We start from the raw sequence: 121896 nt of genomic DNA on the forward strand, positions 1-121896 counted from the left end.
AGCCCAGGCACAAGGACACATTCATTCCCACCTTCAGGGTCTGAATGTGGACATAGAAGTCTAGGGAGAGCTGGTAGGGATTTGTCAGGAGGTGACCCCTTTCCCCAGCTTCTTGCCTATACACTTGTTTGTTATATCCTGTGTATCTTGTATCCTGTCTGCCGTGACACAATTGCTGCTACCCCTGCTATGAGTACACCGGTGAATCTGGATCTGAGTGCCGCTGGTGTGCAACTCCCTCTGCCAACCCGCTATGGTGGTGATCCAAAGACCTGTTGTGGATTCCTAAATCATTGCCTGATCCACTTTGAGTTACATGGGCTGAGGTTTTCCACTGAGCTGTCCAAGGTTGCCTTCATTGAGCAAATCATATTTGGGAACATGGAGGTCCAGAGACCAATAATCTGCAGTCTTTCTTGGCTACCTTCTGGATTGTCTTTGAGGACCCCGGCCACTCGTCCTCTGCTGCTTTAGGTCTGCTGAATCTATGGCAACGTTCCTCGTCTGTGGGTCAGTACGGCCATCCAGTTTCGTACCCTGGCTGCCGAGCTTGCGTTGAACAATGAGGCTCATATGGCGGTGTTCTGGGAGGGCCTTTCTCACCGTATTAAGGATAAACTAGCTGGTCGCGACCGCCCGTCTGCTCTGAATGACCTGATCACGTTGGCTACAAGGATTGATATGCGTTTCTGGGAACGTTCTTAGCAGGTCGCAAGCACCAGAAGACCACCTTGTTTGGCTCCATCCTTCCAGAGACCGGTCCTTCCTCTAGTGTCCTCCCCAGCTGAAGTGTCCATGTGAATAGAGCGCCTTCGACTGTCTGACCAGGAACGCCTACGTCACAAAGCAGAGAATTTCTGCCATTATTGTGGAGACAAGAGCCATTTTGTGCGTAATTATCCACAGAAGCTGGGAAACGCCAATGTCTAGGATCAGTTGGAGAGGTGGTCCTAGACAAGAAGAAGTCCTCTCCGAAACTTTCAGTTCCAGTGACTCTCTTTTACAAGGGAGTCACACTGTCTGTGCCTGCATTCTTGGACTTTGGGTCAGCCGGTAAATTCATTCAGCAAGCTCTGGTCCATCAGTATCGGCTTCCCACCATTCGTCTGGAAAGGCCTTTGTCAGTGGTCTCCGTAATTGGATTACAACCGGTACACTCTGTCACTATACCCCTTAAGTTACAGATTGGGGTTCTGCACTCTGAGTTGATCTCCTTCTATGTGCTGCCAGCATCCAGGAAACCAGTTATCCTTGGGCTACCCTGGCTGCATCTGCACACTCCAGTTGTGGACTGGCACTCTGGTCCTTCGTTGGGGATCATCTTGTCACTCCACCTGCCTTGTGGAGGTCCAACCTGCTTCGACGCCCTCTGTACCTGTAGACCTTCCTGGACTTCCGCAGCAGTTTGCCAGTTTTGCGGACGTCTTTAGTAAGAAAGACCCCGAGACCTTGCCTCCTCATCGTCCATATGACTGTTCGATTGACCTGCCTTGTGCTACACCTCCTCGTAGTCGAGTCTACCCACTCTCACTTCTGGAGATCTCTGACTACATCAAGGAGAATCTGGAGAGGGGGGTTTATCCAGAAATCCCCTTCACCTGCTGATGCTGGGGTTTTTTTTGTGCAGAAAAAAGATGGATCCTTATGGCCCTGTATCGACTATCGAGGTCTGAATAAAGTCACGGTCAAAAATCGATACCCTCTTCTGCTAATCTTCGAACTCTTTGACAGGATCTGGGGGCTAAGGTCTTTACCAAACTCGACCTGTGCGGTGCATATAAGCTTATCCGCATTCAAAAGGGCGACGAGTGGAAGACCGCTTTCAACACTTGTGATGGACACTACGAGTATCTTGTCATGCCCTTCGGTCTGTGCAATGCTCCTGTGTTATTCCAAGAGTTTGTTAATTATATCTTCCGGGACCTGCTCTATATATGCGTGATCGTGTACCTGGACGATATACTGATATATTCTCAAGATTTATTCACTCTCCAGAAGCATGTACATTTAGGCCTCCTGCGCACGAATGTGTGCGCCCCGTGGTCGTGCTGCGGCCCGCAAATTGCGGGCCGCAATGCACGAATACCGACTGTGGGGCAGCCGCAGTGGATCGCGGACCCATTTCACTTTAATGGGTCGGCGATCTGGCCATTCTGCCAAAAAAATAGGACATGTTCTATCTTTTTGCGGAATAGAAGAACTCGACGAAACCCCATAGAAGCACTCCGTAGTGCTCCCGTAGGGTTCTGTTCCATGCTTCCGTCCCGCACCATTCCGCATCTCCGGATTTGCGGACCAATTGAAGTTAATGGGTCCGCATCCCTGATGCAGAATGCCCACAGAAAGGCATCCGTGTATTGCGGATCCACAAATGCGGTCCGCAATACGGCAACGGGGCGCACGCGTTCGTGTGCAGGAGGCCTTAATCTTACAGCGGTTGAGGGAAAATCAACTCTATGACAAACTCGAGAAATGCACCTTTGAGAAGACTACTGTACCGTTTCTCGGATACATCATCTCAGATGCCGGATTACAGATGGATCCTGAAAAATTGAAGGCGATAATGGATTGGCCATGCCCACAGGGTCTTCGTGCTATACAGCGCTTCCTGGGATTCACCAATTTAATTCCGAATTTTTTATCCCTTTACGTCTCCGATCTCCACTCTTACTAAGAAAGGGGTGAATGCCAAAGACTGGACTCCTGAGGCAGAGGCCGCTTTCATCCAATTAAAGAGCTCCTTTGCCGCTGCACCTGTTCTGCGACATCCCGATGTCTCCCGCTAATTCTTTTTAGAAGTGGAAGCCTCCTTCATAGGAGCCGATGCTGTCTTACTACAAAAAGGTTGACCATTGGTTGCTTGATGCACATGGAGGAGCAACACACCATATGTGTGGGGTCTGCACTCGTGAACATAGAAGCCCAATGGCTTAGGTAGATTTAGCATAGGACCCGCCCTGACCTGAGACCACCTTGGCGCTTGGTAGGCGGGCACAGATGTGTTTTGTGTTCAATATTTGTATTTAATTTTTGGTTCATAAACAACAGTGAGCATCATCACTCGTGGACGCAGCCACGGCTTTTACATGCAAATAAGTGTAAGAACATATGTGCCATGGTGTCCGCATTAGACGCTGCCAAACATGGCACTTTTACCCTAAGTTCAGACCTGAGCGTTTTACAGCGCGTTCCTACGCGCTGTAAAACGCTCAACACAGAGAAACCAATGATTCCCTATGGGAATGGTTCTCACCTGGGCGTTTTACAGCGCGTACGATCGCGCTGTAAAACGCCCGACGCTCAAACAAGTACTTGAGCTTCTTTGGGGCGTTTTGACGCGCGTTTGTGGCCATAGGACACTGCAGTCAATGACACAAACGCGCGTCAAACGCGCGTTTACTATTACAAAAAACGCGCGTCAGAAACGCGCGACAAAAACGCGCGTCTGACGCGCGTTTGGGAAACGCTCAGGTGTGAAAGCAGGGTTACACAGTAGCAAACCTATGACTATTCCAGTGTAAAGACATTTTTGACTCTGACAAGTATTTGAAAGGACAGTCTGACAAGTATTTGAAAGGACATATAACAATAAAGAATGTAAAGAATGTAAACAACAAATAAAATATAGAACATCTCTCTCTAAACCAGTCTGTGTGTTTTATTCTGCACATGAAACAGATTGTGATAGTAAAGCATGTCAAGGGCTATACTTAGCGTGCCTCTTCCACCTCTCCCATACACTCTCAACCTTTTTCCTGCCTACTAGTGTGTTTGGTAACATCATCGCATACCGACAAGTAGTATTAAGAGTCGCAACCACTTCTTCGATAGCTGGAGGATCACGGTCTTTCCAGTGGCGTGTGATTAGTAGCTTCGCACTCAACACTAAGTGGCCTATCAGTGGTCTAATAGAGGGTGCAAACCTATGTATATTTATAAATAACAGTGCCAAGGATGGAGATGGCATAACCCCCCCCCCCCCCCCCCCCACAATGTCAGATACTTTCTGCCAGTATAGCTCCAGTTTAGGGCAGCTCCATAAAATATGCAATAGGGTGCCAGTCCGGCCACACTCCCTCCAGAAGCACGCTGAAACTCCTGGGTATATTCTACTCAGCCTCTCAGGAGTGAAATACCATCGGAGCACTGATTTCACGCCAGCCTCAATATTAAAATGAAGTAGCTAAAAAGTTAAAGGCCCCGGACCACTCCTCTTCTGTAAAAGTTTATCCTAACTCTTTTTCCCACGCATGTAAAGGTGAAGACTTAGTATAATCCGCTTTATTTCCCAAGATGTCATATATGGCTTTAGTAAGCTTCATAGATGGTTTCGCAGAGATAAGCAATTTTAAGGCCTCCAGGCTAAGGGTATATGAAGAGGACAGGAAAAACAATCCCTGATCCCCGCCGAGTACCACGCTGTTAGGTTAATGTCCCCAATACATTGTTCCAGCACAGAAACAGTTAGTAATTGCTTAGGAAACGAGGAGAGTTAATTTATTTAAAAGTGCTTGGGCTTTCTTGAAAAAGATATCTGGGACATGAATTGGGAGGGCACGAGAGGTATATATCAGTTTGGGAAGGGTCATAATCTGAAAGGTCAACGCTCTGCCTACCCATGAGATCTCCTTGTCTGCAAACCCTGTCAGATCCTTCTCTATTGTCTGGAGTAACGGAAGTTAGTTCCTGTCATATAAGCTAGAACATGGTGTTGTGAGCTGAATACCCAAATATGTTATGTGGGTTGCTTGCCAATCTAATTGGTGGTGATATCTAAGGGTCTGTAGTTCTGCCTCTGGTACATGGATCGGTAATGCTTGGGACTTCGTCTCATTCACCTTGTAATAGGACAGGAGACTGAACTCCCGAATGAGTTCCATGGCTCTTTGCAGGGATGTCACCGGATCTGTCAAGGTCAGGATAATATCGTCGGCATATAATGCCATCGTATAATCCCTTTGTCCGATGCGTATGCCTTCTATTGCCGCATCACCCCTAATAAGTTGGGCCAATGGTTCCAGGGCCATAATGAATATTAATGGTGATAGGGGGCACCCCTGTCGCGAACCATTGGCGATCCTAAATTTCTCAGAAGTGACTCCATTTGTGAATACTTGGGCTGAGGGGTTTGTGTATAGGCTGGAAATAGCTTGTTTAATGAAACCTCGAAATCCGAGTTCATCTAACACAGAGAAAGCAAATGACCAGCGGAGCCTATCGAACGCCCTCTCTGCGTCAAGGGAGATCGTGAGAAGTGGAACCCGTCAAGTCTCAGCGTAGTTAAGAAGGTTCAGTAACCTCCTGGTGCTATCCGCTGCTTGTCTCCCTGGCACAGATGTGTTTTGATCAAAATTTAATTGCTAAGTGTCTCAGATTTTCTCATATCAGAGTGAGGACTTTGTCCGTATATAATGCTTGCATCTACTTTATTAAGTGCATTATTATCTTATTTCTGAGATTTTTCTTCAATAATATGGCCAGGGACATCCGCACATTTATATATCATACCGTACAGGATGTTTTTATCTTAGTTTTTTCTGTGATTTACTACAAAAAGGTTCCAAGAGAAAGATGTTTACTTGTGGATTCTTCTCCAAGCTCTTCTCCCCTGCTGAGAGAAATTACTGTATAGGAGACAGGGAGCTTCTGGCCATAATACTCGCATTGGAGGAGTGGCGTTATCTATTGGAGGGAGCCCAGCATCCAGTAATAATTTTCAGTGACCACAAGTATCTTATGTATCGGCAGACAGCCCAGCGTCTGATCCCTCCCTAAGCCAGGGAACTCTTCTCCCGTTTTGAGTTGCCCTTCCGCCCTGCCGAGAAGAACATCAAGGCGGATGCTCTGTCTCGATCATTTGACTTTTCTGACCAGCAGGAGGAGCCCCAATACTTGATAGATCCTGCTCGCTTGATCACAGTGGCTCCTGTCCGGTAAGAGACATTCCTCCCAGGAAGACATTCGTGCCATCTGCCAAAAGGAAACGTATCCTAACGTGGGGGCACGACTCCAAACAGGGAATTGATCCTAGAGGTGGACATATAAAAGAACTCAAAAAGAGTTTGTCATTAATTTAATAGGACCTAAAAATAGGACCTAAAAAACCGCAGATTGCGGTAAATGCAGCTGTGGATGGGGTCACTAGAAATACCGCAGGCTAGTGCTGTACTGCTGATTGGAGCAGGCACTATTGCGCGGTCACGGTGCTCTGAACCACTACCAGCTGGTGGATCCCTGGACTAAAATTAATCATGGCCTAATCCAGTGATAAACATCTGCCTGCAGAAGCCGATCTCAATTGAATCCATCCGTTCAGGGTGAATCAGATGTCTGAGAGTCGGCCCTGCAAGCACGAATCAATGGATCTAAGCTAAGCTGGGTGGATCAGAAAAAGCTGAATTGCAGTTGCTCATCAATCTGCAGAGGGCTGAGAACCGCAGACCTCAACTGCAGTGTGAGCGCAATGCAGACACATATAGACATTAATTCATCCCCACACCACACTCAACGCGTTTCGCCATAATAGGCTCGTCAGGAGCGTGATGGTGTGGATATCGGGACAATTAATCCAGGCTGCTAAGCCTCCATTACAGAGACTGCAGCTGTAAGTACGAGGTGGCCGAACGCAGCCGCTCAGGTGCACGAAATATGAGGAGAGTCCTCCTCCCCTCTGCTGAGCCACGCCTACAGAGCGGCCAATGAGGATACAGGAGGCGCGGCATCGCCGCATCATCCATCCCGCCCCCATTGTGCCGCCCCCTCTGTGAGACCGGCCCAGAGGAATGTCACAACATTCCTACATTAGAATTTGAGTTGATATATACGGCGACTTACTGATCCGGCGGCATAGGTACAGCACCGATCGGGACAAGGATCATAGAGTGGTATACATTGAGTTATATTATTATTGAGGACACCAATCGGTATGATAACACTCTGGTTGGGCGGATATACATGGTGGATATACATAGTGATCCCTTTATAAGCAACAGGGGCAGCGTTTGGTATACTATGCTGTGAGCAGTCTACAACCAATGATTGCACTTACATACCCCTGCTATCTAATGGCCCTATCAGTGGCCTGGGTGATCACATTTATGCTGACCAATAACATAGAGACACTAGTGGTCATCCTGCTGGGACACAGGGATAGCGGGCGGTGTGTCATCACTCCTAAATTCCCCCGCTGCGCTCCAGATTCAGGGATCGAGAGAAAACACACAAAGGAATTATACTCATTTAATCCCTGGGGCTGGAGCGCATACAGGCGATAAATCCACTGTGTCTCTTTTTGTAATAAACGCCTATCAAAGTCGCCTCCTCTTGGCGATCTTCTGACTACTTCCACAGCCTGAAATTTAATGACATCCACATCACCATTGTGCATGGTTGTGTCACGAGGGTGTCAAGAGCCACGTCTGACTCTGTTATACCCGGGGTCAGGAAGTCGCAGCGGGTGGCTGCGCGCTCTATGTCTAAAGATCACGGTGTTTCTTAGTGTTTGTTTTCTGTGTTTGCCTTGCTATCCTTTTTGTCTCACTCAGGGATCCGTAGCTTCTCCTCCTCAGCTGTTTCTTGTCTGCCACTCCCAAACTCCTTATATTCTCCTCTCACACTTCTCTTGTTGCCAGTTATAGAGCTTCCTGCCTGGACATCTATACTGACCCACTGGAGCTGAGAATCTGGTTGTTGTTCCAGAGTGCTACCCTCCGGATCCCTGTTGGGCTTTTGTTGTCTCCTGTTGTTGCCCACCTGGGATTATATGTTTAGTTTGTATTGTCTGTCCTCCCCTTGGTGTTTTCCTCTAGAGCTAGTGGTGCGGACTAGTGTTCCCACCGCCCTGTTCACTATCTAGGGCTCATCCTAGGGAAAGCCAGGGTTTTAGGCACGTGATCGGCGTACGGGTGAGGAACCCGTCTAGGGACGACAGGGCAGCCAGGTGCCAGACGCAAGGTGAGTCAGGGGTCACCACCTTCCCTCTCACTAGGGCAGGGCCTCCCTCTTTTCCTCCCTCCGTGTCACGTATGTGACAGTTACGCCGATCGTGATATTATAACTGGCCCTTATTTTTTGAGGAAAAAAAAAAAAATATATATATATATATATATTTAATTTTTTTTTCTCTACTTAGAATCCAATATGGATCCTATTGCTGCTTTGGCAAAACAGCTTCAAGGCCTGTCTTTGGAGGTGGCAGGATTGAAGGCGTCTGTCCTCCAACAGCAGCAGCAAATGCAGCAGACCGTAAGCCCAGCGGTTGCTATGGGTAACCAGGTTGTTACAGAACCCAAGGTTGTTCTTCCTGACAGATTCTCTGGGGGAAGGGACAAATTTGTGTTGTTCCGTGAGGCCTGCAAATTATATTTTAAGCTGCGCCCTTACTCCTCAGGTAATGAAGAACAGCGGGTGGGGATTGTTATTTCCCTGCTTCAGGGGGACCCGCAATCCTGGGCGTTCTCGTTACCCCCTGGTTCCCAGGCTCTCCGGTCAGTGGAGGGATTTTTTGGGGCTTTGGGTCTCATATATGATGACCCTGACCGTGTCGCCCTGGCTGAGTCGAAGTTACGGAGACTCCTACAGGGAGATCGGCCAGCAGAGGAATATTGCTCAGAGTTCCGCAGGTGGGCTACGGATACTCAGTGGAACGACCCGGCTCTCAGGAGTCAGTTCTGCTCTGGGTTATCTGAAAGGGTTAAGGATGCGCTGGCGCTGTATGAGACCCCCCTCTCCCTTGATGCTGTTATGTCCCTCTCTATCAGGATAGATAGACGTCTTAGGGAGAGATCGAAAATTCCTGAGCAATCGGTAACCTCTCCCAAGCAGCAGTTAGTCTGTACGGACTTGGATGAGCCTATGCAGCTAGGAGGAACTTCTCGTCAGGTCCGTCCTCCTGAGGTTCGCCGTAGGTGGGGGGCTTGTTTTTTCTGTGGGGGGAAGGGTCATTTCATTAATGTCTGTCCCTCCTTTCCCAAAAACAAAAGACCGTCGGAAAACTACTAACCCCAGGCTGTGCGGAGGATGTCAGCCGGGGGGTATACGTTTCCTCCATACGAACATCTCAATTTGTGTTGCCAGCGGTTATTGTTTTTGGTGTTAAAACGGAGTCTATTTCTTTTTTTCTAGACAGTGGTGCAGGGGTAAATTTGATAGATGCCCATTTTGCCCGCACTATGGGTTTGTCTCTCTGTACGCTGCAGAGACCCATTCCCATATTCGCTATTGACTCTGCTCCTCTGTCTCAGAGAAACCTCACTCACGTTGTCCATAACTTACATCTTCGGGTAGGGGACCACCATAAGGAGCGTCTTTCATGTTACGTTCTGGAGGGCCTTCCCTCTCCTGTGGTATTGGGTCTTCCCTGGTTGGTAGCGCACAATCCAGTGGTGGATTGGCAGGCCAGGGAGATATTGGAGTGGAGTGAGCATTGCAGAGAGAATTGCTTAAATAACAATTGCTTAATCGCCTCCATAGCTTCCCTACCTACATTTATTTCGGACTTTGAGGACGTTTTTTCTGAAAAGGGTTGTCAGAAGCTACCACCTCATCGTCCTTATGATTGCCCGGTTAACCTGATTCCCGGTGCAAAATTACCCAAGTCCAGGTTGTATAATCTTTCGGGTCCCGAGAGACAAGCCATGAAAGATTATATCTCCGAGAGTCTGGCCAAGGGACACATCAGACCCTCTTCTTCACCCGTGGCTGCAGGGTTTTTCTTTGTTAAAAAGAAAGATGGGGGCCTGCGTCCTTGCCTAGATTTCCGTGAGCTAAACCGGATAACCGTCCGAGACCCATACCCTCTTCCTCTCATTCCTGACCTTTTTAATCAGATTGCGGGTGCTAGGTGGTTCTCCAAACTTGATCTTAGGGGGGCCTACAATCTGATTCGTATCAAGGAAGGGGATGAGTGGAAGACAGCTTTTAACACCCCTGAGGGGCATTATGAAAATTTAGTCATGCCTTTCGGTCTGACCAATGCCCCTGCTGTCTTCCAACATTTCGTTAATGATATTTTTAGTCATCTCATCGGCAGGTTTGTAGTCATATACCTAGATGATATCTTAATTTATTCGGCTGATCTGAAAACACATGAAGTACATGTCAGGCAAGTACTGCAGGTCCTACGGACGAATAAATTATATGCGAAAATTGAAAAATGTGTCTTCGCCGTTCAGGAAATACAATTCCTGGGATATCTATTATCTGCTTCAGGTTTCCGTATGGATCCTGGGAAGGTCCAGGCAATTTTAGATTGGGATCTTCCTGAGAACCTTAAAGCTCTACAACGGTTTTTGGGTTTCGCTAATTTCTACAGAAAGTTTATTAAAAATTATTCAGTGATCGTTAAACCCCTTACTGACATGACTAGGAAGGGGACTGATTTTTCTAAATGGTCTGACGCCGCTAAAATTGCATTTTCCTCTCTAAAAGAGAGATTTACCTCGGCACCTGTTCTAATTCAACCTGATGTCTCCCAGCCTTTTATTGTTGAAGTTGATGCGTCGGAGGTGGGAGTGGGGGCTGTATTGTCTCAGGGTCCGTCTCCTGGCAAATGGCGTCCTTGCGCTTTCTTTTCCAAAAAATTATCTGCAGCAGAAAAGAACTATGATATTGGAAATAGGGAACTGTTGGCGATTAAACTGGCGTTTGAAGAGTGGCGTCACTTCTTAGAGGGAGCAATCCACCCCGTCACGGTAATTACGGATCACAAAAACCTTCTGTACCTAGAATCGGCTAAGCGTCTCACCCCTAGACAAGCTAGGTGGTCGCTATTCTTTACCAGATTTAACTTTGTAATCACCTATCGTCCTGGGGCAAAAAATACTAAGGCAGACGCATTGTCTCGTAGTTTCCCTGGAGGGGGTAATGTTAGTGATCCGGTACCTATTTTACAAAGAGGAGTGGTTGTCTCGGCGGTACACTCTGTTCTAGAGGGAAAGGTGTTAGAGGCCCAGGGGGACGCCCCGGCCTCTTGCCCCTCAGAGAAATTGTTTGTACCGTTAAACCTGCGTCTTGAGTTATTGAAGGAACATCATAATTCGGCACTTGCTGGGCACCCAGGTAGTAAAGCAACCTTGGAGCTATTGTCTCGTCGTTTTTGGTGGCCAAGGTTGCGTCAGGATGTAATAGATTTCGTGTCTACTTGTTCTACTTGTGCACGCGCGAAAGTCTCTCATACACGTCCAGCAGGGTCTTTATTGCCACTTTTCATCCCCAATAGACCATGGACACATCTATCAATGGATTTCATCACTGACTTACCTTTGTCTGCGGGTAAAACAGTTATCTTGGTAGTAGTAGACAGGTTTAGCAAAATGGTACACTTTATTGCGCTACCCGCACTTCCTAATGCTAAGACTCTTGCTCAGGTGTTTATCAGTGAAATCGTGAAGCTTCACGGGGTCCCTTCCGATGTGGTTTCGGATCGGGGAACCCAGTTTATTTCTAAGTTTTGGAAAGCTTTTTGTACCCGTTTAGGGGTACACTTATCCTTTTCCTCAGCTTTCCATCCTCAGTCGAATGGACAGACTGAGCGTACCAACCAAAACCTAGAAACATATTTAAGGTGTTTTGCGTCTGAAAACCAAGAGGTGTGGTCATCATATTTACCGTTAGCCGAGTTTGCCATAAATAATCGCCGTCAGGAATCCACTGGCAAGTCACCATTTCTTGGTGCATACGGTTTTCATCCCCAATTTTGTACTTTCAAAGAGGGGGGGTCTTCTGGGGTTCCCGAAGAGGAACGGTTTTCTTCATCTCTTTCATCGGTATGGCAGAAGGTGCAAGCTAACTTGAAAAATATGAGTGGTAAATACAAATGCATGGCCGATAAGAAACGGTCGCCAGGTCCGGACCTAGGAGTGAATGACTATGTGTGGTTGTCTACTAGGAATATTAAGTTGAAGGTTCCCTCTTGGAAACTGGGTCCTAGGTTCATTGGTCCTTATAAAATTGTAGCCGTCATTAACCCTGTGGCTTTTCGCCTGGAGCTACCTCAGACTTTTAAGATCCATAACGTCTTCCATAAGTCGTTGCTCAAGAAGTATGTTCCACCTCTAGAACCATCACCGCTGCCACCTCCTCCTGTTGTTGTGGATGGTAATCTGGAGTTTCAAATATCCAGAATTGTTGATTCTCGTCGGGTCCGCCGCTCTCTTCAGTATCTGGTGCATTGGAGGGGTTACGGTCCCGAGGAAAGAATGTGGGTTCCAGCGTCAGAGGTAAACGCCAACAGGTTGATTCAGGCTTTCCATGTCTCTCATCCGGAGAGACCTGGTCCTGAGTGTCCGGAGGCCCCTCGTGAAAGGGGGGGTACTGTCACGAGGGTGTCAAGAGCCACGTCTGACTCCGTTATACCCGGGGTCAGGAAGTCGCAGCGGGTGGCTGCGCGCTCTATGTCTAAAGATCACGGTGTTTCTTAGTGTTTGTTTTCTGTGTTTGCCTTGCTATCCTTTTTGTCTCACTCAGGGATCCGTAGCTTCTCCTCCTCAGCTGTTTCTTGTCTGCCACTCCCAAACTCCTTATATTCTCCTCTCACACTTCTCTTGTTGCCAGTTATAGAGCTTCCTGCCTGGACATCTATGCTGACCCACTGGAGCTGAGAATCTGGTTGTTGTTCCAGAGTGCTACCCTCCGGATCCCTGTTGGGCTTTTGTTGTCTCCTGTTGTTGCCCACCTGGGATTATATGTTTAGTTTGTATTGTCTGTCCTCCCCTTGGTGTTTTCCTCTAGAGCTAGTGGTGCGGACTAGTGTTCCCACCGCCCTGTTCACTATCTAGGGCTCATCCTAGGGAAAGCCAGGGTTTTAGGCACGTGATCGGCGTACGGGTGAGGAACCCGTCTAGGGACGACAGGGCAGCCAGGTGCCAGACGCAAGGTGAGTCAGGGGTCACCACCTTCCCTCTCACTAGGGCAGGGCCTCCCTCTTTTCCTCCCTCCGTGTCACGTATGTGACAGTTACGCCGATCGTGATAGGTTGATATGTGTCTGGCAATAGGGGTGTCAGCCCCTTTGCGGATGTCATTTAGGTGTTCTGCTATTCTTCTACGGAATTCTCTTGTGGTTTTACCCACATATTGTTTACCGCAAACACAAGTGGCCAAATATACCAGGCCTCTCGTTTTGCAATTGACAAATGATCTAATAGTGAACCTCTGTTCAGTGATGCTACAGAGGAATGTAGCGCCAGTCTGGATTGCAGGGCAGGCCACGCAACCACCACAGCGAAAGGTGCCTTTGAGACTGGTACTCAACCACGTGGATGTGGTCGGGGCCTGAAAGAAGCTATGGACCAGGCGATCTCTCAAACTACGTCCACGTCTGTACGTAATTAGAGGTGCGTCGCCTATCATATCTCCAATACGGGGTCTCCCTATATATCAACTCAAATTCTAATGTAGGAATGTTGTGACATTCCTCTGGGCCGGTCTCACAGAGGGGGCGGCACAATGGGGGCGGGATGGATGATGCGGCGATGCCGCGCCTCCTGTATCCTCATTGGCCGCTCTGTAGGCGTGGCTCAGCAGAGGGGAGGAGGACTCTCCTCATATTTCGTGCACCTGAGCGGCCGCGTTCGGCCACCTCGTACTTACAGCTGCAGTCTCTGTAATGGAGGCTTAGCAGCCTGGATTAATTGTCCCGATATCCACACCATCACGCTCCTGACGAGCCCTATTATGGCGAAACGCGTTGAGTGTGGTGTGGGGATGAATTAATGTCTATATGTGTCTGCATTGCGCTCACACTGCAGTTGAAGTCTGCGGTTCTCAGCCCTCTGCAGATTGATGAGCAACTGCAATTCAGCTTTTTCTGATCCACCCAGCTTAGCTTAGATCCATTGATTCGTGCTTGCAGGGCCGACTCTCAGACATCTGATTCACCCTGAACGGATGGATTCAATTGAGATCGGCTTCTGCAGGCAGATGTTTATCACTGGATTAGTCCATGATTAATTTTAGTCCAGGGATCCACCAGCTGGTAGTGGTTCAGAGCACCGTGACCGCGCAATAGTGCCTACTCCTGTGGAATTGAAATAGCACGGCCCCACGGCCTTATGCTCCAATCAGCAGTACAGCACTAGCCTGCGGTATTTCTAGTGACCCCATCCACAGCTGCATTTACCGCAATCTGCGGTTTTTTAGGTCCTATTCATCGACCTTATACTGACTGGATGGCGTCCTAGAATTTTAATATAGGTTAGTTTCCCTCTCCCTTTTCTTTTTCTGATTAATAAAGCAACAGTTTTAACAGTCATATAGTGTTCCCAACGACAGTGATATAATTTTGATAGGTGGAACGTATACCCTATACCATTTATACCAGTGAAATTTTAATTATATTGTGCAATCAATAAAATAAGCTACAAGAGTCAATATAAAATTCAATAATATGCAATAAAAAGTAATATGTAGTGCCATAAATTCGCCACCAGATGGCTCTAACACAAATACCAGCGTTCCATATAACCTCTGAAACCTAAAATTTTATGCAAACGTCCCGACAACAATTATGAGATATACTAACAGTTAATTTACACAATAAACTCAATAGCGATTAAAGGGGTTGTCCAGGTTCAGAGATGAACCCAGACAAACCTCTATTTTTACCCAGACAGCCCCCCTGACTTGAGCATCGGAGCAGGGCATAGGCTCTTTAGTTTACAGTAACACACTGCTGGGAGAAGGCTTTCGCCCGGCAGTGTGTTCGGTGACATCACCGGCTCTGATTGGCGCGCTTTAGTGCTGCCCTAGACGTTTTACTGCCTAGAGCAGCGCTAAAGCCTGCCCATCAGTGCCGGTGACGTCACCGGGCTCCCTGAGCAGCCGGAATAAGAGGCTTCAGCGCTCCTGCAAGGGACCCGGTACGTCATGGAGTCTAAGAAAACAACACTTCTAGTGAAGAATTTCCCATAAGAAAACAGAGCTTCAGAAACATGTGGTAAAGGTAGGGCATGGATTTATGTTATGTGTATGTCTGTCTTGTACTAATGGAATGAAGTACTCAATCCCGGACAACCCCTTTAAGTAGATATGAACCCTTGCTCTACTCAAACTATGACCAATCTCGGATATCAGGTAGTATAGCTACACAAATTATAAATTGAAACAAGAGAATAATAGTGGCTCTCCCAGTTCCCACAGATACCACAGGCGACATACTATTAAACCAGAGACAGCTACAAACTTTTTTGCTGAATTGCAATAGAATATTCACATTTAGAAAGGTTGTAAAATTGTCACTAAATAAAGAGACACAACCTGAAAAAGTATATACGCCCGATAAACAAAATTTCTCTAGACAGAACCAGATACTGTCCTATATAAAAATACAGTAAATACCATCTACCGAAGGACTTGAAATAAACAAAAGAACAGAGCAACCTCTCTTGAAACAACACTTGATGATACAACAAAGACAAAATGGCAATAATAGATGAAAAACGCACCAATTTCAAATAAACGCATGTAAAATGCGCCGGCTGTCCACACCCCTATGTGTACCAAATAACCTGACGAAGGGCATTCTCTCTGCCCGAAACATTGTTCAAATGAACCACCATGTCCGGCTAAACAAATAAAAATCATCTAAGCGAATTTCGGAGTGCTGTCTAAATTGCTGAATACTCATTCGTACCTAGGTGGCACTATTGCATAAGCTATTAGCATCATACTAGTAAGGGTTTACTATCCAGGTCTGACTTCATCTTACATTCCATACATATAACATATGGAGTCCTAAATCAGAGCTACAAGGATTATCTTTGACACATATACCAATTAAAGCATAGACATTTGGGTACCATTTGAGACGTTTCCCAAGCTACCAAATTTATGGTACCGATAAGGGTACTTTCACACTTGCGGCAGGACGGATCCGACAGGCTGTTCACCATGTCGGATCCGTCCTGCGGCTATTTCGCCGTGCCCGCGGACCGCCGCTCCGTCCCCATTGACTACAATGGGGACGGGGGCGGAGCTCCGGCGCGGCGCTGCACGGAGAAAGGCCGCCGGACTAAAATTACTGCATGTCAGGCTTTTTAGTCCGGCGGCTTTCTCCGTGCACCGCCGTGCTGCGCCGGAGCTCCGCCCCGGTTCCCATTGTAGTCAATGGGGACGGAGCGGCGGTCCGCGGGCACGGCGAAATAGCCGCAGGACGGATCCGACATGGTGAACAGCCTGTCGGATCCGTCCTGCCGCTAGTGTGAAACTAGCCTAAGAATATAATAGACCTAGTACTCTCACAGACGTGTGTCTCCTCTGTTACTCCAACGGTTGATTGATTGTTAGTTAAAATAACACTATCTTACTAACAAAGTTTATATATAAAATTCTTCATCATATTTTAGGAGTACATGCGTTCCTAGTGAGAAATATATAAGATACTAGATCCATTGACGTCCTTCATAATATTTAGCAATATAAAACGATGCATATGTCCTATTGATTATATTATACTAAAAACTAAAGTTCACTATACGTGCATACATATATCACAGATTTTCTGCTTTATCAATAGACATTAAACTTAAGGGATAATTAGTACCAGATGCGTCTAGAGAATATCCTTATCTCAGTCATAAATCTATAAGGAGACAAGAATGACTCTTCTCAGACTGGTACATTTACAGAGAAAAAATTATATGAACTGTGTCCTCTCCATGAACCTTTTTCGGCCTACTTTAAAATACATACAAAATGGTGAATATGTCACAATATGGCCTCTTATATATATAATCAAATCCACTATAATTATGATATTTAGATATAAATATTATATACCTATGAAAAAGCACAACACCACAAGACCACAGGACTAGTGTCTCGCCATTACTGGTGGCCCAACAAAATCTCCAGGAGCAGACTAGAGGGCCTGTTGTTATCCCTACCTGTTCTTGATGTTCCATGGCAACACATTGCCATGGACTTTATTACAGATCTGCCCTCTTTGGCTGGATGTACCGTTATTCGGGTGGTCGTGGACCACTTCTCCAAGATGGCGCACTTTGTTCCTTTGACTGGATTGCCTTTGGCTGCGTAACTTGCTAAACTGTTCGTTAAACATATATTCCGTCTGCATGGTTTACCTGGGCACATTCTTTCTGATTGAGGAGTCTAGTTTACATCCAAGCTCTGGAGAGCTCTTTGCCGACTGCTAGAACTTGACCTGAACTTCTCTTCCGGTTATCACCCTCAATCCAACGGGCAAGTAGAGCAGGTCAATTAAATATTGGAGAACTATCTTCGGCATTTTGTTTAAGCTCAACACAACTGGGTACAACTGCTACCTTGGGTGGAGTTCTCCTATAACAACCACACTAGTGAGTCTACTGGATCCTCTCCATTCTTTGTCGTTTTTGGTCAACATCCTTGTACTCCTCCTCATGTTCCTGCATCTTCCGGGGTACCAGCTGCGGATTACTTTTTTAGAGATTTTTTGAAGATTTGGCGTGACACCATGATCTGCATCAACAAAGCAGTGACCCGCATGAAGACACATGCAGACAAGAGAAGAAGGAGACCACCTCTGTTCTCGTCTGGGGATAAGGTATGGCTTTCCTCCAAAAACATCCGCTTAAGGGTCCCCAGTTTTAAATTTGCTCCCAGGTTCCGTGGATTGTTTGAAGTATTGAGGCAGATTAACGTAGTGACACACAAGCTACATCTACCCCCAATGCCTTCCATGTCTCCTTACTGAAACCAGTGGTCCTTAATTGTTTCTCAACGGCTCCTTCTACTCCAACTCTGGTATCAGAGAATGCTGAGGAGGTATTTGGATATCAAGAAACGTGGCAGGAAGACCTACTATATTGTGGACTGGAAGGGATTTGGTCCTAAGGAGAGATTTTGGGAGCCGCAGGAGAACATTGATGCTTCAGATCTGATAAAGAGCTTTCTGTCTCATCATGGACTCAAGAAGAGGGGGCGTAAGGGGGGGTACTGTACCAGCGACTGCTGTGTGACGCTGTTCCCCTGCTTACTGCCGTGGTCCTGGGCACCATGCTCTTTGGTGATTGGTGGCTATTGTTTCCCAGTTACTGCTGCAGTCCGGGACACTCTAGTTGTGTGAGTAATGTTGCTTCTGAGGATTCCACTCCACAGCTTCCATTCAGCTCTGGACACAGCATGAGTATGCCTGGTTTCATGCGTCACTGCTCTAAGGGCGGTACGCATCACTCCCTGGGCTGGGCTGGGTCAGGTGACTTCGTTGACCAACCCTGGCTCTCCTACATATACTTAAGGGGCTCAGCCTTTTTTACAGATGCCTGAGTGTCAAGGTCCTAGTCTGTTGCTAAAGAGCTTGATAACCACTTGTGTTCCTGACCTATACTTCGTCCCTGGACTCCCCTTATCATCTGATCCCTGCCTGCTTACTTTGTCTCTCCCGTTGCCGACCCGGATTGCCTGACCTGTACCTGTGCTGCCTGCTCTGACCTTCTGCCTGTCTGACTACGCCTCTGCCTCATGCTTCGGTTCCTGCTTTGTTGCTCCTGGTAACGACTAGAGTTGTTGATAAACCAAATTTTTGATTCAGTTTCGATACCATGAAAAAGTATTGCGATACTCGATACCACGCAAAAAAAAAAAAGCCAAGTGCATTCCGCATTTTTAAAAATGGCGAATCGCGCAGTTTTTATTTTATTTTTTCTGTTCCGGCATTCACCACCTAGATTTTTTTAAATATTTTAATAGTTTGGACTTTTCTGACGTGGCGATGTAATATGTTTATTATTTATATATTTTATATGTGAAATTGGGAAAAGGGGGTGATTTATACTTCATATTTTAGTGGGGGGGGGGTTTTACTTTTTTTTTTTTTTTTTTTTACACTTTTTATTTAATAACTATTTCCCCCCTTAGGGGCTAAAACCTGGGATCTTTCATCCCTTGTCCTATTCAGCCTGATAGATCTCTATCATGGTGAATAGGACTTCACACTGTCCCTGCTGCTCTGTGCTTTTTGCACACAGCATCAGGGATGTTACCATGGCAACCAGGGCTTCTGTAGCGTCCTGGCTGCCATGGTAACTGATCGGAGCCCCAGGCTTACACAGCTGGGGCTCCGATCAGAAGCTGCCACTGCACCACTAATGAGGGGGAGGGGAGAGGTCCCTGTGGCCACTGCCACCAATGATTTTAATACTGGGGGGTTGAGAGGGGCCGGCGCACTGTGCCACCAATGATTTTAATGGGATGGGGGGTTGAGGGGGGGCACACTGCACCACCAATGATAATTACCCCTTTATACAGGAGGCGGGTACTGGCAGATCAGCGGCAGTTAACTGCCGCTGATCGCAGCTCCCTGTCAGGGGCAGGGTGCCGGCAATGCGATTCTGCTGCCGGCACCCGCCTCCTGTATTATGTGTTAAAGACTGACTACTGTATATGAGTCCAGACTTTCACTATTAGGCTACACAGAGCGGCGCCCAGCGATGTCCCAGCACTCACCATTAGTCCTGGGTGCCGCTCCGTTCGCCCGCAGTGCCCCATTACTGTCTCCTCTCCTGCTCCACATGCTGCTGATTACTATCGGAGCGATGGGAGGAGACATCAGCTTCACTAGTGGGCGTTCCTTCTCCCTGGCTGTAGCGCTGTCCAATCGCAGCGCAGGGAGAAGGAACGCCCACTAGTAAAGCTGATGTCTCCTCCCATCGCTCCGATAGTAATCAGCAGCATGTAGAGCAGGAGAGGAGACAGTAATGGGGCACTGCGGGCGAACGGAGCGGCGCCCAGGACTAATGGTGAGTGCTGGGACATCGCTGGGCGCCGCTCTGTGTGGGAATAATCCTATCATTGGTGGCGCAGTGCGCCCGCCCCTCCTCCGCCCCTCTCTTCTCATTGGTGGTGCAGTGCGCCCGCCCCTCCTCCGCCCCTCTCTTCTCATTGCCGCCCCTCTCTTCTCATTGCCGCCCCTCCTCCGCCCCTCTCTTCTCATTGGTGGCGCAGTGCACCCGCCCCTCCTCCGCCCCTCTCTTCTCATTGGTGGCAGCGGCAGCAGCACAGGGGGGAGGGAGGACAGCTTCCTTCTCCCCGTGCTGCTGAGAGAACATGAGCACGCCGATAGCAGCGCGCTCATGTTCAGAGATACTAGACTGTGCAGAAGCGCAGCCCAGTATCGAAAAAAACGGAAATCCCGGTATCGTATCAATACCGGGACAAAAGTATCGATTGGGTATCGAAATTTCGATACCTGCAACAACCCTAGTAACGACCCTGCCTGTCTACCATGCCTGTACTGCTGGTACCTATCTCAGGTATCTTCTGATCCGCCTGGACGAGCTGCTACTGACTCTGGGACTGCTCTGGAGTGGCACCTGGCAAATACCCTAATGGCCCAAGTCTATCCTCACCATCAGAGGCTCTAGCGAAGACCAGGTAATTGCTTAGTCACTCCCCTCCAGAGAGATGCAGAGAGATGCATACCACAGCTGATTACAATGATGTACAATTAGGTTACAATTCTTTCTCGATAATTAAGAAGCATAGTACACAATATATATATTCCAATTACAATGCTTAGGTCCAAAGTGTGTAGACGGACAAGTAATACATATAACAGCATAAATTCGACATCAATACATTGCGGTAAGCCGAGCATGTGGTTGCAATAGACATTGGTATAATAACAATAAAATATACTAAAGTGAGAGTGTAGGGGGAAGAGGGAATGGGGTAGATAAAAATAAAATGGGGGGGGGGGATTGGGAAGGGATAGGAGGGGGGTGTCAGGTAAGGTCTGTTCATGACACCAATCTGAACTTAGAGAACAAAAAAGGTGAGCACTGATGGCGGTTAGGAATGAGTGGAAAGCTATTCTAGCCTCACGAAAGCACCTGAAATACCTAGATGCTAAGTAGTTCGTGACATCCTGGATTGTACACTATGATTCATGTGTTATTAGGGTTTGTGTGTAAAGGCTGCCAGTTCGACTGATCATGTCTGAACAGGAACCAAGGTGTCCAAAGCTTCATGTACCTACTGTGGTCCCTGGCCTCCCAACTCGCTAGCTCCTCCATACAGCATATTTGATCCACTTTGGTTAGCCAAGAGTCCACAGTAGGAGGTTCAGTACGCAGCCACTTCTGCGGGATGAGCAGCCTGGCCGCCTGTAGCAAATGAGTAGTAAAACATTTTTTCGAGGGTGAGAACGTAGAAGTTGGGAGCCACAAAAGCACCAGAGTGTGGGTGTCACGGATGATATTGCAGATAGATGGAAGTTATAGATAAACATCCGACTGGCTTGATCCCAAACTAAGGAGCATAAAGGTGACCCCTGTAAAACCCTCAGAGCTCACCCTGACTGCTAAGCACATACAAGGGTCTCAGAGGTAGACAATTGCATGCCCTCATACCTAGACTGTGTGACACCTGAAAACCCTATAATAGTGAGGAGACACGACCACCGGCTCCCTGCACTTAATACGGAGGGAGTCAGGGTCACCTAGAATCAAGCCAGCAAAGAAACACAATACAAGAAAGGACTTATCTGAACAAGCAGTAACAGAAGTCTCCAGCAGTGATCACTTCAATCCAGGAAGTAGTATAAACTGCAAAGTGAGGCAGTATGGGAGAGAATATAAAGGGAGGCAATAAGTGTGAATAGGTGACAGCTGGGAGAAGAAAAGGATATGACAAAGTGAAACCAAAACAAAGAACATCATGCATTGGGAGGGACCATAACCCTCCCAATGAGCGAGGTACTGGAGAGAACCACGGATAATGCGAGAATCCACAATCCTAGAGACCTGAAATTACCGTCAACAACAATCGGAGGAGGAGGCAAAGAGGAGGGTACAGTGGGTTGGACATAAGGTTTTAATAGGGACCTGTGAAAAACAATTAGTGTGAATAGGTGACAGCTGGGAGAAGGAAAGGAGATGACAAAGTGAAACCAAAACAAAGAACATCATGCAAGAGGTACAGAAGAACGTCTGCCGACCTTCTCAGAGAGCTGGCGGTGACAGGGGGGCAAAGAGACAGAGAAATGTGTTATTTTTTGGATTGTTGATAAGACACCGTCCCAAAATGGGTGGATCTTCGTGCAAAACCAAAAAATATGCGATAGAGTGCCTGTGTCTTTGTGGCATCTCCAGCATCTGTCATTCTGCCTCATGCCTCTGATGAACATTTGTTTTGGGGTCTGATACCATTGTGTGAGGGCTTTGTACGAGTGCTTGCATTCTAGTACATCTAGAGAAGCCATTGGAGTGCGCGTGAATGCGCAGTATATTAGTTTCAGTAATTTCTATATTTAGCTCAGCAGCCCAGTGTCTCAAATATTGTGGCACCCCAGGGGAACGGGGATTAACCAAGGACAGGTAACACATGGAGACTAGTTTGCGTGGAATGGCGTCAAAGGTCAAAAGTTTTTCAAACCAGGTCAGAGCAGGTTTATGTCTCCTACTATCTATCAATGGCTTACTAATGGAGTTAAACTCAATCAGCTCCATGAAGTTGCATGAGTTAATAAGGAGATGAAGTGGGTGTTGGTCAGAAAGTCCCCCTGAGGTCACCCCTAGAAACTCAGCTGCTGTGTATTTGCGCAGTTTTATCCAGGTCGGGGCCACTTGTGTTGTATTTGGACGCATCGTGAAGGGGAGTAGGTGCGCTGGCATAGAAGTGGAGGGGTTATTTAAAAGTCTCAGTTTGTTATTAAGCTGTTGAATGACCGAGGCTGTTCCTCTCAGCAAAACTTGAGATCTAAGTTTGGAGGAATAAGAGGAATATAACTTAAGGAAAACTCTCCTGAATTCATAAATGCCGCTTATGCAGACGACCTTCTGGTTATGCTTACAAACCCTGTCGAGGCCTTTCCGCATCTTCTATCCCTGTTACCTATCTTTCTCCCTTTGTCCTTCTTCTCTCAAGTTAAACGACTATTCAGCACATTCGACACATACAATGCTGTCTTGACACCTTTTTCTGGGAAGTCTTTATCACCTACTGACTCCAATTAGGATAATGGAATCAACACCTTTGACCCAATGCTGGGTATAATTACCAGATGTTGATTCAGTTACATATTTATTCCCCGAATTTTTGTACAGTCACTAAGAATTGAGAAAGCTCGTTGGAAGAACGAGTGAAAAGTTTTCAAGAAATCTACAGTACGTCCAGTTGCCTTGATTTATTCTTTACAGATATACCATGACCTGGATAAATGAGAACCTTCACAGACATAAGGTTGGAGGAGTTTAGGCCCCACAAACCCACCCTTTGGACATAAGAGAGTTGTGCCAGTTCTAGTTCATTTCCCCAGTTTTGGTAACTGGGAACATGGAGCTGGATCCATCTTTTCAGGTGTATAGCTTGATAATATAAGTGTGCATCTGGTAACCCAAAACCTCCCATGTTCCTCTTTTGTATTAATCTGCTGTGGGCTAACCAAGCGCTCCTACCTCCCCACAAGAATGTGCTGAATAGTCGTTTAACTTGAGAGAAGAAGGACAAAAGGAGAAAGATAGGTAACACAGGGATAGAAGATGCGGAAAGGCCTCGACAGGGTTTGTAAGCATAACCAGAAGGTCGTCTGCATAAGCGGCATTTATGAATTCAGGAGAGTTTTCCTTAAGTTGTATTCCTCTTATGCCAGGGTGTTTCTGATGGCTTGTAACAGCGTCTCCATGACCATAACATACAGGGTAGGTGACAGGGGACATCCCTGACGAGTCCCGTTTGTAATCGGGAATGGTTGGGACAGCGTGCAATTCACCCGTATATGGGCACTAGGTTTGTGGTAAAGGGACATAATGGAATTGTTCTGGTATGCCGAATTTATGCAGAGTTTTCCTCATGTAGTTCCAGCTCACCCTGTCAAAGGCCTTTTCCGCATCCACAACCAGCAAAACTAATGAAGCTCCTTTTTTTCTTGGCCAACTGCATGGCCGAGATTACTCTGCAAGAGTTTTGGTTGCCCTCACGCCCTGGCACGAACCCAGCCTGATCAGGGTGAATCAGTTTTCGGCAGGAGGGGGCCTAGGCGGGTAGCTAACGACTTTGCCCAAATTTTTATATCCACATTAAGAAGCGAAATCGATCTGTAGATGCCACACTGATTAGGGTCTTTCCCTGCTTTTGGGAGAATCGTGACAGTCGCCTCTAGAGATTGTTTGTGAAGTGTGGAGCCCTTTAAAAGGGAGTAACACCATGCAGACAGATGTGGGGTTAAAATAGTTGAAAACTTTTTGAAATAACCAACTGGGAACCCATCTGGGCCTGGGCATTTCCCCATTGGCATAGAGTTAAGGATTCTCGTCACTTCTTCTATTGTGACCGGAGCCAGCAGCGTTTCCCTATCTCCCTCATCTAAATGCGGCAAGTTAAGATTTAGCAAAAACCCATCAGTGGCGCTCTCTATGTCAGCATTTGTGGTCGAGGCTACAGCCGAGAGCCAGTGCTATGACGAACCGGGAACCTGTCAGAGAGGAACCTGTTACCTGACTAAAATGGCTGGAGGTGTGCCCTTAGCCATGCCGAGGGTAGACCTAAAAGGGGGCATACCCTGATGAACAAGGAGAGAAAAGGAGAGGGAGGGTGGGGCACCGAAAACGCACGCAAGTGAAGGAGGGGGCGTGCTCCCTTTTAAGCGAGCCTACGCCCCTCCCACAAATGCAGGCTGACATGTCAGCCTTTAACTACTTGTGGTCGAGGCTACAGCCGAGAGCCAGTGCTATGACGAACCGGGAACCTGTCAGAGAGGAACCTGTTACCTGACTAAAATGGCTGGAGGTGTGCCCTTAGCCATGCCGAGGGTAGACCTAAAAGGGGGCAAAAACCACACCTGAGTAGGAGGGGAGACCTTTTATTGTGATGACCAATTACAGTACCAAACTATGAAAAGCCCGTGAAATCTCAGCTTGGGGGTTCGGTATGTAGCGAGTGAAGCAAGAGGAGCGCCAGCGGCCCATTCTCCGGATGACGTGGCCGGGCACGTTATGCTTGGAAGCCGCGGATGCTGCCCCAATACGGAAGGAGTGCCCTGAAATGGCCTTTGGGTCGAAACCCAAACCCGAAGCCAGAGTGCGCACGTGCGAGACGAACTGGGAGGTCGTGAGGGGCAAGGCCTTGAACGGGAGCAACGGGCTGTCCGGGCCCACGTCTCCCAAGGCTGCTAGCAGACTCCCCAGCACCTGGACCGGGCACCAAGCGTTGGCCGATTGGAAGAAGCGTACCTCCACCGGTGGACCTACCTGCATGGTTTTGGACGTAAGGAGGTACAAGGAGAAATGGTCGTCATGCCAGGCCAGCTGACCCCTGGTTAAACCCTTGGCCCTGGCTGAACTACGGGTGAATTCACCGGGTCTTAAGAACCCGTAAAAACCGAGGTACATTGCTGCTTTGATGACTGTGCTGGAAAGGAGCCCAAAAGGAAAGGCGTCTAGGGAGGAGGAAAGCCTTCTGAACAAATCCCCTGACACCGGCTGCCTGGACGGGATGGTCACGAGGTTGTTTTTCTGAACGCCCCTGAGGGTTGCCCTGACTGCCTGGGAAAGGAAAACCGACCTGCTTTCGGGGTCTTCTAACATGGCGAAATGTTGGACCCCGGATAAGTACAATTTGATGGTGTTGAAGGATAGCTTGAGATCCTGGTGACAGTAGGCGATGAAAGCTGTGATGTACGTGGTCATATCGGTGTCTCGTCTCGGATGCAGACCCGTGAACCTGTTGAAGGTGTTCAATGCGGTCCTGTAGTTTCTGGCGGTGTTACGAGATAAAGACTCCTGCATCAGAGATTTAGCTGAATTAATGAGAAAGTTTAATCCATCACCAGGTTTTGGTACAACGGAGGAGATAGCCCCACCCGGTCTGCCTCCGGCATGACCTGAAAGAAAGTGTCGAAATTAAAGCGTGACAAGGCGTCCGCGGCCACATTATGCACTCCTTGAATGTGTCTGCAAGCCACATGGAAGTTATGTTCCAATGAAAGCCAGACTAACCTGCGGACGAAGGACATGATCTGGGGAGACTGGGATCTGCCCCTGGCGACTATGTCCACCACTGCCTGACTGTCGGTCACAAACACTACTGAAGAGTTGGCCCACGTACTGCCCCAAACCTGGGCCGCTGCTACAATCGGGTACACTTCCAGCAAGGGGGAAGATTTCAATGCGGCTCTAGCGGATGACACCTCTGCTGGCCAGGCACCCGCGAACCATTGGTTTCCACAGATAGCCGCGAAACCTCTAGAGGCGGCGGCGTCCGAAAAAACCAATGTGGAAGCTGGGCCCGGCTGAGGTATGAACAAGGAGACCCCATTCCATGAGGCCATGAAGTCCTGCCACATGGCCAGGTCGGCCAAGGCTTGGGTGTCCAAGGTGACGAGGCTGTCTTGCTCGGGGGCAGAAGGGAGTAGCTGCAGGAGTCTGGACATGAAGGCCCTGCCCTGGGGCATGACTCTGGTGGCGAAATTGAGCATGCCGAGCAGGGACTGCAACTCTACCTTGGTGCAAGTCCTGCTACCCGCTGACCTGGCAATGGCTTCCCTGATTTTTTCCAACTTTACGGCTGGCAACCTAGCTTCCATCCTCCCTGTATCCAGGATTATGCCCAGGAAAGTGATTACCGTCGCCGGGCCTTCTGTTTTGGAGGATGCCACCGGAACGTTGAGTTGGTCGAACAGCTGAAGCAGCGCCTGGAGCTTGCTTGGCCGGCAGTCTGGGCTTTCAATTAACAGAAAGTCATCCAAGTAATGGATGACCAGAGGGCAACCGCAGTGGTTGACCAGGATCCAATGCAATGCCTGAGCGAACTGGTCGAACAGCCAGGGGCTGCTCTTGGACCCGAACGTTAGGCGATTGGCAAAGAAAAACTGATCTTCCCACCGGATGCCGTAGAACCTCCAGAGCTGTGGATGAATGGGCAGTAATTTAAAAGCGTCGGCGATGTCCGCCTTCGCCAACCACGCCCCCCGACCTACTTTGAGGATCAACTGAATGGCTTCATCTATGGTGGCGTAGCTCATTGAAAACTCCTCGGAGGGCACCAAAGAATTCAGACTGGGTGTGCTGGAGCCATGTGGAGCGGACAAATCGTAAATTAAGCGTTTTTTATTAGAAAACTGTTTGGACACGATGCCCACGGGGTTTATCCTCCAAAGGTCAAAGGGTATGAAGGAAAAGGGGCCGATGAGGAACCCCTTTTCTACTTCAGACCTGATCAGCGCACCCACCGGCTCAGGATCACTGGTTGCCGACAGCAGGTTGGGCCCTTCCCAAGAAGCTTGAGGGAGAGCTATCAGGCCTGTGTGGAACCCTGCTGTGAACCCGGAAACCAGGAACTGAACGAACTGAGGGTTGTGATGGTTCTGTAGCAGGGATGCTAGAAGAACCACATTGACGCTGCTTAGTCAGGAAGGCCTGGACCTTTGAGGACAAGCCAACTGGGGGTGAGCCCTGAAACAGCCCGCGCAAACGTGAAGGGCCCTGCATTTATTGTAATAACACGCGTTCTGATTAAAGTTATAACATACCTGGCTGTTGCCCAGGAACACTATCGGCCGCCCTAGCTTGTCTGTGGATGGGCCAGCCCGCTGAGGGGCCCCCGAGCTGCCGGGGAGGGACCTGCCCTGGGACGTGGAGGGACCTGAGTTGGGACACCACTCTGCGGAGTGGGCAATTGATTGGCAGGAGGCGCACGCTGGGGCCCTGAGGCCAGCGAAATGCCGGCAAAAGAGCTCCATGTCCATAGCGGCCCAATTCGTGATATGCTTGAATTGAACCAGCGCGGCTGCCGCTTTGGCCGAAAAGGAGCGATGGTAATCGTAAAAGGCGTGCCCCCCGTACCTGTGGCCCAAGTCCGTGACCCTGTAAAGATAAGTATCTAACTCCTCCCGCCTCTCAGGATGGACAGAACAGATGACATCCCTGAACAAGCTAAAGGCCAGGACGAACTCCGTGATGGATAGCTTCCTGTTGAGGCGGGGATCCCTAGCTTTGAGAACAATTGACATGTCGCCGCAGGCTATGGTCTTGCTCTCTATCGTGTCATGAGTAGCTATTAGGATGGACGCCAGATTGACGTCCTTGCCCTCTAGAATGTCCTTTTTGATGCTGCCGGGGATGAAGTATGCCGGAGCTACCTCGGGAGCGCAAGGGACCCTACCTGGGGGAGCGAGCCCGGCAGTGGAGGCTACAGGCAAAGGAGACCCTGGATGGACGGATGCCAGCCCCTGATGAGACTCGACAGCCAGGAGCCTGGACTGCACGTCCGAGACTGAGGAGGCAATAGTGTTCATCATGGCGTGCAGCTGCGTCAATGACACCTGCAATGTGGACATAGAGACTTGCTCCAAGTCCGGGGCAGCCGGTTCTGCCATGAGCAGCCTATATAATTCGGCTTTGCGGGCGGAAGCCGGGTGTTGAATCCCTCTTCTGTTCAACTCTGCGATCAATTTTGCAATAGTCCAACTCCTTAGAGATGAGGAGCTGGGCTGCTCGGATGCGGGCGTCTCGGGGATGGATGAGGCCTCATCGATGTTGGAGATATGTGACATGCTGCAGCTGTGGGGTGACAACCAAAACAAAAGGAACAAGGAGCTGAGCTGGAGGCCCCGTACCGACAGGCGACACCCGAGGCGTGACTGGTGGATGAGGAGTTTAAGGTGGCTAGTGCCTAGTACTACAAACGGCGTTACCGTGGGGGACCCTGCCCGACTAAGGTGTGCAGTGGCGTACCAGCTACCAGGCCGTGAAATTAACCCCTTTTGTTTAAACTCTTTTTTTTTTTTTTTTTAAAACATCAAACCTGGATTAGTCCCGACGAGACAATTGGAACGAGTCTGAAACGTAAAAGCGACAGAATTTGGTAAATAACGAAGCAATGCTGAAACGCAACAGTTTGCCAAAAACAAAACATGAACGTAAGCCTGGTGCAGAACGGGCACAAGACAGACGACAGTCATGGTACGTTAGCCGTGAGCGCCTGACCCGAGAGCGAGATAGCAATCGCGGGGTTTTGGTACCTGTGCCTGAATGTAACAGGTAGTAGATGATGATGATAAATGTAAACATAACCTGCAGCGTGACAGGTAACAGATAACAAGTTATCTTAACCCTGAAACGAGACAGATAGCCCACCTGGAAAGGAAAACGTAAGCCTGAAGCGTAACAGGCCGCAGTTTATGAAAAACAACCGTAAGCCTGAAACGTAACAGGCAACAGATAACAAATACACTCTTATTTTTATTTTTTTTTTGAACCGAGAACGGCACCCAACCTGGAAGAAAAAACGTAAGCCTGAAGCGTAACAGGCCGCAAATTATGAAAACACAACCGTAGGCCTGAAGCGTAACAGGCAACAGATAATAAATACACCAAAAATTTTTTTTTTTTTTTTTTTGTACCGGGACGGCACCTCAACCTGGAAGCAAAACGTAAGCCTGAAGCGTAACAGGCCGCAGATTATGAAAAAACAACCGTAAGCCTGAAGCGTAACAGGCAACAGATAACAAATACACATTTTTTTTTTTTTTGTACCGGGACGGCACCCAACCTGGAAGAAAAACGTAAGCCTGAAGCGTACCAGGCCGCAGATTTATGAATAACAACGTAAGCCTGAAGCGTAACCGGCAACAGATTATGAAAACCAACAAAATAACGGTATTTTACCAAAAACTCCGTGGAACGTGAAGTGACAGAGCGACGGACGGCTCGGACTGGATCGAGTGAGAGCAAAAAGGGGTTAATGCGCACCGAAACGCGTGGCACCTGTGGTGTGGGAAAGAATTAGAAGCCGTGAGGGGGAGAACCGTGGACCTGCACGCGTCCACCTGATTACCAACAACAAGCCTCCTTTAATCTATTTGAAAAAATTATTATTATTTTTTTTTTTTCAGACATGACGCCTGCCAGCCAGGAGGGGGCGCTTCGAGCATGCCGCGGGGCAGGGAGCCGAGGCAACGAAGCCTCCGCCTGGAGAAACAGCCTGCCCACCCCCGGGCCTGCCTGGCCGGAACGCCGCCCCCGGCGTGAGAACAGGCGGGGACCGGAGGCGCGGCCGCATGAGTGCCTCATTTCCACGCCGGCTCCGACCCCCATGCCAAGGGCGCCGGGCCATGGGATGCCCCGGCGCCTTGAAGGAAGAAACGCGCGCCGCGCGACACCCACCAGCTCCCACGTGACCCCGGCCAAACAGGAAGCGCAGAGAGACCCGCGGGAGCTGAGAGAGACGCCGGCTTGTTGCGCGGTAACGAGGACGCTGCGCCGCGAACCCGTATGGCGACCCACGTGACCGGCGCCGGGAGTGGAGACAGCGCCGGCCGCCGGGCCGCGGGCCGAAGCGGAGGCGAGGAGGAACAGCGGAGGTGATGGAGCGGGCGGGCAGGCAAGCCGGGGGGGGGGGGGCTCCGGGTGGCTGTGGAAGCAGCGCTGAAAAGAGACGCAGATTACTTACCCGTATCAGCCGGATGGGCAGGCGAGCCTCGGGGGAGCAGGGAGACACTTACCTAACGAGCAGTGCGGCAGCAAGGGGCGTGACGCTTCAGGGCGGGAAAAAGCACCGAAAACGCACGCAAGTGAAGGAGGGGGCGTGCTCCCTTTTAAGCGAGCCTACGCCCCTCCCACAAATGCAGGCTGACATGTCAGCCTTTAACTACATGTGTCATTATCCTGACAACTAAGGCCATACAGTTGGCTATAAAACTGTTGGAATTCTTTTGCAATATCTGAGGTTTTGTGCACCAGATGTCCGTCTTTCGTGTTAATCCCTGATATATAGTAGGAGTCCTTTTTCTGTTTGATAGGTGAAGACATGAGTCTTGTACCTTTGTCTCCATGAGCATAAAATCGGAATTGAGCATATTGGTAAGCCTTGGCGTGACAGGTATTAAGGTGGTCTTTTAATTTTTTCTGTAGAAGTGATAGCTCTATTTGGGCAGCTATTGCTTTGGACTTCTTATGTAAGGATTCTAGAGCTGTAATTTGTTCAATCAGCGAGTGGAAAGTTTTTTTGTCTATCCTTCTTGATTTTACTGCCTAACGCTATCAGTTCCCCCCGAATGACCACCTTATGTGTTTCCCAAATAGTGGTTATAGATATGTCATCCGTGGTGTTCTCCTTGAAGAAATATTGCAATTTGGATTCAAGGTCTCTCACCCCCTCCTCACTATCCAATAGAGTCTCATTCAGTCTCCATTGCCGGGAATGTTGAGGTAAATTAGAGAACCTCACGGATGTCGTGACTGGGGCTTGATCTGACACCGTCATGGGATCTATGGTGGACCTCTCCACTATGTCAATATGGTTACTAGAGATAAAGATATAGTCTAGCCTTTTATATACTTTATGGGGGGCTGAAAAGAATGTGTAATCAGGGTTTGTAGGGTGAGGTCAAGCGCCATGTGTCTAGCAAGTGGGTGTCTGAAATGTGCTTGTTTATTCTACCTAAAACCGACTGAGTCAGTTGTGAGGATTGGTCCGAGGCGTCCAGAAGAGGGTTCAACGTAACATTGAGGTCCCCGCCCACTAACCAGACTCCCTCAGCAAATGAGGACAGATTCGAAAGTGTAGTAGCTAACCAAGAGCCCTGACCTCGGTTAGGGCTGTATAGACTTGCCAAGGTCATTAAACAGTCCCCAGTTTCCCTTTCACAAAAACATAACGACTCTCTGAATCCGTTAAGGATGCAATGAGGGTGAAGGGTACCCGTTTGGAAATGGCAAGTCCCGCCCCCCTGGATGCTTTAGCCTGGGCACTGATGGACCAATGCTGAAAGTATGACTGAGAGATTTTGGGGATATGCCCCAGTTTAAAGTGAAGTTCCTGAAAGAAGCAGATGTCGGTGTGAGACTTTTTCAGGAGCCGTATGACTTGTGAGCTCTTTTGGGGGGTATTAAAACCCCTGACATTGAATGAGGTGCAGGTAACCAAAGCCATTAATGCAGTGCGGTAGGAGAGTGGCAGTAGTCATGTGATGTGGTGAACAGGAACATAGGGGTAACTCAAAAACTTGGATAAAACAAAAACCCTTGCTACATGCAAGGACAATGGAACCCCCTTGCCAGATGTTCCAATTCAGTGACAATTTGTACATCCTGAAAAGGAAGAAGGGTTCAGAGAGAATGCAAGTACACCATGATGGGACATAGGGTCCTCCGGTGGCCATGTGGGAGTGAACCGGCGTATGTAAAGCCAGTCAGTAGAATGCACTGGAGCCAGGAACCGGAACCCCATGCCCCTGCAAAGTATGGCAATGCATTTCACATCTATTCATAGCAGCAGCCCTAACCGTCTAAAAGAGCCGTAGGAGGAATAAACATGGTCTTTCAACTAATAACTTTCTCATATAAAAGTAAAATACTGATTCACATAGCATATATCTCGTGCTGGTCGCTCGGGTCGGCAACGAGCAGCTGACAACTGGAGTAAGCACAAGAGGTAAGATGTAGGCCCCCCAGCAAGGCTATGACACAAAACAGAACATAATAAGCAACGTCTCTGGGGGCCCATTTTTCTGTGGAGGATGTTCAGGTGTTTTTAGATTTAGACCCTTGCCCCTTTCTCTGTGGAACTTTAGACCATCTGGAGCTCTCTGGGAGTTCCGGGAGCGGGATGTCAGTCTCAGCCATGATGGAATGTCCTGTGGGATTGCGTTCAGGAGCTCCCATGCAGCTGGTAAGTCGTTGGGGGTCCGGATCGTGCATCTCTTGCCCTCTCTTGTGAACGTGAGGCCGAATGGAAACAGCCACTTGAAAGGGGTCTTGTTCAAACGTAGCATTACCGTGAGTGAACGTAAAACTCTTCTCTTGTTGAGGGTTGAGGCAGCCAAATCTTGAAACATCAATATGTTAGCCCCGCCGTGGTGCAAGTCCCCGTGATCTCTAGCCGCTTTGAAGAGTGCTGCGGTATCTATATATCTTAGTAGGCTGCAGACCACGTCTCGTGGGGGGTCGCCGTCTTTTGGTTTGGGGCGCAAGGAGCGGTGAATGCGCTCAATAGTGATGGCGGATGCCCTGTCTTTTCCCAACAGGGTGGTAAAGATGTTGGATGCCGCATCAGGCAACTCATCGTGGAGCAGTGTTTCCGGTAGGCTTCTGAGGCGTACGTTCTTACGCCTGCTCCGGTTCTCCTGATCCTCAATCAAGGCATACTGTATGCATGGTCCAAAGAGGAGAGGTATGCGGAGCAATTATCACCGACCGTGCGAGCATAGTCCAGTATGGCCCCTTGTGTGTTCTCAAGTCTCTCAGCCTCTTATAAATGGGTTCTAGGGTATAATTTTGCGATCCCAGTGAGCCTTCAGTGAGCGGGCTGTCGACTCTTTTAGTGTCTTCTGACCCCTCATCAGGGTCCGGCGGCGCCATTTTGGTTTGTTCATATGCCGGAGCTGCCACTTTCTTGTCGGAGGTTCCCCGATCTTGTTTGTGGGACTCAGGCTTGTCTTTAGGCAAATATCTGCCAACTTTTCCCATGTTTCTGCGGTTAGGGTGCGAAATAAACCACTTTGCAGAGTTGTAGAAAGGAGAGCTCTCTCACATGCGGCTGGTCAGGATGGCTCCGCCTCTATAGTAGTTATATTCTTGTACATAGGGGCAGTATTATAGTAGTTATATTCTTGTACATAGGAGCAGTATTATAGCAGTTACATTCTTGTACATAGGAGGCAGTATTATAGTAGTTATATTCTTGCACATAGGAGCAGTATTATAGTAGTTATATTCTTGTACATAGGAGGCAGTATTATAGTAGTTATATTCTTATACATAGGAGCAGTATTATAGTAGTTATATTCTTGTACATAGGGGCAGTATTATAGTAGTTATATTCTTGTACATAGGGGCAGTATTATAGTAGTTATATTCTTGTACATAGAAGGCAGTATTATAGTAGTTATATTCTTGTACATAGGAGCAGTATTATAGTAGTTATATTCTTGTACATAGGAGGCAGTATTACAGTAGTTATATATTTTTGTACATAGGAGCAGTATTAGTGTACTGCGGTATTATCTTTGTCCAAAATTCCGGATCAGTTGCCGGAATGCCGGTTCCGGCATTAATTTACATTGAAATGTATTAGTGCCGGATCCAGCATTAAAAATACTGCAATGCCAGATCCGTCCTTCCGGTCTGCACATGCGCAGACCGAAAAAAAATTGAAAAAAAAGATATAACGGATCTGTTTCTCCAGAACACATCCGGAGAAACGGATCCATTCTTGCAATGCATTTATAAGACGGATCCGGATCCGTCTACAAATGCTGTCAGTTTGCTGGATCCGGCAGGCAGTTCCGGCGACGGAACTGCTTGGCGGATCACTTTGCCGCAAGTGTGAATGTAGCCTTATAGTAGTAATATTCTTGTACATAGGAGCAGAATTATAGTAGTTATATTCTTGTACATAGGAGGCAGTATTATAGTAGTTATATTCTTGTACATAGAAGGCAGTATTATAGTAGTTATATTCTTGTACATAGGAGCAGTATTATAGTAGTTCTATTCTTGTCCATAGGAGGCAGTATTATAGTAGTTCTATTCTTGTACATGAAGGGTTAAACAGAATTAGCTGTGTGATCTGTATGAAGGACAAGAGGTTGGGTGACATCATATTGAAGGATGACTATGTATACAATTACCTTCTGTCTTTATAAGGAGAAGTTTCTAGTCAGCATTTATTATAATGAGAGATGCCTTTCTTTCTCTATAAGGTACTGCTGTTATTGTAATAAGAACTCAAGCTATTCTTGTATGTATGTTTGAAAGTATATAAGGCCCTGTACGACGAACAATAAATAGAACTGTTTCTGACATAATTCTGCATCTGTCATTGACACGTTCTCCAGACGTCTGTCTTCGGGGACACAGAAAGGAATCACGGTGCATAGAGAGACGGATAAGATTCTTTCAGTTGGGAGCTCGTCCGTGTAATAGAAATACAGGAATTCGGTAAGTAACGGAACATTCCTGTCTAAAGACTGGGGACATTCCGATGCTTTCCGTAAAATTTTCTGTTACTTCTATTTTTGAATCCGCTTTAGACACTCTGAAAGAAATAGACAAGCTATCTTTAGGGAAGGTAGAATATTAGAATCTGTCTTTAGAGAAGATAGAATATTAGAATCTGTCTTTAGAGCAGATAGAATATTAGAATCTGTCTTTAGAGCAGATAGAATATTAGGATCTGTCTTTAGAGAAGATAGAATATTAGAAATCTGTCTTTAGGGAAGATAGAATGAAAAATGATAGTGTCTGTCTTTAGGGAAGATAGACTGAAAATAGACTCCTGGCCAGGTCACATAGATACTTTAGGGAAGTATTTTATATAGTTATATCTTTTCGGGAAGGATATACCAGAGGTAGTCTTTTGGGAAGACTTCATATAGTGTCTGCACCTTGATTTCTTTTGTCACCCCTTGTCTGTTGCTTCTTTTCTGTCGCTTTCTTATGCTTTCTGTTATGTTCTGATGTTATACAGCATTAAGTAGTTTTTTATGCTGAAGGTAAGCAGCAATTGAAACTGTGACCACTGTACTTACTTTATTGTGTGTGTCCTGGATGACCTTTTAACCCAGCAACTGGTGAACGCAAGTAACTATTTTAAGGGATTATACTACCTGATAATTGTGAAGGACGTTGTGCATAGATTCTGTACGGACAGTCCTGGGGTCAATTTTGCTCTGCCTCCATCTCAATTCAGTTATATGACATGGGTGCAAAGCAAGGAAAGGTCTCTCCACCCCCTCCGAATGTAGGTGAAACATGTAGGGATTATGTAGCCTGGGTCTGTGGGACTGATTATTGTTTAGTTACTCCCTGGGTTGATACTCTGGCAGTATGGACAGAGTGAATGAGGAGTATAAATTTGTTCCCTCAGGAAGAGGCTAATGACGTCTTCCATATGGATATGGTGATCAGGATTATGTTTGGATGACACTGAACCTTACCCATATTATGGTCCAGACCTCCAGTGGGACCTGCAGTGTATGAAGTCCAGTAGGAAAAATTGCCTTACTTAAGCACCGTAATGGTATGATAGACCAAATAAAGGTTCACAAGCAGTAGGCAGGGAACCAGGAGGGATGTATATAAAAGAAACATGAGTTAGATAAAGAATTGACAAGGAGTTCACTCTGGAAGCCCTTCCTCCCAATTTAGGAAATATCCCACAGATATATCCGTCCCTTCTAACAGGTGACTTAGATTTAAAAGTACTTTGAGGCCCAGACATGATTAAATTGTCTCAAACTGGAAAAAGATAGGAGGAGAAGAGCTGACACTCCAGAGTCCTTTTACAGTACACACTTCTTCTTCACAGCATCTGTTGGGAGATAGTTCGGACGCTGCCCGCAGCTCCCTGCCCCCCTTCTCCTCATGTCCATTACATACACAAGGCTTCGAGTGACAGCAGTGAAGGGAGGGGGGGGGGGGCTCCTGAGCTAAAAATGCAGTTTCTGACAGTTTGGGATAGACCAGTTGTTGTCCTGGAAATACGAGAACATGTAGAATACAATTCACACATTTCTAACACTAGAGATGACATTTCTCCCATGCCCCTTAGAAAAAAAAAATATATATATGTTTTCCCAAACCTGAACATATACCTCCTCATGATGAGGACAGTGACCTTAAGGAACGGTTCACTTTTATGACTATAGGGGTCATCTTGTTAAAGGGACCTATTGAAGTAGTTGATATTAATAAGGTTGTTATTATACCCATAGCCCCTGTGGTTCCAGACGTACCATCTCTGCTGTCAGCTATTCCTGCCCATGCAGAGGTTTTCTCTGTTATTGATTTGATTAATGCATTTTTTTCTGTCCCACTTGACAAGGAGACACGGCCACTTTTTGCTTTCACATTTAGATTTCGCCAGTATACTTGGTGTAGAATGCCTCAGGGTTATGTAGGCTCCCCAATAGTCTACTCCATTGTCCTCCACATTACACTGCGCCCTTGGACTGCCCCTCATGGTTCTGTCCTTCTACAATATGTGGACGATCTCCTCATATGTAGTTCTACTCGGGAGGCCGCCCAGGCAGACTGTGTTAGTTTACTACTGTGGTTATGTGACACATTACAATGGTGTATGGACAGTGTTGAGTATTTGGGCTTCGTTCTCAGTAAAGGTGAAAGGAGAATCAGCCATGCCAGAATTACCGCCATACTGGGTCTGCCCCGCCCACAAACCAAGAAAGACATGTTGACCTTTCTTGGCATGATTGGTTACTGCCGCCAATGGATTGCTGATTGTTCCTACTATGATAATATTCTGAGACAAGCCACTAATACTGAGATGCCAGACTTCATTAAATGGTCTGATGACATGTTACAAGCTTTTAGTCATTTGAAATGTGCAATGGTTTCTAGTCCTAGTTTGGGCCTACCCGACTATGGCGTGATGTTTCACTTATTTGCCAGGGACAATTGTAAAACCATGGCAGGAGTCCTGGCGCAGGATCATGGAGGTAAATACCGCCCTGTTGCTTTTTTCTCAAAAGTGGTTCCCGTACAGGTTCAGGGCATGCCTGCGTGTCTCAGGAGTTTGGCAGCCTGTGCTATGGTTGCTGAGATGGCCACGCCTATCACCCTGGGTCATCCCACTACTCTGCATACCTCACACAATGTTCAAGCCCTGTTGAGGAACATACATACGCAACATATGTCAGCACAAAGACTGAGCGGATATGAAGTTTTGTTGCTATCTAATCCTCAACTTCATATCCAGTACTCGGCACCCACGTTCGGTCCAATGGCTATCCTGAATGCCCTGCTTGGCTACAAGGGAGAGCAGGATGATTTGCCTCCTCCCCATGCATGTACTGAACTTATACATGAGCATACCTCACCTAGGCCTGACTTACAGTCCACACCCATTGATGGAGCACCTGATATATTTGTGGATGGATCCTGTTCCCGCCCTAATGACAACACTTATCATGCAGGATACGCTGTGGTTCAGCTCCCTGATGTTATACTGGAATCGAATCCTATACCTTTTCAATCGGCCCAAGCTGCTGAACTGATTGCCCTCACTAGGGCTTGTTGTCTCTTTAAGGGGAATGATGTTAATGTATACACCGATTCCAAGTATGCCTTTGGGGTTGTCCATGATCATGGGGTAATCTGGCAGAGGAGAGGCTTCATAGCTGCAGATGGGAAACGAATCTCACATTCCACCCTAGTACATGATCTCCTGGCCACCATCCAATTACCTAGCAAAGTAGCTGTTATCCATTGTAAGGCACATATTGGACTACAAACACACGTAGCTAAAGGGAATGCCCTAGCTGATCAGTCAGCAAAGGAGGCTGCTATTGGGATGGCAGCGACAGTTCGAATGCCTTCCCTGGTTCCAGACATTACCCTTACGGACAATCTATTGCTCAGCCTCCAGGATTTGGCTATCAGTAGCGACAAACTGGCATGGCAGTCGGTTGGTGCAGTACAAGACCCCACTACGGGTCTTCTCTGCAAAGAGGGGGATCCATGTATCCCAGTTGCAAGCTCCCCAATTTTAATTGAACAGTATCATGGTCTTGGCCATAGGGGAGCACAGGCAACCACTGACCTCATTCAGAGAGATTCTTTATACCAGGTCTTAGATCAAAGGTACAATCTTATGTTTAGCGGAGTATTATATGTCTCAGAGATTAGGATGCAGCCTAACAAGGATACTGGGTACTCACCATTTGAGGTCCTAATGGAAAGACCTTCCCCACCCCTTGGGGTCAAAGGCCCCTGTGATAGAAAAAGGGGATCTAGAAGTGGTACAAGCAGAGTATGTGAGGAAACTTATAGAAACTTTAGATCAAATTGAACAAGATATTGCTCGTGCCTCTCCTTTCTCTCCACAGGGACCTACGCATCCTTTCCAACCAGGAGATGTGGTGATAGTCCAGAGACTGGCAAAAGGACGAAAACAGACTGAGTTCCTGTTTGGACCACCCTCCAGAGTGGTAGCAGTCACCAGAGCAGCGATTCTCACAGAAGAGGCTCCAATCTGGATTCACGCTAGCAGAGTGAAAAGGGTCCCTGAGGCTTCTTCTCCAGTGATGGACAAAGATAAAGAGGGTGAAGCAGGTGTGAAATCCCTGAACAAAGAGGGGAGCTCAGAAGAAGTTTCCCTGAAAAGTGCCTTGCCACAGGCTGAAGATGATAACCCCACAATATTCTGGGAGACAATATTCTAGGAGAGAATTGTTGTCTGCTGATAATTATTAGTCTGGCTTATTACTATATGTATTTATCACCCAGAGGAGATGAGTTTCTTCTGCGGTACACCAAATAATCGGTCAGTATATAAAAGAGCTCAGGAGCAAGATCCCTTTGCTCCCGTCCCCTTTTATTCTGAACAGAATAGTATAGTCAGGATGGCAAATGCCCTAAATGTTAGTTCATTGTGCCTTAAAGACTTACAGAGCCCACGGGATCTTATACAAACATGTGTTATTGCTGAGCCTACACCCGATGAATCCATCCTTGAAGTCTGGGTGATGGCTAACAATACACAATCCTTTATTCCCTTGTATGACTTCTGTGGGGAATGTCAGAAATCAGGAAATAGCACGGATAATATTAGAGTAACTACTATTAATATGACTACAGCAGAAACTTGTTTTACTTTCCCAGGATATAACTTTATATTGTGATAATAGAGACATAAAAAGTGGACTACCTAGGAATAGTGTATATGATTATATTGACGACACCTGTAAAAAGAATAGTAGACTTGCTAGCTCCCTGGATAATTCCATGAGTTGTAATAAGACCATTGTGACTCCTCGTTTTATCTATAATATAATGCTCCCTAAAGGATGGTTTTTGTCTTGCGGTAACAGCACCTACAATTACATTCCTGCTAATGTTATTGGAGGTCCCTGTGCGTTATCCCGGCTGACTTTGGCTCTTCCCAGTCAACCCCCTATCAGGAGAGCTTACAGATCAGTTACCAAGACTTTATCAGCAGATTGTGACTCTACTTTACCCCTTCTCAGCCGTACAGAATATACAAGTTTGGGCGCCTCTATATTAGGAGTGCCTGGACTGGCTATATATAATACTCGTACTATAAATTCTATTGCATGTGACTTAGCAAAATCCCTGAATCATACCTCTATCGCCTTATCAGACATGCTTTTAGATATACAAGGTATAAGAGGAGCAGTGCTAGAAACTAGATTTGCTGTAGATTATCTGTTACTGAAGCATAATATAGGATGTCAAGATTTTAAAGGAATGTGTTGTTTTAATTTATCTGATCATTCCAGATCAATCCAGTCCCATATTCAAGGGTTACATGAAATTGCTAATAATATCAGGAAAGATGTTGAGTCATCCTCTTGGTGGGACTGGTTATTGAGCTGGCTGCCGGATTTGAGTTGGTTAAGAACATCATTTATCAGTATTGCAATTATAATTGCTTCCTTGATTGGTATATGTTGTTGCATCCAATGTATCCCTTCCCTCATACAGATGTTTTGTGCAATGTGTCCAAAACCCACAGACCCTGGTCAAGCATATGCTACTTACCTCTCTATGAGAGAGAAAAGATAAGTCATATTTATGACTAAAGAGGGGATTGAAGGGTTAAACAGAATTAGCTGTGTGATCTGTATGAAGGACAAGAGGTTGGGTGACATCATATTGAAGGATGACTATGTATACAATTACCTTCTGTCTTTATAAGGAGAAGTTTCTAGTCAGCATTTATTATAATGAGAGATGCCTTTCTTTCTCTATAAGGTACTGCTGTTATTGTAATAAGAACTCAAGCTATTCTTGTATGTATGTTTGAAAGTATATAAGGCCCTGTACGACGAACAATAAATAGAACTGTTTCTGACATAATTCTGCATCTGTCATTGACACGTTCTCCAGACGTCTGTCTTCGGGGACACAGAAAGGAATCACGGTGCATAGAGAGACGGATAAGATTCTTTCAGTACATAGGAGCAGTATTATAGTAGTTCTATTCTTGTACATAGGAGCAGTATTATAGTAGTTATATTGTACATAGGAGCAGTATTATAGTAGTTATATTGTACATAGGAGCAGTATTATAGTAGTTATATTCTGGTACATAGGAGGCAGTATTATAGTAGTTATATTGTACATAGGAGCAGTATTATAGTAGTTCTATTCTTGTCCATAGGAGAGGATAGACCTGTGCTGTTGAGCTCCCTGCAGGGAGGGGTCATGGCTTCTGACCCAGGTGGAGGGGAGGGGAGCTGGGCTGATGATCCTGGGAAAGCCCAGAGCTTGGAGTGCGGCCTGCAGCATGGAGATCTTGGAAGCGATGATCTTGAAATGGTGGCTGGTGAGTCAACTGAAACTTGTAGTGCTTCTGGATTAAGTACAACTGTGACAAAGAAAAGTTTATTTAAACTGGAAAGGCGCATTTCTAAGTTAAGAGATGAGATAAAGACAGAGGCTGATCCTAAGAAAAAGCTGATGAAGTATGAATGCCTGGATGACTGCACACGTGAACTGGATATATTAAAAGGTAAATTAGATAAAGGTAAAAACACAATACCTAAAGTGGAAAGCTGGGCAATGGAGAAAAAGAGGGAGGCCAGAGCCCAGAATGTGAAGATAAAAGAAATCATAGAAATAAAAAGTAAAGATTACGGCGATGTGCATAATATGGTGAAGCAAGGAAACCCTCAGAGATGTGTGGGTGCAGCGCCTGGGGGGTCACTGCTTTCAGGGTCACTATGTATGGGGTCTGAGCAGTCAGTCTCTGAAAATACTATGGAGCAAAGTGAGCCATCCAACAAGGAGTTAATTGCAGTGGACTCAGCTTGTAACTCTGGTGAAGTGAGTGAGAACAGCAATCCTGTGTGTGAGCAGGAGAGTGCTTCATGTATGGACATTGTGACTGAGACCCCGCTCAGTGCTGTGGAGGAGACCCCGCTCGGTGCTGTGATTGAGCCCCCGCTCGGTGCTGTGATTGAGCCCCCGCTCGGTGCTGTGATTGAGACCCCGCTCGGTGCTGTGATTGAGACCCCGCTCGGTGCTGTGATTGAGACCCCGCTCAGTGCTGTGGGGGAGCCCCCGCTCGGTGCTGTGGGGGAGCCCCCGCTCGGTGCTGTGATTGAGCCCCCGCTCGGTGCTGTGATTGAGCCCCCGCTCGGTGCTGTGATTGAGACCCCGCTCGGTGCTGTGATTGAGCCCCCGCTCGGTGCTGTGATTGAGCCCCCGCTCGGTGCTGTGATTGAGACCCCGCTGAGTGCTGTGATTGAGACCCCGCTGAGTGCTGTGATTGAGACCCCGCTGAGTGCTGTGATTGAGACCCCGCTGAGTGCTGTGATTGAGACCCCGCTGAGTGCTGTGATTGAGACCCCGCTGAGTGCTGTGATTGAGACCCTGCTCGATCAGCTGTCAGAGGAGACAACTGCACAGATTGGAGCAGACATGGAGGTCAGTATACAGGACCCTCAGCCATCCACAATGTCAGCTGTACAGCGGTCTGGAGCAGACACAGGTGGATCTGCAGGACAATCTGGAGTCAGTAAGCCTGTAGAGGAAAGGCCCAGCACTGATCCTCCTGCAGACCGTCCACAATTCAGGAGACTGTTCTCCAATGTCACAAGGCCGGCTAACCCTCCACCTCAGAGGAGGAATGCTGTACGGATTAAGTATACGGGTCCAGAAGAAAACCTCCCCTCCAGACTGTACATAGGGAAAGTTCTTCTGAAGGACTTCATGAAATTTAAGGCATCTGAGGTGTACGCCCTGATCCATATCCCCTCCAGCAGGATCTATGACATCAGCTTTAAGCTTCAGTATGATCTGGACTTATTCTGGAATATATACAATGACACCAAAGAACAGTCAATCTGGGAGCATCTACAGGTGATCCAGTTGTCCAAGCCTCAGGTAGTGAGGGCCACCATCTTGTTCCAGTCTGAGGTGGTGGCGCTGGCAGATCTGGAGCATTGGCTTAGCAGACAGTGTCTGTTGAAGAGTCATCCTGTAAAAATCTATGATGAGGAAGACCTCTGGAATGGCGGATACACTGTGATGATACAGCTAGAGCAGAACAATGGTGTGACCAGACATCTGCCACACTCCTTCTACCTGGGCTCAGAGAGAGGGATATGCTACTACCCCGGTCAGCCGCGACTGTGTCACAGATGTGGGGGCAGGCACCTCGCCATCAACTGCTCCCGTATTAAGTGCTCATTTTGTGGACAGTTTAGTCATTCAAAGGACGACTGTACAGGTCCAGTCATCTGTAACCTGTGTTTAGGATCTGGTCATACGTTCCGGGACTGTCCGCATGCAGATCATAATAAAGGCAGTGATGAGATCTTCTCAGAGGCCATGGAGGAAGGTCAGGAGGATGTCACTGCAAGAGCAGATACAGCCCCAGAAACTGGAAATCCTCATACTGAAGCAATGCAAATTACTAGTGACCCTGCTGTAGAGAGTGGAGACCCTCCTGATGCACTACAAGTACCGGCAGAGTTGGAGACTGATAGCCAAACTACTTTATTACAAGTACCAACATCTGCTGAACCACAAGTACCAGCTATTGAAAAGGCTTTGAAATCCAGAAATCCTGCTGTGGAAGCTAAAGTACCATCTGTAGCACTACAAGTACCAGCCACTGAAGAGGATTCTAATCTGCAGAGTAAAGTGACCAGTAAACCAGTTGCCAAACCACCTAAGGAACTGCCCTCTGCGTCTACAAAGCCTGATGGTCCAGCTGCAGGGCTCAGGAAGCTCAGGAGGTCTTCTGTGTATGAAGAGGGGTTCCAGACTGTAAAAAGAAAGAACAGCGCTACAGCAAAGAAAACCCTGGATCCGCCAGTGCTGGCCATAACCTCCGGGCAGTATGGTGCGCTAGGGGAAGAAGAGTCAGAAGAAAAGATTGAAATGGACTATGTTTCTTCACATAACCCTGATGGTGACCCTCTGGAAGATGAACCTGGCCCTTCAGTGTCCACCAAAAGATGGGGTTCTAAAGGTCACAGTAGTGGAAGGAGGAAAAAGAATAAGAAAAACTAAGGGACCTGGATGAGGCTGAGAATCAGCTCTATAAATGTGAACAGTGTGAAGACTAAGAACAGGCGGCAGACGATCTACCAACGTCTGTCTCAGGAGAGATCTGACATCTTCTTCTTACAGGAGACTTATTTGAAGAGCAATGCTCAGGTGTTTGCAGCTAAGAGAGACTGGAGACATGGAGCATCTTTCTGGTCCTTCGGGCTGGAGAGAAATGATGGTGTGGCAATTCTCTTCAATAAGATTGAAGTTGAGGTGGAGAGAGTCCTGGAGATCTGTTCGGGCCGCTGTCTGATGCTGGACTTTATACTGGACACTGTGTATTATAGAGCCATTAATGTCTATGCTCCTCAGACTAGAAAGGAGAGGAGGGAATTATTCCAGCAGATGAAGCCATATTGTTTTACATCCAGGGTGTTTATAATGTGCAGGGATTTTAATAGTGTCTCCTGTAATGTGGACCGTTCCAGTAGTCATAAGCAATTGAGATATGATGAGAACTTCCTTAACAATATAGTCCAGCAGGCTCATTTAGTGGATCCCTATGGTTTGCGTGGCTCCAATAGAGCCTACACTTACCATAAGGCCGGTAACGCCAGTAGAATAGACCGGGTGTATATAAAACGTGAAGTGAGGAGCTCTGACTACAGGACGAGTCCCATAGAGTTCTCTGATCATTGTATGGTGAGTGTCACGTTGGATCTGGCCGGGGCTGTGGTCTGTGGTAGGGGCTACTGGAAGGTGAACAGCTCGGTGCTGCAAGATCCAGGGTTTAGAGAGGCCTTTACCACCTTCTATAATGACCGGAGGACCACCCAGTGTATGTGTGAGGACACAGCGGAGTGGTGGGAGTGTATGAAGGGTGATATCAAGCAGTTTCTGATATGTACTGCGAGGAGGCATAGTAATGTGGAGTATATGAGGTATTCTGCACTGAGGCTGCAGCTAAGCAGGTTATACGGTAAGACCAATAGTGGTGAGAAGATAGATGGTAAATACGTCAGCCAGATAAAGCAGGAGATGCGGGAGCTGCAGTATGACCGCCTCAAGTCTCTCAAAGCAGAGGGGCAGTTCGATAATTGGGGGGTCCACAACCCAGACCCCTATATTGCCTGTAAGAACAGGGTTAATAAGAAGCTTATGACCAGCCTGTTAGATGAGCATGGGGTGGAGCAGTCAGATCAGAGTAAACTCCACAAGATTATTAGAGATTATTACAAAAATCTGTTTAAAGGCCGTCAGATAAGTGGTGACAGCATCAGAACTTACCTGAAAGGCGTCAAACTCCCTAAACTAGATCATGCACAAGTAGATGGCTTGGCCGAGCCCATAACTGAGGAGGAGGTGAAGAGGAGCATTGACTCCTTAAAAACCAAGAAGAGCCCGGGCCTGGACGGTCTGACCAGTGAATTCTATAAGGAGTTTAGAGATATATTAGCCCCAGACCTGGCGCAGGTCTATAATGATTGCCTCTCTGCCAGGAAACTTCTGCAGTCACAGTATAAATCTGTTCTGGTTCTCCTGGCAAAGAAAGGAAATCTAAAAGACTTAAAAAACTGGCATCCATTGTCCTTACTGAACACTGATTATAAAGTCTTGGCCAAGATCTTGTATCACAGGCTGAGTGCGGTGGCGGATGACCTGATCATCTCCAAATAGACGTGTGGTGTGAAAGGCCGGACTGTAGAGGACTCATTGCTGCTGGTGAGGGAAGCGGTGACATACATCAGGCAGCACAGTGGAGGAGCATATGTGGTTGGGTTAGACCAGAGCAAGGCCTTTGACAGAGTCCATCATGACTACTTATATCAGGTGTTGTTGGAGTATGGCCTTCCTGTACGCTTCATACAATGGCTGCAGGTTCTATATAAGGAGGCGGTAAGTCAGCCTCTGATTAATGGTCACTTGGCAGAACCCTTTAGGATCATGTCTGGTGTAAGGCAGGGCTGCCCTCTAAGCCCATTATTGTACGTCTTCAGTCTGGATCCTTTTTTAAGAAAGTTGCAAGATAATAGAAATCTCTTGGGGTTGGAATGTCACCTACAGAGTAAAAGAGTGGACATAAAGTTCTGTGCTTATGCGGACGATGTGACGGTTCTGGTCTCGTCTAGTGAGGACTGTGTGGCCCTACAACAGGAGATAGCAGCTTTCTCTCGAGTGTCAAATTCTGCTGTGAATATGGATAAGAGCGAGGCGTTGTGGCTGGGGGGTGACCGTGGGGTCTTCTCAGTGCCCTTTAGAACAGTGCAGGGCAAGATAAAGATTTTGGGGATTCAGTTTGGAACTGTAGATGATGGGAAGGTGAACTGGGAGGAGAAGCTGGCGGTGTGTGAGCAGAAGGTGCAGTGCTGGAGGCACTGGAAGCTGACCTATCAGGAGAAGATCCGCCTGCTGAAAAGCTTCCTTCTCCCGCTATTCCTCTATGTCAGTGTGGTGTTCCCAGTGCCCGATAAGTTACTCACCAGACTGACCAATATCTTCTTCCACTTCTTGTGGGGTAATAGGGTGAATATAGTCAGGAGGAACATTGTCTATCTCCCCCAGAAGGAGGGCGGCCTGTCCATGCCCTGCCCAGAGCTCTTCTTTAACCTAATGTTTCTGATGAGGAATTTCTCATTTTGTAAGAGTTCAGAGTTGAAGCTGTGGAGTCATCTGTTTAAGAACCAGATCCAGCAGTTTGTGTCTGTGTGGTCGGTAGGTGACCCCATTAAGAGGATCTCGGGGTCACCAAGAATAACGTTTCCTGGTACGCGGTACAAGCAATTAGCAAGATCATTAAATGGAAAATCTTATATGGTGAAGTAAAGCAGCTCAGTAGGAAAGATATGTATAAGAACCTGCTGATGTTTCAGTCTAGTACCCATATCCAGCTGAGGAACGCCCCGAACCTGGATGTAAAACAGGCTGTGAAAATCCTGGAGGACCCCAGAGTCCCCGCTCACATGAAGGATGTGTCATGGCTGGCATTTCATGGTAAAATGTATGTCAGGGACAATCTAAAGTGTAGAAATGTGCCAGATAGATCCTGCCCTAGAAAGCAATGCCATCAGGTACTGGAGACCATGGAGCATCTTCTGCTGGACTGTCCGTTCAGTGTCCAGGTATGGGAGGCCGTGTCAATGTCCCTTCAGTTACCACATCTAGTGGGGCAGCTGTATAATCAGCTCTTGTATGGAGACTTCCCCCCCAGATCTCAGACAATACAGCAGAAGTTCCCTGTATGTAGGGAATGTAGTGACCATGTACCATCTGTGGTGTGCGCGGTGCTGCCTGGTCATCAACAGAGAGCTCCTGACCTGTGATAAAATCTCATATAATATCCTGGAAAGTCTGAAGATGATATATAAGAAAGACAGGAAAAATAACCGCAATAACGTGTACTGGAGGAACATCCATGTGTCAGCAATTGTATAATGTGTTGTGATGTGTATTATGAAAGTGATGTCCCTTTATATTATTTTTCTTTTCTATGATTTTATTGTAAGTGTATTGTAATATTTTGTTGCCTGTTTTTAAATAAAAAGATCATTATAGTAGTTATATTTTTGTACATAGTAGCAGTATTATAGTAGTTATATTCTTGTACATAGTGTGGGGGGTTAGCTCTTCTCCGGGGGTCATTCTCACAGATACGCCTTTAGGACACCAAGTTTCAGGTCCAAACAGTGTATTTATTGTTCAACACCAGCAACAATAAAATGGCAAAATAATAAACACTCGCCCGTCCAGGCTTTAACTAAACATAAAGTTTCCTGACTCACCTAGGTCCCAGTTCACACCCTGTGAACTCGTGCGGCTTTGTCAGCCAATGTCCCACAGCCTCCTGGCTGTACAGAGCACAGTACGCCCACTGTCTCCAGTTCAGTATTTCTTGTGGGGGATTGGGGCTCAGTAGTCTGCCTGACTATGGCCCTGCGACCCTCCCAGGCGTCGCTGCGTCCCCCAACTCCAGGCTATCGCCCAGCTTTGTGGTCCCTCAGCCTTGCCCAGCTGAGACCACACAGACAGAGCCTCCAGGCCTCTGTCCACAGGTACCACACTCCCCCCTTTCTGACACTCTGGGAGGTGCTTTGTGCCAGGCTGATTACCTCCAGCTTCTCTCACCTGTGGTGGAACAGGGGTGTGGACCGAATTATCCACCCCTTCCTTGCCTCTAACCTGAGTGAGACCTGTCACTGTCTCACATATCCCCCCCCTTTGTTCAAGCCCGTGAGGGTGAACACCTGCATAACCACGGGAGGCTGGTGAGAGGGTATAGACCTGGCCTGGACGTGGGGAACAGCCACCCACCCTGCTCTTTGGCTGCTCCCAATAAGAACCGGCCCAGATTGGCTTTACAGCCACACTAAGTAACAGTGTCAGCGAGCACTAGCTGCCGCTGACACAGAAAATTACCGGTTCTTATTTCACCGAGGCCAGGAACCTCGGTGACACGTACCTTTCCTTTGTTCTGCCAGACCCACGCCATCAGAGCTTGGTTTATCACCAAAACCAACATCTTGCCTAACAGAAACTGCCTAAAGGCCTCATGTGCCCATCTCATGGCCAGATACTCTTTTCTTACTCTTTCCCGAGTGATGATGCGCTGTCGTATATTTTGATCTCTTTCTTTTTAGATCCTCTTGTACATGCGCCTCACGTCCTTCCTGGGACTGCTGCAGCTCTTGCCTGAACTGTTCCCAGTCATGGTCATATCCCGAGACTTTCTCCTTTGCTTTGCAGGGCTCCTTCAGCAGAGCATGCTTGCCCCTACTCGCTTCTTTTAAGTGCATCTGGGTCACTTCTTCCTTCTTTCCAACAGTAGTTACCCCAGCTACTATGGCAGTTTTAGAGACCTCTGCTTCTTTAGCGGCTTTTTCCACTTCGGCCGCGGCTCCCTTTGGCTTAACTTTGGTCTCTGTAGAACCTGGGGACTTCATGTCAACCAACATATCGGCCTTAACTTTTTCTTCTTGAAGTCTCCAGTCTCTTTGACCGCCTTCTCATCCTTCTCGGACATGGCACCATACACTTGCCCTGTTAACCCCTCCCCCTCTTTCTCATTGAGGCAGGAGGCACCAGGGTCTTCAGCAGACTCCTCGTCTTCTTTTATTTTCTCCAGAGGCTCACCCAGGACCCTGTTCTCATTTTGTGGAGGAGTCAGGAGATACAGGCCATTGTAATAGCCCGGATCCGAAAACTGATCGTTCACCTCCTTGTACTTCTTCCCCAGCAGCCTGCTGGCTATTTGGAAGGCCTTGTATGCAGAGGGGACATCTTCCAGGCCTAGGCTACACGCTACCACGGGTCTGTAGTCTTCGGCATCCACATCAGCCCCATCAACTGGTTTAGCAGAAGCATCTTCCATCTTCTCTGCCACAGCCAGCACCACAGTGCCACCCTCTCCAGTCCCATTTTTAACAGGCTCTGGCTTCTTGACGTCTTCCAGAAAACTCTCCTCTTCAGGTTTCTCACCTTCTACCTGCTGCTCGAGAGCACACTTAGATTTCTCCAACTCATCTTTTAAGCTCATGAGATTTTCAGTCTCTGCTCTGAGTTGCTTGTTCAGCCTCTCCAATTCAGCATGCTCCTCAAGCGCTTCTTCCAGGGCTTTAGCCAAGGAGAGGGCCTTGGTCTCCTTTTCCCAAGCATCAGTCTCTGTTTGGTCACTTTTTTCACCATATCGAGCAGAGATGCATTTCTCTTCAGCTAGGAGCCAGTCACACTTCTCCTGTTTCTTCGCTGGATTAGACATAACTTGCTTCTGGTGGTCCAGGTCCACCATCAGATCTTCCAATCCTCGCTGAGGTTTGTTCTTTGTTTTCTCCACCTTTTTGTAAGTCACACCCTGTTTCTCCAGGCGCTGAACCACCAACTCCATGTTTTTCAGCAGTTTCTTTTCAGCTTTTTGCACAAGCTTGTGGGAAGTGCCCCGCTTTTTGGCCTCCGGTTCCAGCTGCTCCTTGCTCGGCTCTGCTGCAGCAGATGTAGGAGTATCACCATTCTCTTTCTTTGCCCTTTCTGAAATTTTCTTCAGTTGCTCTGTGAAGACAGCTAGTCCCGTCTCTAACGTTTCTAGGGAGCGTGAGGAGAGAGAGAGATCATCCTCCTGTTTGCAGCTGTACTGTCGTGTCAGGTCACCTACAACTGTCTGGATATGGGCTTCAGAACCTAGGCTGATGTCACCCGACTTAATTCCCATCTCGTCAGATATAACTGTCTGGTCGCTACTAGTAACCACCTTTGTTTCGCAGGACCTTGACATGGTAGCTTCCCTCTCTGAGTCGGTCACAGCACATACGTCGCCCATACCGCTCGTGTCAATATTAATTCTGACCTCTAGGGGCACCGATGAGCTAATCCCCACCTGGGACACTTCCTTAGTAACCGACCAACATTGTGGAGACTGCATTTCCACCTCTGGTACGTGCGGTACACCCTCTAACCCCATCCTATTTTCCTGCACCTTCAAACACTGAGCTGGAGCTGGGCTTTGCTCCACACTACTTATATGCATGTCTTCAAACCTTTTGATTACGTCATATCGCGCTTCATGAAACATAGCAGATGCAGAAAATAAAGTTTCATCATCATTTACATTTTTACCACCAGGGGGCGCTTCTCCCCTGACCACAACCTGCAACGGAAAAGTTATATCACTGTCACCACATATTTCATATGACATCACATTTTCCTTATGCATTTCCGCACTTTTGTCACCATCACCTTGCACTTGACCAGCACCATTGTTTCCAATAGTCAATATTCTTTCCCCATGCAGGTCAAAGTGCAGCTCCCTTAGATCCTCACTTAAAGGGACAGGTACAGGTTCTGCAGGAGTTTCGTCACTATCTGCAGAAGTGTCTACCTTACCCCACAGCAACAAACCGATATCACGGCCCAACACTCCCTCATGCATGATCATATCTGTAACATCAAGTTCTTCAGTCTCTGTTCTCATTGGAGTCTCACGCTCAGTGAAAATCAGTGGATAGTCCTTCTCCGCACGACTGTCCAGCACCTTTATTATTTTACCAGTCTCAGGTTTCAATGTTGTGCTGCCTCTCACCCGGGCTAGCATGGGATCCCGGATCCTTGTCATCCCAAAACTAGCGTTGGTCATGGGCAACTGAGGTAACACAGAAACCTTCCCCCCTGCAGGTTTCTGCGAGGGAGCCATCACAGCCGGCTTATCCGCCTGTCCAGACACAGTTCCTTCTCTGTGTGACTTATCACCTACCGGCCCAGCAGATATCCCCTGCCGCCGGCTCACTGTCACTGGCTCTGCCACATGGTTAATAACAGGAACAGTCTTACCCTTTGTAATCAACCATTCTGGTAAAGCAGTGACATCCTCTCCCGCGGACTCATCAAGGTTGTGGTTGCCCCTAGCAACAGCTTTACTGCACCTCCGCACTTCCTCTCTAGGACTCCGGACACAGTCGCAGGGAAGATATGCACTCCTGAGAACCGCACCGCTCTTCACCTCCTTGTCTTCCCGACGGTTGCCCTTGGCAACGGCATATCTTTGCCTTTTATCAGGAACTCCGCTCCACAACTGCCCAAACAATGGAAAGTCCTTGCCCAGTACAAATTCCACTTCCAGTGTCTCACATTTTAACAGCTCCCATTGCACAGAGCCATAGTCCGTCACAAAGGTCAGTGACACCGTAGTTTTTGTCTCTGGCCCCCTTGTTACAAAGTCCAGAATTTCAGGCAGGACCCGAGACACTTGCTGGCGGGAGTCTAGAATGACCCCCAGCGGGATTCCGCCGATCACTAACTCGCAGGATTTCTCCCACGGGCTATACCATTTTTCAGCCATTTCCACTGCTCAGTCTCTTGTACTGGGCTTCTGGCCCTTTAAATCTTGCACTGTTTGCACCACAGAAAAAAAAATGTCCAGTTTAACACCAGCAGTCTCTGCTCTGCAAACTAGCAGGCTTCCAGCACTTTTACTTCTCAGCAGGGACACCTGCCCGCATCCGACACCAATTGTGGGGGGTTAGCTCTTCTCCGGGGGTCATTCTCACAGATACGCCTTTAGGACACCAAGTTTCAGGTCCAAACAGTGTATTTATTGTTCAACACCAGCAACAATAAAATGTCAAAATAATAAACACTCGCCCGTCCAGGCTCTAACTAAACATAAAGTTTCCTGACTCACCTAGGTCCCAGTTCACACCGTGAACTCGTGCGGCTTTGTCAGCCAATGTCCCACAGCCTCCTGGCTGTACAGAGCCCAGTACGCCCCCTGTCTCCAGTTCACTGTTTCTTGTGGGGGATTGGGGCTCAGTAGTCTGCCTGACTATGGCCCTGCGACCCTCCCAGGCGTCGCTGCGTCCCCCAACTCCAGGCTATCGCCCAGCTTTGTGGTCCCTCAGCCTTGCCCAGCTGAGACCACACAGACAGAGCCTCCAGGCCTCTGTCCACAGGTACCACACTCCCCCCTTTCTGACACTCTGGGAGGTGCTTTGTGCCAGGCTGATTACCTCCAGCTTCTCTCACCTGTGGTGGAACAGGGGTGTGGACCGAATTATCCACCCCTTCCTTGCCTCTAACCTGAGTGAGACCTGTCACTGTCTCACAATGTCATGGTCTTACCTTCTTGCCGTCCTCCTTCGTTTGACATGTGCTGGCGGCCATCTTGGTTTCTGGGTTTCTTGTAGCCTCCCACCCTGCGGCTTCTCCTTCCCACTGGGAGGAGCTGGATGCCTAGCTCATATATATAGGAGGTCTGTGGCTTCAGTTCCTTGCTTGGTCCTCCTGTGTTCACATGCTTCTAAGACTGCTGCTGCTTCTGGTTCCTGATCCTGGCCTCGTCTGACTACCCCGCTGGTTCCTGATCCTGGCTTCGTCTGACTACCCTGCTGGTTCCTGATCCAGGCTTCGTCTGACTACCCTTCTGGTTCCTGATCCAGGCTTCGTCTGACTACCCTTCTGGTTCCTGATCCAGGCTTCGTCTGACTACCCTGCTGGTTCCTGATCCAGGCTTCGTCTGACTACCCTTCTGGTTCCTGACCTCTGGCTACGCAAGACCCTGCTTCGGTTTAGCCATCCGTTTGGACTTTTGCTTACAGCTTGATTTCAATAAAGCCTTCTTATTTCCACTTATCTCTTGTTGTACGTCTGGTTCATGGTTCCATGACACACAATAGGAGCAGTGTTATAGTAGTTATATTCTTGTACATAGGAGCAGTATTATAGTAGTTATATTCTTGTACATAGGAGCAGTATTATAGTAGTTATATTCTTGTACATAGGAGCAGTATTATAGTAGTTATATTCTTTTACATAGGAGCAGTATTATAGTAGTTATATTCTTGTACATAGAAGCAGTATTATAGTAGTTATATTCTTGTACATAGGGGCAGTATTATAGTAGTTATATTCTTGTACATAGGAGCAGTATTATAGTAGTTATATTCTTGTACATAGGAGCAGTATTATAGTAGATATATTCTTGTATATGGGAGCAGTATTATAGTAGTTATAATCTTGTACATGGGAGCAGTATTATAGTAGTTATATTCATGTATATGGGAGCAGTATTATAGTAGTTATATTCATGTATATGGGAGCAGTATTATAGTAGTTATAATCTTGTACATAGGAGCAGTATTATAGTAGTTATATTCTTGTACATAGGAGGGAGTATTATAGTAGTTATATACTTGTACATAGGAGCAGTATTATAGTAGTTATATACTTGTACATAGGAGCAGTATGATAGTACTTATATACTTGTACATAGGAGCAGTATTATAGTACTTATATTCTTGTACACAGGAGGCAGTATTATAGTAGTTATATTCTTGTACATAGGAGCAGTATTATAGTAGTTATATTCTTGTACATAGGAGCAGTATTATAGTAGTTATATTCTTGTACACAGGAGGCAGTATTATAGGAGTTATATTCTTGTACATAGGAGGCAGTATTATAGTAGTTATATTCTTGTACATAGGAGCAGTATTATAGTAGTTATATTCTTGTACACAGGAGGCAGTATTATAGGAGTTATATTCTTGTACATAGGAGGCAGTATTATAGTAGTTATATTCTTGTACATAGGAGGCAGTATTATAGTAGTTATATTCTTGTACATAGGAGCAGTATTATAGTAGTTATATTCTTGTACATAGGAGCAGTATTATAGTAGATATATTCTTGTACATGGGAGCAGTATTATAGTAGTTATATTCATGTATATGGGAGCACTATTATAGTAGTTATATTCATGTATATGGGAGCAGTATTATAGTAGTTATAATCTTGTACATAGGAGCAGTATTATAGTAGTTATATTCTTGTACATAGCAGGGAGTATTATAGTAGTTATATACTTGTACATAGGAGCAGTATTATAGTAGTTATATACTTGTACACAGGAGCAGTATTATAGTACTTATATACTTGTACATAGGAGCAGTATTATAGTAGTTATATTCTTGTACATAGGAGCAGTATTATAGTACTTATATTCTTGTACACAGGAGGCAGTATTATAGTAGTTATATTCTTGTACATAGGAGCAGTATTATAGTAGTTATATTCTTGTACATAGGAGCAGTATTATAGTAGTTATATTCTTGTACATAGGAGCAGTATTATAGTAGTTATATTCTTGTACACAGGAGGCAGTATTATAGGAGTTATATTCTTGTACATAGGAGGCAGTATTATAGGAGTTATATTCTTGTACATAGGAGCAGTATTATATTAGTTATATTCTTGTACATAGGAGCAGTGTTATAGTAGTTATATTCTTGTACATAGGAGGGAGTATTATAGTAGTTATATACTTGTACATAGGAGCAGTATTATAGTAGTTATATACTTGTACATAGGAGCAGTATGATAGTACTTATATACTTGTACATAGGAGCAGTATTATAGTACTTATATTCTTGTACACAGGAGGCAGTATTATAGTAGCTATATTCTTGTACATAGGAGCAGTATTATAGTAGTTATATTCTTGTACATAGGAGCAGTATTATAGTAGTTATATTCTTGTACACAGGAGGCAGTATTATAGGAGTGATATTCTTGTACATAGGAGGCAGTATTATAGTAGTTATATTCTTGTACATAGGAGCAGTATTATAGTAGTTATATTCTTGTACATAGGAGCAGTATTATAGTAGTTATATACTTGTACATAGGAGCAGTATTATAGTACTTATATTCTTGTACACAGGAGGCAGTATTATAGGAGTTATATTCTTGTACATAGGAGGCAGTATTATAGGAGTTATATTCTTGTACATAGGAGCAGTATTATATTAGTTATATTCTTGTACATAGGAGCAGTATTATAGTAGTTATATACTTGTACATAGGAGCAGTATTATAGTAGTTATATACTTGAACATAGGAGCAGTATTATAGTAGTTATATTCTTGTACATAGGAGCAGTATTATAGTAGTTATATTCTTGTACATAGGAGCAGTATTATAGTAGTTATATACTTGTACATAGGAGCAGTATTATAGTAGTTATATTCTTGTACATAGGAGGCAGTATTATAGTAGTTATATTCTTGTACATAGGAGCAGTATTATACAGACGTGGACAAAATTGTTGGTACCCTTTGGTCAATGAAAGAAAAAGTCACAATGGTCACAGAAATAACTTTAATCTGACAAAAGTAATAATAAATTAAAATTCTATAAATGTTAACCAATGAAAGTCAGACATTGTTTTTCAACCATGCTTCAACAGAATTATGTAAAAAAATAAACTCATGAAACAGGCATGGACAAAAATGATGGTACCCCTAGAAAACACAGAACATAATGTGACCAAAGGGACATGTTAATTCAAGGTGTGTCCACTAATTAGCATCACAGGTGTCTACAACCTTGTAATCAGCCATTGGGCCTATATATATGGCTCCAGGTAATCACTGTGTTGTTTGGTGATATGGTGTGTACCACACTCGACATGGACCAGAGGAAGCAAAGGAAAGAGCTGTCTCAAGAGATCAGAAAGAAAATTATAGACAAGCATGTTAAAGGTAAAGGCTATAAGACCATCTCCAAGCAACTAGATGTTCCTGTGAGTACAGTTGCACATATTATTCATAAGTTTAAGATCCATGGGACTGTAGCCAACCTCCCTGGACGTGGCCGCAGGAGGAAAATTGATGACAAATCTAAGAGACGGATAATCCGAATGGTAACAAAAGAGCCTAGAAAGACTTCTAAAGAGATTCAAGGTGAACTTCATGCTCAAGGAACATCAGTGTCAGATCGCACCATCCGTCGTTGTTTGAGCCAAAGTGGACTACATGGGAGACGACCAAGGAGGACACCATTGTTGAAAACGAATCATAAAAAAGCAAGACTGGAATATGCCAAACTACATGTTGACAAGCCACAAAGCTTCTGGGAGAATGTCCTGTGGACAGATGAGACAAAAATCGAAGTTTTTGCCAAGGCACATCAGCTGTATGTTCACAGACGAAAAAATGAAGCATATCAAGAAAAGAACACTGTCCCTACTGTGAAACATGGAGGAGGCTCTGTTATGTTCTGGGGCTGCTTTGCTGCGTCTGGCACAGGGTGTCTTGAATCTGTGCAGGGTACAATGAAATCTCAAGACTATCAAGGAATTCTAGAGAGAAATGTACTAGCCAGTGTCAGAAAGCTTGGTCTCAGTCGCAGGTCATGGGTCTTGCAACAGGACAATGACCCAAAACACACCGCTAAAAACACCCAAGAATGGCTAAGAGGAAAAAATTGGACTATTCTAAAGTGGCCTTCTATGAGCCCTGACCTCAATCCTATTGAGCATCTTTGGAAGGAGCTGAAACATGCAGTCTGGAAAAGGCACCCTTCAAACCGGACACAACTGGAGCAGTTTGCTCATGAGGAGTGGGCCAAAATACCTGCTGAGAGGTGCAGATGTCTCATTGACAGTTACAGGAAGCGTTTGATTGCAGTGATTGCCTCAAAAGGTTGCGCAACAAAATATTAAGTTAGGGGTACCATCATTTTTGTCCATGCCTGTTTCATGAGTTTATTTTTTTACATAATTCTGTTGAAGCATGGTTGAAAAACAATGTCTGACTTTCATTGGTTAACATTTATAGAATTTTAATTTATTATTACTTTTGTCAGATTAAAGTTATTTCTGTGACCATTGTGACTTTTTCTTTCATTGACCAAAGGGTACCAACAATTTTGTCCACGTCTGTAGTAGTTATATTCTTGTACATAGGAGGCAGTATTATAGTAGTTATATTCCTGTACATAGGAGCAGTATTATAGTAGTTATATTCTTGTACATAGGAGGCAGTATTATAGTAGTTATATTCCTGTATATAGGAGGCAGTATTATAGTAGTTATATTCTTGTACATAGGAGCAGTATTATAGTAGTTATATTCTTGTACATAGGAGCAGTATTATAGTAGTTATATTCTTGTACATAGGAGGCAGTATTATAGTAGTTATATTCTTGTACATAGGAGCAGTATTATAGTAGTTATATTCTTGTACATAGGAGCAGTATTATAGTAGTTATATACTTGTATATATGGCAGTAGTATAGTAGTTATATTCTTGTACATAGGAGCAGTATTATAGTAGTTTTTGTCTTGTACATAGGAGCAGTATTATAGTAGTTATATTCTTGTACATAGGAGGCAGTATTATAGTAGTTATATTCTTGTACATAGGAGCAGTATTATAGTAGTTATATTCTTGTACATAGGAGCAGTATTATAGTAGTTATATACTTGTATATATGGCAGTAGTATAGTAGTTATATTCTTGTACATAGGAGCAGTATTATAGTAGTTTTTGTCTTGTACATAGGAGCAGTATTATAGTAGTTATATTCTTGTACATAGGAGCAGTATTATAGTAGTTATATTCTTGTACATAGGAGCAGTATTATAGTAGTTATATTCTTGTACATAGGAGTTCAGTATTATAGTAGTTATATTCTTGTACATAGGAGCAGTATTATAGTAGTTATATTCTTGTATGATTCTTGTATATTCTATGATTATTTTCTACTGATGATAACATTGTTTTGTTCTTGATCCTCCATCTCTCGATTAGTTAATGACTCAGATTTTACATAAAGACATTCTCCATTCTGCGGGACTTTTCCCTTTCCCTGTTACCAGGTGGATCCAGCAGATTAGAATCTATGGGCAGAATCTGGTACAAACACAGTCAGGGAACAGTCATATGGCGTAGCTGAGCCGCTGCTGGGATCGGACAGCACATGTTGCAGCATTGTTATATAATGTAATGCAAACTGCTTATTCATTTCTGATAGTAATTGGTGTCACCGTAACCTGCAAAAAACTATTAACAATGAGCAATAAAACACAGTGGTTCTAACTAGTAACTATAATGCTGCTGCGTCTTGCGGTGCTGTCTTCGGCATCAAGGCAGCTCAATAAAGAATTTTCCGGTCTACATAAGTGCCCCACAATCCTACAGGCGCGATAGAGTATGCCAGAGCCCCCACACAGACCGCACGTGTTCTCCTCCTAGATACACTTGTTGGCAGGAGGACGACCTCAGTGATACATAAGGATCAGGCACTTGTGATAAGTCGCCAGATCCTCAGCAAATAATATTCTGCAAGTTCATGATAAAGACAACCCAACCCTAAACGTCTCCTCTAACAAAAGGTAAATATCACTGGGCCCGTCCACCCACACCCAGCGAAGAGAAAACGTGGACGAGTCGGAGCGATGTCAAAAAGTGACAACAACGCTGAATGGCCGTGTAGGCCAACAATGACGCACTGTTATGGGGGATCTGTGGATGACACTGTTATGGGGGATCTGTGGATGACACACTGTTATGGGGGATCTGTGGATGACACACTGTTATGGGGGATCTGTGGATGACACACTGTTATGGGGGATCTGTGGATGACACACTGTAATGGGGGATCTGTGGATGACACACTGTTATAGGGGATCTGTGGAGGACACACTGTTATGGGGGATCTGTGGAGGACACTGTTATGGGGGATCTGTGGATGACACTGTTATGGGGGATCTGTGGATGACACACTGTTATGGGGGATCTGTGGATGACACTGTTATGGGGGATCTGTGGATGACACTGTTATGGGGGATCTGTGGATGACACACTGTTATGGGGGATCTGTGGATGACACACTGTTATGGGGGATCTGTGGATGACACACTGTTACGGGGGATCTGTGGATGACACACTGTTATAGGGGATCTGTGGATGACACACTGTTATGGGGGATCTGTGGAAGACACTGTTATGGGGGATCTGTGGAAGACACTGTTATGGGGGATCTGTGGAAGACACTGTTATGGGGGATCTGTGGAAGACACTGTTATGGGGGATCTGTGGATGACACTGATATGGGAGATCTGTGGATGACACACTGTTATGGGGGTGATCTATGGATGACACACTGATATGGAGGATCTGTGGAAGACACTGTTATGGGGGATCTGTGGAGGACACTGTTATGGGGGATCTGTGGATGACACACTGTTATGGGGTTGATCTATGGATGACACACTGATATGGAGGATCTGTGGAAGACACTGTTATGGGGGATCTGTGGAGGACACTGTTATGGGGGATCTGTGGAGGACACTGTTATGGGGGATCTGTGGAGGACACTGTTATGGGGGATCTGTGGAGGACACTGTTATGGGGGATCTGTGGAGGACACTGTTATGGGGGATCTATGGATGACACACTGATATGTGGGATCTATGGATGACACACTGATATGGGGGATCTATGGATGACACACTGTTATGGGGGATCTGTGGATGACACTGTAATGGGGGATCTGTGGATGACACTGTAATGGGGGATCTGTGGATGACACACTGTTATGGGGATCTGTGGAGGACACTGTAATGGGGGATCTGTGGATGACACACTGATATGGGGGATCTGTGGAGGTCACACTGTTATGGGGGACCTGTGGATGACACACTGATATGGGGGATCTGTGGAGGACACACTGTTATGGGGGATCTGTGGAGGACACACTGTTATGGGGGATCTATGGAGGACACTGTTATGGGTGATCTATGAATGACACACTGATATGGGGGATCTATGGATGACACACTGTAATGGGGGATCTGTGGATGACACTGTAATGGGGGATCTGTGGAGGACACACTGATATGGGGGATCTGTGGAGGACACACTGATATGGGGGATCTGTGGAGGACACACTGATATGGGGGATCTGTGGAGGACACACTGATATGGGGGATCTGTGGAGGACACACTGATATGGGGGATCTGTGGAGGACACACTGATATGGGGGATCTGTGGAGGACCCCCTGATATGGGGGATCTGTGGAGGACACACTGATATGGGGGATCTGTGGAGGACACACTGATATGGGGGATCTGTGGATGACACTGTAATGGGGGATCTGTGGATGACACTGTAATGGGGGATCTGTGGAGGACACTGTTATGGGGGGATCTGTGGATGACACTGTTTATGGGGGATCTGTGGATGACACTGTTATGGGGGGATCTGTGGATGACACTGTTATGGGGGATCTGTGGATGACACATGATATGGGGGATCTGTGGATGACACACTGATATGGGGGATCTGTGGATGACACACTGATATGGGGGATCTGTGGATGACACACTGATATGGGGGATCTGTGGATGACACACTGATATGGGGGATCTGTGGATGACACACTGATATGGGGGATCTGTGGATGACACACTGAAATGGGGGATCTATGGATGACACACTGATATGGGGATCTGTGGATGACCCGCTGATATTGGGGATCCATCATCTGTGGCTCTTCATACAGAGGTGTAGTAAGTCTATTTTGAGACCCCTCTTAGTGTACTGCACTACATCCACGGTAACCATGACAACAGCGCGGGAAACGCTTCGCCCGCTCCAAGTCTGAGGGAGAACTTCTCACCCATCATCAGGCGCGTCCTCGGGCGGTGGGCGGGGCCTGTGCTCTCCAGGACCGGGCAGCGCCTGAGCGGGAGCGCGCACATATAAATGATGGGGGCCGCGCAGGGCAACAGGTGACTAGTTGTGTGACGGGCGGCAGCTGGGCAGGTAAGTGTCACCGCGTCCTCCGAGACCGGGGGCCGAGTAACTGTACCGTGTGTGTTATAGGAGGGTGTACGGAGAATGGGGGGCATACGCTGCAGTGTAATAAGCTTATAATGGAGAGTTATGTGCTAACCGTTAGAGATGTAGCAGAGCGGACTGTGTTCGGGAACTCTCAGGAGACGAATGACATTTTAGCTAAGTTTGCTTACGAAGTTTAAAGGGGTACTCCAACCCATGTCTCTATAGTGTATTATATGGGGTCCCACCTCTCCCCACCCGCTGTCGTCCTCCTTGTCATTAGATGACCCCCATTCCTCCTGATGACTGGGTGTCCTTGAGGTGGCACCCCAACCCCTTGAAGAGAGAAAACTAATTTTTTTTTTATTAGTAAAAAATTAAACTCCCCAGTTCTGTCTCTTTTTTTTTTTTTTTTTTTTTTTTTTTTTTTTTTTTTTAACCCATCAGTGTAAATGACGTGCAAACCTGGATGCGATCTCTGTCGGGGCTGGAAATACGGAAGGCGCGCGCGGTCTCCTTCCCTTCATACAGCTGACACCCGGCGCCCCCCTGCCGATCTGATATTGATGACCTATCTGAGGATAGGCCATCAATATTAAAAGCCCGGAGAACCCCTTTAAGGCTATGACTGCACGTTGCGGTTCTGAGGCGGCCTCGCTGTTTAGTCTAGGAAATCAGTGGCCTATTGAGCCTCATTCACACATCCGTGCTCCACGTACGTATGCTTTATCCATGGACCCATTTATTTTAATGTGTGTATTCACAGTCTGCGGGTCCGTGTTTTTAGCGCGGACGCACGCTCTACTTTGTCCGTGTTCCCGGATCCATAATGCCCATTAAAGTCTCTAGGTCTGTGAAAGCCATGGATCTGTACGAAAAGATGCTTTCAAAATTATTTTATTCATTTTTTTGGAACATGGATGACACACGGACCCGACCCGGACATCATCTTCACGGAGGCCTCACTGACATCTTTTCACGGCTTTAACCCCTTAGGGACATAGCCTTATTTCACCTTAAGGACCAGGCCATTTTTTAGCAAATCTGACCAGTGTCACTTTAAGTGCTGATAACTTTAAAACGCTTTGACTTATCCAGGCCGTTCTGAGATTGTTTTTCCGTCACATATTGTACTTCATGACACTGGTAAAATGAAGTAAAACAATTTTTTAATTTTTAATTTATAAAACAAATATAAAAATTGCCAAAAAATTGCAAATTTCCAAGTTTCAATTTCTCTACTTCTATAATACATAGTAATACCTCCAAAAATAGTTATTACTTTACATTCCCCATATGTCTACTTCATGTTTGGATCATTTTGGGAATTATATTTTATTTTTTGGAGATGTTACAAGGCTTAGAAGTTTAGAAGCAACTCTTGAAATTTTTCAGAAATTTTCTCAAAAAACTATTTTTAGGGACCAGTTCAGGTCTGAAGTCACTTTGTGAGGCTTACATAATAGAAACCACCCAAAAATAACCCATTCTATAAACTACACCCCTCAAGGTACTCAAAACTGATTTTACAAACGTGGTTTACCCTTTAGGTGTTGCACAAGAATTAATGGAAAATAGAGATACAATTTCAAAATTTCGCTTTTTTGACAGATTTTCCATTTTTATTTTTTTTATTTTTTTCCAGTTACAAAGCAAGGGTTAACAGCCAAACAAAACTCCATATTTTTAGCCCTGATTCTGTAGTTTATGGAAACACCCCATATGTGGTCGTAAACTGCTGTACGGGCACACGGAAGGGCGCAGAAGGAAAATAAATGCCATACGGTTTTTGGAAGGCAGATTTTGCTGGACTTTTTTTTTTTTTTACACAATGTCCCATTTGAAGCCCCCCTGATGCACCCCTAGAGTAGAAACTCCCAAAAAGGTACCCGTATGGCAGTATTGTTGGTACTTGTTTAGGGTACATATGATTTTTGGTTGCTCTATATTACACTTTTACATTTTTTGTGATGCAAGGTAACAAAAAATGGCTGTTTTGGCACCGTTTTTTATTTTTTTACTTACAACATCGATCTGACAGGTTAGATCATGTGGTATTTTTATAGACCAGATTGTCATGGATGCAGCGATACCCAATATATACCCCCCCCCCCCCCCTATTTTTTGACCAATTTTTTTTTTAACTTTATTTGGGAAAACTACGTTTTTGTTTATCTTTACTTCAAACTTTTAATTTTTGGGGGGTAAACTTTATTTTCAACTTATTTATTTTTTCACTTTTTTTTTGTCCCACTTTGGGACTTCAACTTTTGGGGGTCTAATCCCTTTACAATGCATTCCAATACTTCTGTATTGGAATGCATTGGCTGTATGAGTAATACTGTGTGTATTACTTATACAGCTTCCGGCCTGTGAGAGCCAGGGGGCTGGATCTCACTGGCTAGTCACCGGAAGGCAGCGCAATGCCTTCCATGCCATCGCGTCCCCCCCTACAGCCGCATGGGGACCCGATGGCACATCCAATCACCGCCGCAACCACAGGTCTGATCTGACCTGACCCCCCCCCCCCCCCCCCCCCGCGCATTTAGCCAAGATGCCTGCTCAATGATCTGAGCAGGCACCGGGCTCCAATCACCGGGCGGCGGTGATCGTAACTATACATGATGTACCTGTACGTCGTGTCCTGAAGAGGTTAAAGGGGTAGTCACACTTGAGCAAGTGGCATTTATCCTGCAGAGAAAGTGAATACAAGGCACTTACTAATGTATTGTGATTGTCCATATTGCCTCCTTTGCTGGCTGGATTCATTTTCCCATCACATTATACACGGCTCGTTTCCATGGTTACGACCACCCTGCAATCCATCAGTGGTGGTCGTGCTTGGTCGCTATAGGAAAAAGTGCTGGCCTCTCTGGTGGCTGGGACCATGAGAGCTTACGTACTGTAGGCCGATGCTTTTTTTCCTATAATGTGCAAGCACGGCCACCGCTGCTGGGTTGCAGGGTGGTCATAACCATGGAAACGAGCAGTATATAATATAATAGAAAAATGAATGGAGGCAATATGGAGAATCACAATACATTAGTAAGTGGCTTGTATTCACTTTCTCTACATGATCAATGCCATTTGTTGAAGTGAGACGACCCCTTTAAGCACGGACTTGTGAATGATGCGTTACTGGGATAAACCATTGACAGCAGATCAGTGGGGGTCTGACCATCGGCGCCCCCGCCGATCAGTGGCGCTTTGATAGCCTTTCATGGGATGCCCACAATTTGTGACCAATGCCAAAGAGGATGGAAATCCTTGTTGAGCACAATGTATGGCGGTATTATATGGGCTCTGTATGTTACTGGTACTTGGGTAAGGTGTCATGAAGCCCCTAATGTTTTCACACCTCGCAGCCCACCAAATCTTCCTCTGTTACTGCAGTCTGTGTGTTCTTTCATGTGCTCCTATGTTATTCTGTCATCGTGGTCACGAGAAGCGGATAAATAACTTACCGCAATCATATTAGTCAGTAATACTGCAGAGGGGATCTTCTGCTTAGTGTGCACACTGGCTCAGGATCAGCGAACGGGGCGTGTAATGTATCTATACAGTGACGGCACCAGCAGAATAGTGAGTGCAGCTCTGGAGTATAATACAGGATGGAACTCCAGGATCAGTACAGGATAAGTAATGTATGTACACAGTGACTGCACCAGCAGAATAGTGAGTGCAGCTCTGGAGTATAATACAGGATGTAACTCAGGATCAGTGCAGGATAAGTAATGTATGTACACAGTGACTGCTCCAGCAGAATAGTGAGTGCAGCTCTGGAGTATAATACAGGATAAGTAATGTATGTACAGCAACTTTTTAGTTAGATGATATCTGTATATAAACTGAGTTGGACATTACCTTTTAAGTTTTTATTTCTGTCCTGCAGCCTGTCGCCCCACTAGCTGATTCCTGACAGTCCCCAATATTTGCTGAACATCTTGTGATACGCAGCCTCTCTGTGCCCTATATCTGAGTGCAGTTCCTGGTGTTATCAGGTGGTGACGCTCCAGTAGAAGCATGCAGACAGCAGACAGACCAGAGCTGCATTCCAGCCCTGAGAAACAGCTTTTATCTGGGTCAAAGTGCATGTTGCAGGATGGTTCTTGGCAGCTGTAGCGTGACCACCTGTAACTGCAGTCTGCTCCATGCAAAGCACTGAGACCTTTGTACCTTCTGCTGGGGATTAGGATGGTTTATCACCCCATCTATTGTAATACTGAGGCCTTCCATCCTACAGTGCCTTGCAAAAGTATTCACCCACCTTGACTTTTTTTTTTCGTGTTTTGGTGCCTCAATCTGAAATTAACATGGATTGTGTAACGGATCTCCTAGCACCCCGACCGGGTACCTCCATTGATGAATGCTCCCAGTGCTTCCCGAGGACTCCAAGCACTCTGCTCGACACCGATACCACCACAGGAACAGCTCTTACAAGAGCTAGGAGTAATAGCCAGTGGAGTATACACGTATAGCAATCCCCACACACATGAGACGAGGCTCTATGTTCAATGTAAAACAGGAACTCTTTATTGAACACACAGCATTGACTTGTATACACCTGACATACTGAGGACATGACATAGCAGCCGATCCTGTACAGTTTAAACACAAAACAAACCCTATTCAACAAACACACTGGCATTGTCTGTGACGCAATTAACAAAATACAATTACCAACATAATGGTCTCTGCCTGTGATACAATTACCAAACATAATGGGCTAACTTAATCACTCAGACAGAAACTACACATTTTTCCCAAAACACAGAAAACACCTCAAAACCCCACATATCCCCATAATGTATACATCCATGGATAGCTCTGATCTGGGTGAACAACCTATCCAAAAATCAACCGGATCCTTCAAAGTTAGTATGGGCCATAATCCTGAGGCAAGAGGCTGGCAAACAGGCCCCTCCAAAACCAAGTGGCAAGGTTATTTTTACGCCACACATCTCCCCCTCCCAGGGAAGACTAACCAGATACCTGACCTCACGCCGGTCGGTACCAGAGTTAGTCTGGCAGTCCACCCACAACCAAATACTGGACCTGTTGAATTTGGTAGCCTGTCTCTGTCCAGTGAGTCCACCAAGGTTATGTTGGTAACTGGTACTCCCGGTCTCTGTGTTGCTCCCTGGCTTGGAGTGGAGGTTGCTTTGTGGGCAGGGATCAGCGGGACTCTGCCCTGGTGCCAGCGCTACCATGAAAGCCTGGTTGTTGGAGGGGGAGACCGACTGTCTCCCCTTTGGATACCCAGCTCTGCTGCTGGAGGGGGAGACCGACTGTCTCCCCTTTGGCTAAACAGCCCTGTTGCTGGGGACAGGACCGACTGTCCCTACCCCCTGTGCTGTGAGTGCATAGACCATGGTCCCATCTGCACTGTTGTGGGGCTTACGGTCTCCCCTTGGTGCATTAAACTGCCGCTGGGGAGAGGGGGTAACGAGCTCCTCTCCCATACATACTTCCAGCCGCTGGGGAGGGCGACCGACAGTCTCCGCTCCCAATACAGTGTCCTGCTGCTGGGAAAAGGAGACTGGGCTCTCTATTCCCTGCTGGACACTCTGCTGCTGGGGGACAGGACCGACTGTCTCTGCCCCCTGTAACTCAGGCTGCCGTTGGGGATCTGGGCCGACAGCATTGACTTGCATACACTTGACATACTGAGGACATGACATAGCAGCCAATCCTGTACAGATTAAACACAAAACTAACCCTATTCAACAAATACACTGGCATTGTCTGACGCAATAAACAAACACACTGGCATTGTCTGTGACGCAATCAACAAAATACAATTACCAACATAATGGGCTAACTTAATCACTCAGACAAACCACACATTTTTCCCAAAACACAGAAAACACCTTTAAAACCCCACATATCCCCATAATGTATACATCCATGGATAGCTCTGATCTGGGTGAACAACATATCCAAAAATCACCCAGATCCGGGCAGGGGTTCCCGAATTTCATGGAAGTCACATTTGGCCAGCTGCAAGCATGTCTTTCCTGCCCAAAACAGTTCCACAGATGTAAGCTGTGCGGCCGGTCTGTCTTCTTCAAATTTAGTATGGGCCATAATCCTGAGGCTAGAGGCTGGCAAACAGGCCCCTCCAAAACCCAGTGGCGAGGTTATTTTCGCCACAGATTGTTTGAGGATTTGCATCATGTAACTTACCGAACATGCCCAACTTTTTTTTTTTTTTTTTTTGTGAAGCAAACAAGAAATGGGACAAAATAACAGAAAAGGTCAATGTGCAGAACTATTCACCCCCCTAAAGTCAATACTTTGTAGAGCCGCCTTTTGCGGCAATCACAGCTACAAGTCGCTTTGGATAAGTCTCCTATGAGCAGTTGCCACATCTTACCGCTGGGATTTGTGCCCATTCCTCCTTGCAGCACTGCTCCGGCTCCTTCAGGTCAGATGTTTCCACTTGTGAACAGCATTGTCTGACCACAGATTTTCTATTGGCTTGAGATCTGGGCTTTGACTAGGCCATTCTAACAGATTTACAGGTTTCCCCTTAAAGGGGTTGTCCGGGTTCAGAGCTGAACCCGAATTTACCCATATTTTCACCCAGGCAGCCCGCCTGAGGCTAGCATCAGAGTATCGCACGGGCTCTTTTGTTTTCAATAACACATTGCCGGGCGGAAACTTCTGCCCGGAAGTGTGTTCGGTGATGTCACCGGCTCTGATGGACGGGCTTAAGCACTGCCCTAGAAGTTTTACTGGCTAGGGCAGCGCTAAATCCCGCCCATCATTGCTGGTGACTTCACTGGGCTTTCTGGCAGCCCCATGGAGACCCCGGTACGTCACCGGATCTCCAAAAAATACCTTTGCCCTGTGTGATTTAGCGTCATGTCAAGGGGGCTGCCTGGGTGAAAATGGAGGTATGTCCGGGTTCAGCTTTTTCTAGAGCCGATAACCTGTGAACTTTCAGGCCAATAGTCTGTGCATTTTTTTTTTTTTTTTTTCTGTTAAGTCATAGTACAGACAAAGTTTGGACACACCTTCTCATTCAAAGAGTTTTCTTTATTTTCATGACTATGACAATTGTAGATTCACACTGAAGGCATCAAAACTATGAATTAACACATGTGGAATTATATACATAACAAAAAAGTGTGAAACAACTGAAAATATGTCATATTCTAGGTTCTTCAAAGTAGCCACCTTTTGCTTTCATTGCTGAGGTAGTCACCTGAAATGGTCTTCACTTCACAGGTGTGCCCTGTCAGGTTTAATAAGTGGGATTTCTTGCCTTATAAATGGGGTTGGGACCATCAGTTGCGTTGTGGAGAAGTCAGGTGGATACACAGCTGATAGTCCTACTGAATAGACTGTTAGAATTTGTATTATGGCAAGAAAAAAGCAGCTAAGTAAAGAAAACCGAGTGGCCATCATTACTTTAAGAAATGAAAGTCTGTCCGAAAAATTGGGAAAACTTTGAAAGTGTCCCCAAGTGCAGTCACAAAAACCATCAAGCGCTACAAAGAAACTGGCTCACATGCGGACCGACCCAGGAAAGGAAGACCAAGAGTCACCTCTGCTGCGGAGGATAAGTTCATCCGAGTCACCAGCCTCAGAAATCGCAGGTTAACAGCAGCTCAGATTAGAGACCAGGTCAATGCCACACAGAGTTCTAGCAGCAGACACATCTCTAGAACAACTGTTAAGAGGAGACTGTGTGAATCAGGCCTTCATGGTAGAATATCTGCTAGGAAACCACTGCTAAGGACAGGCAACAAGCAGAAGAGACTTGTTTGGGCTAAAGAACACAAGGAATGGACATTAGACCAGTGGAAATCTGTGCTTTGGTCTGAGTCCAAATTTGAGATCTTTGGTTCCAACCACCGTGTCTTTGTGCGACGCAGAAAAGGTGAACGGATGGACTCTACATGCCTGGTTCCCACCGTGAAGCATGGAGGAGGAGGTGTGATGGTGTGGGGGTGCTTTGCTGGTGACACTGTTGGGTATTTATTCAAAATTGAAGGCATACTGAACCAGCATGGCTACCACAGCATCTTGCAGCGGCATGCTATTCCATCTGGTTTGCCTTTAGTTGGACCATCATTTATTTTTCAACAGGACAATGACCCCAAACACACCTCCAGGCTGTGTAAGGGCTATTTGACCATGAAGGAGAGTGATGGGGTGCTGCACCAGATGACCTGACCTCCACAGTCACCGGACCTGAACCCAATCGAGATGGTTTGGGGTGAGCTGGACCGCAGAGTGAAGGCAAAAGGGCCAACAGGTGCTAAGCATCTCTGGGAACTCCTTCATTTCAGGTGACTACCTCTTGAAGCTCATCAAGAGAATGCCAAGAGTGTGCAAAGCAGTAATCAAAGCAAAAGGTGGCTACTTTGAAGAACCTAGACTATGACATATTTTCAGTTGTTTCACACTTGTTTATGTATATAATTCCACATGTGTTAATTCATAGTTTTGATGCCTTCAGTGTGAATCTACAATTGTCATAGTCATGAAAATAAAGAAAACTCTTTGAATGAGAAGGTGTGTCCAAACTTTTGGTGTGTATGTGTGTGTGTGTGTATATATATAATATATTATATTAACGCAGCATTCCTTAGATAAAAAGTGAAAAATTACTAAATGTATTCAACACATGTTGATACAGGCAACGTTTCAGCTCTCTCACAGCCATTATAAAGCCAAGTGAAACACATAATAAAGTGACTGCATATATAGGAACATGTCAGGAAGTAATCAGTGCTAATTTCCTGTTTAATTCCATACTGGTGCATATAAAAACTCCATACAAAACCATTCATTCTCTTGTGACAATTCATAGTGCAGCAACCATCGAATCCCCTCAGGTATAGTCTATCACATTTCCGTGATTGTCTTCAATTTCATAGTGCTTCATGTACTGTGTACTCCTGTTTTCCCACATCTGTGGCTTGTTCCAACATAATTCACACCTGTAAGAAAACCGCAACTGGGGAATCCATAAAATTCTGTTACCTTACGCTCTCACTGCACTATATCACAGATGGAGCGTTCCCCCATCTGCGCCTGCACTGCCCTCATACCGCCGTGCGTCATCACCCGCTGTTAGAGGCACGACGATCTCGCAGTGCTACATTAAAGATAGAGCGTTCCCCCAACTCGGCGTGTCTCCCTGTTCACTACGCCTGCGCCACCATCGCATCAAGAACCCGGCACCCAGGCGCGGACCAACACTGCAACACGCGCATGCCCAACTCGGCCTTCCGCCCTGCACCCCACACCTGAAACAGGGCGAACACCGAAGGAGCACCAAAGTTACCAAGTCTGGAAACCTGGTCAACCATCAGTATTGCATCGCGCAGCGTCTTCTCTATACATCAAAGCGCTGTATTCACTAGAAGCAGCAATAAAACCTTGTGTTGACCCCGGCCTGAATAACAATCATTATAATCGTTACCTGTATTTATTGAGGACTATACTAGATCTGGTATTGACCACAATCTGTGACCTCCCGGGAATACTACCCGGTATATTCAACACATGAACATTTGCATACGTATACTCACATATTAAAGTCCCTCTGTAATAATGGTAACGATTAATATTATAAGGTAACTGAAATGGATAAAACCTGGGTAAGCGATCTCTCCCACAGGTGTCCACGACTCTCAATAAGTGACTGCGGAATATAAAAAAATATGTCCTAAAGAAGTTGCACAATCCTTATATCCTAGTGTATCGTCTACAACGACTCGAGTGTCGCAGCAGTTTTTGCGCCATCCTCTACATACCTCAGTGATCATTCCTGAGGTCACTCTAAATTCTATGTTTAACCCTTTTAGGTTTGAGTGTATCCAAGCGATGAATCCACCTCAATTTGCATCTTTTTAGGAGGGACACCCTGTCTCCCCCAGATACTTATGATCAAGTATCATAAACCTAAGTTCCTGTTCTTTGTTTGTATTCACTGAAGTGTTTAGATACCGGGAGGTCTTTCCTCTCATTTCTAATACTAAGCCTGTGATTGTTCAACCGTGTCTTCACGTCTGTGGTTGTCTCCCCCACATACAGCAGCTTGTAGGGCACCACAAGACGTACACCACCTACGAAGAATCCCAAGTAAGATAATGTCTAATTACGCACTTCTCTCCTGTTGCCGGATGCATAAACTCCTTCCCTTTTGCATCAATTACGGTTTATACAGTTCGGGCAGGGATAGCTGCCATTGTGTTTAGTTTTGAAAAAAAGTCTGTGGTAAGCGACAGCGCACTTGTTCTGGAACACTCGTCCTCACCACTCTCTTTGTTTCGTGTCCTTCTATAGGACATCAGTGGGGACTCTTTAAAAGCTCACCTGTTCCGGTACCCACTCTGTAGTAGACCCCAGTGTCGCCTAATGATATGTTGCACTTTGAGACCGTCTTCATTGTATGTGGATACAAACTGTACCAGGTTAGGACTTTTCTTGGGGCATGCTTTTTTCACCCCCTCCCGAGGGATCCATTTTACTTTATTAATATGCCCCTTCACTAATGTTGTGGGATATCCCCTTTCTAGGAATGAGTCCCCCATTTTTTTGTTGTTGTGGGATATCCCCTTTCTAGGAATGAGTCCCCCATTTTTTATTATTTTTTTCCAAGGCTTTATTTAAATGGTCTTCCTCATCTACAATCCTTTTTAACCCGTAACTTCTGACTATATGGGAGCGATTTAATCATCCTGGTCGGATGACAGCTTGTATATTGTAACAGAGTCTTTTTATCAGTCTTTCATTTAACTGATGATCTATCCTCTGAGAGATCGCTTACCCAGGTTTTATCCATTTCAGTTACCTTATAATATTAATCGTTACCATTATTACAGAGGGACTTTAATATGTGAGTATACGTATGCAAATGTTCAGGTGTTGAATATACCGGGTAGTATTCCCGGGAGGTCACAGATTGTGGTCAATACCAGATCTAGTATAGTCCTCAATAAATACAGGTAACGATTATGATTGTTATTCAGGCCGGGGTCAAAACAAGGTTTTATTGCTGCTTCTAGTGAATACAGCGCTTTGATGTATAGAGAAGACGCTGCGCGATGCAATACTGATGGTTGACCAGGTTTCCGGACTTGGTAACTTTGGTGCTCCTTCGGTGTTCGCCCTGTTGCAGGTGTGGGGTGCAGGGCGGGAGGCTGAGTTGGGCATGCGCGTGTTGCAGTGTGTTGGTCGGCCCTGGGTTCCGGGTTCGTGATGCGCTGCGATGGTGGCGCACGCGTAGTGAACAGGGAGACACGCTGAGTTGGGGGAACGCTCTAGCTTTCATGTAGAGCTGTGAGATCATCCTGCGAGATCGTCGTGCCTCTAACAGCGGGTGATGACGCACGGCGGTATGAGGGCAGTGCAGGTGCAGATGGGGGAACGCTCCATCTGTGATATAGTGCCGTGAGAGCGTAAGGTAACAGAATTTTATGGATTCCCCAGTTGCGGTTTTCTTACAGGTGTGAATTATGTTGGAACAAGCCACAGATGTTTTAATCACTATTTGGGAAAACAGGAGTATACAGTACATGAAGCACTATGTATACAGTACATGAAGCACTATGTATACAGTACAGGAGTATACAGTACATGAAGCACTATGTATACAGTACATGAAGCACTATGTATACAGTACAGGAGTACACAGTACATGAAGCACTATGTATACAGTACATGAAGCACTATGTATACAGTACATGAAGCACTATGTATACAGTACATGAAGCACTATGTATACAGTACATGAAGCACTATGTATACAGTACAGGAGTACACAGTACATGAAGCACTATGTATACAGTACAGGAGTATACAGTACATGAAGCGCTATGAAAGTGAAGACAATCACAGAAATGTGATGCACTATACCTGAGGGGATTCGATGGTTGCTGCCCTATGAATTGTCACAAGAGAATGAATGGTTTTGTAGGGAGTTTTTATATGCACCAGTATGGAATTAAACAGGAAATTAACACTGATTACTTCCTGACATGTTCCTATATATGCACAGTCACTTTGTGTTTCACTTGGCTTGATAATGGCTCTGAGCGAGCTGAAACGTTGCCTGTATCAACATGTGTTGAATACATTTTGTAATTTTTCACTTTTTATCTAAGGGGAATAACGCTGGCGCCCGAATCATTTTTTTCACTTGAAGTGGATGTAATAGTATGTCATGGTGATCAGGCGGGCATCGGAGCGGTGCGCGCCTGATCACTGCAGGAGCCCGGCAGTCCCTGGTAGCCGGGCCCCTGCTGTATCCGCTGGAATCGCTGTAGAAGCAGACGCCGTGGATTAACCCCTTCTATGCCGCTGACCGTGACATTGGAGGGGTTTGTGTCGGTTGAGGGAGCGCATCGAGTCCCCGCACTGCTCTGGCGGGGACTCTATCTGTCAGAAGGCAGCCCGATGCCGTGCAGAGGCTGCACAATGCCTTGCACGGCATCGGGACCTGCCTTCTACGGGTGCCAAGGAGATCTGGCCTCAGGCCCGTCTGCTAGGCAACCTGTTAGTGTATGACTCGGTGTAGTACACTAACAGGCAATGCATTACAATACAGATGTATTGTAATGCATTGCAGAGGTGATCAGCCCCCCAAAAGTGAACATCAGAAATAAAGGAAAAAAAAGTTACGTGTATTCATTTTATTACTTCATTAATTTTATTTTTAAAAAAAAGTAAGAAAAACGCCCCTTTCCCTTTATTTTATAATAAAAACCGCATATTGGGTATCGCCGCGTCCGTAATGATCGGCTCTATAAATATATCACATGATCCACTCTGTCCAATAAACACCATTAAATAAAAAGCATTTTTTGTCACCTTACATCACAAAAAGTGCAACACGAAGCGATCAAAAAGGCGTATGTCCCACAAAATGGTATCGATAAAACCATTGCCTCATCCCGCAAAAAATGAGCCCCTACCTAAGACAATTGGTCAAAAAATAAACTATAGCTCTCAGGACATGGAGACACTAAAACATAATATTTTTTTTTGTTTCAAAACTGCTATTGTGCTAAAGTGAAATACATAAAAATATACATAAAGGCATATACCCCCCAAAATAGTACCAATCAAACCTTCACCTCATCCTGCAAAAAATGAGCCCCTACCTAAAACAATTGGTCAAAAAATAAAAAAGCTATGGCTCTCAGACTTTGGATACACTAAAATATAATTATTTCGTTTTCAAAAAATGCTATTGTGTAAAACATAAATAAATAAGAAAAAGTATACATATTGGGTATTGCTACGTCCAGAACTATCTGCTCTATAAGTCACCTGACCTAATCCCTCAAGTAAACGCTGTAAAAATAAACAAACTGTGCCAAAACAACCAATTTTTTGGTCACCTTGCCCCATAAAGTGTAATAATGATCAAAAAATCATATGTACCCAAAAATGGTACCAATAAAAAAAAGTCTCTTGCAAAAAAAGAGCCCCTGCACAAGACTATCGGCAGAAAAATAAAAAAATAGGGCATTAAGAAAATGGCGATACAAAAATCAAATTTTCCCATTTCACCACCATGACTGAGTGGGAGGACGATGATCTCCTATCAGAAGGAGAAATTGTGGAGGAGGCAAATTTTTATTTTTTTCTACGGAACAAATGGGGGATCTCTTGAAGGCGGTGAGAGCCACCATGGGCATTGAGGATGTTCAAAAGCCTCACTCTATTCAAGAGGAGATGTTTTCCGGGTTAATAACCAAACGCTCTAAGGTATTCCCTATAAATGAAATTATCCTTGACAAATGGTCTGATCCAGAGAAGCGTCTAGGGAATTCAAGAATCGCCTCTTATTTGATCCCTCACAAGTATTTGACGATACACCAAAAATTTATATACAGGTTGCGTAGGTAAATAAAAAGACCTCCCTTCCTTTTGAAGAATCCTCCCAGTTAAAAAATCCAACGGAGAGGAAGCCTGATAGTCTTTTATGCAAGTCCTGGGAGGCAGCTATGTATAGCGTAAAAACTAACGTAGCTGCAACATCTGTGGCAAGATCAATGTACTTGTGGTTAAATGAGTTGGAGGATCATCTGAAAAATAAAACCCCAAGGAAGGATATTAGAGTCCTTACCCCTACTAAAATAGGCCACTGCCTTCCTGGCTGATGCTTCTGCGGAAACAGTTAGGTGCTGCATCTTTAGCAGAGCTTCTAATACGGCAAGAAGAGCCTTATGGATGAAGTCATGGTCAGGTGACTGCCTCATAAATAAAATTTGGCTTCATCGCTTTCTCGGGAGAATATGTATTCGGTCCTGTCCTAGACAAAATTCTCGAAAGCGACGGATAAGAAAAAAGGGTTTCCCGAGGAAAGACCCCTATGGTGGACGAGAAAGGTCATACAGGGGAAAAGGAAAGATGGGAAGGTGGAGCTACCCAACAGGTGGTCGAGGTAGGGGGTTCCTTCTTAATCCCCAAAATAAAAGCGATAGACAATGATGCCAAAATTGGGGGAAGACTAAAAGTTCTCAGATCAGTGGAGAGAAATAACCTCAAACCCCTGGGTACAAAACATTGTAGAGAGGGGATACAAAATAGAATTCCTCTCTTCCCCCAAACAAATATGTAGTCACTTCCCCCTTATCAAAAAGTCTGTCAAAAAATCTCGAAGGGTGTTCAAGACATGTTAAGGTTAGGAGCAATTACGCAGGTTCCCTCATCTCAAGAAAAAGATTTCTATTCGACTTTTTCTAGTATCCAAACAGGCTGGATCCTTCTGTACTATAATAAATTTAAAACAGCTAAACGGGAGTATACTGTACAGAGAGTTCAAGATGGAGTCACTTTTCATTCACAATTCCGTTAATAAGGGAAAATGCGCTGTTGTGCACTATCGACTTAAGACTCGTATTATCACGTCCCAATTCAAGAGCAGTGCCAAAAGTACCTGAGATTTGCAGTAAAAGATCTAAAAGGGAAAATTTTGTCATTTCCAGTTTACAAGTCTCCCTTTTGGTATCTCCTCAGCCCCCAGGGTCTTCTCCAAGATCATAGTGGAGATGATGGCTTACCTCAGGAAACAAGGTCTAATAATAACACCGTATTTAGACAACTTCCTAATTTTAGCAGACTCAGAAGAACAGATGCAAAACTACCCCCATGCCTTTCTAAGCCTATTAGAAGATCGGGGTTGGATTGTAAATCTAAAATAAAATCCTGTATTCATCCCCAAACAAGAATAAAATTATTGGGTATCCTCCTAGACTCAGTCAGTCCTCTTTTCTTCCAGAAGAGAAAATATTGGGGCTGATACAAAAAATAAAATTACAAAAGCAAAAAATTTGCTCAGACATAATGAAGCTGTTGGGAGTTCTGACGTCGTGCATATCCTCCGTTCCTTGGGCACAGTTCCACTCCATAACTTTACAGAACTGGCTATTGAAGGTTTTCGACAAGAGACGGGAAGGTCCGGATCCCAGTGTGGGTAAAATCATCCTTCACATGGTGGACAGAGGCCTCAAATCTTGACAAGGGCTTGGTCTGGCAGAGAATACCATGTATCCAAATTCAAACGGATGCAAGCAAATCAGGTTGGGGAGCATTCATAGAAGGAAACTTTTTTTAAGGTCTCTGGCCAAAGAGCGTTTCGGAAAAATCCTCAAACTTCAGAGAACTAAAAGCAGTTTGGGAAACGCTAAAGGCTGCATCTGGATGCTTAGAAGGTCATCATATAAAGATTCGCTCCGACAACATAACTATCTTATTTGAGATGACAAGGAGGAACAAGATCACCGGATCTAATGAGGCTGTCGGAGGGGAAAAAATATTCTCTTGGGGAGAAAGAAACGTAAAATCAATTTCTGCAGTTCACCTAAAGGGTTCTCAAAACCAAATGCAGACTTCCTGAACAGGAAAACTCTAGATCAGGGAGGATGGTCTCTGAACCAGGAAACATTCAACCTGATAGGGAAAAGATGGGGCCCACCAAGCATAGATCTATTCGCCTCAAAAACAAATGCAAATTCTGCTCCCTAAATACCAGGGACAACCCTTGGGCTATAGATGCTTTCTCCCATACCTCGGATTGAAAGTTGGCTTAGGCTCCATTCACACGTCCGTGTTGTGTTGCGGACCCGCAAATTGCGGGTCCGCAACACACCAGCCCGGCACCCCCATAGAAATGCCTATTCGCAAGCTGCGGACAAGAATAGGACATGTTCTATCTTTTGCGGGGGATCGGGGACGCGCTCCGCAATTGCGGATGCAGACAGCACACTGTGCTATCCGCATCCATTCCGTCCCCATAGAGAATGAATGGGTCCGCACCCGTTCCGCAATATTGCGGAACAGATGCGGACACATTCTGCGGACGTGTGAATGGAGCCTTATGCATTCCCTCCATTTCAGCTGATCCCCAAAGTTGTTCAGAAAATCATCCACAACAGACCAAATTTCATTTTGATAACACCATGGTGGTCGAAGAGGAGCTGGTTCTCAAAAAACTGTCTATTCAAGACCCTTGGATCCTTCCCTACAGAAAGGACATTCTAACACTGGGTCCATTGATCCATCCACATCTAGAATTCTTCAAGTTGGCAGCCTGGACCCTGAGTCAGAAATCCTAAAGAGACAGTGCTTATCAGACAAAGTGATATCCACACTCAAAGCCTGTAGGAAGAGTCACTTCGGCAATTTACTTAAAGATCTGGAAAAAATTCTGCACCTGGTTAGGAGAGACATATCCAAATAGGTCTCCTCCAAATATACAAAAAAATCCTAGAATTCCTTCAACGGGGATTACACATGGGCCTTCTGCCATCAACCCTAAAAGTACTAATTGCGGCCCTAAGCGTATTCAACTCAAATTTGTCAGAACATAGATGGATAAAAAGATTCTGCAAGGCAGCCACTCGTTTGAAGCCCCTTATCAGACCTTGTGTACCATCTTGGGATTTAAACATAGTTCCACAAGGCCTAACATCTAGCCCTTTTGAATGAAGCCTCGGTTAAATTTCTCACTTAAAACAGTCTTCCTGGTAGCCATTACCTCTGCTAGGCAATTAGGCAAAATTCAGGCCTTATCCATTAGACAACCCTATTTAACGATTAGGAATGATCGCAATATTTTCATACCAGATCCTGGGTTTTTGCTGAAAGTAGTTTGAGTTCCATAAAAATCAGGAAATTGTTCTTCCCTCTTTCTGTAATCCCCCAAAAAATCAAGAGGAAAGTTTCCATTCCCTAGATGTTAGACGTACAGTTATGAAGTATATAGAAGTCTCAAGGGAGTTCAGAAGAGCTGACAAGCTTTTAGTCCAGTTTGCGGGCAAAAATAAAGGGAAAGCGGGCTCTAAAGCCTCTATTGCCAGGTGGATAAAACAGGCGATCTGGCATTATCGTGTCCAAAATCTTGCTTGCCCGGTAAAAATTGAGGCTAATTTCCACCGGGGTAGTTTCTTCTTATGCTGAAAAAGCAGGTGCATCTTTGGACCAGATATGCAAAGCTGCGATCTGGTCAAATGCGCATACATTTATTAAACATTATAGGCTTGACTTGTCGAAATCTTCTGAATTATCTTTTGGTAGAAAGGTCCTTCAAGCCATAGATTTTTGATCTGTTAGGCCTCATATACTATGCCGTCATGGTGGTGAAATGGGAAAAATTGAATTAGACTTACCGGTAATTCCTTTTCCATGAATCCACCATGACTGCACGGAATTCCCACCCAAATAATTTAATATCTTTTAGTATAAAGGAATACAAAAATATTTAAATTTTCGTTTCGGCAATTTAACCGTTTGGAGGGTCAGGACACAATCTCGTATACTATGCAGTCATGGTGGATTCATGGAAAAGGAATTACTGATTAGTCTGATTCAATTTTTTGTTTAAAAAAAATGCTTTATTATGTAAAACTGAAACAAAAATCATAGAAAGTAGACATATTTGATATCATTGCGTCTGTAACAACCTGCTCTATAAAAATAGCGCATGATCTAACCCGTCAGATGAATGTTAAAAAAAAAAAAAATGTATTTAATTTTTTTAACCTTGCCTCACAAAAATGTAATATAGATGTATGTAATATCTCAAATTAAAAATCATATGTACCCCAAAATAGCACCAATAAAACTGGCACCTTATCCCGTAGTTTCCAAAATGTGGTCACTTTTTTTTTTTTTTTTTGTTTCTACTGTAGGGGTACATCAGGGGGGCTTCAAATGGGACATGATATCTAAAAACCAGTTCAGCTAAATCTGCTTTCCAAAAACCACATAGCATTCCTTTCCTTCTGCGCCCTGCTGTGTGGCCATACAGCAGTGTGCGATCACATGTGGGGTGTTTCTGTAAACCGCAGAATCAGGGTAATAAATGCGTTTTGTTTTGGCTTTTAACCCTTGCTTTGCTACTGGAAAAAAATTATTAAAATGTAAAATTTGAAATTCTGAAATTTCATCTGCATTTTCCATTTAATTCTTGTGGAACACCTAAAGGGTTAACAAAGTTTGTCAAATCAGTTTTGAATACCTTGAGGGATGTAGTTTCTAAAATGGGGTCATTTTTGGGTGGTTTCTATTATGTAAGCCTCACAAAGTGACTTCAGACCTGAACTGGTCCTTTTTTAAAAAGTGGGTTTTGGAAATTTTCTGAAAAATTTCAAGGTTTGCTTGCAAACTTCTAAGCCTTGTAACGTCCCCAAAAAATTTGAAAATGATCCAAACATGAAGTAGACATATGGTGAATGTAAAGTAATAACTATTATATGAGGTATCACTATCAATTATAAAAGTAGAGAAATAGAAATTTGGGAATTTTTCAAAATATTTGGTAAATTTTGGATTTTTATTTTTTTTTCAACTTTTGATGCATTATTATATACAAGTCCTCTCTAGGACACTCTTTCCCCCCCCCCCCCCTTTCATCCCTCTCCTTGTTTTGGTTCCTCACAATTTTCAGTGAATGAGAACCCTTGTGTTTCCATTCGCAAGCAGTAAGCATGAACTACAAGAAGCACAAGCTACAGACAGGTTTACTGCCTCTGAATGGAAGCAAGTGTTCTCGCTCACACAGTAAGCAGAGATCTTGAAGATGGTTAGGAATTGAAGCATCAAGTCCGTTAGAAAGCCGTAGAACTTCTCATTTAGCTTTATTAACCTGACACTAGGAAACCCATGTGACAAGTTCCAGTCACCAGATTCGTGAACGCAGCTCTGGATGTGACTGGAGTACAAGACATGATGTGACTGAAGGAAAAATGGAATCCACCCTTGTCTTTTCCACAAATTTGGTTAAACACCCTAATTTCTCACAGTACAAATTCAATGAAATATTGGGACGGGGGGGGGGACTCGACAGACTGCAGTACCTATTGCAACCACTTGGCGGTCACTCATAGACAAATATAGCATAATATATACTAGTATTCAGCGGCTCACCCACCTTCTCCCCAAGGACCCGGTGTTCACTCCACGGATTCACCCAAATCCGATTAAAAGAAAAAGCAAGGTAAATAAATAGTTGGAGGGCACTCAATTACCTGAAAATATCCAGTATAGGGTGTCTGTTAACCTTTTTATTGCACATAAAATATTCACATAAAAGCATACACATATAATGTATAAAACCATGCATACAAAATGCTGGACCCTATTACAATAGCCTATAGAATTGTCCGCTAATCCCAATGGTGGACTCGATCCTGATATGAATAGTCCGAGTCTAGTTGCAGTGTTATTACGCAATCTTTTTGATTCTGTGACCGCATTCAATCGCTATGCGTGGCGTATACAACGTGAATATGATCGTATTCAATCGCCAAGTGTAGCATATGACGAAAATCGCATAGGTTAATGCATCAATATATCCCCATGGGGCAGAGTACGTTACCCCTCTTGTGTCTCCGTAGGAAAGTCCTTATTCAGCCACTTAGACTCACATCGGCGTCCCGTGTGGTCTGTAGAACCCGAACGCGGCGTCCCACGTGACCTGGCTGCGTCCTATGTTGTAACGGACCGTTTCAGCAGACAAGGGGTTAAGATCCGTTTAGGCGATATGCCCCTTTCCGAGAGATAGGCACAGCTACTGCAGAACACCAACCTCCCGAACTGGATACAAAATAGCACTCCAAACTGGAACCTCGCAAATAGCTGTCATCAGACGAACAGGAAAAGCGTATCCCTCAGCTTACACTCCTGGCAATCAGTCTCTAACAGCATACATGGAATCCCCCCAATAACGAGGCAAGGCTCCGTCTTGAGGGTCAGCAGCAGTCTGACTGTACTTCAGATACAGACTTTTATTCATAAAAAACAAACATAGTACTGCCCACAGGGTTTTGAAATCCAACCAATCAGTAATTCGCAACACACACAATGTAAATACAGCAACCAATCGTTCCCGCCCCCTAGAGGACCAGAAGGGAGACTGCGACACAGAACAGATACAACATATCCCCACAATGCATCATGGTTTCCTCCTCTCTGCCTGGGAGACAACCGAAGGCAATCCAATTATCTCTCAGGACAAAGGGAGATCACCAATACACATGTGGAGACAACAGGACAGGAATCACCACCCAAACACACAATGGCACACCCCCACAGCAAACACAGACATTTAACATATCCCCAGATAGCTCAAGTCTGAGTGCATATCATTAGGTGAATGGCACTCAGAATACACGAATACAATAATATTAGCTATCTGGGGGCCCTCACATAACATACAATTTAACCGAATGCATAATAACATAAAATACAATTCTACAGACAGATTTAAGCTGTGCGGCCGGTCTGTTTTCTCCTTTAAAGTTACTATGGGCCATAATCCTGAGGCAAGAGGCCTTCAAACAGCCCCCTCCAAAACACCGTGGCGAGGTTGGTTTCGCCACATATGTGATTAACACTGCTCTTTAGAAGACTGCGTTTCGGGGGTCAAGCCCCTTCCTCAGCGGTAATAGTCTCCTGATACGGTCCCCATGCAGGACTTTGGGATACTCTGTGTAGAGCCAGGAGGAAGGGCAAAGGATACATGAAATTCTGCACAGATGTGTTCCTCATGTCTCGTGACCCGATATGGAGGTAAAGCCAAATTAAACTTGTTTTTACTCAAATATGACTCATTATTTTTTTAACTTTTGGACTGTTAATCCAGAGATGGGTGAAGGTTGGTTGGCACAAGCCCCCGAGCAATTGCAAAACCAGCAGAAATGTGATTGAGGCTTTAGATGTTACTGGAGTGAGAGAACAGTACAAGATCTCTAATATGTTTTTATGTATATATTTGTTTTTTTGTTTTTATTAATAATTTTGTCATTTGCAGGACATGTCCCAGCAGACCCTGTGGCATACGTTGTCCATCCTTCTCCCCGGCGTGGATCTGGCCTCATAAGGATGCCGTTCCCTCCCGGCTTTGACACGTTTTCACTTAACCAAATCCTTAACACGTAAGGCGAGTGCATCTGGCGCCATGTTCTCAGGCCGGACAGACAAGCGGTGCTTCTTCATGTGTTTGGCTGCCTCTCAGCTGCTGTTCATCTTGCTGTTGTATCGGCGTGGAGCCTCCAGCATGTTTCAGGGAATTTTCGGAGCCTACTCTGTATGGGATTATTCGAAAACCCAGGACGTCTACACCAACCTGAGCCTATTCATTCCGGATCCCGAAGCTGTGAAGACTCAGTACTGTCCCGTCAGGTCTCCCATACTTGGTAGGTTTCTTATCTATAAATCCTAGTCCAGGCAACTGGTGTGGTGACCACTGAGATTTTGGAGGGTGTCTATGGGTATTTGTGCTGATGAGGTAAAGACTAAGTCTTGCTCAGTTGTCATTCTAGTCCATCCCAAAGGTGTTGGATGGGGCTGAGGTCAGGGTTCTGTGCACCCGCTAAACTTGTCACCCTATGTCCTTACAGCTTTGTGCACATGGGCCACCCGTAAAGTTGGGTGTGACTTTAATATTAACTTTGGCTGGAAATAAAGGGCTGAACCCCAGGGAACAACCTCCTCCAATAGCTTACAGTAGGTACGATGCAGTACGGTAGGTAACGTTCTCCAAGCTTCATCCAAACCCATATTCATCCATCAGATTTCGAGATCGAGAGATGTGATTCATCACTGCAGGGAGTACGTTTACACTACTCCAGAGATGATGTGCTTTACACCGCTCCAGCAGGATCTTGGTATTAAGCATAGCCTTGTGTGCAGCTGTTCCACCATGGAGAACCCATCTCATGAAGCTCCTCAGACACAGTTCTTGTGCAGTTCGGATCTCTGTAGAGAGTGATACAAAAGAGGATAGGTATTTTTTCAAACCCTTGGCCGTCGATGAGCAAGTCCACGAAAAATCCCCCTTTAAGGGCTCAAAATGCATTAACCCTGTTCTCGAGGAAAAGATAAGATGCTATCAAAGACCAGAAAGTGCTGTATGTGTCAAACTTGACATCTTGATGGGCTGCTGTCTGGTCTTCTTAGATTACAAGCCTAGGTGACTACATCAGCAGGTTCTCTAAACTCTCCATCTCCCCATCATGTGAAGGCAGTCTCATTTTTACACTCATTATGCTTCCTGTTGGGTAAGATGAGACACAGACGACCAGGTGCCCCAGGGCAGGAATGGCCATTCCCCCCCCACCACCCACACCAAGGAAGGGCAGGAACTAATGTTGCTGAGGAGTAAGGCCCCGGCAGAGATTATTTCTTATTACCATGACAACAGAAATTAGAATGCTCAGCCTGGAAAAATAGAAGGTTATCTGAGATTAGAGGGGAGTTTATTAAAACCTCAGTTTCAGAAGTAAATCTACACCAGCTGTGGGCGCTTACAAGCTACATCAGTTTTTGGCGTAAATTATAGTAAATGTCTGTCAGTAGAAGCCCTATCTAGTCAAAAAAAGTGACGTAAAATTTTTTGTGAAAACCCCTCATCCTTCAAAATTTGCAGCGGTTATATGCTGCTTTTTTTTAAAAATATAAAAATCTCCTACCACCGCTTTAATTGCGTAAAGGGGCATGTACCAAGATAAAATTTATATGCACAGGCTAGAGGAGTAGTATCTGATCGGCAGGGGTTTGATAGATTATCGTGAGAATGCTGTTCCCTTAATCAATGTGGCTAATGGTTGAGCATGTGTGCTGCAGCTCCATTCATTCTTTATGGAGCTGCCAGAGATGGACCCTTTTAAGGCGAGAGGAAGCACATTATCTCACTTGTATGCTTTCTATACGACAAGTTGTTTGCTGTGGTTCTGAGCGGTAAAGAATGCGCTGTACCCTCACACATCAGAGGCTTTGACAGCATCTTCCCCTCGGACCTGGCCTACGAAAAGCAGAATGTCCGGCTTAAAGGTCACATCTGACGCCTCACTTAAAGAAATGGAAGGTGTTTGGGCTTAAAAGGTCAACGTAGAGATGGAGCAGTCAAGAGGGATTTGTCTACTTGCCTCTTTTGTAATGGGAAAAACCTCAAAATGAGAGATCGGACTCTGTACACATATATTGAGACTTTTTTAACCGTTGTTGGGGGATGGGCACTGCTTTCTGGTGGTAGATAAATTTATATTTTCCGTACGCCTCCCCAACGGCACTAAGCAGGAGGGTACCCCGCCTCCCAGGGACAGAAAACAACGTAGAGGACAAAGTTTAAAATCCTCCTCCCCTTTACCTTCTCCAGTTGTTTCCTGTCCCTCGTGGATGAGGTAGAGAACAGGCAGGTTCCCTTCTGCTAAATTCCTTTCGCTCAGCCTTTGGTAAGTAGTCCCTGGCATCCAGGAGGGCTGTAGCAGAGAAGCGGAGTTCCAGGATACGAGACTCTCTTCTAAAAGCTATTGGATCCACCTTGAACATTGAAGAGTCAAAAGAAACCCAGACTGTTCAGGATCAAATGTTGAAGGGGCTAGGGGATAGGAAGAAAAGAGTATTCCTGGTCCATGACAACATAAAAAAAAAATATATTTCTGAAGAGTGGAAGGATCCTGAAAACAAGAGCTGGTACTTTCTAAAGTATTTAAAAGGAAATAGCCCTTCAACGAAGATGACTTCGTCCACTGGGATAAGACTCTCAGGGTACATGTGCCAATAGCCAGAATTTCCCAAAAAGCATCCCTACTGTTTGAAGACGTTGGGCTCTTGAAAGAAGTGTGAATTGGTGCTAAAAAGATCCTGGGGATCTAATACCACTATGTTAAGACCAAGCATCGCAGCCACTTACACAGCCAGGTCCCTATCCTTGTGGTTGTCGCAGCTGGAGGAACATTTGGTCTCTGGCACCCCTAGAGAAGACATTTTATCTTCTTTGCCGGTTTTGAAACAAGCTTCACATTTTATAGCTGATGCCTCTGCGGACCTTGTTAAGTTGTCCGCTAGATCAGCAGCTCTTTCAAATATGGCAAGGAGGTCTGTTTGGTTAAGATCCTGGGTGGGGGATACTGCTTACAAAAATAGACTTTGTGGTATTCCCTGTGAAGGAGACAGACTTTTTGGTTCGGTTTTGGATGACCTTTTGGAAAAAGCTTCCGATAGGAAGAAAGGCTTCCCGACTGAGACCTTCCAGCAGTGGCGGTCATTTCTGTATATGCTGTGAAGATACGAGATGTACAGCACCTGAAACTACGGACACTAGAAGCCTGTGCTAGCATTTCTCCTGTGGTGGTGCTATCAGTGTCTGAAGAGTGGGAGAAGAGGGTTGCATTGACAATCAAACACAATGTGCAGCACATTGAACACATTTTATAAGTGGTCAGAAACTTGTAAATAACTCATGAAAGAATAAAGTTACATTAAAACCAAGCACACCATTGTTTTTCTTCCTATTGAAAAAACAAAAGTTAGATTCAAAATGGCCGCCATGTTCACCACCCATCTTGAAAAATTTCCCCCTCACATATACTAATGTGCCACAAACTTGAAGTTAATATAACCAACCATTCCCATTTTATTAAGGTGTATCCATATAAATGGCCCACCCTGTATATCTGAACAAGCAGGGGGGCACGAGAAGCAGGACTCTGTTCCAGATTGCATCCCAGATTTTTTCCTGCGCCGAGATGCACATAGTCAATCTCCTCAGGCCATGTAAGAGGAGAAGAGAACATTCTGGCACACTTCCTGAGCAGAAGGAGGTTATTTCCAGGAGAGTGGAGCCTCAAGAGATCAGTCTTTTTGAAAATTTGCAGCAAATGGGGACATCTGACGGTGGACCTTTTTTCGCTTCTCAGAGAAACAAACAGATCTATTTTATTCCCTCTCATTCAGGGACAACCCAACGAGAGTGGATGCCTTTTTCAGGTCCTTGGCTGCCAGGTCTTCTGTATGCCTTCCCACCAATCCAATTAATCCCAAAGGTCCTAACGAAGATTGCAGAAGAACGCTCTTGCGTAATCCTGATTGCTCCATATTGGCCAAAAAGGGTGTGGTTTCCCCTGCTTCTGAGTCTTTCCAGAAAGAGGTACTGGAGTCTTCCTCAGAGCCCGCACCTTCTGCTTAAGGGTCCGGCCTGGCACCCAACAATCAACCAGTTAAAAAAAAACTGCCTGGAATTTGAACGGTCCATCCCGAAGACAAAAGGGTTATCAGATGCTGTCATCAACACTCTTCTGTCTAGCAGAAAACAGTCATGTCCAACATCTATCTCAGTACTTGGAAGACCTTTCTTTGATTTTTTTTTTTTTTTTTTTTATATATTTTTTTTTTTTTCAGGGACTCCTGGAATCCTACTTTACCACCAGATGCTAAGGTAATTTTAGACTTTTTTTGCAAAAAAGTCTTGACAAAGGACTGGGTTAGCACCATTAAGGTCCAGATAGCTGCTCTTAGTTCCTTTTTATGGAAGTCAGGTTGGCTGAGTTGGATTTGATCAAGAGGTTCATTAATAGGGCAAGTAGACGGCATCCTGTTCATAGGTCCACGATTCCGCCCTGGGATCTTAACCTGGTCCTTTCTGTCTTGGTGGATCATCCCTTTGAGCCTCTTGACGGAATCTCGCTGACTCCTTTCCCTAAAAACGGCCTTTCTTATAGCCATCACCTCGGCTAGGAGAATCGGAGCAATTCAAGCCTTGTCCTGTAGGCCTCGGTATCTTAATATTTTGGAAGACTGAATTGTGCTAAGACATGAGCTGCCTTTCTTACCAAAAGTGTTCTTGAAATTTCACTGGCAGCAGGAAATCTTGTTGCCTACATTCTGCGCCCAAGCAAAATCATCTAAGGAATTGAAGTTTCATCATTTTGGATGTGCGTAGATGTGTGCTGTCTTATCTGGATTCTACGAAAGAGCTAAGGAAAACCAACATCTGCTGGTCCAGTACGCAGGACAAAATAAGGCTCAGGCAGCTTCAAAAGCTACCATCGCTCGCTGGATTAAAATGACGATCAGCATGGCATATATAGAAACATGACTCTCTCCACCCGCTGAATTGAAAGCTCATTCTACAAGAGCAGTGTCAACCTTTTTGGGCAGAAAATGCCTCGGCATCTTTCTCAAATCTGCCAAGCAGCAACCTGGTCTAGTCCAACATTTTTCAATCACTAAGTCCAACAGGGACTTGTCCTTCGGACGAAAAGTTTTGTCTGCAGCAGTCCCTCCCTAGTCTGATTTCTTTGTTAATCCTCCTAATTAGTGGCGCTGGGGAGGCGTACGGAAAAGATCATGATTACTCTTACCGGTAATTGGATTTTCCGTATAGCCTCCACAATGGCACTGTTTTTTAGTTTTTTTGTTCTTTCCCACCCTGATACTTTTCAATTATGTTATGTGCTATTGAATAAAAACATTTCTCTCCCAAAATTTAATTTTCTTCAGCATCATCCTGAGTTCTTAGGTATTTACTGGAGAAGGTAAAGGGGAGGAGGCTTTTAAACTTTGTTCTCGGCGTTGTTTCCTGTCCCTGGGATGCGGGGTACCCTCCTGCTTAGTGCCATTGTGGAGGCTATACGGAAAATCCAATTACAGGTAAGAGTAATCATCATCTTTTATTGCTTAAAGGGGTTGCTGCTTTGGACAGTCGTCGCGTAACACCCCCCCCCCTTTTTTTTTTTTTCTCCTTTTCTTTCCCGTTTTGAGGATTACCCGAAAATGAGACGGACAACATGTGAGGGTGTGCTATAGTCAATTGCAGAATACTGGTGCGAGCACGCTAGTATCAGACCTTCTAGAATGCCCAGGAGAGACAAGCATGATGAATGCAGTATACAAGGGGTTAAATCCAGAGACAGGCCAGAGTTGATACCAGGAGAGTAGTCAGAATCCACTAGGATAATCCAAACAAGCCAGAAGTAAAAAAAAATATAAAAAAATTGAAAAGTAACGATACGAAACAGCTGACTTTAATCCCCCGCCTGGCTCCACGATTAGACAGTCAGAAACTAGATTTACTGTTTTCAGTCACACTAACTGGTCCATCAGGATAGTATAGGTCATCAATATCAGATCAGCAGGGGGCCGACACTCCCACCGAACGGCTGTTTAAAGAGAACACAGCGCTGGTGCAAGCGCTGGACAACTGACCAGCTGCTTGAAGAGAACGCAGCGCTCGTGGTCTCCATTTCACAACTCCTCTGTCCCATTCCCTTCAATGGGACAGCTCCTTCCTAGTCAATAGGATTGAGCTGTCCCATTGAAGGGAATTGGCACTGCGAAGCTGTGATTACGGATGCTGCAGTGTCGATGGTTAACTGATCTGATGTTGATGAGCTATCCTGAGGATAGGTCATCAATATAACAAAAGCGGGCAACCTCTTTAACTGGAGTGGAAAGCTGCAGTAACTGAATGGATAGTTTTTGTTTTGTTTTTTTGCAACCTGCAAATGCCCAAAATTAGCTCCTGACCCACAATTAACAAAACCCTTACACACCACCCTATTTTCAGAATAAAAAAATAAAAATAAAACTGGCAACAAAACATTCTTGGGAAGAATGGGGAAAAACCTGACTGCCTAGGTGGTCTTCCCTAGAGGTTTGCGTTTTGCCAGCTTGGAACAATTCTTGAGCATATGGCCAGCATCTCCATAGTAAAAGAACAGGACTTGCTGCTGCTGGGCTGACATGGTGGATCCTAGGTGCATAGGTTCCTCAGAAGACAAGGAATGGACCTTTTTTGGATTTCGGTGGAGTAGGCAGCAAAGAAATAAACTCCTTTTTGTTTATGCTTCTTTAGACATCTATGCCTTTTGATGGCTAGTGTCATAGCTTCCTTGAAGGACATCTCTGCAAATAATTTAATAAGATCCTTCAAGTGCTCGGATAAACCTTGATGGCAATTGCAAGGAAGATCTAGCTTATTCCACTGGGAAGCAATAGACAATCTCCTAAATTCAGAACAGTAATTTTCAACAGGGCGATTACCCTGCCAAAGAGATTAGCTTCAGCCAGGGACTTGTGATCGGGTTTGTCAGATGGCAAACCCAAAGCTGAAAAAAAAAATTCTAAATTTTTCCATTCAGGGGCATTAAGATCTAGAGAAAAGGACCAGACCTGAGGATCTCCTGTAAAAGAGGCATAACTAATCCCAATAATTGCTGCTAAATTCCTGGTGAAAGAGGCCTCAAACGGAAATACATCTTGCAACTCTCCTGAAATGTCACAAACAAACTATTTTCCGATCATCAGAAAATCGATCAGTAAGGTTTACCTTTTGATGTAGCTGGATCTGGAATGGTACCTGCAGTAACCTTTTGTCCAAGCACGTGAGGTCTCCTGGATGTTGAAGTCTTTTCAGCCAGGACCAGTTGGGTTAAGCCCTGTATTTGGTCCACAAGACCATGAATCTGTTCCATACTGTGCCTGTGAGATGTACCCTGTCCTAACCACTGCTGATGAACCCAAAATCTGCCACCAGCCTTCTCAAACCTCTCCAGGTAGTATGAAACTAAGGCTGCCCTTAGCTATTCACCAGAACCCGCCATCATACAGTATCACTTGGCTGCTAGGGACACAGAATACATCTGCAGAGCTTGGGCACATTACTAGCAGACCTTCTAAAATGACCATGGAGGGAAAATAGAAGTAAACAAGCAGGGACAAAAATGCGGTTAAATCCAGAGACAAAGCTGGGTTGATCACCAGGAGAGTAGAAGAAAGCAGAATCGGCAGCCACAAGGATAATCCAAAAAACAAGCCAGAAGTCAAAAGCTGGAGAAGTTGCACATGACAGAGCCTAGAGAAGACAAATGCAATCACGGGCAAGGATATGAAGCAGCTGACTTAAATCCTCTGCCTAGCTCCAGGATTGGACAGAGACAGAAACCTAATTGGCTCGGTTTCCAGTCACACTGCCAGGTCCCGGAACTAGAGATTGTCTGGTCAGCATGGCAACTCTCTCCGTACAGCCCTGCATAGTGATGGGAGGTGAACTCCTGATATGACAAGTGTTCAATTCCCCTGCAGCTCTCCAAAAGGAGAAATGATGCATTACATGGTGCCTGTTGAAATAATTTGGGCTGTCCGTGTAAGGCTCTAGCAACATAATGGACTCTAGCAGCAATCCGACAGACCGATTTGACCTCTGCTGAGGTGCACACTGTGTGGCCATATACACTGGACAAAAATATAAATGCAACACTTTCGGTTTTGCTCCCATTTTTCATGAGTTGAACTCAAAGATCTGAAACCTGTTCTACATACACAAGACCCATTACACTCAAATATTGTTTACAAATCTGTCTAAATCTGTGTTGGTGAGCACTTCTCCTTTGCCGAGATAATCCATCCCACCTCACAGGTGTGGCATATGAAGGTGCCGATTAGACAGCATGAATATTGCACAGGAGTGCCTTAGACATCCCACAATAAAAGTCCTCTGAAATGTGCACAGTTTTGCTTTACGCGGGGAACCATTTGCCTCATGCAGTGTAACACATCTCCGTGGCATAGAGTTGATCAGGTTGTTGATTGTGGCCTGTGGAATGCTGGGCCACTCCTCTTCAATAGTTGTGCGAAGTTGCAGAATATTGGCAGAAACTGGAACACGCTGTCGTATACGCCGATCCAGAACATCCCAAACCTGCTCAATGGGTGACATGTCCGGTGAGTATGCTGGCCATGCAAGAACTGGGATGTTTTCAGCATCCAGGAATTGTGTCCAGATCCTTGCAATATGGGGCTGTGCATTATCATGCTGCAACATGAGGTGATGGTCGTGGATGAATGGCACAACAATGGGCCTCAGGATCTCGTCACGGTATCTCTGTGCATTCAAAATGCACCTGTGTTCGTTGTCCATAACATATGCCTGCCCATACCATAACCCCACCGCCACTATGGGCCCCTCAATCTACAATGTTGATGTCAGCAAACCGCTCACCCACATGACGCCACACACGCTGTCTGCCACCTGCCCTGAACAGTGAAAACCAGGACTCCTCTGTGAACAGAGCGCCTCTCCAACAAGCCAGACGCCATCGAATGTGAGCATTTGCCCATTCAAGTCGGTTATGACGATAAACTGCAGTCAGGTCCAGACCCCGATGAGGACGACGAGCATGCAGATGAGCTTCCCTGAGACGATTCCTGACAGTTTGTGTAGAAATTCTTTGGTTATGCAAACAGATTGTTGCTGCAGCTGTCCGGGTGGCTGGTGTGGTTACATGTAGTTTGCGGTTGTGAGGTCGGTTGGATGTACTGCCAAATTCTCAAACTCCTTTTGGAGACTGCTTTATGGTAGAGAAATGAACAGTCCTTGCATGGGCAACAGCTCTGGTGGATATTCCTGCAGTCAGCATGCCAATTGCATTGTGCTGTGTAATCAAACTGCACATTTCAGAGTGGCCTCTTATTGTGGGCAGTCTAAGGCACACCTGTGCAATATTCATGCGGTCTAATCATCACCTTGATATGCCACACCTGTGAGGTGGGATGGATTATCTCGGCAAAGGAGAAGTGCTCACTAACGCAGATTTAGACAGATTTGTGAATAATATTTGAGAGTAATGGGTCTTTTGTGTAGGTAGAAAATGTTTCAGATCTGAGTTCAGCTCATGCAAAACCGAAAGTGTTGCCTTTATATTTTTGTTCAGTGTATGTTGAATGGAGCAGCATGGTGTGTACTCAACCACTGATCTGGCGGTATTGTAGTGTTACATGGCAGTCATTCAGATGGTCAGCCAAGGGTATTTTTAGTTTTCCTTAGTGAGACAGCTCTACTTTCTGGCTCATAGGGCATACGGACATCGTAAACTCCCTCTAATAGGACATATAGATTGGGGTTATCTTTGTAAGTCAACCCATTTTAGCTGCCCATTGACATTAGATGGCTGTCAGCTGGTCCTCCCAGCTACCCTATACACATGCACTCTGGCTTCAGTCAAGTGTGCATGTGTCATTGATTGGGAGTAAGCCGCTTGGGCATGTACAGGGCAGCCAGTATGCGGAGAGGTAATATTCCACCTTCAGAGTCAATACAGATTAAATAGACCCGCTCTTTGCTCCAGGAGTGGACCCCATTGACTGTAATAAGATCCATCAAGTTTCCATTATGGCGTCCATAATTTTGTACAGAATTGTACACTACAGACCAGGACACATTTTCATCTGGAAGCAAATGGCAAAGGTTCCCATTCACTAAAAACAAGCAGATACTGAAAACTGTGAGGAATTGCCGTATGTTTTGCTCTATAAGACGCATCGGACCATATGACACTCCTAAGATGTCTTCTGAATGCCGCGCTGCACTGTGGCCTCACACGTCACAGCGTCATGTCATAGTGCACGTAGGACCACACTATGTCCTGATGCTGTACACAGTCCGGACACACGCGGTGCCCAGAAGAAAACCAGGGAGCGGTGAGTACAGCCATTGCTAGCAGCGCTGCACTCATCACTCCCCGTGTCTCCTGCATACTAATGACCTCTCTTTTATAATGAAAGCTCTCATTAGTTTTCATCCATAAGATGCATTGACATTTTTCCAGTGCATCTTATGGGGCAAAAAATATAGTAATATTGTATATAAAATGTATCAATGTTGCTTTAAAGGGGTATTATCTTAATGATCACTGTTAAATCTGTTAATGATTTAACAGTGATAATTTTTCTAAATATATTTAATTAACAAATTCCCACGCCTTAGAAAAAAATAAACCTATACTTACCTGACTGTTGTCTTCCGTCTCCCCTGGTTACGGCCATCGCTCTTCTTAGGAATCGCGGTGGCCGATCGTGCGCAGACTACTTTTCTTCTCCCGCCCGGCCACGCGCTGTACTGAACGCGCATGCTGAGCCCACGCATGCGCTATGCTGATTTCTTCAGAGGTCACCAGGGCGCATGCGCGCACTCGGCGTGCACGTTCAGTACAGCGGCCACGGCCGGGAGAAGACCTCAATCAAGATGAACCCCCCCCTCTGCCGAAACCAGGAAGTGGACAGCGCGCCGGGAGCAGGTAAGTGTTAAACGGCGTGTTGAGGATACCTCTTTAATGTGTTATTCCATTGTGAGTTGGATACATTTGTTGAAGCTGAACAACCTCTTTAAAGGGTTTCTCCACTGCGACATTCCCTTCCTTTTAGGAGTCTTAGACTATAAGAAGAACATAGTGTCCCCTTTCTAGGACCCCCAGCGATCAGCTGTAATCATTAGGGAAACGTGGCAGTAAGTGTTCTCTGCAGCGCAACCACAGGGAATATGAAGCATTGCACATTGTCCATTCACATCAATGGACAGTATGTAATACAGGACAGGTCCTCCAGAGACGTGCTTGTTTTAACCGAGGTCAAACTCTGAGGATCATGAACAGAGGAGCCCCTATAATAACGGGCTATCTAGCTTCCTAAAAAGTATTCCCTATCCTCAGGACAGGATTCGATTTGGTGATCATCTGACTTTTGGGAAGGAGCATGTAGACAAAACATTTATTTATTTATTTTAAAGATTTACAATACTTGCCCCACGTTTGGTAATGCTTGGTTGATCGTGGGTGCTGCGTCGGCTATGGTATTCATGGCATCCTAAATGCTGATCTGTTCTGCTTCGGCCACGTGCTCCTCATCACCCTTTTTTTCACACTTGGTATCATTCATTAGCAGTTCTAAGTTATATAAATCCAAGATATCTGGTCATTTCTGTGCAACATCTTAAGGTGCACTTACAATGGCTGAGCTAAAGCCGATTGTCGGAAAGGAAGCATTTACATGCAGCGATCACCTCCACAGTATAAGGACAAGTGGTCCTTATTGTGAGAACTCTTCCTCATGCAGCTGCCTTGTTTCTGGGCGGCAGATCGTGCTGTCTGAACAGCAATAAATGTTACTTTACGTGCCTGCACTAACGATTCTTTCACCCAATGAACAAGCGTTTTGTGGCACCTTTACACGGGCAGATTATGGGGAACGAGCATTCTAGGGAATGTTCATTCCTAATAATCTGCCAGATTTATCTGCATATCCACCTTCAAGTGCAACTAGTAAGTACACAGAAGTGAACAAAAGTCATCATACATCAGCCATTTATTTTTTTTACTCTACATTTTAAAGAACTAACTATGCTTTATGTAGTCACAATTATTCTTCCCATATCCCACATTAATATTTCATTACCCCTACACTCAGCAATGACCTCCTTATCTCTCCATCCCTTCATCTCACCTCTGCTGATCTTCTAAAAACTTTGCCCTCTAAACCCACTCAGCTGCCTCATGCCTTATCCTACCCTCACCTGCTATCCCACTCTTCTTTTTCGGACTGCCGGAGACCTCTTTCCATATCCTGGGCCCCCTTGTCTAATCTCACTTCTATCACCGAGCCCCTACCGCTAACTGCTCTCATTACTGTACTCTAACCTCATACCCATTCACCTGACACCTGGAGCACTATTGAACTTGCATTCTGTTTGCAATAAGCTTTCCTACATCAATCAGCTCTTCATTTCCCCAAAAATTACCTTCCTTGGTCTCGCAGAAACATGGCTGACACCCTCTGACACAGCCACCCTCTGCCAGGAAAAACTGCAATTTACCCACACAACCTGTGCGGACAGATTTGGTGGTCGTGTTGGCCTCCTATCAGGTAACTGCTTATTCAACCCATCTCTAATCTTCGTCAACCTCCCTTCTTTTGAAGTTTACTCTGTCTGCTTCTACTCAACCTCCAAATAGCCATCATCTACTGTCCACCAGGCCCCGCTACAGCCTTTCTTGGCCACTTCAATACCTGGCTGCTACACTTCTCAGGTCACCTTCCTACCATCATGGGGGATTTCAGAATCCCTGTTGACACATGCCACTCAACTGCCTCCAAACTTCTGTCTCTTACTACTTTCTTTGGCCTCACACAATGGACCTCCACAGCCACCCAGCGAGATGGGGACACACACTAGACCTTGTTTTCACCCACCTCTGCTCCCCATCTAAACTCTGTTCTCTCCCCCTCTATGACCACAACCTTTTTGTCAACCATAAACTACCTTGTAGGAACCTCAAACCTCTCTATTCACACACTCTTGTCATGGGCAGTGACAATGACTGTGTCAACCATCTAGTGTGATCTAGAGCTAATCCTAAGGGCGTTATCCTAGCGTTCACTTGGTTTTCACCTTTTAACCCGTAAACAGGCATCTGGACTTCGCTGCAGGTGAGCCACCAGGCCGCTTCCTCCTGGACTAGTCCCGGTGTCGTTGGAAGCTGACTTACAAGCGTTAGAGACACCTGTGCAAAGCACTGAGGCATCAGGCTATTCTCATAGTCAGTAGCAAGCTGGGGTCAAGGCAGGCAGAGTTTGTGTGGATACGTGAAACATGTTCAAGGTTAGGGCAGGCAGCAGAGGGTGAATACAGTAAGCAGGTATGAGTTTGGTCAGGCAGTGGAGGGTCAGAATCGGTAAACTAGCAGAGGTCCGTACATGGGTAGAAAAATGGAACAGCATACCTTTCGCAGGGACTAGTAAGGTAGATACACCTGTTGCTCAGGCACCCTCATCCAGGCAGGGAATAAATCATGGTGTACGTGCACTGGACTTAAGAACTAGCAAGAGCACACTCGTAGTCTCAGAAAAAAGGGAAGAGGGGCCTCTCCTTGGCTTTTAGGGAGTGTACACTGGTGGATCTGGATCCTTCAGACCACAGCAGCAGGAGGGTGAAAGCTGCAGTATCCATGCCCACTCCAGACCTAGGAATTAGCCATCCCATAGAACTGAATGGGACGGCTTCTTGTAATTACACCTGCTCACCGCTGCGATGTTGATGGCAGGCAGGTAAACAATGAATAGAAGGCTGTGCAGGCACTGCTATGGCCACACTGCTGAGAAACACATTTCTATTTATATACCAATGACCTAACTGGAGCACTAAGGGGTTGGCCAAAGCTCTTGGAGCACCAGTTTGTTACTCAGTCACCTTTAGTCCCTCCTTCCCCCTTTCCTGTGGTTTGACAGCGCTAGACATCGGGTATACCCATGTCTCTCGAGTTCCTGTTCTTTCGGTCCCAGCGCATGTTCTGCATGCTCCTACTGCTCTCCAAGTGCTGAGACTTGTCACCTGTGCTGCGCTCTATCTCCCGGTCTCGTCTCTTGCTCAGTGCTGTAGGAGAACAAGCGCAGAGACCTGATGTCGTCTGTGCCTGCGCTGTATCTTTTGGGCTTGGCGCTTGATCAGCAGAACTCTTGCCACACTGACCAAGCGCGGAGTCCTGGGTTCAACTACCTGTTCTTGGTTTCTTTGGTTGTGACTTGGCCTTTCTTCTTTTTAGTTGGTCCTTTAACCATAACGCTCAACAAGCCGCCAAGTTTGAAGAAGATCCAGATGAAGAACCGCTATGTGACGTCTGGAGGTAGCTTCAGCCCCAGGCACTGTTTTGGAAGGTACCGCACAGCTGTAATTATACCACACAGGAACAGAGAGTCTCACCTCCGAAGCTTGCTCTACTACCTTCACCCCTTCCTGCAACGCCAACAGCTGCACTACACGATATTTGTGGTCCATCAGGTAACGTGCATTTCTCAGCATCATCTCTTGTAAATTTTTATAGGTTTCTTGGTTTGAAGTTCTTGGTTCAGGTCAGAGATCCCCCAACCTTTTTTTACATTTGTTATTTTTGTATTTTTTCTATTTACCAGGATCTTACCAATCTTCTTGGTAAGAAACTTCTACAATTTATTTTTCTAAAGAGATAAAAAGGTTATTAAAAAGAAGCCCCCCGAAGTGTATTCAAACCCCTAAATTGGACCCCAGATCTAAAAAGACAGTATTTACTTACCACTTACACTTGGCCATCCTCTCCCTGACCTGCTCACAAATACTGATGTAAGTCTAAAACAACCAGTCACTGAGCCAAAACATTTGTTGCTGTCCCACTAAACCTGGATGGGTCAGGGATCAGCAACCTTGGCATTCCAGCTGTGGTGAAACTTTAACTGCCAGCATGCTCCATTCACTTATATGGGAGTACTGACAACAGTCAAGCAAGTGTGCATGCTGGGAGTGGTAGTTTTGTCACAGCTGGAGTGCCGGAGGTTGCCGATCCTTGGTCTAGGTGGTGGGTTTCTTATGAGGTTTGCACAGCTCAAATTCTTTTGTGAAATTGTATATTGTACCATCTTATGTTACTATCAGACCTTCTGCCCACACTTGCAGTACCAGTTGACTTCAGCTTGGGGTTCTTCTGAGCACATTGCACCTGTTGAGGTCCCTCATCATCCTCCATCACTAAGCTTCAGGAACCCCGATGACTGTTCTTCTGGAGCTGTACTTTCTTCAAGAAGATGACTTATCATTTTGGTCCAGGTTTCTCTTGCTCCCAGCAGAGGAGGCCCAGCTTTTTACTGCTGCTGAGCTCTACCTCTGGAGCAAGATAAGATGCAATGGGCTGGGTCACAAACCTCTAACACTTTTTTTGAGGAATCTCCATGTTCAGACCATGAAGAGTCCTGTTCTATATAAGTTTTGAGATCTGATGCAACTTTCTTTTTGCTTCTGCCTTTCACGTTCTAATGCCATCTCCAGATGTTATCAGTAGGCAGGTAAGTGGAGTAGTACCATGAGTAACCTTAGATTAAACCTTAGATTTTTATTTTAATTTTTTTTGTGATACCTTCAGCCTTATAGTGAAATTTAGCCATTGTGTGAGGGACTTGGCAGCTAGTGTTCAGCTCTCCTGCACCACCCCCACAGGAGAAATAAAGTATTACACCTTCTGGGTCCTCCGGAGCCCTAGACGCTCTTGGTAGCTGTGCTGTAATCTTCTTAGTGATTCCTCTATTATACAGAATCTCCTAATGGGGGTACTACAAATTCTTCAACTGGGTTTTCTAATCTAGATAACCCCGGAAACACCTTAGGCTCAGTCACAAGTGTTTTGTTTACAGTTACTTTATATACCTACACACACTTGTGGTTCTCCATATTTTTAGAAAAAAAAATTAAAAATCTGATTACTAATGCAGGCTGGGATGGAGAATATCTGGGCCTAACTGGCTTTACCCTTCTCCAGTTTTGCAGTCTGTCGCCCCAGGACTTCTAAAACTAAACAGATCTCTTACCATTTTGTGTTTTACAGCTCTTATGCAGAGCAATGTAAGGAATTGCTTGCATAAACGCACCTACCCTTTAAACCTCCAAATCTTGGCTCGGGCCGCAGTGGACACATGTCCGGTTTCTGGTCGAGCTGATGCAGCTGGCACCTTCCAACCCCTTGCAGTCTTTTTCCTGTACGATAATTTATTACTCGTCTATTCCTGGCAGCTGATGGGGCATCGGGCCGCTCGCTGAGGAGTGTAAAGGAACATCAGCAAATTAATGACAATAATTAGAGAGAAATAATCATAATTTTTCATCCGTGCTCAGGCAGTGGATTTTATTCACCCATAGTAAAATTCCTTCTGCCTGGCATTAGTGGTGCTGCATCTCCTGTGGAGCCTCATCACTGACCACCTGCCACCACTAGGAGGAGCTCACTATCTACAGATTTCTATCTCCCATTGACTTCAATGCTTAGCTGCCTACACCTGTATGCAGTGAGCTCCCCCTAGTGGTGGCTACAACCACCACACAACTGCTATGGGGTTCATGATGCGAGTTGTCCAGCACTGACCACCTGCCACCACTAGGAAGAGGACATTGCCTACAGACTTCAACCTATCTAAACCTGCAGTGAGCCCCCCATAGTGGTAGGTGCAACTGGTATGGGGTTCATGATGTGATATGGTCCAGCACTGACCACGTGCCACCACTAGGAGGAGCACACTGCCTACAGATTTCAACCTCCCATTAAGTTCAATACTAGCTGTCTAACCTGTATTCAGTGAGCTCCTCCTAGTGGTGGCAGCAACCACAACTGCTGTAGGGTTCATGAGATGGTCCATCACTGACCACCTTCCACCATAAGGACAAGCTCGAGACCTACAGATTTCTACCTCCTATTGAGTTTAAAGGGAACCTGTCACCGGGATTTTGTGTATAGAGCTGAGGACATGGGTTGCTAGATGGCCGCTAGCACATCCGCAATACCCAGTCCCCATAGCTCTATGTGCCTTTATTGTGTAAAAAAAAAAAGATTTGATACTTATGCAAATTAACCTGAGATGAGTCCTGTCCCTGACTCATCTCATATTCAGGACTCATCTCAGGTTAATTTGCATATGTATCAAATCCGTTTTTTTACACAATAAAAGCACACAGAGCTATGGGGGATCTAGCAACCCATGTCCTCAGCTCTATACACAAAATCCGGGCGACAGGTTCCCTTTAATGCTGTATGCAGTGAGCTCCCCCTAGTGGTGTCTGCAACTGTTGTGGGGTTCATGATGAGGTGGTCCAGCACTGACCACATGCAGACAGAATTTTATTGAGCACAGCAGGGAATTTGGAGCAGTTTGTGGGGAAAACACCTTCCCTGAACCCTGTAGAGATATTCAGAATTCTGTTTTTCTGCTAAAAGTTTCCGTAGTCTCGCGCTTTGTGGTGAAGCTGCTCGTTATTCCCAGATGCCTCCACTTCACAGTAATAGCGCTTACAGGTGACCGGGGTAGATCAGAAGTGTTACAGATTGGTGTTTGGCATCCTATGGCACTGGCGCGTTGGGCATATACACTGCAGATCTTTCACCTCTGAATTTAAACCAATCTCATCCAAAAACTGCACAAAGATCGGCAGAATAAATTGCCATGTATAGCGTGAAATGTGCAGCAACATGCAGATAACTCCATGCAGATTTTAATGGGAATTTTCTGCACCCTTTGGTTCTGTACAGACTGTCTCCTATTAATTTTCATAGGGATCCACTAGCTTTTGTTTTTGTTTTTTCATTTTGTAAAAGAGAAATAACTTTATAAAAAATAATTGTATGAGGTAGATATATCACCCGTGGGGGATATATGACATCAGCGCTGATACACAATCAATTCAGCTAGTCCTATTAGGCTAATAAAAATTGCATTGCCCATATATATATTTTACTTTTTATATGGTCAAGTCCCATTATTCTGACCACATCCTACTTACGATGTCTACGGCATGGAGCTCATGAAGGACGTCCTGTGTGCTGAGCTAGCTCGGTGGATATATAAGTTGTGATAGGCTGTCTGCACACATATCCCTCGGTGGGTATATAAGGTGTGATAGGCGGTGTGCACACACATCCCTCGGTGGGTATATAAGGTGTGAGAGCTGTCTGCACACATATCCCGCGGTAGGTATATAAGGTGTGTGATGGGCTGTCTGCACACATATCCCGCGGTAGGTATATAAGGTGTGTGATGGGCTGTCTGCACACATATCCCGCGGTAGGTATATAAGGTGTGATAGGCTGTCTGCACACATATCCCTCGGTGGGTATATAAGGTGTGATAGGCGGTGTGCACACACATCCCTCGGTGGGTATATAAGGTGTGATAGGCGGTGTGCACACATATCCCGCGGTAGGTATATAAGGTGTGATAGGCTGTCTGCACACATATCCCGCGGTGGGTATATAAGGTGTGAGAGCTGTCTGCACACATATCCCGCGGTAGGTATATAAGGTGTGTGATGGGCTGTCTGCACACATATCCCGCGGTAGGTATATAAGGTGTGATAGGCTGTCTGCACACATATCCCTCAGTGGGTATATAAGGTGTGATAGGCTGTCTGCACACATATCCCTCGGTGGGTATATAAGGTGTGATAGGCTGTCTGCACACATATCCCGCGGTAGGTATATAAGGGGCGGGATAGGCTGTCTGCACACATATCCCGCGGTAGGTATATAAGGGGCGGGATAGGCTGTCTGCACACATATCCCTTGTTGCTTTCATGGGTAAATGGGGCCATTTATCAGAGTTGCAGGAAAGGAAAGTTTTACTTTTTCCTATTAGCGCCCTACGATCCCATTGTGGTGTGAGAGGGTAATGAAGTGACAGAGAGCCCCCCCTTCCCCCTCTGTTATGGGGATGCTGCTATTGGCTGCCTTCACTGGGACGTAGAGTTTTATTGTGGAGGTGACATGGCTGTGTGCCTGATTCCATACGTATATAGTGTAGGAGGTGAGCACCTATGTATGTCGTTTTAGTTTTCTGGTCTTTTTGAAGCCATCACATTTCAAGCCATTTCCCCCGGCGAGGGGCAGAGAGAGCGACTTGTTTATACACCTAAAATTCCTCCTATAACTCTTCCTGGCGTCTTAGCGGATAATAAACCCCCCTTTTATTCCCTGCATACAGTGATAAATCCCGGTTAGGATAACATTGTCACCTTCCTTTTCCTCCTCCTGTAATGGTCCGTGAAATAGTCACCACTTCCATTACTCCGCGAGGCAGATTTTCCTCAATTTCCCGGCTAACAGCGACATTTATCTTCACAGGCGGGGAACGCAACATTTAACCGTGCTAAGCTCCTCAACATCGGCGTAACAGAAGCGCTGCGCTACGACAGCTGGGACTGTTTAATCTTACACGACGTTGACCTCGTTCCGGAAAATGACTACAATCTGTACATATGCGACGATCATTACCCCAAGCATCTCTCCAGCGCCATGGACAAGTTCAAGTACAGGTAATGCACTGCACATGCAGCGCCGGGTCATGGCTGCCACACACACTAGGAAGGCCGGGCATTTTGGCACTGCTATTACAAAACCACTCCTCTGTTACATGGGTAGAATACATTGAATAAATATACAGATGTAGCAGAGCTGAACCTGTCATTGGAATTACAGTACATTGTGTACATGGATGGAAACTTACAAATGTATTAATGCCAAATGTTCTGAAAAAACGGATCCGGTTTTCCGGTCTGCGCATGCGCAGACCTTTTAAGAATGTGAAAAAATAAATCTTGGATCCGTTTTTCTGGATGACACCAGAGAGACTGATCTGGTATTGCAATGCATTTGTGAGACGGATCAGTCTACAAATGCTATCCGTTTGCATACGGATTTCCGGATCTGCCTGCTGAAATCCAACAACACAAGTGCGAAAGTACCCTAAGCTCTGAGTGCTGAACTTAATATGTACATGTATGTTACACTAATATATATCCACACGCACACAGTATGTTGCAATGCTTCTGCCATACACTACAATAATCTATATGACCCTATACTTTAGACCAGGGATCATCAGTCACTGCCACTCCAATAGTTGTGTAACTACAGCTCCCATTATGCTCCTGTGAGGAATATGGATCATTATTTAATGGCAGCAATGATTTTCATCTGATTTCACCTTTGTCAGTGTACATGCAAAATAAGTTCTCATTCCAACCATCTGCTTGTCAGATAGCGGAGGTAGTGAACGCCACAGGGGCTCTGGCTTCAAGGAGGCCACCTGTGGGCATAATCACACCTAACCCAGACTGCACGGAGGCCAAGCTAATCCTGCAGGAAAACTCCCGGCAGGGGGTCTCAGCCCTTGCCCAGATCTATCATTTCCCCCCAGACATCATGGAACCGGCGGTTCATAAGGAATTATGAATCGCCCGTCCGTCCCAGGCATGAGTCAAATATATATTTGTGATCCTGTGTCCAAGATGGTCAGGCTCCTACTCTTAGCTTGGTAATAGGGAGCCCGGGAGGGGAGATATACATATCTCCCACAGAAACGAAATGACTGTACCATGTTTGGACTCTACTTGTAGCCGGAACCCAGGCGGGTCTGTTGGTCCCATAACCAGCTCCCTGTGACCTTCTGGGCTGGAGCTATGAACCCTAAAAGGTTTTGTAAGTCATTGAGCTGCCAGGATCAGCAGGGAGGGGGGAACCCTTCCCAGAGGCAGGAGGAGGAGGGGCCAGCTACAGTTTAACTTCCTCCGGACCGTCTAACGCACGGATGCGTCCTGGAGGCGGTCAATTCATTCCTCCTGGACGCATCCATGCTTCATCTCGCGAGACGCGAGATTTCGGTCTGAGCCGGCCCGCGCATGCGCATCGCGGGCCGGCAAAAGTTGAAGAACCATTTCGTCACCAGCCTGCCAGCCAATGATCGTTGCTGGCAGGCTGGCGATTTTCAAAATCTCTAATCAGAAGCCATATAACACCTTATATTTATAAATACAGGTCCTTCTCAAAAAATTAGCATATTGTGATAAAGTTCATTATTTTCTGCAATGTACTGATAAACATTAGACTTTCATATATTTTAGATTCATTACACACAACTGAAGTAGTTCAAGCCTTTTATTGTTTTAATATTGATGATTTTGGCATACAGCTCATGAAAACCCAAATTTCCTATCTCAAAAAATTAGCATATCATGAAAAGGTTCTCTAAACGAGCTATTAATCTAATCATCTGAATCAACTAATTAACTCTAAACACCTGCAAAAGATTCCTGAGGCTTTTAAAAACTCCCAGCCTGGTTCATTACTCAAAACCGCAATCATGGGTAAGACTGCCGACCTGACTGCTGTCCAGAAGGCCATCATTGACACCCTCAAGCAAGAGGGTAAGACACAGAAAGAAATTTCTGAACGAATAGGCTGTTCCCAGAGTGCTGTATCAAGGCACCTCAGTGGGAAGTCTGTGGGAAGTAAAAAGTATGGCAGAAAACGCTGCACAACGAGAAGAGGTGAACGGACCCTGAGGAAGATTGTGGAGAAGGACCGATTCCAGACCTTGGGGGACCTGCGGAAGCAGTGGACTGAGTCTGGAGTAGAAACATCCACAGGCGTGTGCAGGAAATGGGCTACAGGTGCCGCATACCCCAGGTCAAGCCACTTTTGTACCAGAAACAGCGGCAGAAGCGCCTGACCTGGGCTACAGAGAAGCAGCACTGGACTGTTGCTCAGTGGTCCAAAGTACTTTTTTCGGATGAAAGCAAATTTTGCATGTCATTCGGAAATCAAGGTGCCAGAGTCTGGAGGAAGACTGGGGAGAGGGAAATGCCAAAATGTCTGAAGTTCAGTGTCAAGTACCCACAGACGATGGTCTGGGGTGCCATGTCAGCTGCTGGTGTTGGTCCACTGTGTTTTATCAAGGGCAGGGTCAATGCAGCTAGCTATCAGGAGATTTTGGAGCACTTCATGCTTCCATCTGCTGAAAAGCTTTATGGAGATGAAGATTTCATTTTTCAGCACAACCTGGCACCTGCTCACAGCGCCAACACCACTGGTAAATGGTTTACTGACCATGGTATTACTGTGCTCAATTGGCCTGCCAACTCTCCTGACCTGAACCCCATAGAGAATCTCTGGGATATTGGGAAGAGAAAGTTGAGAGACGCAAGACCCAACACTCTGGATGAGCTTAAGGCCGCTATCGAAGCATCCTGGGCCTCCATAACACCTCAGCAGTGCCACAGGCTGATTGCCTCCATGCCACGCCGCATTGAAGCAGTCATTTCTGCAAAAGGATTCCCGACCAAGTATTGAGTGCAGAACTGAACATAATTATTTGAAGGTTGACTTTTTTTGTATTAAAAACACTTTTCTTTTATTGGTCGGATGAAATATGCTAATTTTTTGAGATAGGAAATTTGGGTTTTCATGAGCTGTATGCCAAAATCATCAATATTAAAACAATAAAAGGCTTGAACTACGTCAGTTGTGTGTAATGAATCTAAAATATATGAAAGTCTAATGTTTATCAGTACATTACAGAAAATAATGAACTTTATCACAATATGCTAATTATTTGAGAAGGACCTGTATAAGGTGTTAAATGGCTTCCCTGCTTCCCTGGTCCTTTTGGTCGGTTGGTCTCAGCAGAGGAGCAGACTTCACAGTGAGTTGCACCAAACACTACACCTTAGCCCCAGATCACCCTCTGCACCCCAATTAACACCTTGATCACCCCTTCTTGCCCCTGTCAATCACCTAGTGAAAGGGAAAAAAGTGATCAGTGTAAACTGTCACTTTTTTTTTTTTTCACTGGTATTGACTGTTAGGTTTAGGATAGTTTAGGCCCCTTGTTTAGGTAGTTAGCGATCGTTTAGCGCCCAGCCCACCGCACCGCAGTCACTGATTCGCTGATTAGCGTATCACTAATCAGCATTTGTACTTTTATAGTATCTGTAAGTGATCAAAACTGATCAGTCAGATCTATAATAGTATTAGTGTCACCTTAGTTCGCCCTCCACCCAAAACGCAGTGTTTGCCCGATCAGGCCTGATCGGTCGCCCACACATGCGTTCACCCACGCCCGCCCCGCCGCAAATTTTTAATTTTTTTTTGATGACTGCACATTCACTTTACAAGTGCTGCGGCGATAAAAAAAATCAGTTTTGATATTTTTTATCAATCGCAGCGGCCTCCGGTACTTCGCTAGCCTCCCATTTGTAAGACAGGCTTGCTTTTTTTCTTGGGTAGTCTCAGGGAATACCCCTAAATTTAGTAGCCCAAATGTCAAACAGGGGGTATTCTTCTGAAGAGGCCTACAGGCTTCTGACCCAGTCGGATGAGGAATGGGAACCCTCATCTGACGAATCTAGCGGGTCAGAATATGAACCTGTAGAAAGCAGTGGCTCTCTGACCCAAAGTTCGGACGAGGAGGTTGAGGTCCCTGATAGCACCCGGCGTACCCGGCCCCGTGTCGCTAGACCGCAGGTTGCGCAGGATCCGTTCAAGGGCAGCAGAGTGCGGCTGGCGCTGTCGGATTACGTGGTGAGGCATACACCAGCAGCCCAGCCCTCCCTGGACCTAGTACCAGCACTGCCGTACAACCTGGTGAAGTGGCGAGCACCAGAAGGGCAGTTGAAGCTGGTACGGTGGCACGTGCAGTAGTTACCCCGTCGCAGCCACCGCACAGACAGGCCCGTAGAGCCCCTAGAATCCCTGAGGTGCTGGCAAACCCTGATTGGCAGTCCCCAACTTCAGCCGCACCTGTAGTTTCCCCTTTCACCGCCCAGTCTGGAGTTCGGGTTGAGACAGCTCAGATCGGTTCGGCCCTGGGATTTTTTGAGCTGTTCTTGACTGCGGAGCTCTTGGACTTAGTTGTGGCAGAAACAAACCGGTATGCCACTCAATTTATAACCACCAACCCGGGAAGCTTTTATGCCCAGCCTTTCCGGTGGAAACCAGTCCAAGTTTCTGAAATTAAAATTTTTCTGGGCCTCCTCCTCAACATGGGTCTAACTAAAAAGCATGAATTGCGGTCATATTGGTCCACGAACCCAATTCATCACATGCCCATGTTCTCTGCTGCTATGTCCAGGGCACGTTTAGAGACCATCCTGCGTTTCCTGCACTTTAGCGACAACACCACCTCCCGTCCCAGAGGCCACCCTGCTTTTGACCAGCTCCACAAAATTCTGCCCCTCATAGACCACTTCAACCAGATTTGTATACCCCAGAGCAAAACATCTGCGTAGACGAGTCCCTAATACATTTTACCGGGCGCCTTGGCTTCAAACAATACATCCCAAGCAAGCGTGCCCGGTAACGGGTCAAATTGTATAAGCTCTGTGAAAGGGCCACAGGCCCCCAACGGCTCGTTACCACCCGTCTTGCAAGGGGGGAGAGGGCTGCCTTGTGTAACCAGGAACTGCTCGTGGTGAAATGGAGAGACAAGCGTGACGTTTACATGCTCTCCTCCATTCACGCAGACACGACCATACAAATTGAGCGGGCAACCAGTGTCATTGAAAAGCCCCTCTCAGTCCACGACTATAACCTTCACATGGGAGGGGTGGACTTCAATGACCAGATGTTGGCTCTGTATTTATTTTCCCGCCGCACCAGACGCTGGTATAAGAAGGTGTCTGTATATTTGATTCAATTTGCTCTGTATATAATAGTTTTGTTCTCTACAGTAAGGCTGGGAGAACAGGATCCTTTCTCAAATTTCAGGAAGAGATCAATAAGAAACTCCTGTACCCAGGAGGTTCTGTGCCCCATCCACCAGTGTAGTTAGCCGTCTACACGAGAGACATTTCCCCAATGTCGTTGCCGGTACCTCAACCCAACAGTCACCCCGAAAAAGATGTTGTGTCTGTAGCAGGAGTGGAATAAGACGTGACACCCGCTATTTCTGTCCTGACCACCCTGCCCTATGCTTAGGGGAGTGTTTCCGGAAGTACCACACACAAGTACACTTGGCATAGGGATCACATCTCACCAGGACAGGCACACAGGGCTATTAGGGCCCATTCACATACAGCTGCTGCAAACCTCTCCTTTCACCTGGGACAAAGTGCATAATGTACTTCGCCACATCTTTAGGCGATTTGCGCTTTGCACATTGTCCCATGGGGAAGGAGAAGTTTGTCCTATAAAGGTAAAAAAACAAACAAAAAAAATAAATAAATCACCAGTAAGCAAAAGAATTAACGTTCAGTTCAAAAAGTTAAATAAAGTTTATATGTTCGTTCAAATGTTATTATAAAGTTTATAAAATTTATTGCGTTGCGGCCTGGTTTTTTTTTTTTTGTTTTTTTTTTTACCTTCCAGGTGGACCAACCGATCGACTAGCTGCAGCACTGATGTGCATTCTGACAGAAGCATTGCGCTGCTGTCAGATTACACACAAGTCGGTGTATGCGATTTCTCCTCTGCAGTAAAAGATACGTTTGCCGAGGCATACGAGCTGAGGAGGAGGCGGCGTTCATATGCTTTGGCAAACACTTTGTATATAAAAAAATAAATGAATCCCGGCAATGATTTATTCATCCACATCGATTGATGCGAATGGAGAAATCTGGTTTGCCAGGGCATACGAGCTAAGTGGGTATGGATGTTGGGGCGGAGCTCCTATGTCCTGGCAGACGCCTTTCCCCTGTCACAAGTTAGTGGAATATAAGACTTTGTAAGGGAAAAAAATATATATAATTTTCCGCTAACTTGTGACAAAAAATAAAAAGTTCTATTAACTCACTATGCCCATCAGCGAATACCTTAGGGTGTCTACTTTCCGAAATGGGGTTATTTGTGGGGGGTTTCTGCTGTCTGGGCATTGTAGAACCTCAGGAATCATGACAGGTGCTCAGAAAGTCAGAGCTGCTTCAAAAAGCGGAAATTCACATTTTTGTACCATAGTTTGTTAATGCTATAACTTTTACCCAAACCATATTATTTATTAATTTGTTTTATTTATTTTTTTACCCATTTTTATTATTTTTTTTTTTATCAAAGACATGTAGAACAATAAATTTAGCGAAAAATTTATACATGGATGTCTGTTTTTAAAAAAAAAAATAATTACAACTGAAAGTGAAAAATGTAATTTTTTTTTTTTTTTTTTTTGCAAAAATTTCGTTAAATTTCGATTAATATAAAAAAAAGTAAAAATGTCAGCAGCAATGAAATACCACCAAATGAAAGCTCTATTAGTGAGAAGAAAAGCAGGTAAAATTCATTTGGGTGGTAAGTTGCATGACCGAGCAATAAACGGTGAAAGTAGTGTAGTGCAGAAGTGTAAAAAGTGGCCTGGTCATTAAGGGTGTTTAAGCTAGGGGGGCTGAAGTGGTTAAAAGGCTTGTGCCAGCAAGCGGGCGGGTCTTTCTCTGAAAGGGGGTCACATCGTTTCATGTGTCTGGAGAGACCTGGAAACTGCTGACATCACTGCCCCATGTGACCACAGCCAAGGACTATTCCACCATCATAACCCAAAAGAACATTCATCTACGCGGTAACTGAGCTGTGCTCTGTATAATCCTGCTTGTACCATATTACCTGTATTCGTAACCTCAGACCACTGTATATATTCTCTGTGTATATTGTTATTTCTAGTGCGCCCTTAAGGCGATTAAACATATAATTTAATCTTGTGCTGTCTTGTATCTTGATTGCGAACCCCCACCTCCGTGTTTCGGCCTAGTTATAAGCTACCGTGGGTTTGGTTTCTCACCTTATATAATCCCGTTAGCGGACCAGGCTTATATCAAACGAGACTCTGGTGGCAGATACCCAGGCTGAGACAGCGCTGTTTTACTGGGGCAGTGACCAGGCTCCCTCAGCTTGTTGCCTCTCTGGGCCCGTGTGGACAGGAGGAGTCGGTGTAAACTGTACTAAGCTGACCTTACATGCTCCTCCGGGAGGGCGTAACATCATGTCTTGGTAACCAGTGACCATACCGCGTCTCGTGACTCAACGTAGTTGCTGTCAAGCGGTCACATATTTGTGGCAGTAAAGTGGCATTGAGATACTAGTGTGAGACCCATACTCCCAGACAGTAAAGACGACCAGCGGTAGCTTTTGCCTTCGTAGTCTTAAGATCAGCTCAACACTAGACAGTCTGAGTGCAAATACAATAAGGTGTGTGTGCATCAGGTAGCAGTCTGTGTCAGTGATCATCCGTGGCAATGATGGCCAGCATCACAAGAAGCAAGGCTAAGGATAAGCCGATGCTATGAATAGTGGCGGGGAGGACACAGTCTAGATGAGCGACAGAGCAGGTGGAAGGCAACTTTCTTAAAGGCGAGGGGGAGCACAGCCAAAGCTTCCCAAGGAGCCAGTTGCCGGCTGTGAGGTCCGCGGTGGGCCTCACTCCACCTGCAAATCCCCCCCCCCCCCTTTCTCGGCTCGGCTGCTCTCCTACAAGCTGCCCTAGACCGACTCCAGGCAGTAGACCAGGCGGCCTATGAGATCCTCATGGCAGCTGCAGAACTTCGTGAGCATGCACAGGCCGAGCGTGAGCACCAGCTACAAGTGCTCCAACTCCAGCAGCCCTCTCCAGCCCAATGTGAGTCTCCAGAGATTCGGATTCCCAAACTGTTGGCGGAGGACCCTTAACAATTTTCAAACGGTCACTGTGGACCAGGCTGTGGCCATGGGACTTGGAGACTCTGGCGCTGAGATGACTCTGGTACGGCCTGAACTGGTGGCACCCCATGATTTATTGCCCGAAAGATCCCTTACTGTCTCCGGGATTGGAGGCGAAGAACCGTCGCCAAGGCCTATTTGGACTGGGGCGCTGGTCGAGGAGTAAGGGAGGAGTATCCCTGCCAGTGTTTTGCTGGGGATGGACCTGGGGCGGCTTGTGTACGTGGCTGCTGACACCCTGAGGTCCGATTTCCCCCAGAATGTGATGCCATGTCGACCCCTCATACTGTGAATGTACCTAACATGCCTGTTGATGGGGATTGTGGGGGTGGGGGATGTAATGTGTGCATCTCCCCTTAAGGGGGAGGGGGTCATTCACGGCTGCTGTGCTGAGGCCCCAGGGTGTGGCCAGCAAGCCTGCTGGAACCTGTTGTCCTCAGGTGTGGTGACTGGGGAACAAGCAGGGGGCAGACAGCTGCGGGGGAGGAGGATGCTAATGAGGTCAGGGCTGTCCCAGGAGAAGTAGGGCTGCCAGGTGAAGCCTCAACTGGGATGTCAGAGGGCCAGGTTAGTACGTCTGGACTGGTCAGGAGCTGAGGGGAGGCAGGCACTACCAGCTCCTGTCACGAGCAGTGGGGGAGTGCTGGGGCCCCTCAGGGGTCTGACTTTCCCCCTTCCGACTAAGTGGCTGCCGAGTCAGAGGCCAGGAGACAGGTCCCGGGGACCTGACAGGGGACGTGGCAGTCTCGTCTATTCTGGCTACATCCGGTCAGGGGTTTCAGGTGGCGGTAGTGGCTGACGCCAGCCTGAACGCTCTCAAGGAGCAAGCGGCACAGCCTCCCTCGGACTCGGACCTCGAGCGGGTGGTCTGGGACCAAGGATGGCTGTACCGGGTCACGGTCCAGTAGGGCTCACCGGAGGAGTGGACTAGGGACAGGCAGGTAGTAGAACTGACAGGAGATGTGGCAGTCTAGTCTATTCTGACCACGTCCCTGCTCTCGCGGAGAAGGTGGCACTGCCTACCTGGGACTCAGACCTCCAGAGGGCGGTCTGGGACTAGGGACGGTTGTGCCAGGAAACTGTCCAGCAGGGCTCACTGGAGGCATGGCCTAGGGACCAACAATTTGTGGTACCTTATCCGTTCAGGGTGGAGTTTTTGTGGATTGTGCACGATATTCCGATGGTCAGATACCTCCTTTTCTTCACCCTAAGTCAGAGGCCTGGATGGGAGATGACCGACACCCCTGGGGTGTCGGTCATCAAGTGTGTCGTGCGCTTCCAGGAAAAAGTGCAGGCCTTGTCGCGATTGGTGCGTGACAGGTCCAGACCGACCACATGGCTTGTGAGAGGACCCACCAGGTGGGTCAGCAAGCGTGGATGCTGGTTCCCGTACCTCAGGACAAGCTTCAGGCGGCCTGGGAAGGCCCGTGCCTCGCGCACAAGTGGCTCAATGCCAGGATGTACCTGGTCACCCTGGACCACACCCGGGAAAGGCAGAAGGCCTTCCCCGCGAACCTGATGCAGGCATATCATGAGCGGGAGGCAGGTGCCCTCCTGGAATTCCGCCCCTTCCGGGAACTGTTAACCAAAACGCCCAGAAGGACGGCGTCCACCGAGATGCAGTTGGGCATGGAGTGTGCCCCTGCCACTTCTAAGCGGATGGTCAAGCTGCTTAAGGGACTCGAAGAGGCTGCGTATCTGGAGGTCATTGCCATCTTTGGTCCTACATGGGAGGATCCCTGAGAGCATCTGGCCCAGATGCTCGGGCAGATCTGCCAGGCAGGCTTTACCCTTACACCAGGAAAGTGCCAGCTGGGCATAAGCGAGGGGCCTCGGGCAGGCGGGGAAGTGTTGGAACCGGAGCCCGGGAAAGTGGATGCCAGCGCATCCTGGCTCACTTCCCGGGACAAGAACTAGGTGATGCCCTTCCTGGGCACCGCCGGGTACTATAGGGGGTTCGCGCCCCACTATAGTAGCCTGGCGAGGCCCCTGACAGACCGCTCCAGGAAGAAGCTGTCCTCTGCAGTTGATTGGTCAACCGACTGCGAGACGGCCTTGTAGGCACTAAAGGACGCCTTTTCCAGCTTCCCGGGTACTACAGGCAGCCGACTTCACGCGGCTGTTTATAGTACCGACTGATGCCAGTAATCGTGGCCTTATCATGCTCCGTCAGGGTGACTCCATTGGCCAGGAGCAAATGGGAGGTGGGTACGTGGAAGCCTGGCGCTTCAGCCGTGCCACTTTGGCATTTGCCACCAGAGAGGGTGCGGATGGGCGTACGGGAAAGCACGGGAATGTGCTTCCCTTAGCGCCCTCTAAAAGGGGGAGGTGCGAGGAATATGGATCATTATTTAATGGCAGCCATGATTTTCATCTGATTCACCTTTGTCAGTGTACATACAAAAAACGTTCTCATTCCAACCATCTGCTTTTCAGATAGCAGAGGTAGTGAACTCCACAAAACCACTCATCTGTTACATGGGTAGAATACATTGAATAGATATACAGATGTAGCATAGCCGAACCTGTTGTTGGAATTACAGTACCTTCTTTACATGGATGGAACGTTACTTCTGTCTGTGACTGCCCTCTAGTGGACATTTTATGTAGAATGCTCTGCGCTCTATAGGTTTAACAGAGGCTGGAAAGATTTGTGTGTGTGTATATCTCTATCTCTCTATCTCTCTATCTCTCTAGACACACCTTCTCATTCAAAGAGTTTTCTTTATTTTCATGACTATGAAAATTGTAGATTCACACTGAAGGCATCAAAACTATGAATTAACACATGTGGAATTATATACATAACAAAAAAGTGTGAAACAACTGAAAATATGTCATATTCTAGGTTCTTCAAAGTAGCCACCTTTTGCTTTGAATACTGCTTTGCACACTCTTGGCATTCTCTTGATGAGCTTCAAGAGGTAGTCACCTGAAATGGTCTTCCAACAGTCTTGAAGGAGTTCCCAGAGATGCTTAGCACTTGTTGTTGGCCCTTTTGCCTTCACTCTGCGGTCCAGTTCACCCCAAACCATCTCGATTGGGTTCAGGTCCGGTGACTGTGGAGGCCAGGTCATCTGGCGCAGCACCCCATCACTCTCCTTCATGGTCAAATAGCCCTTACAAAGCCTGGAGGTGTGTTTGGGGTCATTGTCCTGTTGAAAAATAAATGATGGTCCAACTAAACGCAAACCGGATGGAATAGCATGCCGCTGCAAGATGCTGTGGTAGCCATGCTGGTTCAGTATGCCTTCAATTTTGAATAAATCCCCAACAGTGTCACCAGCAAAGCACCCCCACACCATCACACCTCCTCCTCCATGCTTCACGGTGGGAACCAGGCATGTAGAGTCCATCCGTTCACCTTTTCTGCGTCGCACAAAGACACTGGTTGGAACCAAAGATCTCAAATTTGGACTCATCAGACCAAAGCACAGATTTCCACTGGTCTAATGTCCATTCCTTTTGTGTTCTTTAGCCCAAACAAGTCTCTTCTGCTTGTTGCCTGTCCTTAGCAGTGGTTTCCTAGCAGATATTCTACCATGAAGGCCTGATTCACACAGTCTCCTCTTAACAGTTCTTCTAGAGATGTGTCTGCTGCTAGAACTCTGTGTGGCATTGACCTGGTCTCTAATCTGAGCTGCTGTTAACCTGCGATTTCTGAGGCTGGTGACTCGGATGAACTTATCCTCCGCAGCAGAGGTGACTCTTGGTCTTCCTTTCCTGGGGCGGTCCGCATGTGAGCCAGTTTCTTTGTAGCGCTTGATGGTTTTTGTCACTGCACTTGGGGACACTTTCAAAGTTTTCCCAATTTTTCAGACTGACTGACCTTCATTTCTTAAAGTAATGATGGCCACTCGTTTTTCTTTACTTAGCTGCTTTTTTCTTGCCATAATACAAAGTCTAACAGTCTATTCAGTAGGACTATCAGCTGTGTATCCACCTGACTTCTCCACAAGGCAACTGATGGTCCCAACCCCATTTATAAGGCAAGAAATCCCACTTATTAAACCTGACAGGGCACACCTGTGAAGTGAAGACCATTTCAGGTGACTACCTCTTGAAGCTCATCAAGAGAATGCCAAGAGTGTGCAAAGCAGTAATCAAAGCAAAAGGTGGCTACTTTGAAGAACCTAGAATATGACATATTTTCAGTTGTTTCACACTTGTTTGTTATGTATATAATTCCACATGTGTTAAATCATAGTTTTGATGCCTTCAGTGTGAATCTACAATTTTCATAGTCATGAAAATAAAGAAAACTCAATGAATGAGAAGATGTGTCCAAACTTTTGGTCTGTACTGTGTGTGTGTGTATGTATGTATGTATGTATGTATGTATGTATGTGTATATATATATATAATATTATATTTAGCGCAGATTAGTTAGTCTTGTACATGGGAGCAGTATTATAGTAGTTATATTCTTGTACATGGGAGCAGTATTATAGTAGTTATATTCTTATACATAGGAGCAGTATTATAGTAGTTATATTCTTGTACATAGGAGCAGTATTATAGTAGTTATATTCTTGTACATAGGAGCAGTATTATATTCTTGTACATAGGAGCAGTATTATAGTAGTTATATTCTTGTACATAGGAGCAGTATTATAGTAGTTCTATTCTTGTACATAGGAGCAGTATTATAGTAGTTATAGTCTTGTACATGGGAGCAGTATTTAGTTTCAGAAGACTGTATTTATGCATCTGTATTCCAGTTTATAAGATATTCTAACTAAACCTGTAATTAATGTCATAATGCAAGTTGGTGGCTACAATACATATCGTACTATGTCTGATGTATAGATATATTTCTGCAGAGATACCAACATAATGTTAAATATTTTCCTCTTCAGCTAAATCTGTATGCTAATATAGTAGTAATATTTTCAATTCTGTGCAGACTTTTTTGCCTTTATGCCTGAAGTCCAGCAATGATTCAAACTTTGTTTTTGCACATACGCAGTACTAGGCACTCGCCACACGGTGTCACTGCTGCTCACTGTATAGGTGCAGTACAGCTAAGGGTACTTTCACACTAGCGTTAAAGCTTTCCGGTATTGAGTTCTGTCCTAGGGGCTCAATACTGGAAAAAAAAACGCTTCGGTTTTATCCTAATGCATTCTGTTCAGTATGCATCAGGATGTCTTCAGTTCAGTCACTCTTGCGGTATTTGGCCGGAGAAAATACTGCAGCATGCTGCGGTATTTCCTCCTTCCAATATTCCGGAACACATGCTGGATCCGGCATTATTTTCCATAATAATGATCTGGTTTTCGCATGCGCAGACCTTTTTAAAAATGTGAAAAAATAAATATTGGATCCGTTTTTTCTGGATGACACCAGAGAGACGGATCTGGTATTGCAATGCATTTGTGAGACTGATCCGCATCTGGATCTAGTCTACAAATGCTATCCGTTTGCATACGGATTTCCGGATTCGGCAGCCAGTTTCAGCGACTGAACTGCCTGCTGGAATCCAACAACGCAAGTGTGAAAGTAGCCTAAGCTCTGAGTGCTGAACTTAATATGTACATGTATGTTACACTAATATATATCCACACGCACACAGTATGTTGTAATGCTTCTGCCATACACTACAATAATCTATATGACCCTATACTTTAGACCTGGGATCATCAGTCACTTCCACTCCAATAGTTGTGTAACTACAGCTCCCATTATGCTCCTGTTAGGAATATGGATCATTATTTAATGGCAGCCATGATTTTCATCTGATTCACCTTTGTCAGTGTACATGCAAAATAAATTCTCATTCCAACCATCTGCTTGTCAGATAGCGGAGGTAGTGAACTCCACAGGGGCTCTGGCTTCAAGGAGGCCACCTGTGGGCATAATCACACCTAACCCAGACTGCACGGAGGCCAAGCTAATCCTGCAGGAAAACCCCGGCAGGGGGTCTCAGTCCTTGCCCAGATCTATCATTTCCCCCCAAACTTCATGGAACCGGCGGTTCATAAGGAATTATGAATCGCCCGTCCTTCCCAGGCATGAGTCAAATATATATTTGTGATCCTGTGTCCAAGGTGGTCAGGCTCCTACTCTTAGCTTGGTAATAGGGAGCCCGGGAGGGGAGCTATAGATCTCCCCACAGAAACGAAATGACTGTACCATGTTTGGACTCTACTTGTAGCCGGAACCCAGGCGGGTCTGTTGGTCCCAGAACCATCTTCCTGTGACCTTCTGGTCTGGAGGTATGAACCCTAAAGGGTTTTGTGTGTCATTGAGCTGCCAGGATCAGCAGGGAGGGGGGACCCTTCCCAGAGGCAGGAAGAGGAAGGGCCAGCTACAGTTTAAAAGGCTTGTGCCAGCAAGCGGGCGGGTCTTTCTCTGAAAGGAGGTCACATCGTGCCATGTGTCTGGAGAGACCTGGAAACTGCTAACATCACTGCCCAACGTGACCACAGCCAAGGACTATTCCACCATCATAACCCAAAGGAACATTAATCTACGCGGTAACTGACCTGTGCTCTGTGTAATCCTGTGTGTACCATACTACCTGTATTCGTAACCTCAGACCACTGTATATATTTTTTGTGTATAGTGTGTTGTCTAGTGAGCCCTTAAGGCGATTAAACTTTACTAATTTAATCTTGTGCTGTCTTGTATCTCGATTACGAATCCTCACGTCCGTGTTTCGGCCTAGTTATAAGCTACCGTGGGTTGGTTTCTCACTTTATATAATCTCATTAGCGGACCGGGCTTATATCAAACGAGAAGCTGGTGGCAGATACTCGGGTTGAGGAAGCGCTGTTTTACTGGGGCAGTGACCAGGCTCCCTCAGCTTGTTGCCTCTCTGGGCCCGTGTGGACAGGAGGAGTCGGTGTGGACAGTACCAAGCTGATCTTACATGCTCCTCCGGGAGGGCGTAACGTCACGTCTTGGTAACCAGTGACCATACCGCGTCTCGTGAGCTCGACATAGTTGCCGTCAAGCGGTCACGAGGTATGGTATTCGTCACAACTCCGTTTACATCTATGGGATCACCAAGAACAGCTGGGAGTTGTAGTTTGACAACTGCTAGTGTCGGAGGTCCTTTGCTCTAGACGTACAGTATAATGCTTGTAATCTCCTTCTGTGATTGACTGCCAGGGAGAGCTGGGAGAGGAATAGGAAGGAGACTCTGGCTGAAGCCATGACAGAGACCATCGGGCGTTAGGTAACACATTAAGGATTTCAGGGGATTGCATTTCACTGATACAGAATGCAAAAATCCTGTGCACCACCTGCGTTTTTTAGGGATCATGAGGCGCCTGCAGCCATTCTCGATGAATACGCCAGTGGTTGTAATTCTTTTTTACTTCCCCTACAGTCCTGCCATATTGGACATATTTTGGAGGAGTGTCTGCACTTACACCAGATCAGTTCATGAAGATGAATGGATTCCCGAACACATACTGGGGCTGGGGAGGAGAGGACGATGATATCGCCATGAGGTAACCTACCGCGGTGAGGGTCACAAAGCTGTGATTGGGACGAGCGCTGTCTTCCTCCCTTTCCCCTACTAGAAGCCGCTCTAAGTGTTCAGAAACCTCCTCGGTCACACGAGAACCCATCTAGTGTAAAACAGCAATGAGGAGGAGAAGCGGCAGAAGGCCGGCACTCCAGCTGTTGTGAAACTACAACTCCCAGCATGCATACTGCCTCTGCTCTTCTCAGAACTCTCCATAGAAATGAGTGGCGTACAATGGTAGTTTCACAACAGCTTGACTGCTGAAGGATGCGGGCCCCGGGCCTCCAGCTCACCCATCCGTTGGGGATGGAGGGAAATTGCCTATATGAGAACCCAACAGAGGGATAGACCCGAAATCTGCACGTTACACGTAACATTTTGGACTCCACTATATCTAATGCATCGGCAAGTGTCCTGGAGGACAAGTTGGAGAGACCTGACCTACATCCATTATGTGGGCCCCGCTCCAGTCACATGTAACCCTCAGAACACTTCTGATTGGCCAGAAGGCTACATCCAGGTCTGGAAATGAGTGAGGTTGAGCCCCTTTTGCCCGGCATACGATTGCTTCTTCAGGTGCCTTCAGATCGAGCGCTCTTTGTGGAGATTCCCTTGTAATCATCTTCCAGAAGGGCCAACGATTGGACGTGGCCTTTAATAGGTTTTTGTGTTTTTCCTCTTTTACAAGGATTCGCCTCTCGGGGATGAAAATCACTCATACGCCTTTAAGCCTTGGCCGATATAAAATGATCCCACATGACCGGGACTCCGGCAATGAGGAGAACTCTTACAGGTAAACGGGACCTAGTGAAAGTGTCAGCCGCCGGTAATGATCCTTGCACAGTAAATAAATTGATGTTTACATTGAATTTAAAGGGGTGTTCTGGGATTTTGATAGGTTATCAGTATCAGATTGGCGGGAGTCAGACTCTCTTCACCTCTGCCAATGAGCTGTTTGAAGAGGCCTCGGCGCACCATGCGGCTTCTTCCTAGGCCAGTGACGTCATATTTACCAGTCCCAGGGCCTAGGCACGGCTCAGTCCCATTCAGTTGGATAGGCCTGGGCTGCATTACCAAGCACAGCCACCATACAGTGTACAGCCCTGTGTAATCTTTGAGGAGGCCACAGCACTCGCCAGAGAGCCACAGCCTCTTCAAACATCTGCTCAGTGGTCCTGCCTGGAGTCATCACCCCACCTATCAGACATTGATGACTGGAGAATTGGCCATCAATATGGAAATCCCAGACAATCAATGGGTTCTCTCCATTCCAGGTCCTCCTCCATTGTCTAGAGTAGTGAGAGACTGCAAGGAGCATCTTTATCTCTCTCTGGAGGACCTGGCACGTCCACTGATGTAAATGGCCACTGTGTAATACTTCTCCTCTCCTGTGGTGGAGCTGCAGGGAAATTACACACTTGCCGCAGGGCTTCTCCTCATATTTCATCCAATCGGTGAACATTTTGCGGAACTGTAAATCGACATAAAGTACTTAAGTAAAGTTAGGGCTCGTTCACACGTCCGTTTGTGTCCCGTTCCCGTATTGCGGACCACATTTGTGGATCCGCAATACACGGGCACCGTTCCGTTGTCATTCTGCATCACGGATGCGGGCCCATTCGTTTCAATTGGTCCTCAAATCCGGAGATGCGGAACGGAAGCACTACGGAGTGCTTTCTGGGGTTCCGTTCTGTGCCTCCACACTGCAAAAAGATAGAGCATGTTCTATCTTTTTGCGGAACGGAGGGATCGCGGGCCCATTCAAGTGAATGGGTCTGCTATCCCCATGCGCCTGTCCCACGGAGGCTGCCTGTGCATTGCGGACCACAGCACAGGCTTCACACGTTCGTGTGAACGAGCCCTAAAGGTTTGTTCCATTCACATGTTTTACTCCAGTCACATCCAGAGCTGCATTTAGCAGTAGTGTTTTTTTTTTTTTTTTTTTTTTTTTTTTAAATTTCATCAGAAACCAGTGCATTTTGGGAGTTCTGGGGACCGTTAACCACTTAGCTGCTGAAGGCCATGTTTCCCATCTGACGTTCTCCTCCTTCGTTTATCTTCCCAGGCATAATCTGTTAAGTAAAACAAGAAAAACCTGGAGAGAAGACGGCATGAACTCCATGGCTTTCCGCCTGCTTTCCAGAGAGAAGGCTGAGCTCTACACCAACCTCACGGTGGACATCGGTGAAACTCCGGTCATGCCGACCGACGCCAGAAAGTGGGGTTTTTTCTAGCCCTTGGTCATGGGCGGACTGAACTATAGAGAAGCATCCAGTGATATGGCTGCAGACCTGCAGTCTCTTCTCCAGTCCCTATGCATTCTGTAAAACCATGAGACCTGTAGTTTCCATTGTGACCAGTAGAGGTCACTGTGTGAACCGTGAGATGCTGGAATGAAACGACTTGGCCCTGACCGGTCACCCGCCTGAAGTGGCAGTCACATTCTGACCAGGGACACAGACCAATCACATGATCGTCAGTATGTACGGAATAGGGGAGCACAGACGCATGGTCCCAGCAAAATTAATGGGTTTATGGACTTTGTGTCAGTTGATTTGTTAACTGCACATCTTGATTCACAAACTGCTGCTTTTTTGCTCTATTAGGAAATAAGAGCACTTTTTTGGTATCCTCCCCGTTCTTTGTGTCGTCCTCTTAAAGGCCAGGTCCACCTTCACAACCATTTATCGCACCAATGCATTGATATTGGGAAAGGAAGTAACTTTGCGATGGCTCTTGATTAAAAATCTCCTATCATTTTCTTTATACAGCACTTCTGCAAACCAGTGCGTCTCCATGGTAACAGACAACAGAGCCCCGCGTAGTCGGATCCTGCAGTCACACTTTCTTAGCCTCTTGGTAACCTGCTGATTGTATGTTGGCATAAATTTGAGAATAGATGGAAGAAGTGTGACCGCAGGATCAGACTACAAGGGGTTGGTCTGTTGTCTGTTACCATGGAGAAATAGGTCTGCCTAGGAGCTGTAGACACAGAACAGGAAGGTTTTTAAATCAAGTCCTATTGCAAAATTATTTCACATTTTTATTTTTCATTTTAAATGCAATGGTACAATAAAACATTGTGAAGGTGGACGTAGGAGTAAAGTATTGATGATCTATCCACAGGACAGGTCGTCGGTATCGGATCGGTGAGGATCCGGAGAAGCTCTGGCGAGAGCTGCAGCCTCGTCCTCGGCCGGGTCATCAATCACGTGACCTAGATGCAGCTCAGTCCCATTCCAGTGGATTGGACTGAGCTGCAATACCAAGCACAGCCACTATACAATGTGTGGTGCTGTGCTCGGTGATCCCATCAGAGTCAGTGCGGTTGGCGCTGAACGGCCGGATCCGGTAAACTCTGATGGGCTGTTCCTCTGCAGGATCCTCACCTTGTAAATCCCTTTGCTGCTCCGGTTGTCCCGCCGACCCCTGACGAGTCTGCAGCGTTTTACAGTAGCAGCAAAGTGGATGAGATTTTTACCTGATCGCATCCACATTCCTGTCGGTTTATGTTTGCAGTGAGTGCTTGGGGTGAAACACATGGTACATCCGCACCGAATGCAGGCAGATTTCGCCATTGTCTGGCTGTAAAGACCTTCTTTTTTTTTTTTTTTTTTTTTTTTTTTATTACATCCCACATGGTACTGCTCTTTTTCTGAATAAAAAATAAAATTATCCATTTAAAAGGGATTGTCTCACTTCAAATTTATCATGTAGAGAAAGTTAATACAAGGCCCTTCCTAATGTAGTGTGATTCTCCATATTGCTTCCTTCGCTGGCTGGATTCATTTTTTTCCATTGCATTATACACTGCTTGTTTCTATGGTTACGACAACTGCTGCAGCGCAGATACCAGGTGGCCAGGACGGGGACGGTTGTGCATGCCTATGTGAGCCTCCCACAGTCCCAGCCACCGGAGACCCTGGCACTCTTTCCTATAGCACGACCACCGCTGTGGGATTGTAAGGTGGTCGTAAGCATGAAAAATGGGATGCAAAAATGAATCCAGGACAGCAAAGGAAGCAATATGGGCAGTCACAACACATTAGTAACTTTCTCTACATTATAAATGCTATTTCCTGATGTGGGACAACCCCTTTAAGGCAGTGTTTCCCAACCAGTGTGCCTCCAGCTGTTGCAAAACTACAACTCCCAGCATGCATGGACAGCCTTTGGCTGTGCGGGCATGCTGGGAGTTGTAGTTTTTGCAACAGCTGGAGGCACACTGGTTGGGAAACACTGCTTTAAGGACTTCTATTTATAGGTAAATATTTGCAGTATTTTTTTACATTGTTTGAGAACATTTGGCTCGTATAGTTTTATACTCCATTTCCTGAGTATTAACAGCCGCCTC

General features: G+C 46.0%; 1 protein-coding gene across 1 annotated transcript; it reads left to right on the forward strand.

Moving 5' to 3' along the window:
• The first annotated feature begins 60960 nt into the window (after positions 1-60960).
• LOC122930605 (beta-1,4-galactosyltransferase 3-like) lies at positions 60961-121663 on the forward strand. The gene is made up of 8 exons (XM_044284106.1): positions 60961-61010; positions 82309-82693; positions 96650-96885; positions 101735-101919; positions 103163-103167; positions 117402-117525; positions 118231-118335; positions 119608-121663. Exons 2-8 carry the CDS (start codon positions 82456-82458, stop codon positions 119774-119776), a joined length of 1062 nt encoding a protein of 353 aa, XP_044140041.1. The 5' UTR covers positions 60961-61010; positions 82309-82455; the 3' UTR covers positions 119777-121663.
• Positions 121664-121896: the final 233 nt, after the last annotated feature.

Source organism: Bufo gargarizans, chromosome 3 (genome assembly GCF_014858855.1).
Source record: "Bufo gargarizans isolate SCDJY-AF-19 chromosome 3, ASM1485885v1, whole genome shotgun sequence".
NCBI lineage: Eukaryota > Metazoa > Chordata > Amphibia > Anura > Bufonidae > Bufo > Bufo gargarizans.

What these genes read in the sequence shown, in the direction of transcription:
- LOC122930605 (XM_044284106.1), top strand. Translation starts at nt 82,456, where the DNA reads ATGTTCTCAGGCCGGACAGACAAGCGGTGCTTCTTCATGTGTTTGGCT. An exon ending in GACGATGATATCGCCATGAG is followed by an intron (nt 117,526 to 118,230) that starts GTAACCTACCGC and finishes CTCTTTTACAAG; the next exon opens with GATTCGCCTCTCGGGGATGA. An exon ending in AATGAGGAGAACTCTTACAG is followed by an intron (nt 118,336 to 119,607) that starts GTAAACGGGACC and finishes TTATCTTCCCAG; the next exon opens with GCATAATCTGTTAAGTAAAA.